The following is a 118072-nucleotide window of genomic DNA, read 5'->3' as shown; positions in this document are numbered from 1 at the left end:
CACACTTTAGCGAGCATGCTTTGCATTAAGGGAAAATTCTGATGCCAATCTGGCTCCCAAATTCTGTTGTTCAAAAGCAGCATCTGATTTTAGTCATTGGAAATCTTTGTATTTTTTACTTGGAACCCTAGTTCACAGAAATCAGGAGGCACTAAAAAAATCCCAGTCTTAAAAGCAAGCCTGTGGTTTTATCTTTGTGGAGCCTGTAACTTTATTACAGTCAGAGTTGTGCACCTACACAAAGAGCCATCAAGTCAGTTTTAGACAAATGATCAATATTTATTATAAAGTTGCCAACTTTTCTTTACACCCCTGAATGTTAGAATCTGGACCAGTAGTCTTTCATGCCATTCCACATGGGCAATTGACTGCTATTACAATGGTTCTGTTTATTTCACATTACCATGTGTAAAAAAAGAAAATCAAATGAAAAACTTTAAAAGATTTAATTTCAAACGCAGTATTCCCAGACAATTACTTTCTGACAAACTCTTCCCAATGGTGTTAATGCTTTTGTTGACAGTATGTGTATGAAGTAGTGTTGACAAAAAGCACATGCAACCCTATTTTTCAAATTTAGATAAAGTTCACAAAAGCATTTATCAAAAATGTTGCCTCTTCACAACCTAACAGATGAGTGAGTGGTCTATTGCTCTTTTGGCCTTGTCACAAACAGATAAACTGGTAAAAATGTCTTTATAGAATTAAAACTTTTCACACCTTCTTTATATTATTTTTAGTTCATTGCTCCTCAGTCTGATATGTACATAAAAAGCTCAAACCATTCAGTGTAACTGTACACATTCTTGTTCAAATCTGAAAATGTGTACATTTTAGGAAAGCAATTAATGCACACCTCAAGCTAACAGCAATTAAGCCTATGATCTATGAATGAATTATTCACCGTGATTTATGCATGCATTCTCAGTTGTTTCAATGTATTCCACCTGAGTCATTCCACCAGACAATGTCTCCTGCTCAAATATTGAAATAGTATTAAATATAAAAAATTTAACAGGTGACACTATCTGAAGAACTTCCAAAGTAACAAGAAGAATTAGACACCAACAGTTCATCTGAAAGATAAAATTAGTACTCTTCTATTTAGCATTTGTTTTTTATAGGCAGAGCACCTAAAGAAATATACACAACACTATGGCAGATACATGACCACCATAATAGCATCAATATCCCATCGGAGCTGGAAGATGGAGACAGGCTGTGTCGTCTCTCAGTGCTGGGACTGGGTGGTCTTCACATGGCTTTCACCTTGATCTGCTTCATCTTCATCTGCTTCTTCTCCATCTTCTTCTGCTCCCGGCGCAGTGCGGCCTCCTGCAGGCCAGGAGGAGGAGAGAGAAGAGAAAGACAGCATACTGGATCAGCAAGGGTTCGTCCCACTCACACTGGAACCCCATTAGAACAACACTGGCTCGAGTAAACCAGGTGTTTGTCACAGCTCAGAATGTTGTCTTGTGCAGACACTTCTGTTGAAATAAGGAGTTTGGTCCCAGTTTTGTTTTTAGCTACAGGGAAATCCACAATGTAACATTATTTAAAGGTAATTTCTGTATGTTTTAAAAAAATATTCTCATGGGAGAATACTCATCTAATTCATGTTTCTACAACAACAGAAGCAGTCTATTGACTGCGGCACATGATTTCAACTCCATTAAACTGCGGACTATTCATCTGGCACCAAACGCCCTGCTCAATAGTCAGGGGTCAATAACCCTGCAGGTTTTAGAATTAGGTGAAAACAGTTTGAGTACAGAAGCAGAAAACCTGTCAACCTCAATTAAGAAATTAATCTGGAGAAACCTTTCAGAGCTCAGCAGGGTAGAACCAAAAGTTACAATGGCTCTCCAACATACTGTATGAATGGGAGATGTCTGTTCTGCAAGGCAGTCCAATCTCTATCACCCCCCAGTGTTCTGATCAGCTGGGAGCCTGAGATTGGGATTTCTCTTCACTCAAGACTGAGGCCATTCAGTTAATTTCACTTGCAAACTGTGTCCATCTCATAAATGAGGTATATTCATGGATGTTCCTTTCAACTACACAGCAGTGCATTGACAGATTCCAGCCTAGTAAAAAAAAAAACTCAAATGCATCAGGCCTAACACAAATACACTATATACGCATTACTTTAGTATGGTTATTTTCCAAAGCAATAATTCTACATTTCAATGTAATGTGTACTAGACACAACTGCTCAAATACAGCCCGGCGCCAAGAGTGAAACTGTCAATTCATCCCCACCTCCAGGCGGCGCTGTCTCTCCGGGTCCTCCTCGTTCATGATCCTCTCCTTCTCGGCTCTCTTCTTCTCCTCGCGGCGCGACTGGGCCGCCTCCTGGCGCTGAGCGTGCGTCAGCTTCAGGAAGTTCTCCTCCACGCGTGCGCGGTTCTTGTCGGCCTTCTGCTTCCCCTGCAACGTCACACAGCGGGGCTAGGAGCGCACGCACAGCAATGCTGCAGCGCTCAGCTGCTCCTCGCCGACTAGGCAGAGCAAGACGTCAGTGACGCAGGTACGCCTGAACTGAGTCTTGTCCACTTAACTCTGAAAACTCCAAAATGAATATCGGAGGGAAAGACAGTCGTGCTAACACGCTTGCAATGTTGCTTTGTTTAAGATTTGCATCGCTTCTAAACATTTAAATACGGTCATCCGTCAGTATATTCAGTTAATGTCTGCAAGGGAAACACCTGCTCCAGAAAAGCTTGGCTGCGGTGCGAGAAGGCTGCACACTGCTGTGAAGTCTGTTGTACAGTGAAAGTGATCCGACGCCGAAATCCCCCAAAGTCTGTCCTTACAAGGACTTTCTGTAGACTTCAGTATTGGTGACAGCTGTTCTGTTACGTGCAGGGTGAATTGCTATAGCTCAAAAGAATTAGCTTACCAGTCCCATTTCGAATTATCCAACGCTCTCACACAATGAATAAAGGTCTGTTATAACAAAGTGTTACACATCTAGATAGCAAACTAGTTTTTATAAAAATAAAAAAAAACGTATCCATGTAATTCACAACTAGGAAAAGAAAGGTTATGGATTGCAAATCACTTTAATTCTAAATCAAGAATCGTATTGTGTTCCACTATTTAAATACTTGCTCTGATGTATAAAAAAAGCACTCAAATCAAGGTATGCCTTTGGACTGTGGGAGGAAACCGGGGCACCCGGAGGGGACCCACAGGAACACGGATAGTAAAAAAAACATCCGTGTGAAACTCGCGTCCCGAGGTTCCACTCACCTCCCTGTTGAGCCGGAACTTCTTGACCTTGTCAAGGCTGTAGATGACCATGTTCATCAGTGGAAGAAGGGTCTCCATGTCTTTGGGCGAAGTGTTGCCCATCCCAGGCACTGCGAAGACCAGACCTGACTGTCAGAACTGGGGTGCCTGACCCCCCGGCCAGTACCCTGCGGAGCCACTGGGATATCATTCCACCCCAGGCCTCAGATAGTTGAGTGGTTCGCTTTTTTATTTTGTAATCTCAGCCTTTTTTTTTGTTACCCACCCAATTCAGAATCACCAGTTGTTTATCATTTAACGTCAATGCAAAGCACCTGCAGCGTGTGATGCACACGATCGAGTAGGGAGCTGTGTCAGTATGCGTACACTGCACAGGTACAGGTTCAAGTCAAGCTGAAAGGTAAACAAAACTACATTTCATCCGTGGAGCCTTCCTCAGGTGTGAGGGACTGAGGGAAAGTTACTTTCTTTTTTTGTTTCTTTTCTTCACCTTTTATCATGGAATGAATTTTTGCCTGTTCCATTTGGTGTACATGGTAGACAAGACACAGTAGAATCATTAAAAACACAAAATAATGTGGCCTTGTCAAGCGTGCTTATTAACCAAAATACCCATATAGTGGACAGCTGAGTGGAGTGGTAGGTTAGGGCCCTGTTCTCTGGCCAACGGAATGATGGGTTCCTGACTGGGATATTGGGATACCCTTAATCAAAGTGCTTCACTCAAATTTACTGCAGCTCCAGTAAATATCCTGATCTATAAACAGGTCTACAGAGTTTCATTGTAAACAAGAATTTGCTCTCAATTACCTCATGTCAGTAAATAAGGGATTTGGGCTTTTAAAAACAATTGTAAAAGGCCCCTTGTATTAAAAATGACTAAAATTGAACATAAATATACCAATTGTCAATTTATACAAAATGGAAAATATAACACAAGAATCCAGCCCTTACCATTAAATGTAAACAGTAGTGTCTTCTTAGTCTCAGGCAGTTTTAAGGGTTGTCCCTCTCTTAAAAACAAGAATACAGAGGTATGAATCACTCGGAAGCACACAAGGCATTGCTTCCTGACAAAATACATTCAGCAGGTACATGAAGAGTGTGTTATCAGTATTAGGTTAACCAGTGTGCTTCTCACCCCCAATGGCAATTTCCTTAAAAGCATGCAAATTCTTTTCAATTTATTGAAAATTTGTATACTGCACATATAATTTAAATATAAATAAATAAACTTCATAATTTATCTTCCTTATGCTCATCTGCACCAGCACATAACTTACAATTACACTTCAGATAATACAGTGTCATTGGCTGTGCGCACACAGGCGTGCTGTCATCTGAATTGCTGGCAACACAGCAGGTGTCTGTTCTAGCAACACATCTGCTAATTGGAAAACAAATTACAGCTATAATTGTTCATTAGTAACATCTAGTGATTTGGAATTTGAAAACCTGCTTGTGTATTTGATGTGAGACAAAGGTACAAAGAGAAAATTTCAATATTCCAGCTAGACTGACAGGAGTCTTTTTTCTGTATAAATATTTTGTTTAAGAAATACTTGAAAGAAACTTACTCTTGCATAAGTTTTGGACCAGAGAATTGGTCCGAGAAATGGATGGACTCAATTTTGTCGGCATGATTGGTGAGGAAATGTACCATCTGCAAAGAAGCAACAGGAAACAACCACAGTCACCTCTCCCAAATCACGGAAGACTTTTAAATGATTAAAGTCAAGAACAGATTTGATATTATATAGTGTATTTTTTTGGTAGTCTGAATAGAGATGATAACTGAAAAACAAAAGTTTAATAACGAAAGAATAAAAGTGTGGATGACAACTACTAAATTGCCAACCATGCACATCATAAAACTATATAAACCACACGTACTGTAATGGGAGACGTATATTTTACAGGCTAACAGTAATGAGCAGTACAGTGTTTGTGCTAGTATTCTCTGACGTCTAAAAGAAATACAAAACTCGGGGATAAAAAAATTCAAGATTTATCAGTTCATTTCAAGATCAGCCCTCCTTGTATTGGTAAAAAGCATTAAAAGCTTGTTCTCTATATACAAGTGTTTTTTTTGTCTCAATTACCTACCTCTGCAATATGCACACAGCAATTCTCATATGCAGATAATGCAGAGATTGAATACTGTGTCAAGACAATATGGACAGTCTGTATAGCAGCACATTCAGCCTCTTCCCAGTTTTACCTTATTGTCCATGACTCCCTCTGTCACCTCTCCCATCTCGGACAGAATGGCCAGGAACTCTGGCAGCCCAAACTTGGCTCCTGATTTGGGCTTGTCGCTGCAGAACTCACTCTAATGAAGAACAAAGATGTTTAAAGCATCAGATACAAGGCCACACACATAGCACTGGGGTATATTCACTAGCCTAATCACTTTTTGCAGTCAAAACTTGGAATTGTTCTTCTCCACATTCTTCATCTGATCTCGGCTGTTTCCTAAGGAGCTGTTTGTTTTCTTGGAAAGATCCGGCCATCTTACTCACCAAGTCCTGCATCTCCTTCTGCAGCCGAGCCATAGCCTTCTTGGTGCCCACAGCAAACACGAACGTGTCCATATCTTCGTCGTTCAGAGTGACTTTGATTTGCTGTGAAAGGGACAGGAAGAGATGGAAATCTGTTCATCCGTGGTGATCTAGCAAATCTTAGCTGGTGCATTCTGACCATGTTTGAATCTGCAATTTACTCTAGCAAAACTTTACAAATGCAAATAATGAACAAACCTCGATGTTACAATTGGCACCTCGGGTTTTCAGTGTAACCTGCCCCCTCTTCACCCTCATTATAAAAGGTGCACATTTCTATTCAGTTGCTGGATACCGTTAGCAAGTAACACAGCACAACTTCATTGAATTTTACAAGCTTATTTAAAACATTAAATTCTCTAGTTTGCTTGGTTAAGATGTATGAATGTCTTGAAACAGGAAAAAAATGTATTAAAAGAGAGCTGTGGAAAATCAGAAGCCCAAAGTAAGTGATTCTATAGTGTACAGAAAATAATGTGAATCACCGTTCCAATCTAGCAATAGCTCCTGGAAGCATATTGGCCAACTGCACACCAACACAGCAGTGATGGGTGACCTACTGTCACTTGCAGTAGTTCCTTGTAAGCACAGAGGACACAATGTGACAAGTCACAAGTCAGCTACTCTCATCTTACTTCCTACAGATCTGGTGTTTGTGTTTACAGGTACTGATGAGATAATAAAGGAGACTAGTTACATACCACTTGGTCACAGGCCGGCCTCATCATTCTCGCCAACACATTCAGGAGGTCCTGGCGCTTCAGGAACTGTGAAACATCATAGAGAGGACTATCAAGCGAGCAGATGTATAAGGGCTCAGGTCTTCTGGTTCATGTTTCAATCCAGCTTTAAAGTGCCTAATTTATTTATTTACTTCACAAAAAAACTAACTAGCTCACTGGATGGCTACCAGGGGCCAACTAATTGAACCCCTGAGGTTTTACCCCATTTTTAAGATATTCTTTAAGTTTAATGGTGTTACAAAAAGCAACTGAAGATACAGCTGTTATTTTTCCATTACTTGATCCAATTCATGCAGACTCCACACAGATAGCAAAAACGTCATGGATAAGACCTTTCATAACTGAAATGCAGCTGCTTCTTTGAGTTCAATCTTTTCTATCTCGTTTCTTAAACTTAACCATATTCTCATTAAGTCCCTCCTACTGTTCCCTTTTTGAGTGAAATTTAACATTCTTAACTCCAGAAAAAAAAGAGTCTTTCTAGGAAGAGACAGGTGATCAGAACCCCATATGGACGTTAGATGACACGTGTCAGCACTCAGTCCTCACAAAAATGCTTGAAATGACACGCAGGTTGATTGCAGTATGCAAGCAATCCCAATTTAGTTACAATGTGGATCATCCAGAATTAAGTATCTGTTCCTTCCTCCTTCACACCTTGTGGTGCTCCTCTATTCCAGCACAGCTTATTAAAAGACTGCAGGAGCCACATTGCAGGAGTAACGTTTCCAAATGGCAGTGGAAAAGTGGCAGGTGGCTCCAAACCCGCCCTTGCAGGGTGTGGTCTTTTACTGGCAGAGGCACTCAATGAAGTCCAAGGCATAGCACGCAAATTACCACTACACAGAGAGAGCAGCCAGTATTGAACAGCACACCGTCTTGGTGAACTTCGGCAATGTGCAGATATAACACAGCATGTTCAGTCCCGTGCTTTACATAGAGAAAGTCAAAGCCAGACAACAGACTGCCTTATGGGAGTTAAGAGCTGCTGTGGGAGGATCTGGCAAGTCCACCAAGGGGGAGTCAAGACGGCTGTCTTTACCTTGAGCTGAATAAGCATGCCCTCGCAGCACACGCGCCCCGAGCACCACAGGTTATAGATGTGCTCGTTCTCCTGGTTCAGCTTTCCCGTGCTCACGGCTTCCTTGCTTGTGCCATCATCACCTGGCAAAAACAAAACAGTGCCGTGATGAGCAACACCGAGCGTCTCGATCGTGTGGCCAGGTAGGCACACGCCTGCCAGGTAAAGCAGAGAGAGTCCTTTCCACCGATTCTGAACAGAGCTGCACAAAAAATAATGCACTTGTTTTAAGCATGGCACTGAGTGAGGCCAGTGTATTATGGAGACTGTAAACAACACTGAGTGGAAACAGTAGTTTTTCCTCCTCTTCGACACAAGTGCAGCAGTTGATCGTTGATGTTCTAACGCCCAGACATTTGCAGACAAAATGTCTGTGAGGACAATAACCTGGCCAGAGTTTTAGAGGCTAGACAGTTAGAAGCAATCATGTTATTGTGAAAACTACTGTGAGATCTGTGGGCTGCCTTCACACCTTTTGCTCCCTGAAGAGGAATGCAGTCATCACCAATAGGGGAATCTTGTCTCTGGTGCCATACTGAGAACTTATAACAAATAAGCTCAATAGGTAAGCACATCTCATAGGGTTCTGCCCCACCTTCTGAAGTTTGGATGAGAGGGACAGCTCTGTCAAGACCGTATCACTTTGGATATGGCGCTGGATCTCTTCCCCTCCTCCGAGCTACTCAGATTGCTTTACATGCTCTCTTCCAACTCTTTCTAAAAAAAGAAATGGCGCAACCAGTTGGCAAAGCCCCCCTCCCCTCTCTCACCCACGAGTGCAAAGTTGCTCTCCAGCAGCTCCCTGTGCGAGTTGAACCAGGCTTGGGCTAGCCTATTGTTCTTGTTCTTGCCGATGATATAGTTCATGATGTAGGCCAGCAGCCCCGTCACCATCAGGATCTCCATGTAGTAGCTCTCCCAGCTGTTCTGCAGGTGAGGCGGCACCTGGGAGGCATGATAAAAGGAGAGATTGGTGAACACTATCAAATCTCACTTATCAAAGAGCAGGAAGTTATTGTGCAATAGAGTAGATTACACTTAAAGAGTTGCTTTTTTATACTCGCTTAGGAGTCTTTAAGATTATATTTTTTAATAATCACTCACCCCAAAATCCCAAATGGCAACGTTCAAAGATGATGATCACACTTGTACTTTTTTTGTTTAATCATGTGGCACAGACAAAAAAAAGTAAAAGCTGTTTTTAGCTCTGAATGTGGTGTGGTGGGAAATCCAGCAAGGAGTCAGAAATAGGTTATGCACAGGAAATGTCTGTTTGCTTATTAGCTTTTTTCTGTTTAAGTTAAGCCAAGTGAAACACAGGCCAGAAAGCTTTACAGAGACAGAAATAAAGGATAAGATAAAGTCTGGCTGTGACACCACTGTCTCCCAGATACAGTTACAGAAGCTAATAAACAGACAAGCAAACAGAGCCAGATCATACCGTAAGAATGTGGATGGGATCCTTGAAAGATGGGTTTGACTTCTCAAAACCTTCAAACTCCTCGGCATCATACTTATAGAGGTCTTCATCCTGCAAGATAACATGAATTCAAAATGAAGTCACCAGGGCACGGCATATATTCTGCCAATGCAAACTGAAAATGATTACAGTCTTTGATGGTACAGTATTTGCATTTCAAGACTACAGATACAACAGCTTACCCATCCAGAGCAGTTAAGCTTATGGTGAAAATCCTCAATAACCGTCGGAGAGTTTTAATTTTATTTCTAAATTGTAACGCTCTTAACATTTGACATACATTACTTATACAACCCCTGGCAGTAACTATATGAAACTTTTTTCTTTTTTGCTGGCATTTTTATGAATAGTCACATACACGGATGGCAGAGATTTAAAATTTCATTTTAATTTGAACTACAGAAATGACTGTGGAAAACCAATCTCACTAGAACATGAATGGAGATGACCTGCGGCTATGACCATGATCAAAAATCCCTGCAATGATTCGAAATGCACTTTAGAGACTGTTTTTATTAATAGAAACATTATATTGTGTTCCAACCTATTTTCTAGTTAGTCACTTAGGGCTATTTCCCTTTGGATGTGATGTCCTTATCCAGTCTGACTAAATACGGTGAAACCAGATAACTAGCCGTTCGGGTGGGACGCCGTTGCGCAGACGCCGGACGAACGCGCTCTCACGGGGGTCTCGGTGTCCTCGAAGTCGTCCTGGCCCTCCTCCACCTCCACGGTGGCCTCGTCCTCGTCGTCCTGGGCGGTGACGGTCCGGGGGGGCGCCTCGGTGGGGGGGTCTTCGCTCACGTCCTCGAACTCGGCGAAGTCGTTGTCGTCGAACTCCGCCAGCTCCTCCCCGTCATCGAAGTCGTCGAAGCGCGCCCGGGACGCGGGGAACCCCAGCAGCAGCAGCAGCAGCGCGGGTACGAGAAACGGCTTGACCATGGCACGACTGGAAACAGAGCCAAGAGCATGCCAGGGAGAGGAACACAGGCAGGACCCCCACAATCCCACAGCACACCGGTCACAACATGCAGGCACGCGTGGGACTCGTATCAACTCGTATACGATAAGAATAATAATTCTCCTTAATATTGGGCCTAGTGTTTCCTCAATTTTGTTTCAACCTGAGTAGCCAAATAGCTGGGTAGTTAATTAAACAATTAACCTATTTTCTTAGATATATTATGGATTTTTGTAATTTATAAAAGCCTGCTGGTTTTTGTTCCAGTCATGCTCTGTTTTACAGCTGCACCCACTTAGAATGACTTGATAATTGGAATAGTGTGAACTGGCTGAACATTTTTAGCCCTTGCTGGAGGCTGCCTTTCATCTGTTACACTCCTTACACTCCTATCTTGTCACTGCAAAGCCTGTTCAACACTTCTGGAACCAGAAGCAGCCCTCAGTTAATTGACCTTATTTCAGAATCCCAGAGCCTTCAGTTTGCTACATCCCTAGCCTAATCATCCTGTTCCATTCAACAGCACCCCCGACACACAGGTACCTTTATTATAAGGAATTTGGTCTGTATCTTCCCTGGACATAGTTCAGAGCAATTACTGTTCGTGACATCTGATGGGAAACAACTTAAGAGTAAAACAGCAACCAAGGCTGCTTGGTTACTAAGTGTACTTAGAAAAATTGACAAAATATTAAGTTTGAAACATTGAAATACTGAATTACTGAGGCCCTTACTCACTCTTTTTCTTTATTTTAATGAGCAGTAACAGTCTAGTGCAACCAATTTTAACAGATGTTAGAGGATTTTTTAATTGACATTTTTAAGCTTAATAACCACGTTTTGTGTACACGGAATTGTTATTAGTTATTTAACAACTATAAAAACAAGTGTTTCATTGTGAGTAATTGCTGCGTATACACCACCTTAGTTTACAGTAAAACAACGTCCTATCTTATCTGTTTAGCGCGTTCAATGAAATCAACTAGGAGATAACCATGTTCACGCTAATCAACAACAGAAGTAAAAAAAGTGTCGCTTTGGACCTTTCATTTTAAGCCAGGATTTAAACAGCATGTTTCATCATGTGTCTCTTCAAAGCGTCAACACAGACGGCTGTACAGAAAGGATAAATGAGTACATTCAAACCTTAATTGGATCAATTCAAGGCTTAACTGGATCAATTCCAAGACTGCGCTCAGGTGAAGCTTTGTTCATAATTTAAGGAGACATTGAAAAGCTGCTGGAACTACAGCAGGTACTGAAAACCGGTTTGAACAACTGACCCGGCAGGATTTTTATTGTAGCGATCTACAGCCGTCTTGGCAATAACATCGGAAAGGTGTTTTTTTTTTAGCTGCGAATTAGTGATTTAGGGGAGGGAACACGAGACAAATCACTCTAGCTAAATGCCGAGAACTTCTTCGTTGGCCTCGTTTTACTGCCATACGGAACCTCTGGACCTATAAAGACAAGTGTTGGTGTTTTGTTTTTTTTTACGACTTATTTTGTCCTTAACCTCAGATACCCTTCTCGGGGTAATAAAAGGTCAGCCGTGAGTACGCATGCGACAATAAAATAACGAGCTTGCGCAGGGAGAGGGGAGACACGCTAACCCCAGCAAGAGCCCTCCTCAAGCAGATGTCTTTTCACGACTTATCTTTATCTGGCTGAGGTATAAAATGCAAAACAAGCGGAAGGGAAACGAATCACGGCTGCGTTTAATGCTCACATAGCACAACGGTAGGTGAGACAGGCTGGTTTTTAATGGTCGTTGAAGCACAGTTGCGGGGGGTGGGCATGCAATTTTTTAAGAGAAAATGTAAGTCGCAAACATTAATAACAACGACACATTGTCTTAAATATCTCCCGATTACAGAAATAGATCACCTAGCACATTCCAACCGCTAATGAGATTAAGTATTGGCAACTAACCCCTGTTCTTAGGCGCAGTAAAACTCGATTTTAAAGTTTATCTGACTGAAATTCATACCTAGAGATCGCGGTGAATTGCAAACTACAGGGAGCGAGATTTCCTTTAAACTCGGCGGAAAATCGTGCACAGTCTCGGAAGTCTGAGGCTATCCGCGACCATAGACGTTATTATCAGGCATTGCTCTTGCTTTACAAAACACTTCTTATTCGTTTTTTTTTACCTTGTTTTAGTCCTTCTTTATTGTGCTTAACTTTTCTTTCCCCCTCTCTTTCTCTCTCTCTCCCGCTGATTGTTTCGGTCTTTCGAGATTCACGGGTTTAAAGAAAATACAAGGAAACGACGTCCGTTCCCACTGCTGTACCCTCCGATCCGGCTGCGGAACTACTGTCAGTGCACCGCTTGCGTCACGTCCGCCGCCGATCACTCGGTCATGACGTAACCCGGTCTGGGACGTGTGTGTGCATATACACATGGTGCACACTTACTGATTAAAACAGGCTGGAAATCTGTACCCTCGGTGCCAGCGGACGAAACCCATCTTGTAAGGAGTATAAATGACGTCCCTCGTCAAAATGGTCACAAGTTTCAGTCCTTTACACTTAAGCCTCGTTCGTAATGCCTGCCTGAAGGAGATCCTAGAGTAGGTTTTTAAATGCTCTTAACGACCATTGAAGGCTAGCGAATATTTTTTAAAAAACATACGTCGACGTTTAGGCCAAACTGTATTTCTAGACTACAGTTATGAAGCCTAAACTGGTCATTTCTAGGTATTGGGCTAGACCAATTGTGCTTAAATCCATCTCTGATGCATACAGGCAGTATGGTCCAGGAATATGTTGTTAATCTGGGGAAGAGTAATTATTCTTCAGACGTTATGAAGCCCACACACATTCATTCCATCAGCTATGATTGAGGCATTTCTATTTTAAAATTAATTCTGTGCCAATAAAGGCTGGGAAAATATACATTTTACTACTCTTTCCATCCCAATTACTCTGATAGAAAAATGGGCAGATGATGTAGATAAGTGCAGTGTATTACGTGCAGATAGAAACAACATAAACTAGGTATGCAAAATTAGAATCATTGAACTTGGAGTCTCTTTCAGAAAAATACTTAGGCATTTAGGTTAACAATGCGAGGAAGCCGAAAAGGCAAACAAAATGTTAGGACAATTGTTAAAATAATTTATTTAAATTGATGGATGTTAATTTTAAAATATTTTTTCTCTGGTGACAGCCCTGAGAGGAGTAACCTGATATATTCAATGGCTGAAGGGAACATCCTACACTGACAGGCTGAAGGAACTGCTCCTTTTTAAGTCTTGAACAGAGAAGACTGAGGGGGACACGACTGGAAAACCTTCAAAACCTTCAAAGGCTTTTTGACAGAATTCACACAGTCGTCATCTTCTTCAGAATCAAGAGTGAAACTCGAAACAGTGAACACAGCTGGAAACCGAGCCTGATACCAGGAGCCGGTTTCTGTATACAAACGGTCCTGCGGCCTGGGAGACGCTACCCAGCTGTGATCTGAAGATGATATCCCAGGGGCCCTTCAAGAAACAGCTGGTTGATACCCGATGATCAATTAGTAACTAATGTATACTGTTTGTGCTGAATGATCTCATCTCGTTTGTAACTGTTGTTTCCAACTGGCCTCGTTCAAATACAAAATATCCGGAGGAAAATAAATCTGTTTCGCTTAATCATGCAGGGGAGTAGATGTGGTTTTCTCCAGTACTTTCGATACAGTGTTAAAATCGTGCTTGCAGACATGACGCCCAGCCACGCTCTCGGTGAAACTGGCACGTTTCTCCTGACTGATTGACCGTCTTCCCAGCACAGCTCTTTCGTACCTGTCCGCCCACTTCACTCTGACTGACGCTGCGTCAATCCAATGACACTCCTCCTCACTTCCCTTAACCCCGCCTTCCGAATTTGCCTAATTCCGCCGAGCCACTCAAATCTTACCTAGCGAGCAAAACGACCGCCCCTATTTCGACTGACGCTTCCCTCGTCCAATGAAAGAGCGCACCTGGCCGCGGTTTAGCCCCCGCCCCGCTTTGAGCGACATCCTCTCTGGCCAATAGGGTATCGCGACGGATTTTTTGGGGGAGTCTGGCTTACCCAGCGAGTGTAGCGCTTAGTCTTGTGTGGGTTTTTTTTTTTTGTTGTTGTCGTCTCGGATGCGCCGCTTCTGGATTTATAGTAGCACGACGTACCGACAAAGAGGGTGTTCGGTGATTCCCGAAGCCGAGATCAGCTTGTTTCGATCCGTCTGGGCGCAGGAAGGAGCCGCTGGGAGTCGGGGAGACAGTGTGGCGGCGGAGCGGAGACGGGGGCGAGGGGTGCCTGGTGCTTCTGGGGGGGAGGCGTCCAGCCCGGCGGGTCAAACCGGGGCACTGCTGTGAATTGACGGCGAGGCTGGATTGTCACACCGAAACGTCCTAAAAGCCCGCAAGGAGCGCGTCCTGCCGGGCTCGGCCAGCTCGGCGCTCAGCTCTTTGTCTGCGCCGCCCGGAGGGGGGACGCGCACGCCGCTCGACTGGGGCGACTTTCTCGCTGAATTCTCTCCTCCTCCTCCTCCTCCTCACTCAACCCACCCCGCCGCCGCCGTCCCCCCCTTCCGCCTTCGGGTCGTCTCGACGGCGCGGTCGCCCCCCCTGCACCATGTCCCTCCACGGCAAAAGGAAGGAGATCTATAAATACGAAGCGCCATGGACGGTTTACGCCATGAACTGGAGCGTCCGTCCCGACAAGCGCTTCCGCCTGGCCCTGGGCAGCTTCGTGGAGGAGTACAACAACAAGGTGAGCCCGGCGCCCCCGCTTCCTCCCCCGGGCTGGACGGACCCGGGTCCGGCCGAGAGGCTCCCCTCGGCTCGACCGGGTCTTTCCCCTACGCGTTTAAGAGGGGGGCCGATTCCCGAAAGCGGTGCTAAAAAAAAAAAAGGAAACCGATCAGCCGAAAGTGCGAGTGCGGCGTGTTTGAGCATGATGACGCCGGCCCGGGCTACTTTTGTATAAACTCGTGTCATCAAGTAAACTCTGCTCCCCCCTGTGATAAAACATGAGCGCCTCGCTAGTGTTCTGCAGGAAGCCGGTGTTTGGCAAAGGCCACCTAAGCGATCTGGATTTACAGGGTGAAATAGGAGCGATAAATCTGCAGGTCAGAGGCTACTGCTGTCCACTGACATGTTAAGTCCCACCACTGCGCTCCCACACGACTGCTTGCTCTGTAACTCAGTTGCGTGGTGAATGCCGAGACATGAAAGTTTGTGCGGAAACCACCCAGGTGTGTACTAGAGTCTGTGGGCTTAGATCTTTAAATCCTGAATACTAGCCCTTTTATTTTCTTGAAAGGTTACTTGATCAGAACTCAACAAATGTCCTGTTGTTGCCGTACAAGCATTGATGAGTAACTTCTCATGTGCAAAGTTCGACAAACGTACGGATACTTTTTTGAAATGCTTCCTAAATTTTGGACTTTTTTAAGATTACACAGTTTATCATTAGCAGGAAGTAACTAATATATTGATAGTGTCCTTAGCTGATGCATCACCCACCACCTTAACTCAAATTTGCTCAGGTCCTGGGGGAGTGCACACCTGGCTGTCATTCCAGACACCCTTAATTACCCCACTGAAGCCTTAATTGAACTAACAAGTTGCTCTCTTGATTGGAATGCATGCAAGTAGTTTTCCACTCCAAACCACTTTTCATCACTGCACCTAGCAGAGCCCTGGAATTTAAAACGGCTTTTAAAACTGTGGTTCAAGTAGGGCCTGGGCTGCAAAGGAACAAGTAAAAGGTTTATTCCTGCTGAAATGATAAGAAAGGAAACGCAGTGGAGCCTTCTTCGGGTGTCAGGGTTTAAAATGTGAAAATGTTCACAATAAAAATGTGGACTTGCACAGATACTGTATGTTTGTGCCAGACTGGCACACTGTCTTGTGAGGCACATACCAGTAACTCTGAAGTCTGAAACCGGGGTCTGTGTTTGAGTGGAGGCCCTCTTTGTCTGTTTTAATCTACTTATGCAATAATAGTGGTTCATGTGGCTTCACAATAGACATAGCTGTCTCTTTAGGGTCCCTCAGTTGGGCAGTCAGATCCAAACAATGATTCAATCATAAAGCCCTAGGAGATCTCAGAGCTACCTGGGGATAAAGTTGTAGAAAGTAAAGAGTTTGTTGGACTTTAAATCGCTGCCTGGATCAGTCAGCCTTGAGAGATCCCTCTACACTTAGCAGACAAAGCAAGGATTAAACTGGTCAGGGACGCCACTGTGTGGCCAACAGCAACATTTAAAAAAGAGGTCGAAAATGGCCATGGGTCAACCGTATCCTGGCCACTCCGTAAAGGGGGGCCTGTATGAACTTGAGGGGAAAAAAACACATGTGAGATCCCACATAGGGTTTGGTCTAAATGCAGAGTATTACATTTTCTGCCAACCCAGCAGTGTCGCTCAGTCAGCATCATCCCTGATGTCAGGAATGGTGGTGGCAGCATTATGCTATAGTTCTGCTTCATCAGCAGGGACTGTAAAGCTTGTCAAGACTGATGAGGTCCTGGAGGGAATAAATTACCATACGCAAGTCTGAGCAAATTTGCCAAGCACGTGTGCAAAGACATACCATCAAGACTCGTTATTGTGATTGCTGTTAAATGTGTAACTACTACATTGAGTTCGTGGGTCTCGATACTTACACAATTGACATACTTCAGTTTTTGCTTACATTGACTAACACATTATGAGTGTTTAGTATTCAGTTTTGAATAAAGTCTTAAATTTAAAAACATGTCTGTGCAAAAACATATTGCCATAGGATAGGAGAGATTAGGAGCTTGCAAGTGACTCGAGCAGTACAGTGCGCGCTCGGAGAGTGCAAGCTCGATCATGTGCCTCACTAAGGATTGTCCAAGAGTTGGTGCAACCGTAGGCAGGGCTGGGCTTTCTCCCCGAGGCCTGGCACACACTCCCAGGCCAGATGGAAGGCGCTGCTTTTCCTGTTGGCACCATCTCGTCAGTCGCTGTGAGCGTGTCGGAGGAGCTCTTCAGCGTGCTCTCCAGGTCTCGTTCTCAAGTGCAGCAGTACAGTCTTTTCTTACAAACAAAACAATTGGCAAATCCAAATGGAGTGGTCGGTGCTTGATAAAAGGAGAAATGATGCTGAATTCCAAAAAATGAAATGCTAGATTTATTTATTTGCAAATATTGAGAAAATGTTTCAAATTGCTATACATCATGAGTCTTATCTATTTCTTTAATGTTTTTTTTTTTAACTTGTACCCCTTAAGTTTTCTGAAGCTCCCAAGATAAGGTTTATCTTGGACTCGGCCCTAAGCCTTAGCTGCAAGAGTGGCGATGCCTCCATTCTTTAAAAAATATCTGGGTGTGTCCTAATAGGTTCTGTGCTACGACAGTACATTGTGCTTTTATTGGAAAGGCATTTCTTGAAAAAAAATTAGTGTGTCTACATGATTGTTTAAATCATTAGGTATCTCAGTATCTGCTAAAGAAGTTCCCCATCAGGTGCTGTCTGGGTTTCCTCTCAATACCGTAGAGCTTGTAGCTTTATCAGCGAGCACTGCGTCAGTCCTCCATCCGATGTCTGTCTCGCTGTTTGCACAGTGGGATCGGGAGGTTTGTGAAGCAGATGTTCTGACAGAATGTGGTTGGCAGGGCATGCCATGCCTGTCATCTGTGTCTTTCCCAGCAGAGGTGTGTCGCAATTATGAATCGGTGGGTATGAAACAGGTGGGTATGAAACAGTTAGTGATTCCAAGAAAATAAAAAAATGTAAACATTTTTTCAGGTGCAACTGGTAGGATTGGAAGAGGAGAGCTCGGAGTTCATTTGCAGGAACACCTTTGACCACCCGTACCCCACCACCAAGATCATGTGGATCCCCGACACCAAGGGCGTCTACCCCGACCTGCTCGCCACCAGCGGAGACTACCTGCGCATCTGGAGAGTGAGTCGCCCCACTCCTCATAGGAGCGCACGTGTCCCGCTCGAACCTTGACCCACATGCCCTCTGCTCTGAGAGAAGACAGGCTTTATGTTTCAAACACTTGACTTCCCATTGGGGCTTCTGGTCAGCATTTCATTTCTGAGGTCGCAGTAGCTGCTTTGAATAACTGTGCCATTTTCTTTTTCGGTTTGCAAATCCATGAATCGAATCAATCTCTGTTGCAGGTGGACTCTTTTTATACCATATCTGTACAGTTTCTACATTATGTATAATTTACATTAAAAGCTAATGCAAAATTAATTTCAAATGAATGAAAGGCAGCTGTTCATATGATGTCACCTTATTTTACCTTAAGCTTTTAATAAAAGTAGATATTGAGATACTTGAGGTATTGAGGGGTTGTCTCCCTGGGTTGGAAGAAACGGATCTCTTTTTATTTAATGGAAAGTAAGCAGGACACAGGATTGAGAAATGTGTTGATTGCAGAGACTTTAAAAGGAAAAGAAAAGTTTAATATGAGATGTCCCTTTAATATTGCTTGTGCCTCAGCAACCTGTTCAGTTAAAGTAGCTGGTGCTTTTAACAGCTGTTCTCTGCCTAGGGCTCATTTAAAAAAAACGTGATTGGTTAGACTCATTGCGTTGTACACCATCATCCAGCACCAACCTTACCATGTCTTGCCACAGTTTGAACAGCCTTAAGCCTGGTCAGTACTGGGATGAAAGTGCTCAGAGAAAACCTGTGTTGCAGCCACAAGTGGCATTGGTGGACCAGTAGGTGGCGCTCATCATTCTGGAGTTGTTTTACAGGCCGGTCCAATAAGAAGTGCCAGCATTAGGATGGGACTTGAAACCACCGTTGAAACAGCTTGTTCATTAAAGATCCTGTGACATGTTTCGTTATAGTAGGGATGTACACCCAGGTACATCCCTACTCTGGGCTAATGTAATGCTGGCCTTTCTAAAGCTTCCCCTTGATTCTGACTTGATCTGCTGTGTAGTGGGGCTTCCACATATTGTCCAGAGTAGTGAATGCAGTTGGTTTCCTTCTGTGTGTAAACTGCTTTGGGATGAAACTCACAATAGACGTGAAACTGAAAAAGATTTCAGTCTTGGGGAAGAGTTCTTTTGAGCACTCAGCTTCTGACACACATAAGCCAGGACTGCTGCTGTCTGCCTGCAGCCATAGGGCAGGAGGAGAGAATTTCTCGTGCTCGTTAATGTTTCTAAAAACAGATGAGTTGTTGTCACTAAAGGAGACACTACATGAAAGGCGTGTGTGTGTGCATGCTTCTTATTTTAAACTTGGGCCCCTGTAAAATTGTAACCTTAACCCAATCACAAGTCTCAAATAAACAGCTAACTTCATGGTGCGTCTCAGCTGCAGCAGAGCAAGAAATAACTGTGTAGCTCTGGGACTGCTAATTTACAATTGGCAAGCTTTAATCTAAATTTAAGGTTTTTATGTGGTAAATTGCTTCAGCAAACTGAATTTCATGAGGTAATTCATTTGGTCTAGAATGCAGGAGTGTGGTGTTTTGAGGTTTAATTAATTCGGGGACATAATTGAAAGGTGTCCCTGCCTTTTAAAAAATACTCCTAACCTTTCCTGTGGTACATGGACAGGAGATCAGTACCATCATGAAAATCCGTGTGCGACCTCAAAATAGGCTTTTTAGTGTTAATAAAATAAATTTTGGAAAGCATTGTGGAATGTGACTCTTTTCTGTTTGACTACATTTGCATTTCTGTGGCGGTATTTTCACCTCTTTAAGGAAAACTTTGGGGTTTTGTTCTGTCAGTTTTCAGTGTCTTTGCAGTCATTGGTTTATCGTTGCAACTGGTGTTTTTAGTAAGTGCTTGTTCTCTCTGTACCCCAGGTCAGTGATACAGAAACACGCCTGGAATGCCTGTTAAACAACAACAAGAACTCGGACTTCTGTGCCCCTCTGACCTCTTTTGACTGGAATGAAGTGGACCCCAACCTGCTGGGTAGGTTAGAGAAGCCACTCACTTTGACTGGCTTGGTGTTGGCTGTGTCAGCCAGACGCACTGGAGAACACAAGTCTAATGTTTGCTGTTCGCCTGGCAATGTATGTTTGGGAAGACTCAGAACACAAGAAAGGTTAGCATTTCTGCCTAACAGCACTGGGACCCTTGGCTCGATTCCAGATCTTGGGTACTATCTGTGTGGAGGTTACATGTTCTAGGTTTCAAAATGTAAAGTTAAGCTAATGCCAAACTTTACCGGTTCACAAAAAGCGCAGGAGGTTGAGTCACAAGACAGTAAACAGCCATGTCTGTTCATCCACCTAGGCCGGGGCCAAAACCCGGGGGGCACCCCAAGTCCCCCCTGACAAACAGGTGAACCCCATTGTCCTTAACCTAACAGAGTGAACGAGATGACTTTTTGGATCCACAATAGGTAATGCATCAATACAAAATGCCACCATGGCCCTGCCATGAGAGCAATAGCACAGCTCCTTGCCACAGAACACAATAGATTTATTTTTATCTTCATGTCTCCCAGGCACAAGGGAACCTATGAGCCCATCTGCCACTTAGCTTGTTCTTTAAAGTGCAGTTACTGGAAATCAGTTCATCTCCGGAACCTGCTTAAAGAGAAGTCTTGGAAAAGCTGATGTAGTTCTCGTTAGTTAAGGGGAAAAATGCGTGACTGGAGCAGAGGCTTACCAAGGTTCCTTTTTTTTCATCCTTCAGTCATTCCATGTTGAAGTTTACTTTCATCATGTCCGCCCACTCTGTATTGATTTGCCATTTCAGCATCTCTGTTTGTCTGCAGGCACCTCCAGCATCGACACCACCTGCACCATCTGGGGCCTGGAGACGGGCCAGGTGCTGGGCAGGGTTAACCTGGTGTCTGGACACGTGAAGACTCAGCTCATCGCCCACGATAAAGAGGTGAGGTGGGGGTTTGGAGCGAGGGACTCGTAAAAGAGTTTCAACATTTTTCCTGAGGTTAGATTGTAAATCATTCAGCAGTGTTATTAAGCTGTTTGCCCATTGCTTGCCTGGATAGATTCTGGGAAACTTGTGACCCAGTATTGGAAGTAACAGTTTGATGTCCTACCTCTGTTGCCTGAGCTGTTTGCAGTGTGAGAAAGGATAATGTAACAGTGCACGTTTCAGAGGGGACATGGACTGTGAGCTCTGAAGAGCTGGAATAGAGCTGAAGGACAATAAATTATAACCAATTCCTGAATCAAACAGGACTTTTAAGTCAGCAGCTTTCAGATACTCTGAGAAAATACAGACTGTGTCAGACTTATTTGAGACTTAATGTGGGAGTGAAGGCACTGCGCACCCTACAGGAAGTGAGCGAGCGCCCTGTGTGTTTCTGCAGGTGTACGACATCGCCTTCAGCCGGGCCGGGGGCGGCAGGGACATGTTCGCCTCCGTGGGGGCAGACGGCTCGGTCCGCATGTTTGACCTGCGGCACCTGGAGCACAGCACCATCATCTACGAGGACCCCCAGCACCACCCCCTGCTGCGGCTGTGCTGGAACAAGCAGGACCCCAACTACCTGGCCACCATGGCCATGGATGGCATGGAGGTGACTCTCGCCAGGGGCTTGGTGCCAGTGGGGTGGGCAGTGTAGCCACAGGCGGTACAGCTGGCAGTTCTGCGGGATCTCGCCTTACACCTGCCCGTCAGGTGTCCCGAAGGAGATCAGAACATAGCCGCTGTGGCATTGAGCCAGAATATCTAGAATATTGAGAGTCCTGGTCCAGTAGGTCAATATATGGGAAATCATTTTTGTCACTAAGAACATGGTTTGAGGTTCACTTAGCATTTACTGACTTAAACAAAATGAGAAGAGTACTTTAATGGTAACTGTGTATATATTATCTTTATTCTTTTCTGCTCTATTGTCAGTGTTAGAGTTACTCTCTCACCATAAACTTGGCAACTTAGACATAAGAATGATTCCAAATGGTTAACTCGTTTGATAGTAACTAATGGATACAAAAACTCTGGCTTTCTTCAAGAAACAGCCTGATGTGGCGGTTAGTTTCATCTGTTAATCGTCTTAATCGTGTGTTGCAATAGTGCCTAAGTTTGATTTTTTTTTTTGTTGTTGTTGTTTTTTGTCCTCCTAACTTTTAGATAAAAGCACTTCATTACCTGGTCCTTTGTTTTGATTTTAAGAGCCTCTTGTGTCATTTCAAATTGTAACGGTCTTGGAAGCATTTGCCAAGAAATGCAGACACTGGTTTTTGCTGTAAATTGAAATCTCTCCGAGGGCTGCTGGGAAATAGCTGGTAGCATGATCTGTTACCTGATACCTCTGCTGTCTGCTGGGTTATAAACTGGCGTTTGCGTTGCAGGTGGTGATTCTGGACGTGCGTGTGCCCTGCACTCCGGTCGCAAGGTTAAACAATCACCGGGCCTGTGTCAATGGCATAGCCTGGGCACCTCACTCTTCCTGCCACATCTGTACTGCAGGTAACATCTGGAATCTGGGCAAATTTCAGAACTTGTATGGATACTTCCTCTGTGAAACATCTGTAGTGGCATGCTTCATTTTTTTAATCCAGTTTGCATAACTATAGGTTATTAAAGCATAAAATCCCTGCCTTTCAATTCCATCAAACATACACATGACAATGATGTACCAAAGGACTGTTCGTTCATCTAGCTTGCTGGTTTCTGGCATCTCATTGATCCCAACAGTTAATCCAGCCATTTTTGGTAAATTGCTGAGAATCTGCTTATAAAAAGTGATTTTATAAATGAGTCTGTGATGAAAATGTTTGGAAGATAAGATTTTAAGTCATATTTTTCTAAAATTGTTAGACATTTCTCTCAAGGAAGGGTACTCACTGTGATGTTGAGTTGTGGTCTACAAGAAATATATAGGAGATAAGATTTTTCTGGGCCCTCCTAAATGGTCACCTGGTAAAGGAGGGTAGCTTTTTTTCCAACAGTTTACCAAACTGGAAGAAATGGGTGTAATTGAATGATTAAGCTTGTGCATGTGGAGAGACTATTGTGAAAAGTCGTCGGGAGATGATTTTGCTTAATGCCTGCATTGCCTGTGTGCAAAGGTGGCTGACATTTTGGTGTCTTTGTAGCTGATGACCACCAGGCCCTGATCTGGGACATACAGCAGATGCCCCGTGCCATTGAGGACCCTATCTTGGCCTACACCGCCGAGGGAGAGATCAACAATGTGCAGTGGGCCTCCACCCAGCCTGACTGGATCGCCATCTGCTACAACAACTGCCTGGAGATCCTCAGGGTCTAGTCCTGCCCAGAGGTGCCAGGGCAGGCGGGTGTGGGGTAGCGCTTTGGGTTTGGCGATGCAGGAGAGGGGAGAGGAGTGGGTCAAGGCAAGGAAGAAGACTTTGAGGTCTGAAGAATAGAAAAGTGGCAAAATACATCACTGCATTTCATTGTTGGGGACTCATATTCCTATTTTTTTAAAACAAGGATAAAATCGATGGTTTGACAAAGCTCATTGCACACTCACTGGCCAAAATATTAGCCCCCTCCCCCCAACACATATACTGCTGTTTTGTAAGCAGCCAGAAGACCTGGAATATGACGTGGCATGTACTGTACAAGGTCTGACATCATTGTTTGGTCCCATCTCATTGTTCTAGCAAGAAGCGCGAAGGATGAAATGGCACGGTCTGTGGTTTACCGTTTTTTAATTGGATGGAGAAGGGTGAGGAATGTGATGGAAGTTTGACTCAGACTCCACAAGCCAACTGTGCATTGTCTGCTGCCTCTGGGTGCATCTCCTCATTTGACCAGGTGGTGTGCAAGAGAGGAGTGGTGGTTCCAGACCTTAGAATATGAGGAGCATAGCTCAGGTGGGCCAGATGAGGTATCAGTATGGGTTCTGGGGGCTTGTAGATCTTCCATGGAGCCACCACAGGGAAGGATGTTGCTTTTAACCACAGAAGCCTGTTGAAGATTTTATATGTGCAGATATTGTTTTTGTGGCTAGAATGGTGACTGTAATGAAGAGTGTGTTTTTACAGACACATTAAAGAAAAGGTCAGTTGTAGCTGGACAGTGACATATTCAGACATTCAATGTCCCTGCCAGTAGGAGTTCCTAAATCCGTCAGTTGATGGCATCTCTGTCTTCTTGGACCTGCTTTATTTAGAGCCGCAATCATGATTTTAGAACTTGATTGGTCGGGAAGGTTAGAGTTCCGATTTATTGTGGACCTCAGATTAATTCTACATGCAGACAGAGAGCTAACTTCGGTATCCTACCGGTCTGGAGCTGGATAGACTGAATTAATGACTTTTACAGCTGAGCACCTTTAAAATTGAAACTCTTCCTTATGGCTGCCCGTGCCAACTTTGTTTTGTGTTTTGCATGTATTAAAATGGGTGATTGAAAGGGCTGGTGAACAGCCAGCCCTTTCGTAAAGCATTTAATAGTGAAGGAGTCGTACTAGCATTTGAGAAAAACCCAAGCACTCCGTGGAAGAAGGGCAGAGGTTACATTGCATTGTGCATTCTAGCTTCAGGTGATTGATGGATTAACAGAAAATATTCATAAAACTGACTAGAAATGCAACACATGTACACTTTTGGGTTAGAATCATGTCTGTCTGTGCCAGTGCCAGCCAGCCAGCATTGTCATGATGAACATCACGAGGTGCATTTAAAACATTATTAAAGAACATTAAGTCGCCATCTGCTCCTAGTTCCAGGAGCCATGTAAGGGAATTCCCCTTCCCCTGGAATCAAAGTCCTTTGTCTGCTGTTTGTGAAATTCCTTAACGTTTTAGAAAGCAGGTATAGTGAATAAATAATGTGCTTGCCTGTAACCAAAATATTTTTCACAACATACAGGATTATGAAGGAATATGACTTATCTTTTCTCCTCGGTGACCACAAAGGATTTGAGCCTTGAAAGTTTGAATCTTTTTTTATTGTAATCAAATCCATGGTAATGGTGTGCATTTTTGTTGAATTCATGATGCCCTCTTATAGGTCTTGCACCCTGAAGTGGTGTTGAGCAAGCATTGAGTTGACAGGGTCAATGAGAGGAGCGTCTCTTTCCTGTGTTTCTGAACCTTTTGGAGCACTGTTTTAGGTTGAAAGGAAAGGTGCTGAACAATAAGCTCGCCTTTTAATTGATCTGCATTTCTGTGTCCACTTGTCAATCCCTGAATGATTTTTAATGATGAATGATTTGTGTAATGAGCATTTAAATCTATACTGAAATAATGAGCTGAAGAAACGTTTATTAGCCTGGTGATCAGTTGTCTTAAGTTTGATGTATGCAAACAACTTTGTCAGCGCACAAACATTAAATGCATTGCATTCAAAGCAAGGAATCCTTTTGGAAGCAGTTTTGTTCAGAGCTGCTACCCAGAAAACTTGGAACTGTATTTCCAGGCCTGTGGGCTCTTTTTTTAATCTTTTATTATTTTTATGTAGAATCCAATTTAGAAATAGTTAATGAAAACATTTAAATTATAAGAAATGAAATGCAGCGAGCTAAATCCTTGTCTGACTTTCTAAGTGATGGTGTATGAGGCGGTCGCATGAGGTTGGATTTTAGGCAAAAGAGGTGTGCCTTCAGAAGCTGAAGGGCATCTCTTCCAGATAACAGAGGGACGGTTATCTAGTCCACAAACAGGTCGAGGAGGTCCAGGTTCAGCTCTTCCATGGCACGAGTCTGTCTCTAAGCCTGGACCCAATTTCTGTAAGCAGAAGCTAAGAAGATGCCTTCCTCTTCTCTCAAGGCCAAGTTGGGGTTCCCTTTGTTTCGTGAGGCTCTGTTATTGACCCAGGGGTTAGGGCTCGTCATGGCCAGAGCCCAAGAGCTCTGCTCTTCCTGCGCTGCCCTGTGCTGCTTGCAGGAAGCGGGCTTGCACCATGTTTGGAAAGCACACTGGAGCTGTGAGCAGCTGCACCGGGGGGCTTATCTTTCGTGGGGTTAAGTGGACGGATCCGTGGAGAAATGTGATCGGTTTCAGCAAGCCCTCCCTCGGTCCTGGTTCTGGCTGCAAACTGGGCCTGGGACATTAGCTTTCTGGCAGATTCCTAAAGTGGCTTTTGCCCTAGTCCAGCCTCAGAGCCATGTCCAGAGCTAACACCAGGAACTCCTCTGCGTTTTTGTACGTTTTTACCCTTCCCTCCCTTGTGCTCAATATGAAAAGGTTACCCATCTCAACCCCTTAGCATGTTTGTAGTGGAAAATATATAATGCATCTTCTATCCTTATCAAGGTCTTGATAGCAATATTCAGGCAGTCATTCTCTTCCTGTTTTTTAATTTCTTTTCTATATAATCGTTTTTGTCATGTGTAGACCTTATCTCTATATAGCGTACTTAGGAAAGCACTGTTTACTTTCTGTGGTTTGCAGCTGTAACTGCCAGCCTGCAGTGGCAAAAGATACCCTTGCCAGGCTGTGCACAGAGGGTTGTGCCATTTGACAGAATAAAGATGAGGTTTCTGGCAAGAGATGTGCCTAAGCTTCATTGAATCGCTGAGAGCTAGGAACACACCGCCAGAAGTTACTATACTCTCCCCAATCCCGTCCTGTAAAATGTGTGTGTGGGGGGGGGGGGACGAAAAGCACACTGGAAATTGAAATTTATGCAGGTTGCTGCCTGGTGACTGTTTTAAACCTTTGGCAAAAACAGGGTGGCAAGTTTAACTCCTCAATTTGGCATTTGGAGTGATTATGATAGACATTACAAAGGCTTGTGTTTCACAACCAGGCAGTTCCGCAGCCAATTAAATGCATATTAGAGTGAATTATTGGATTGCTTTACCGAAATGTAAGGTTTACAGTTAATCTCCTCAAATATTCTGCAGAGAGAATGAAAAGTACAGCTGACATTATCATTGCAGGATGATGGAAGTTTCCATTTTTTAATTACTGCAGGATAATGTTGGAATGGGAAATGATGCCTTTCGGCCTAGATTTTGACTTTGGACCAGTTTTCTTCTGGATCTGCTCTCTGGGTTTCAAACGGCTCAGTAGCCTCTGTCACTCATCTCTTCTGCCTTCTGCACATCCCTCTTCTCTCTGTAAATCTCTGTGATTTTCCTTTTGCTTTCTCTGAAGCAGTGTGCTTTAATAAATTGTGATAGCTGTTTATTTACAACAAATTAAACATTTTCGTACAACGGGCTTGTCGGTGTCTTTTTGTCTCGCCAGTAGAATGTCTTGTTTTTATTGTATGTAGTTACCCTGCATTCTATTATAGCAAATGACTGTCTTTTAACTTCTGCCCTATGGAGACTCCCACAAAAAGCGATTTTATGAGAAATGTGTTGTAAGGCTGTCATAAGTTAATTTATTAAAATCTACTTTTTTTGTAAAATGCATAATTTTTCCTTCATTTCTACAGTTTTCATACCCCCTTGGAAGAAAGTTAAAATGAAACAACAAGGTTTCTTCATTACTTTGAAGATGTGGATGTTTTGCTGTGGATTTAATGTGTTCATTTAGAAGAAATAAGATGCCTCCCTCTGCGATGAGCAGGTGTCCTGTCCAGGGTGTACCCTGCCTTGTGCTTATTGCTTGCTAGGACAGGCTCTGGGCTCCCCTGTGACAAAGCAATGGGGAAAATGGATGGATTAACAGGCCCAAAAAGAACTCTTTACTCATTTGCATGTTTTAATTCCGGGTTACCTCTAAACAAAAAAGATCTTTATTTTTCCTTTCATCATATCAAATGCTATTAGTATAGATCAATGGATCACCATTTTCCTTTTTAATTAATTTTTAATTAAAGAGGCACTATGCAAAGAGGAAAGCAGGACCTGTCTAACATTTGTGAAAATACTTAATCTCCTTTCACTGCTAGAAGACACTGTTTTCATCACGTGGAGACAGTGTAGTTACAGTAGATAACAGCTTTAAAGACAGGTAGACAGAACACAATAAAAATGAAAGTTCAACAGTAATATAATTTAGTACTCCCACAGATGTTATGCTGGGCCTCTGTTAATATGGTGTGTATTTCAGAAGGTTCTGAAATATTTGGACTTCAATTACAGTCACATGAGGATATTATAAGGGTAATCCTAAGAGCAACAGTTTAATCTGTTTTTATTCAGATTGAGAACACAGAATTGTTCTGACCCAGAGTATATCGGGACAGGAAAGTGAAATTTGTCCTTTTTAAATCTTTATTTCAGATCAAACAATTAAAACGAGGCAAAAGTATAGCACTTCAGATTTTGTTTCTAGGTATTTTGTGAAGCTATGTTGTGTTCAACACCTCATTTCAGGTGAGAATAAGTCTCATTCAAAATGGCTGAAAGTTGTTTCTAATCTAAGTGTTACACATTGCATTGATTGTGAAAATATGCAAGAGCTCTGAATGTCCAGCCCGTGAAGTTTACCTTTTAGCTCTACCTCTTCAGGTAGGAGGCATAAACCTTGATGAGGACTAGAGAATTGTCTATGATGGGAAGTAAGCAATTGTGAAAATAAGAGCAAAGCAAATTACAGTTAATGCCACTGCAGAGATGTTGGGCTTTGCAACAATATGGAAAGATTGCTCACTCCTCCAGTACTTTTTTCCCCCAATCAAGACCATGATGTCCAAGGAAGATGACAGTAGTTCCTGACATTATTCAAATTATAAAGAAAACCCCTAGAGAGCAGCAAAAGAGATTACAGTCAATCTCTAGAGTGCAGGGGTGGAAATATCAGATAATTTGCAAAGAAGTACATAGATGAGCACCAACCATTTTGGAACAAAGATTTATGGATAGGCGACCATAAACCTTTATCAAAGGCATAAGTGTGGAGAGGAAGAGCAGACGCATTAGTCAGCAATTCAAGCAAGACAAGGACTCAAAACATACTGCACACTTAACCAAAGACATTGCCAGGAAGACAAATGGAAACTGGGAATGATCTGAATCTTCCCATGTATGAATTGTATGAACGTACAATTTACTTGTTGAAGAGGAAACTAAAGTCAGGAGAACTCTTAAAGAAGCAACTAGGAAGTGGCTACAGTTGAGGCCTGACAAAGCACCTCAAACGAACTAACAAGAGCTGGTGACAGCAAAGGGTCACAAATAACAATACTGTACTAACTTGTTTAATGTACTCCAAGTTCATTTGTCCCACTGCGGACCTGAAATTGGGGGAGATTGAACACAAAAACATTTTTGCTCTAACACAGCTTAACATATGCATTAAAAATGAGAAAAGCCAACATTCTGTACTTCTGCCTCATATTTCTGTTTTGATCTGAAATACAAATTTTCAGTAGTACATATCACAAATGACAAATTTCACTTCTTGAAATTAAGATTAAGCTTTTTGTTGTATATAGATGGGGGTTCCTAATATTTGGGCTAGAGGGAGTCATACATGTTTTGACTGCAGATCTGTGGAGATTAAAACCTGGTTCATTAAAATAATTTCAGCTGCTAACCTTTGCAATAGGGCAAGAGCAACTGACCTGTGGTTCCCATTACAGTCAAGTAACTGGCACCAATTGGCTTATAGTAAATATGCTGGAGTTCAAATGCCCCCATCCTGTACTCATTGCAGCTGTTGGTAAGAGGTGTCCTGAATGTACATATGTTGTATTTAATACATAATTCAGACCTAAAAGCTGTGCTCGGCAGCATTGATCCTTGAGGAACACAGATCTTGTTGTTATTCTACCTAAATTTCAATTGGAATAGGACTGATAGGAACAAGCATGACCCAGCACTGGCGGGCTGAAGATCGAGTCACACAGGCTGGTCAGTATTGCCTTAAATCTGTTTTAGTTTTAATACCTTTCATTTTTGATGCTCAGAGTAATGGCCACAAGCTCTGGCTTATGAGATTTGTGTTTTTATTTATATAAACATAGTTTTTCATAGACATTCTCTATTCTTCTAATATACAGCATTTGTACAGTACCCTACATTAAAAGTGACTTTGTGAAGAGTGTTCAGATGACTCTCACTGTGAAAAGGTGCTCTAGTCTACAAAATAGAATTAACAGTATTTACTATAACTGCTAGACATCTTCAAGTTTCTGTGTTGTGCTCTTACATCAGTCTCTGAAAAATCTGTTATTTGTGCCCCAGAACAATGTAGGCTTGCTCTTTTCTGGAATTAATTTCCTTTTCAGAAAGATTACTCTAGAAGCATGACACATTTAATAGAAGAGCAACAACAAATTGTCTGCTGTGCTTTTGCTAACAGTACATGATTATATTATACAGCCTTGTGCAGTTCATATGAGAGCAATGATCCCGGTAACATTTAGTCCTGTCAGTACTGTATCCACAATAGCAATTCATCTTCTCCTTTGCAATACAACAAGCGCTGGAACATGATCATTTTTATGCTTCACTTTTTCCAGCTATACAATTTCCATACATCTGAAAAGAAGACTCAATCATTGTGGGTAAAGTACTTTGTAGACTGCAAAATATGAAGGAGACAGGTGACTTATTCTTCATGAGCAAAGTCGTCGAGTCATGTGCAACTCTGTTTAAACATAAAATATTAAGGCTGAAGACAAAAGGAATTCTTATTCCTATTGGCAATTTATCAATCCTGGACACTGATGAGGTTGTTTCTGGACATTGGTATGACTGGCAGTACAACAATTTGTAAATCATTTTAGTGCCACCCCTGTGAAAAGCAGGATCCTGTAGTTTTCACACCAAATAGCTTCCTCTTTATTTCATTTGTCAAAATTAACCTGATCTATAGCTGCTGAATGAAGACTCCCTGAAACCTGGATGAACTGGCTCTCTCTCCAGGTTCTGGATCAGGGACTGGGTTAGTGCGATCGTGTGCTTGTTATATATGATCCAAAACTAAGTTCAGAAGCACAAAGGATAGCTTAAACCTGCACCACAACCAACAACCCAAGACAAACAGGAGGTAATGACAACAGTGTACACAGTCACAATTCATGGGATCATTAATTACCCAGGGAGCTGCGGAAGACTGCATCTTTAAAATGCTTTCAAGTTTTCATTTTGTAACTTAGCAGGCATCATGTAAAAGAAAGAAACCTGCTAACAGATTGCTGAATTGTTGAGAAATGCTTCCCTCTTCCTTGCTATCAGTCTGCCATTTATATTACCCGTTTATAATGGGAGGACGCTTTCTGACCATATGAATTAAACACTATTACAACCTCTTTGCTGCTGAAACGTATAAGCTTATTCAGTCCATTAGAAAAACATAATGCTATTACCATTGAACAGTACGGAAATATGGAAAACGAAAAAGGGAGGAAATGTCTTTTAAATGACGTCTGTTGGTTTGAAAAGTGTCCAATAGGGTTTTATAAATGAAACTCTTGTGAGCAATTTATAAATTTCAGCTTCCCGGCTCCCCCTACTAAGTCACACATTGTGTCAGACAGGTTATGCGTTAGCTTATTCACTCCATGGCATTGTTTCGTGCAACTTTTCAGCAACAGAGGGAATAGGCAGCAAGGTGCCTACGCCACATTGACAGAGATGGTCATCCAGACAGCTTCCTGGATGATCCTGGAAGGGCTGCTCAATCCTGCTGCCTGTGGGTTCGAGACCGCTCGAGTCCGTGTATGTCTAGAAGGCATTGCGAAGAGCACACAACGCCACCGTGGCAGAAAAACAAAAATGCCTCCCCCCCCCCCTCCGATGCATGGATACGGGAGGAGATTCAGACAGTGCAGTGAGAAATACAGTGAGAACCTCGCCTCTTCTTGCTTCTGCAGTCAGGGCTTGCTGCCCCCTCGACAGTGCTGTCCCTGCTTCTCCTAAGGGTGGTGGACCCACCTTCCAGCAGCACAGTGCCATCCAAGTCCCCTGGCAGCTTCCCGCGCCGCTGTCCCCGAGCCGATCCGGACCTCCGCGGGGGTTCGAAAGGGCTTCTGCAATGGCAATGTGGAGAGGAAGGCCAGTGGGGGGAGAAGGGCGTGGAGGAGGCGGGTTCTAGCTGGCGGGCAGGGCGGGGTCTGAGACGTGCCTCTGGATCTCGCCAGGCCCCGAGGAGCTCTCCAGGTGCTCCGGGAGGGAGGGGAAGCGCTGGCTCCCCGAGAGCCCAGGAGTCCCGCTGGCTGCCAGGGGCCGGGGGTGACCCAGCCCGGGCGGGGCGGCTGGCTCCGTCTCGGGGTAGATGGGCATGGTTTCATCCGAAGCCACTGTCAGGTGGATCCCGCTGGACAGGGAGTCCCGGGACTTGAGGTTGAACTTGTCCAAGTCGGGGTAGTCGGGGCTCTGGGGGCGAACAAAGCAACAGAGACATTATCCTTGCAGTGAATGTGCTAGATCTTAAAAGAAAAAAATAGAAGGATTTGGAAAAACACGTCATCATGTGCTAATAGAGCCATGGTTGTAGTTTCTCATTTTCCCTTGATCATATCTTATCAGAAGTATGAACCTATAAGTTCACTAGTACACCTTTTGAGATGTCATCTATTCTCTAGGTTGCTCTCTGACGTTACTGATAGCTGATACCATAACCTTCCTCTGAAGCCTGCTGTGAAGACTTTGTAGCTGTGGTCGCTCTAGGAGCGGGGAGTGTTATCAGATACTCACTATGTCACATAGCCCTGCTGCACAGCTGCACACTGACATCAGAAGAATGATGACAATGAATGTATGATACATAATGGCTTCCAAAAGCCTTGGAACGGCTGTAATTTCTGATTTAAAGCCAAGTGTTTAGCATTTGAAATCATGAGATTCATATGAATGATAAAAAAAGTATAATCCATCTATTTTCTAACCACTTTATCCAATATAGAGTTGTGTGGGAGTGAGAGCCCTCCTTAGGAAGCAATGGCAAGGCACACCCTGGACAGGACGGCTGTCCATCACGGGCCACATAGATACAGCACACAGTGTGCCCTGCGATGGACTAGCGTCCCTGTCCAGGGTGTATCCCATCTTGTGCCTGTTGCCTGCTGTGACCCTGAACTGGATAAAGTGGTTAAAAAAGTATGCATGTAGTTTTCTACCTTTCACAATGTCAGGCTCCATTTGTGCAGCTGGGTGTACTGACCAGATTGCTGTCTGTCTGACTTCTCTCGCAGGTATATTACTTGTTAAACAGGGTGATGTGTATCATTGTTTTTCAGAACAACGTTTTGTGTTAAAGTAAATACAAATGGAAAATATTGTATAGATTCACGATGAGCAGAACGCCCCCTTTCGTTTGCAAGAGTTTTTATGTTCTCATTTGTGCTTGTCACAAATGTCAGTAAACATTTATTAAACTTAACAGTATCAATGTATTACTCTTTTGTTTTCCAATGTTTTTCTGTTATTCTGTGGGTTGTACTGACTAGATTTAAGATTTATCATAGTAGAACCTAAAAAGAGTTGTATCAAACAATCAAATTATTTTAGATATATATTACGATAAGCTGACTGCACATCAGTTGAGTTTCTTTCCTGAGTTTCTATTCAAATCAAATCAATATACAATATTTCAGATGAGAACAAGCCATCCAGCCAAGCCTAAGTCTCCAGGAATAAGGTTGAGGTTAGTCTCTGATGGTATTATTCTAGTGGATTGGTGTGCAGACTAACGCCCTCAACCCACTGCAACAAGAGGTTGCAGTGTTCAGTTTTAGATAGGCCAACTGGTACCTGTAGCGGTGATGTCAAGCTGTCGATCTGCACGGGGGCAATGGGTGCCATGCTGTGCAGGACTTGCGCTCCAGTGCTGTAGAGGGCAGGGGGTGGAAGGGTACTGGGCGAGACGGCACTGTAGGCAGGGGGCACCGGTGCCATCTGTCTCTGAAGCAACTGCAAGATCACGTTGATGTCGGCCGTCATCCGGGTCTCCAATCTAAGGAAGGCAGACGTGTGAAAACAGGGTAGTGTTTGTTATTCTAATACTCGTTACTGCTCCTCTGACACACAACTTTCTCCCTGGTGCTCAGTTTCTATTTTCACTGGAATCTACCGTGATGAATTCTGGGTCTTGCTCTACTGACTGTTTTCCTCTTAGATCCCCAGGACTGGATTCGTACTGTGATGTTATGAAATCTCAACAACCGAAGCTTCAAGTACGATGGATCAGCTCATTAAGGATGGCGCGTCTAAAACATAATTGAATTCTTGGCCCACATACCCCAGCTTACCTTCTTTCAATGGCTTGATTATGTCTGTGACTGCCCCCCCTGAGATTTGATCATTTGTCATTTTTAATATTTATTCCTTAGAGTGTCCACTGATTCTCATTCCAACCTACATTCTCAGTTAACTGATCTACGTAATTATTGGCCCTCTGGGAACATTTCTATAGGTATTTTGAAGTAAGAATTTAAAAGATGCAATTGATTCAATGTAGGAAAGCTACTCTGCACCCTCATTCCTCATGTTTGTAACGTTGTTATGTCCTTTTTAAGTAAGTTAATTCTGCACTCCGCAGAGAGAGTTTGTCAGCCCTCATTCTAAACCACTTTCCACTGCACTGGACAGTCAGAGCAGCAAGTTTATCTCCATTCTGTGATGGCTCGACCTGTGTCAGGTCCCGTCCTCCGCCCTGCTCGGCGTTCAGGGGCGCCGCTGCTGTGCTCACCTGTTGAGCTGCGACTGGAGGAGCTCCAGGCGGGACTCCAGCTCGCTGGGCCGGTCCTCGGCGCAAGGCGCGGGGTGGAAGGTGGCGCGCACCGAGCAGGAGTGGTGGGGGCTCTCGGAGAACTGGCTGGGCCGGCGGTCAGGCCAGAATCCGTACAGGCTGGGCATGTTGAGGGTGGCCGCTAAAAGACACGAGGAGGAAAACGGCCTTAGCGCTTACACCGGGCTGATATGAGAATGCGTGCTTTCTCTGTGACGCAGTACAGAAAGTCCCCCGACTCAAAACACAAAAGCTTTCAGCGAGATACACTTCCTGACTTTTACTCCTCTTTGGACCTGCACCATTTTTAAGGATGAAAATTACTGAACAAAAACAATGCAGAGAAGCATTAAGAATGTAACAGATTTTGGAAGAAGCCTGAATTGGTTAGACAATGGATGGATGGATAACAATTCCCTTTCTGGTGAAGGACATTGTCCCTTTAGCAGAGTCAAATCTCTGATATTTCTTGTCTTTTATTACATAATTCAAGAGCAGCTCTTCAAATTCACCCTTTCTCTGGACAACTGAATGCACTGTAACAGAAATGTGAGACAGGGTTATTGATGGCGTCTTGAGAAGCCTCGACCCACTCCAACCCTGTCTGCTAAAATGTATAGTTTCATCTAATTATATATGTATGTAAAATGCCTCAAGAATACTCTGATTTAAAGGCGCTATATAAAAAAAACAATAATTGATGGATCAATGTAAGAAATGGACTCTGGTCTGCTGACCCATTGAGTTCAGTACACCAGTGTGGAAGAGCAGAGAGCAGCAAGCACTCAGATGGAGGGGTCTAACTTATTAGTATCTGTACCTGCGTAAGAGTGCCCTCGGTCCAGCGGACCCCCAATACTGGCTGTGTTGCCTGCGGGGGGCAGCAAGTTGACCACAGTAGTGGGATAGTCACGTGTGTCGCTCCCAGGAGCATACAGCTCCCCCTTGCTGTGTGCCATGGGTTTCATCTCATCCTCACTGGACTGGGAACAGGAGCTGGGGCTGCTGCACAACTCATCCCAGAGAGGCCGCTGGGGTGTCCCCCGGTGGTTGCCCATGGCAGGGCAGGCTTGATTCGGGTAGGGGTCTTCCCTGTCCATCCCATCTGGACAGAAGGACAGTACAAATAAATACTGACCAAAGAAGAAAAACAGCATTTTTACCCTCACAGACGTAATACTGACACATTCCACAAACTAATTTCGGAAGTGCAACGCACACTCAAACTAATTTGACAGCAATTACGTGTGTATTGAAACTGATCCACCCAGGCAAGTCATCATAAAAATTTGCAATTACCTAATTCTTTTAAAATATGTCTTAATATAGTTGGAGAAAAAGAAAACATTCATTAACACCAAAACAATCAGTTAATGAAGGCAAGGGGTGACAGAGCAGGGGTCAGAGTTCAAGCAAAGCCAAACATGAGAATAAACACAGAGGCAACTCAGTGACAGAACTGTGAGCTCTGTCAGGTCCGAGTATTTCTCCTGAGGAGACTGGGGTGATAAACCAGTTCTGGTTTCTGTGGGAGCTGGAGATGGGAGACGGGTTGGTGATGATGTCACCAGCAGCTGCTGCTCCTCAGCCACTTGGCCGAGTGCGACACCCAGAAGTGATGAACTGAGCTTCTTTCATTTGGATCGCCACACGCACTTACCCGGGCGGTTCCGGTGGTGCAGGGAGTTTTTTCGGCGCCGGGGCCGGCGGTACCCGCAGTCGGAGTCTTCGCTGGTCAGGGGGTGGGCAATTCGATCTGCCTGAGACAGCACAGTGTCAGCGACTCGGCAGCCTGGCCGGCGCCATCTGACGGCACACAGCTGAACCACACCGCCAGCTGACCTGCTCTTCAATTACACAATGCCATTTCTCTACGGGTATTTCAACACCCACTCCCCTGAAACATCCAACAAATTTATTAGAAGGTCAAAAAGTGCCAGTTCCTGAAATTCAGAATCCACTTCAGTCCTCAATAAAAGGAAACAGCTGCAGATAAGATGCTCAATCATTCCCTTGCATTTAGCTCACTCTGTTCTAATTGTCTTTGCAGCCCATGTCTCCCTGCAGGACTCTCCCCAAGCCCCAGCTCTCCAGCATCTGAACTACAGATTTTAAAAAGTGAGATTTCCCAGCTCAGAATTCAACAGAAATGAAACCGTCTGTTGGACCATAATCATAATTGACCTGACCGTAATGAACGCAATAATAGCGTCATTGCAAAATGCATTGGGACTATGAAAGAAGCATCCCCCCCAAAATTGTGTTTTTCCAGTGACCGCCTTCATCCAGTTCACCTCCAGACCTGTTCAGCTCCTAGAATCTTATCTTACCTTGTTCAGCTCCTTATCTAATCTAGTTCCCCTTTCTTGCTTCTGCAACACTGCAGAGACTTCTGGTTTGCTCTTAATGACTTCATTTAGTCAATTGTAATCAATTAATTGCTCTTAATTATGGCACAGACAGGGTATCACTGGTCTGGGCTGTTTATAGGTCTGTGTTTCTGTATTTTGTAAGTGCACTTGTATGTACTTATGAATGTACTCTTCATATACGACCTTCCTGCTTCTTGTTCTAATCCCACTTTGCAGACCACGGAGCTGCAGCCCATCCCGATCAGGAGCTCTGAAACAGAGCAGCGCTGGCTCTGCCGGAGGCTGGCATGACACTCACATCTCTCAGGTTGAAGGTGATCTCCAGGTTGCTCCAGAAATTGTCGGAGAAATCGGGGTACATGTCCAGCACCTCCAGCAGGTCCTCGCGCTGGATCTTATGCAGATCGCAGTAGGTGAGAGCACGCACGTCGGAGTTGGACTTGCCAGGGCGGGCATAGAGGCTGATCGGCTCCCCAAAGGTGTCGTTCTTTCCTGGCGGGACAAAGAGCACGTGGCGTCACAGAACAGAGCCAGGGCAGCCAGCTTCCCCCGGCTTCACAGTCCCTGGACATCCTGACGCAGGACCGGACTTCACAGTGTCCCCAGACTAAAAAAACTGCGTGGACTGAGCTTTAAATCTTTGCGGAATTGTTGCTTGACAACATCCAGGAACCACTGCAGAACAGTATAGGTGAGGTCTTTGGCTGTAATCCTGTATAAAACAAAACAGCTGTCCACTGCAGGGCTCTCAGATGATAGAGAAGGCTATCTAAATGGGACTGTAAAGTGAAGGATATATTAACAGCCACCTATGAGTTGACTTTTCTATCCGATGAGATAACCCGTATTCTTCATAATTTCCACATCACACACATTTTCCTTAACACAACACATCACAGAGATTACAAATACACAATTCATTTAAAATAACCTAATTACCCTTGTACGCTATCGTCCACGTTTTTTAAATTTGTCATTTAGCCACTAGATGGCGCTAACAAACTTATCAGCAAAGGTCACAGAGTACGGAATACAGAAGAACTGTTATACTAAGAGACGCCGAGTACGATACTAGATTTTTTAAATCCAGTGGTCTTTTTGTGACATTTCAATAATCATATATTTAAATACAATTAAAGGTTAAGTGTGAAGGCTCTGAGTTAGGTTCATCAGCCAAAATGTTGTTTGTTCTTTTTACATTTAAGCTTGGAATTAGGCTTCACTTGTTCCTCTGCAATTTATGCACCCTGATACAGCTCCCCACTCTAATTTCTTCCTATATTAAATTATATCGCTTTGCTTAACTGTTTTTCTCAGTAAAGTTTCCATCTGCTTTTCATTAATTGCTGTTAATTAATTCCCTGATAGGTTCCTAATTTGCATTTGTCCATTAACTGCTAGAAATTTCACAGCAAGGTCGGCAGATTTGCATACTTGAAATTTAGTGATTCGACTGTAAAAAATTGATGAAGAATTGGTTACAGTCCTGATATAAATTTCAGTAATTTATTTGAATTCCCATGTTAGATAATGTAATTATCCTATGAGCAAATGCTGCTAAAATAATTCACAATAAAAATCCGTAACAGAATTAAACCTTCATGTGAAAAACTGATGAATACACAAACAGCTACTTATATGAATATGAAACATACCCTCATTCATCATGAGGTTAATCAATACACTCTCAATTTTGGAATTGATTATGTCCAAAGTTTTTCTAATAGTATTAATACATCACAATTCACTTTAAATAGCTGTGCATTCACTTTGCAAAAAAATGAAAATAAACTGTCATTTTCTCTGATGTAAAATGTACCAATGAACTATCTGAGCTGAGGACACAAACTCCAAAAACAAGCGTCTTGCCTTGCCATAGAGCTGGTGAAGCACCCTGTGGTGGCGACTGTCATTGTGCATAAAGAAAATTTTGGGAGTACAGTATGTATTTAAATGTCATTATTTGAATAGGTCAGTTTATAAGAACCCTTCTTCACAATCCCCTTATTGTGTTCCGATATTGCTTCCTGCACTATACAAAAGCCACGGGAGTTATTAATGTATAAATCACTCCAGCACATCCCTGCATGAAGAATGAATTGTGATTTCTCACTGTAACTGCTGTAAGTCTTCCTGGGTACAGGAGCTAGCCAAACAGAAACAGAACACAGCCAGACACCGGACAGGGACTCACCCAGGATGGCCACCACCACATCTTCGCGCAAGATCTCTATGGAGCCCCTGGAGATGAAGTAGAGGGCGGTGAGCACGTCGCCGTAGTGCACCAGCGTGTCCCCCGGGGGGGCGTGCGTGGTCTTGAAGCGCATGGCCAGGGCACGCAGGCAGCCCTTGCTGGCCCCGCGGAAGGCCTTGCAGTTCTGCAGCAGGGTGCGGTTCAGGTGGAGGCAGATGTCCGCCTGCAGGCACTCTGGAAAACCCTTCAACACCTGCCCACGCGCCGGGAGAGGAAGAGGGGGAACTCCCATTAGCAACCAGCCACTAGCAGTCTGTCAATCCTATCAATAAAAGCAGATCAGACAGCAAGCAAGCCAGCTGGCAACCTTAACGTTAGGAGTCAGACCTGCACCGAATTAAACCCGAACCAGACAGCAGGACACGATTAGCCACTCTGGGATTGGCTGAACTTGGGTACTACAGGGTCATGGGGTCATGGCCCAGGAGAACACTTCTCAGCTCACTGTGATAAATACTAGTATAGAGTATATATTACTATATACAAGTATAAAGAAGCTGTAAGCTGTGCTGGAAATTGAGCCTCACACTAGTGACACTGCCTTTTGGCAGCTGCATGGCCAGCCATAGGTAAAAGGATCTTGGTGATACTTTGGGTGGCCATGGTTTGCTCGGCAATTATAAACTGTGAGTGAGTAGAAAACATATTCACTAAGATCAATATATTGATTTCTCTTCACTCCATTGTGTCCTTGTGGCAATACTTTTCAGAGCTCAGGTTCATCTCATTGTTTAATGTGTTGAATCTAAATGTGGGATCCTGGCCTTATTAACTACTTGATTGTCACCAAAAGTAAGCAAAGTTTTATTTTTTGTACCCCAGTCATGGATTGTAACTATCGATAACAGGTCTATTTCTATGAGCTGCCTGCTACATCCAGGCTTTATGATATCTAATAATGTTCAAGAATATATGAGCAAAGAAAATAATTTAGTTATATGTTTAGATTTAGTTATCAACCTTTATGAATTGTTTTGATGGTTTCTACAAATTAATTTGTAAAATTAGAAAAAGTAAGCTAACTGAGATACTTTTTAAAAAGTTTTAAGACAGCAGATATTTAATTCTATTTTCTTTCTGGCCAAAACCTTTAAATATGATATAATGCAAAGATCTAGACAATTTGTAAACATGATACAGTCACTCTAAGAAAACACTCACACAGATACCATTTTCCTAAAGATAACTCCCTTGAGATTAGCTGAGTTGAAAAGAGACCAAGTTCTCAATAAGGACTGATGATTTCTGTGTGGAAATGAGCCAAATCACTGTGAGAAAGATATCAAGAGGTTATTTTCACCACCTACATTACTTCTCAACTGGCAGCCTCAGAAATGTATACAAAAAAGGTGTCATCAGCTCTTTTAGAAGGTAAAAGGCAATTTTTCTATTAAAATTACTAATTATTCCTCGTTTGCTATTTCTATTTCTATTGCTATTTTTGAATCGCTACTTGCAAATCCACTCATCAAACTGCTACAGCACTTGTACTGCAGCAGCACAGGGGCAAAGAAGCAAACAGATGTAACGGTGACAAAGTGGTTAGTAGTCCGGACTCCAACCTGCAAAGTCGTGGGTTCAAGGCATAGATGGACATTGCTGATATACCCTTAGCTTACTGTGATAAATACTAGTATGCAAAAAAGAGAAGGGATTAGAATGTCTGTAAACTGTGCTGGAAATTGAGCCTTTGACTAATAATACTGCCTGGCCCGTCTTATAGGCTAAGGGATTTGAATGGACGCCACATTGATGTCGTACTGTGGGAACCCCTGGCACAGCAGGTTAATGAACTGCCCTGGGCAATGATGTCCTGGCTATTATACCTCACGCTGATTCCTTGTCAGAAACCTGAGTCACCTCAGAAACCTTAAAACTGCTCCTTTCAGTGTGCAATTAATTTTTTTAATGTGATCCTGAGCTCCATGGAAACATCCTCACTCCTCATCCCTGAGTAACACTGTGAACACATGCAGACAGCAATGTTTTCTGTTGCCAGTGTATTTGGCCTGAGGTCTATCATATTGGAAGTCATGGCCCTGCTAGATTTATTCACCCAATTATGTGGGATATCGAGTGTGCTGAGCAGTTGTTAAGTCTCTGCGTTGGCACTGCTGTGATGGACTTCTTTAACATGAAATTGACAACCCAGCTTGTTCAATTTGCTGTTTGGCTTTTAGCAGGTATTTGCCAGGACAATTTGACTCACTGCAAGATGTGAGAGCTAGGAGGGTATTTTCAATGCTTGCATGTGGAAAGCTGTGGATTTTCACTCAGATTTACTCTAGATCATTGTACGTTTACATGAGATTAATATATCATGTGAGGGTGACAGGGAGATAGTATTGGCTAGTGAGACCTGGACCCTGGGAGTCAAAGATAGTGGAGTTGTCTATCAAGGCGGTGTGGTCTAAGGGTCAAGACTAAGGGGCTGTTACAGAGCTGCTCTGGGCAAATGGTTGGAGAAGTAGAACTAGCAGTGAATCTAGGACAAACAGTATTGAACTCAGGGTCACACCACTTGGCTTTGTTTGTAAAATGGTGCATAAATATTTACAGAATAAAAGAAAAACAGACATACATCTGTTAGTCGGTCAATTAGCCATTTTGGCAGTAGAACACACAATGTGGCCATTAGGTTATCTAACATCTTTTGTTCTTTGTTTTATCCTTTCAGTCTAAAACTACAGTGAAAAGAAACATATCAGTGAAAATATTGGTTTCTATTAAGAGGTAATAACTGGGCAGCTAACTTTGTCAGAAGTGCAAAAGATCCATTGGCAATTAAATTGGGAAGTCAAGGGTGCTTCTAAAGTACAGAATATCTGAAGACTGTAGTGTTTATACAGCAAAACATCTACAATACAAGAATGTATGCAGCTGTGGGACGATGTAATTACCCTACATCCAAGAAGAAGAAATAAACTTGTTGCCTAAATAATTTAATTATTTAAGTATAAACTGGCACCTAGTTGGAGGAAATAACCAAATTGCATTTGCTGTCAGAGACAGTTAGGTCAAGTATATTGAAAGTAAGCAAGCCCAGATGTGAGAGGCAGTAATTTAGTGTAGAGGCTTGACCAAGACAATCCCAGGCAACATATGAGTGTTTACAGACTCCTAGAGCTTAGGTAATAATACTATATTTCCCTGTCGTAGACAACAGCTAGTATGAGCTGACAGAAATCCATCAGGTTATTATTTATTTTTATAGCCTTAGTGGAGAGCTGGACTACACCCCTACAGCAGAGGACCTGATGTGTAACAGACAGAGTACCACTGTTCAGCTCGGAGAGCAGGGAAATACTTCATCTACAGTATACAGCACAAGTCAACAGACTTGAATAAACACTGCACAGGTCTATTTGCTCTGATTGTGCACCTCTATGCTCTGTTTAGGAAAAGATTGGGATTTCTATTCTATGTGATGCATTTTTGCACTTTTAAAAAATATTTTACAGTTCATTGGCTGTAAGGCATCTTGGATAACACTGAATACTAGCTGAATACTAACAAGAAAGAAAAAAAAGACAACTTGTAGCAACGATGAAAAGAAAAACACATTCTACTACGTCTTCTACTGCTACCATGCCTTTGGTAGAAGCTACTCTATTGATATGTGGCAACATGCACGCAGGTCTCTTTTCTATTCGTTGCCCTCTTCAGAGCTAGAACAGCGCATACTGACAGACAACTGTTCCTTAAATTTGAAAGATTTATCATAATGACCAGAAACAATCTCTACTTAACCTGGAAGAATAAACATGTCCACGTTGGCGATGGCTCCATGTGACCCTTTACCACAATCTGTATTTCAGTCACTTGCACCTCATATAGATTTCCCCAGCTGTTCTGTTGGGCATATCTGCATCAGAAAGACTCACTGCATTCATGTCGATGCCATTGGTGTAGGACCAGGCGTGCTGGAAGTACTCCTCCAGGCGCTGGCGCAGGCCGCTGGGGATCTGGTGGAAACGGATGAACTCTTTGACCCGCAGCATCTGGGTGTGGTAGCGCGCTGTGCCCGAGTACAGCCTCTGGATGATGGCCGACACGTTCCCAAAAATACTAGCATACATCAAGGCTGTGGAGAGACAAGCAGTCAGGACAGGGCCATGGTTACATGTCTCAGCGCACAGCGTATCAACAGGATCACATCTGCTGTACACAGTAAAACACACACCAACGTAGCAATCTGTACCGCTGTCCAAATAAATATCACGAATTACGCTATAAAACAAACCACATAATTAACACTCGCTTGTTAACACATGCCAGTTATCATAATGGACTGGTGATGAGACAAGAAGTGAGCAGAGAAAGTGAGAGAAGGATGTAGAGGGGGAAAAGGAGGTCTTACAGCCAATGAGCATGACGCAGATCGAGAAGATCTTCTCCGAGTTGGTGTTGGGCGAGACGTTCCCAAAGCCCACGCTGGTCAGGCTGCTGAAGGTGAAGTAGAGTGCTGTCACATACTTGTCCTTGATGGTGGGGCCCGACCTCACATCGCTGTCGTTGTAGTGTTTCCCAATCTGATCGGCCAGGTTGTCCAGCCAGCCGATCTTGTTGTCCATGTAAGGGCGCTCCACGTTGCCGATGGCATACCAGATGCAGGCCAGCCAGTGGGCGATGAGGGCGAAGGTGCACATGAGCAGGAACAGCACCGCTGCGCCGTACTCTGAGTAGCGGTCCAGCTTCCGCGCCACGCGCACCAATCGCAGCAGCCGGGCCGTCTTCAGGAGGCCAATCAGAGTGGTGGTCTGGGAAGGAAGGGGGAAGTAATGGAGAGCAACCAAGACACTGAGTGGAAAGCAGTACCTGCAGCAGCTCACCTACAGAGACAGTTAGAAGGCAGTTAACTACATTGACACCCCCTCTTTGCCATTCCTCTGGACAAGTTTCTGATGCTTTCCCTTGACCTCAGGAACGGTAAATAATGTAGTATGTAAAAAATAAAATGTAGAGACTAAAGGAGCGCACCAGTAGAAAGGAAACTTTCACAGAAAAATGGAAAAATATTGACCTAGCAGTAGTTAATTGCCTCATAACTATACTTTTAAGTCAAGAAACAATGTTTAATGTTACAATCCTGGTAGGCTACTTTGTATCACAAAATAATTATTAATTAATAATGATGTAGTTCATTTAATTACATATTTAATACCTATATTTGTTTCCTTAAATTAAAACACATCAGTAAAATGCAACAAAATCCTGTGCCTTTGTCCTGTTTGTGGTGATCCAGTGAGTATTGTCATCCAGGTCAGTACTGTAAAATCAGACAACTTAATTTTACTGCAGTGAAAGAGTAAAATTAGGCTCCACATCCTAAAAGTTGTTTTTTTTTTCTTCTCTCTTCAGCATGGAATAAACCTTTACTTGTTCCTAATCAACCAGCTCTGAAACAGCAAGGAAATGTGTCTGTAAAGGAAACAACTTGCAACAGTTAGTCCTTGGGCCTAACTGGGCCTTGCTAGTGCAATTAACTGGTGGTTCTTAAGCTACATTCATAGGTCTTAAAATTCAAGGACCAAATCACTGCCATTATTTGCTAATATATATTATCAGGAATATATTATCAAATAAAGGCTTTTGTGATTAAATAGCTATTCATACTTTTGGGTTCACCATGCTTTAACACAGGACATGGAATGATGAAAAATCTTGGGAAATTTTCTCTTTAAAGACCACTTTAAGTTAATGACCAATAGAACAGTAAATATTAGTAGATTTTTTTCACTCCACCCAAGTAAAAATGACATTTCTGCTTTTTTAATTTGATTTTTTAATCACCAAAGTACTTTAAGTCCATAGAATTGAGGTGTGTGTTCTTTGTGCTCAGGGGAACCTGGATGATAGACCTGAACCAACAGTGGTTCTCCCTGAGCAGAGGTCGAGCCACTCAGTGGGTCCAAGCTGACAATTCTGAGTACTGCGAAATTTCTAATCCTTGTTTGGGATGTAGATCATATACAAGGAGAGCTCAAAGCCTTTCACCCAGGGGTGACTGATGAGTTGAAATGTCTCAGTAGCTCTAGGAAGACAACATTCAGCATCAGTGCTCACAAAGCACTTAGATCAACGCAGGTAATCAGATTACGGATACAGAGCACTAGACACAGCGATGGAAAGATTATGAGTGAGCCATCTTTTCAGAACCCTGAAAGATATTGTAAAAGTAAATCAATGGAAATAATTTAAGTTTACAAGGAAACAAGGGTCGCAGGCACATTTAGGAGGCACTTTCTTACACAAAGAGTCATAAGTATCTGGAACAAAATGCTAGGACACTTTATTGAAGAGGTTTCCATCAAAGAAGACTATCTTGGATTAGTAGCTTGAAAGAGCTACTAATACCCAAAAAAGAAGTGTTTTTTTTTTGGTTGTCATCTCTTTTTCTCACGCTCTTATATAAGATAGTATTCTTACTGACACTGTGATATTATATATATATAAAAACAGTTTTTAATTATTTTCTTAGGAAAACAAAGGCATAGCTGTGAAAAAGAACAGGCAGGCAAATGCCGATCTGTACAATTTCAGTGCATTTCCTTTGATGTGTGGTCTTTCTGAGCTTTGATCTGAGCCTGTGTTTGGGGGAAGTCTGATAAGATGAGTCAGAGTTGGGAAAGAGTTTTATCAGGCGGTCTTTAATCCCTTTATCTGTTCTACCTGCCAATCACAGATGACAAGGCGCAGATAAACCAGCACTGCTGATCTGCTAGGCCCAAACCTATCTGCCCTATGGGATCCATCCTCTCCTTGAATTAGTCACTAGGAAGAAGGGACCTGTCAATAACCACCCAGTACAGTCACCGGCTGCCTCACAAACAAGCAGAGCTTTTATCTCACATAACCAGCAAAGATTTTAACTTTAACATTTCTCACATCTACTATAGTATAACAGGAGAAAAGAACATTGTTATCATGTTGTGATGATTATAATAACAATAATAATGATAATGACAGTCTATGGCTGCCTTGTGGAAATATTTTTTAATGAATTAACCCGTTTGAATGAAATAATTTTAATAATAATCTAAAGTCATTAAAGAAGAAATGCAAAAGATTTCAACTCATTCTTACAACTAAAACAATAATAGACTCTCATATCTGTATTAAAAATCCCAGATTCCACAGAAACAACATAAAAGCACCTCATTTTTATGTCATTAACCCAATGCTGCTATTCAAAAAGTTTAATTTTTAAAGATACTAATAAATTACCACCAGGACTGCTAACTGAGATGGAGAGGTCAGCAGTTAGTTACACAGATACTTTGAAAAGTAGGCCTTACAGATATGCAGCCCTTCTGTAGCTGCTCAAAGTGAATGTTGGCTGGATTTTTAACAAAATTATGCAAAACACAGAACTCTGCAACAACAATAATAAGACAAATTAATATCTCAGTAAATTTACAACATTCCCCCCAAAAATATAGAACGCAAAATGTGCTCTCCGACTGTGAGGCGGAGTAGAGGCAGATTGAGTTCTCATAGTGAAAGTCTAGTTTCAGTGAAAGATAATTTCTCACTGAGGGAAGATTGGAGAGCTGTACTCCCTGATGAGTATTCTGTTCTGTATTCAAATGAGAAGATTGTTTCTTTGTCTCATTATGTTCAAATCCTGTTGAGATCAAATGTTTGCATCGTAGTGTTTTCAGATACTAAAATGCTCATTTTCTGCTGCTCCTTGGTATTGTACACTTCCAGATTTTAAATATCAAGTAATAAAGACAAAAGACATCCCTAAAAATTAAAAAAAAAACACTTCAACATACAAACTTTGCAGTGCCCTTTAAGGTTGACTTGTTCTACAAACCATACCAGTCACAGTACACTGGGGACTGCTTTAATATCAAGACTAACCACACTTCCAAGATCAGGGAATGCAGCTAAAAAATGGGTTCGGGAATTTACTGAGTGCTTGGCACAGAAGCATATGAGCTCTGTATGACAGGGCCTTTCTGTCTCCCCAATGTAAAGAAATACAGTGCCAGGAGATGCCAGTGTAATCTCAGCTGTATGAAATAACAGGCTGGGCTGTGGGAAACAGTTCTGGTCCCCTAGACCAAGGTACTGGCTCTCCTGTTCATCACAGCCTTAATAAAGACAGAAAATAAAGAACCAGAATACTCACTCCTACAGGCTTTGATACACACATCCAAACACAGACTCAAAACACACACTCATACAGAGCCTCAGGATTTTATTTTTGCACTTGTGAGGACCTCAACTGGACACTCATTTTACTTTTTAAGTAAAATTGTAAGAATTTCAAAGAAAACATAATGTGTCTACAACAGGAATTTGTGTTATGAAAACCTCACTGGTTCTTACATCACCAGTTTTGCATTTAATGTCTCGAGAAAAGTTTTTCACAATGTCTGGTCCTCACACATATGCTATCTGCATCTAAAAGCTTAGACACGTACATGCACATTCAACCCATCTTTCGCCTATATACATAGAAAGTAGAAACAAATAGGGTGGTATTCACAGTTCATAAACACCAGTCTATAATGCATTTATAGTCTATAATGAATCTATACTTGTTTTCGATGAAAGAAACAGCTGTCAGCTGTAAAAGAATGCACTGTACTTCTGTAACACGAATCTAAAACAAAATGTTCTTACTGTATACTCTTTAAGGACACTTTTAGAATAGCACGTACATAACTGAATAGAATTTAACTTCGTAAAGAGACAAGTTGTATAGAGTGCAGATGAGATGAGTCAATCTCTTGCATTTCTTTCTTTTAAGAAAACACTACAGAGCACCTTCTTTACAGAGTCTACAATGTCTGAGTAAAACAGGAAATTAATGTATATTGTTAACCAAGCAGCACACGAAATTGTTTGGTTTAGAAAGAATGTTAATTAGAAAGCTACAAGCTTTAACAACTAATTAACATCCCACATCGTTTAAATATGAAAATCACCACATTTCGTTTTCCACACCACAGCATTGGGGAATCAGCCATTAATGAGCTCATCTCACTCGTTTTAGCACGCCTTCTACCATTGAGACGTTAAGTTAGCACGCTCAGTAGTTACTCTGACTTTAACAGAGGCCTTTAACAGCAGGGAATGGAGAAACGAGATCACTGCTGGCCCTGGGAACCCACAGCCCTGCAGATGTGAAGAGTAACCTGAAGCCCTCAACAGTTACAGTTGATTCCATTAGATACTAAGAGCTCTGGGGGAAGTGCATGGATTCCAGAAGAGTGACAATCAGTGTGGATATCAATTAGTGCTCTTTAAAAATAATAATTATTATTATTCACTATTATACAGAGCTTTGAACATAATATAGCACACACCCTTCCCAAAGAAAGAGATCTAAAAACTTCAACTGACATGAGTGATGCTGGGCAAAATGAAAATAATTCCTAGGAGTTGCTTCTTGTCCTGCATGCTATGAGTGTGAAGCATGAAAGTCTGCATGATTAGTCCTCAGCACTGCTCTTGGGGACTGGTATCCAGCAGATTTGATGGTTTTATAAGGTTATCTGTTTTAGAACTTGGAAAAACAAAGTTATAAAGAGAAAAAATGTTTGGTTAAATAAGCAGTAAATTAGGAACGATGAATATCAAATGACCATATGGCCCCTGAGACCCAGAGCTGAGGAACACCGATCTACGCAGAACAACAAATTAATGTAAATTTAACCTCCAGTCATTTAATCTCGATTGTCATCTGCTGAGTGGGTAAAAGCAATGTACCTTGTTTCTGTTGGTCTGAAATTAATTCAAGTAATATGTCTTATGGAGACCTGATACATATAAATGTTAGCAACAATATGTTATAAGATGTCATTTTGAAAAGTCCATAAACAATTTTAGTATACTAGTCTTATAACACAGATTAAAAGGGCTCTTATAAACCCCATAAATGCATTATACGTGCCAACTACGCAGGATGCCAACTTCTGTTAATATCATCTATTTTAAAAATAGACGAGTCTTCAGAATCCATTAACATTTCAATAACATCTGATCAGAACTCAGTTATTTCATAATGATACGGTAAGTCAAATTGTAAGAAGAGCTGCACCCGTGATGATTATGGCAGTGCAATAGATTTGTGTTTTCAGTGGGAACATTTTAAATTTGATTTGTTCTTCATGGGATGCGATGTACATTGACCACACTGAGCATATCGATGCAGGCTGACAGAGAAGGTTTTACAGAACATTAAAACTAGCAGGCCTTCTGATCTGTAGGTAACACTATGTTTTGTAGAAGCTCACTGAGTTTTTCTGGGCACTTTAAGTTACCACTTTATGGAAATTCTTTTTTTGTCTTGCAAAACCAAAACAGGTTTTATCAATAGTCAATAGGTCACAATCACAACTAGCAACCCGATGAAGCTCAGCAGGTGTGAGCCTGGCCAGCACCTGGATGGGTGACCTCCTGGGAAAACTAAGGTTGCTGCTGGAAGAGGTGTAAGTGGGGACAGTAGGGTTTGCTCACCCTGCAGTCTGTGTGAGTCCTAATGTTCCAGTATAATGAGTGACAGGGACACTATACTGTAAAATAGGAGCTGTCCTTTGCATGAGATGTAAAACCAAGGTCCTGACACTCCATGGGCATTAAAAATCCCAGGGTATTACTCTGGTGTCTTGACAAATTTCACCCTGGCTTTTACCAACCACGTCTCCTAATAATCCCCATCTCTGAACTGCCTTCATCACTCTGCTCTCCTCCCCACTATAGCTGCCGTTGCATCATCCAGGTGGGGCTGCACACTGGTGGTGGTGGAGGGGATCCCCCATCACCTGTCCAGTGCTCTGAGTGGAGTGTCCAGTAAAGCACTGTATTAGTGTAAGGAATTAATATTATCAGCCTGAGTGAGGCTACAGATTCACTCTGCACAGAAAACAAAGAAAGGGAAATGAAATAAGCAGGCAGAACAGAATGGTGTACTTAAGTATTGTGGCATCTTTTAAATCCGGAAGTGCCTGGGGGACCCCGCCCCATGACCAGACGCCCGCCCCCCGCTCCCCCACCCATGCTCGGAGTACCTCGTCGGAGCCGGACCTGAAGATGAGCAGGTCGAAGGGGATGGCGGCCACGATGTCGATGAGGAACCAGCCCTTGAAGTAGTGCACCGCTATGCGGCCCGGGTGGCTCACCACCTCGTCGTTGTGGTTGACGTAGGTGGTGCGGAAGTTGATGAGGATGTCGATGATGAACATGATGTCCACGATGAGGTCCACCACGTTGAGGGGGTTGCAGATGTAGCCGCAGCTCCGGCGGCGCTCCTCCTCTTGCTCGTTGAGGAGGAAGGCGGCTGAGTAGGGGGTGAAGACCGCCGTGTAGATGACCAGCAGAAGGATGAGCCAGTCCCACACAGCCTTGAATGGGCTGTAGTGCAGAATGGTCCACTTGTGGATGCGAGGTGCCTGGAGCTTGTACTCCGGGAGGACGTCTGCGCCCAGGGACAGGACCTGTGCGAAGAGAAGCCAGGTCTAGTGCAAATGATCAAATCACTCCTCTCCTGGAGTCTCCGCACCGGCATCCTGTCAGGTTTCGTGTCGACTTCAAAATCCTCAGGCTTACCTATAAGGCTCTGCATGGCTTGGAACCTCAGTATCTTTCTAATCTACTATAGTCCTACTCCCTACCTTGCAAGCTTTGCTCTTCTAATTGTGGTCTCCTATCTGTACCCCAAGCCTGTCTACACTCTAGTGGTGACAGGGCCTTCTCCTGTTATGCCCCAAAGCTCTGGAACTCTATCCCTAAGGATATGAAAGAGTCAACTCTCTAAACTCCTTGAAATCCAGACTCAAAACCTTTTTTAGAAGAGCCTTTCCTTACCTGGTTCTGTTCTTTACTCCTCTGCTCCTACTGTATTCAGTACCCCCATCTACTGTCTCCTCTCACTGTGTATTCTCATCTCATCAGATCCTGTGCATTTGTTTTCTTGTTGTTGTAATACAGTTCCAGGGCAGTAGATTTCACATTATATAGTGTATATATACACATCATTAAACATTTTCATTTTGACAATATTTGGGCATCATGTTGAGATGCCCTGTTGCAGGAGAAATAAAAGCATTGCCTTCGAAAAAGTGGTCACAGTGATGCACATCACAAACTATTCCATCATGAGAAAAATACTATAATGAAAAGAAAGCACAGTGGGATAGTGAAAGATACTTTAGCAAAGTAAACACACTTTTTAAACATGGTAAACCTAAATAAAAATATTAACATTTCTAAATAAACTACAGTAATCATTCATAGGATAAAGAGTACTTTATGACAATGTTCTCCAACAGTGACTCTTGTAAATATATTGAAGAGAAGTAATTTTAAAAACAATTTGAATATGGGAGAACAAATGCCTTTCGAGAATGGAGTCAAATGAAATAGTTAGCATACAGTGCAGCTGGGGAAAGGCACACATGACTGCTCATTGTAGAAAAAAGCAATATCAGCAATGAAATTAATTGCGTGTGCACATAACTGACATCAGCTGTTTGGTATTGGCTTCAATTAACAGCTAGCTGCATACTGTATGTTAGATTTATTTCACACACCAAATCATTTCTGAAGCAGGTTTTCTAATAATATCTCGCTGTGCATCACAGGTGAACTGAACAGAATGAGAAAAGAGAATGATCAGACCCAGTGGGCCAAATGGGCTCCTATCATTTGGAATCTTTCCAGTGCTCATATAATCTTCCCAATTAAACTGGAACCACAGGGTTCAAAGTAAATCCCAGAACATTGTAGTCCCGGACATGTTCAAAAGAAAGTTTTTTTTTTTTGCGACAGTACAACAAATGGTATGAAGAAAAAATGTCTCAGCTTTATATAGAACTGAGTCTTACTTATTAAACCATCCAAGACCCTAAGCTCTAACAAACCTCAAATCCCAGAAACTTACTGTGCTGCCAAAGGTACTGTCAACATGTGCAACACTGCCAGGAGTTCAGACACGACCTGAGTGTAGGTGTCTCAATCACTCAGTATTTGTGAAGCAATGAGCACACATGGGATCTGCCGACACACTATGCGCGCTCACAATGGAGAAGCCAGAGATATGGGGCTGATCAATGGTCATAATGATCTGACATCACCCACTAGCAGAAATCTCTGTGATTTCCCAAGCTACTTTTTTATTCATATGTGTTTTAGCTCATAACTTGACATTTCATGGGGGCACCATGTTGGCGCAGTGGTGCTGGGGCCCTGTGCACGATTCCAGATCTGGGGTGCTGTCTGTGTGGAGTTTGTTTGTTCTCCCCGTGTTGCCACGGTTTTCCTCCCACACCCCCAAAAAATACTAGTGGGCTAATTGCCTTCTGGGAAAACTGGCCCTGGTGTGAGTGTATGAGTGTATTTGTTTTCCCTGTCAAGGGTTAATCCTGCCTTAAATTGCCCCCCCTGGGGATGAATGAAGTATTTGGAATTGAATTGGTGCCCATTGCTTCCAGCTCCCCCACAGGCCTGTATTAGAGGAAGCACTTAAAACATGGATGGATAGTTGAAGGATCCGATAACTTTGTCCCACAAGCAAAATGAGTTCATAAGAAAAGTTAATGATGTGAGCAATTACTTCAGCTCAGCAGCACTCCTTATTCTCCCTTCTATCACACTAGGGGCATGGCCAGAACTGGCACAGGGTGTCCTCAGGCCCTCCCATTCAGTCTGCAGAACAGCTCTTGTATCTCCAGCTTTCATTTTTACACTGGAGAAAGCCTACAGGAATATCATCAGTAGAAACTGAAATGACAGATATGGTTAAAAACTGCATTTTTATCAACGTGTTGGGGCACCTGCACTACAAGAGAAAATGCCTATATTAATCTATTCTTTAAAAAAATATTTCTTATCTAATTTTAAAATTAATGAAAAGATTATGTTACTTCACTCTGTCCTCATAACTCATATTGTTAAAAACAACAAATCCTAAATCCTGCAAAGAAACTATCTCTAAATCTCAGCTGAGCTATTTTAGCTTTTTTAACGTCTTTCCAAAAAAAATCACAAATATAAATTATTTTTATTAGTTTTCAGTTAAGAAAAGAATGTACAGTAACTTATATTAGTTCATAACTGGCAATCAAGCAGTGATTTTGTGTCAGTATTTCAGTTTGCATTACAAATTTGAAACAGTTCTCCTGGACTAGAGCAATAGCTATTTGCTATTTCACATTTTCATGTTAAAATGATTTAATTTTAAGTGTTATGTATATTTTTATCTACCCACTTCAAATTGCAATCGCCTGTTTTTATCAGGGAAATGATTCAGAAATGATTCTTTGGAAATCGTTTAGACTTTGGTGGAAGCAGGATCCCCAATTCTCTCTCTCTGTTCACAGGTCTCAGTGGAGACTCACTGCCCTTTACATTCAGAGCAGAAACTATCCTGGTGGATGGGGATTTTGAGGATGCAAGATAATGTTTTCCTGTGACCTCAGTTTGATTTCAATTTGTCAGGATTCATCTCGCAGGGTGAAAGTCCTAATGCCAAAGTTTTATACATCCAGGTCATCTTACAAAGCTGATGCAAATGTAGGAGCAGATATTTGTGTGAAGAGGCTATCTTGATACCCTGCTTTTCAACATCTATACACACCGGTTCCACCAGAGAGCCTGGGATCCTCATAAAAAGATAGAAAGGCAGTTTAAAGGCTTAACAGGAAAACAGATAAGTGTTCTACAGACTGGCAGCTGGTGTCCGCTGAGTAACAATTCTCTAGTCACATAGAAGAAAATTCTGTGATTCTGTGAAGAGGCTTAAAAATTCAGTTCTCACCGTCACAAAGTCACTTTAAAAATCCTGTCCAGGGATTCAACTCACAACTGATAACTCACTGAAACTAAGCAGGTGTGAGCCTGGCCGGTACCTGGATGGGAGACTCCTGGGAAAGCCGAGGTTGCTGTTGGAAGAGGTGTTAGTGGGGCCAGTAGGTGGTGCTCACTCTGTGGTCTGGGTGGGTCCTAATGCCCCAGTATAGGGACAGGGAAATTAGCTGTCCCCATTACCTGTAAAGCGCTCTGAGTGGAGTGTCCAGAAAAGCACTATATACTGTATGTATTATTATTATTATTATTAAATCCCATTTATGATTTCCAAACTGGTTGTATATATTACCATCCTGCATCTTGGACTTGTAACTATCTTTACTTACATCTGAATTATCTTTAATTTCATTCTCCTCCTGAACAGTGCTTTTCCTAGACGCAAAGGAGGTATCTGCTCAATTGGAATGCAACTAACCTTGGCCTGATCTGCAGCACTTTGTCAGTTTATTAATTAATGTATAGCACATGCAATAGCCTCACCTCCTGTATTCACATGGGGTAAGTGATGTCTGTTTGCACCTGTGAGGACATACCTGACAGAAATGCCCATTATCACGCTTATTGATTTTTCTTTCATTCAAAATGCCAGCACAGGCAAGTAGATAAAATTGAATCAAAATTTCTTCCACTGATATACAGGTATCCTTACACCATATTTCAAGTTCAGATATATTTTTAGCTCAGTTTATTTGGTTAACTTTTGTAGTTTATCTGCATTTAAACATATTGCTTGTTATTTTTTTAATGTTTTCGAATCCTACTGCTACTTGCTTCTACTCCATATTCCTGCTCAGCTGCAGTGTTCATTGCAGGATCTCTATAATAAAAATCAATTTTTTGCTACTCAGAGTAGTTAAGCCCAGGAATGTATCTGGTTGCTTTTCTCTAGACTCTTTCTAGAATACCTAGAGCATGAGAATAATGTGCACTTGGTATTTGAAAACAGTTCTGGATTGCATTGGGTAGTGCATTGCACAATTTTAACATAACATCACTTGATGCAAATTCTAGACTTTAAATATATATTTATATAAATATACTATATATTCTGACATTCAGTTTGCTTTATTTATTGCTTCCCTGTATTTTCTACATGATAAAATGATAGATTAAAACCAATAACAATGCCTTTTTAATAGTTCAAGTGGGTAGCTGCGTCAGTTTATTCCTGTTGAAAAGAGAAGAAAGGAAACAACGTTTCTTCGCTCATGCCTGAGGAAGGCTCTACAGCCAAAACGTTCCGTTTCCTTTCTTGCCTTTTTAATAGACAGCCTCATTAAGCCCACTGTCTCCCCATATGCCCTTTTTCTTCTCCTTGTATGAAACACTCAACTAGTGTCTACTGTATATTACACCTTAATGACATTTCAACTGACAGGTGCTTAACCAGTCCTGAATGTTTCAGAAATTGTTTTGAATTTCCTTCACAGCTTCCATATTTTCTGATTCTCCTCATTTAGTATAATCTGTGGAGCTGACTAGTTTACTACTTTCTCATGAATCTAGTATGATAATTAAATTAAAAAGAACATTTGACTGAAACAGAACTCTAACAAAATAATTAAACAGCATCTAAGAGAGCAGGTTACAGTTAGTTAATTACAGGTTTAAAGTTATTTAATTAACAGAAGGCCCTTTGGTTCAATAGGATTAAGACTGGAGACCACTGCTCCCCACTGACCATTATGCATTTATACTGTGCTATTTTATACAACGCTATGTATAAGATAGCATTATGCCACAATACTGATGCCCTAAGGACACAAGAAAGACAACAAACGGTGATATCAGACTGTGCTCTTCAGTCTGACGGATAAGTGCAACTGTATACTAGCTTTTAAATTAGATTGATCCTTTCTCTTTCATATGTATGGTAAAGTCATTCTGGCCTTTTCAGCACAGCCTAAAGTATAAATAAGTGTGTATCACAAAACTCTTCATCTCTGTGGTGAAGTTACACAGAAAAAGCCAAAGGCACAACCACTTGAGCACTGAAGTTAGGATTGACATTTCTCCTTCGGTGTGTTTCATGAGGGCTACTGTACATTCTCTAAAACAAACCGACAATGCAAAACAACCGGCACATGGTTTAGAAAAGATATCATTTCAACATTTTGGCAACCCTGCCCTAAATATTGGTTACAGAGTTAAGTACCTTGCAAAAGCATTCCCTTCGAATGACATTACATTTTCCTGAATTAGGTACTGTACAGTACGCACAAGTGAATATCTTTAATCAAGACTTGAATGCTTTCATGGGTGAAAGGTTAAATATTAGAAAACATTGCAAAGAAATGTAAAAAATAAGTTGCTTGTGTAAGTATCACCACCTTCTCTATGGTAAACCTAAATTACCACAGGTACACACAATTACTTTGACACACAAGTCACACAATTCATTGAATGTCCTCTGCCATGAATTTGAATAAATATACCCGTCTCTGTGAGGTCCTTCTGACAAGTAGTAAATTTCAAGCAAAGATTTGATGATGGAAAGCAAGGAACTTTCCAAATGACTTTGGGATAAAGTTGCAAAGATTAGGTTATAAGGTTATAAAACATTTAGTCTGCAAAAGACCTACAACTGGAATGAAACAAATCCCCTTTGAGCCGGACAATGGTCCAAAACTACACAAGTGCAGTTCAACAAGAAGAAAGGTAAGGTCCTTGAATGGCCCTGCCAATCCCTAAGTCCCTGGCAAGTGGTGAAAATCCCCCCAAAACTGGACAGAACTTGAGAAAATTCGCAAAGAAGAACAGGCGCAACTTACACAGAAAAGCCTCACGCGTATAATTGCTGCCTATGGTACTGCCACCAAGTATAGACTCTCGCATGTCAAACAATGCATTTTGAGCTACCCTCATCAGGGGATCGTGATGCTTTCTGTCGAATACACGTTTACTTCTTTCCATTGTCAATCTCCAGCTCTTAACAAAGGATTTTATTGTCTCACTCAGAATGGCTATTCAGCTCAGAAGGTCAAACTCACTACTTCACAGACACGACCAGAGAAGTAAATGGAGATTATGTGCAGTCCTCAGAGGCTGACCTCTCTTGCACACGATCTTGTGTTTAATCCTGAAGAAAGGATGGCCAAAAAGTTGTTTTCAATTTACATCAGAGAAGATAGTGCTTATGCAGCATAGTTCTCTAAATGATTACATTAAGCACTTCTATGACATTACTGCAAATTATATACATAGCATAAAATATACACTGTAATGTACAGTACATCTACAGTAATTCAGCACTCACTGTTATTATATACCCTACTGCACATGCAGAAATCCAACAAAGAATTCAGCAGGTAAAATCCTCTTGAGATTCTTATCAGCTACTGTACATCCTCCATGTGAGAAGGAACAAAAAGGATGATTTCTTAAAGACTGACTCCCTAGTTCATGTAGGACATTTTCACTTCTTGCAGGCCTCCGGAGTATCTAGTCATGCAGTGGTAGTTCAAATCTTTCAATCGATATACTACAAATCAGCACTACTCATCCAGTTAAGTGGTCCTCAGTTGTGCAGAAATGTTCCTCTGCTGTCTATGACAGAGCTCTGAATCTGGCCCATTAAGTTTGCCCTTTTTGGCAAAATACCAGAATGCTCTTCACTGGTCTTGTAACACCAGGATCTACAGTAGACTTCAAACAGCTCGTTCTCACTGAACCAAATGCTGTTACTGTTTCTGAAAAAGCAAAAACAAGTTGCTCATTTGCATGTACAAGAAAAACAAAAATGAATGGATATGTTGTATGAAAAATCCATTAAAACAAAAGTTCCTTAAAAAAACTTCCTTAAAAGAAACTTTAATTGTAAATTTGCACGAAAAAAATAACTGGCAGCATTTTTTCTGAAACATCCATCACTCTGATACTAAACAATCAATCAGCCTTAATTAGCAGAGACAGAGTACTGAGTGCCTGAGTGTTACTAATGGCACAGAAAGAGCCATCGCACATTGTGATTAAAGAACTCCTCCAGCAGAGCTACTGTCATTCAAACAGAGAAAAATAAATGAAAGCTTCTTACAAGGCAGTTACAGCTGCACTGACTCCAAAATGACTTCAAAATTATGTTGACACTGAAATGTAAAATTAGTTTCTTTAAATATATTGTATATACAGGTACAGTACCTCTGTTTGTTTTATCCAGGACCTGTTCTGATTTTGGTGCTGAAAGATTTTATTGATGTCAGTCTGTATCAGAACAAAATGCATTGTCAAGTTCTTGGAATATTCTGTGATTGCAGCACAGAGACGTGCATTGTTACAATTATGATTGTTGTCACCCCAAAGTCACACCCTCTGACTATGACAGAAAATAGAGGGTAAGTCAAAAAAAGAAAACCCCCCCCAAAAAATAAAAGAAAAATTCAATGTTTTGGCAGTGGTGCTGTCTTTGCATACACCCAAAGAGGCTCTGCGGTAGAGAAGATATGTTGGATCTGATTTCTCTTTACTTTTCAATTTGGCATTAGTGCTCAAACACTGATGCAGCTCTGTACTCAAGGCTTTTTTAATATTACTACAGAAAGCACCGATTCTACTGGTGCTACTTACTGGTGCTGCTACAACAGCTGTTATAGCTACTACTTGCTACTGCTGCTCCTACTATGACTGACAGTACTGATACTACCATTAATACTGCCACTAGTACTTCTTAGTACTTCTTCATTGAGAGCACTGTTACTACTGTTGCAGCTGTTAGTGACATTAGTACTAATCCTGCCACTGTTCCTGCTAACAATACGTAGTAGCAGCTTGCATTTCCTATTTAACATACTTTCTCAGTTCAAGCTTAATTCCTCTTTTCCTGGAGAACACAGTGACAAAGGCATTACTTCACTGACCTCCTACAACAGAACTCAATTAATCTCTTCCTTTGAAAATCGCTGGTCGACGACACGTGAAACAGCCCAAAGTGACAATAGCGTACTGACCGGCAGCATAATCAAAGCCTCCATCTCGGCTCTCTGGAACATCTCAACACCTTCAGCAGCAGGTTTTTCACAGGCTGAAGGAATCTGTCAGCTGGGTCGCCGATGACTCTGTTCTGACTCTTTCTATCAGAAGGTCTTCTTCATAGCAGGTGGTGGTACTCCGATTGCCAAATTAGCTTTGTGATTTCCTGAGCTGGTCACCACTATAACAATACCCAGGCAGAGCTAATGACTAAACTTAGAGAGAGGTCTGCTTTCATGCCCACTTCCTAACAGACTACCCTTGCAAACAGCCACATTTCGGCTTTTATAGGGCTCTAGCATTTACCTGTCATATCACATGATCAGTCTACTCTGCCAATGACTGGAGAGGTGGCAGTCCTTTTAAAGAACCTGGAGGTGAGAAAATGTAGTCCAACAGTAACCAAAACCTTGAATGTACTTCTTGATCACAAAATTAAAAATCAGGTACAGAAAGGTTTATTTAAAAAAAAACTACAATGAATATTATAGCAATAAATATTATACTTCTGAGACTTCCAGATAAGAAAAAATAGTTTATAGTTCTCAAAACTGATTTGTTTTTGAAACTAGAAAACTAAATATACAAACTGTCCTCAATAGTGACTTTCTATTAATTTGTCTAAACCACAGGTTACTGTAGATCATTAAACGGCATTCATGATCTGGTCATCCAATAAAAGGACTTATTTTCAACAGCTTTCACTGAATTCCTTAAACAGATTTATTTTTTTCCCTGTTACTAAAACAGGCGACCCTTGGGTTAGAAATCAAAATATACAAAGATTTAGTTACTGAACATTTCCCTTGTGCAAAGTTCCTATTACTTTTCATAGAATTTCCCAAGCTTAAAATGCCACTCAGTGACTCACATAGTATAGTCCCAAGCCACAAGTCACGTTTTTGAAGACCGTGCCATCAGCTACCATTAACCATTTGCACAGAAGCTGCTTTGGGTGTTCATCCTTCCTGGACAAAATGTGCTCTTCAAAGTCTTTCCCCTGAGCTTTGTAAGACTGATTGTTCCCAAGGTAACAAAGCAGCTCATAAATGAGACGTCTGATTTCCTGGTGAACTGCTGGACGGCCAGGAGAGACTGGGGCTTTCTTTTTCATGGGTGTGAGTCGGAAAAAAATCAAAGCGCCTCAAGAGAAAGTGAAAAGACATGACTCCAGTGTTGTTTCAATAGTGCAATGCACAACGTGCCATCGGTTACATTTTTGATGGACGGCAGCCAAAAGATGCCAGGGATGAACAGATTGTGACAAAACAACAGATGAAAAAACATCACCGCAGGTCTTCTTATATGAAGAGAACATCCATTTTGGTGCCTGGAGTCTTGCAAATCAATACGAAGCTCTGATTGCTTTAAAAGATGGACACCTTGACTGAGAATCCTGCAAGCTAGAGAGCTTATTAAGTTAAAGGCTGGATATATTAATTAATGAGCTATAAATACCGACACCGAGGTTTATAAATGAGCATGATCACCGTATCCACACTTCATTAAGGCTCGCTTAATTTATAAAACTCATTAACTACTATTAATGAGCAGTTTCAAAACATGCATCCAAGGGATATCAAAATATTTTCGTTCTAAAATAAGATTTTTTTCTCACTATGGACAGTCCTTTATTGATACATCAATCTTCATTTAATAAGATAGCCACTGACGAAAATTACATTTGACCCCAATTAAAATTAATTTTAGGTTTTCGATCTACTTTAATGTCATATTTGTTAGACGTATTTAGACAACAAATATGAAGTGAATTAATAAATCTACATATATAACCTTCAAAATAATATTTATATTCATTCAATTAGTATAGTTTAGCAAGCATTCAAAATAGTCCACAGTAGCTACCACCTAAATTCAAAATATTCCTGCCACTGACAAACAGATCGACTAGGCTCATTCTCCCTTAAACTGTAGTAAAAAATATTCTTTCTAAATTTAAAACAAGTTTGAGAAAATAACCAGATTTAAGCAGTTCTGAGAAGTTGCAAAACTGTAATGGCACACAACAATTCCCCTATAACAGCAACCACAGCAAAAAGTGCCTCTGAGACAGTGCTTCCAATGTTACAGCATCTTTAGAAAACCAGGGACCAAGATGAGGATGAGGAAGAGGGAGGTAAGGATACTTACAGGCTTGAGTTTCTGTTTGAAGCTCATGGTGGGCTTGGATGTATGAGAGAGAGAGACAGAGAGCAGTGACAGAGGCAGAGAGATCAAACTAGGAGAGACCGCCCCCCATCCCCTCCCCTCCTGAAAAGCATAGACATTTCACACCAGCAGTATGAAACATACACATACACACACTCTGAGACAGTATTACACTTGCAACACAAGCATGCCAAATGCACCCTACATACAGTAGTTACCAAAGTTTTAAATATATATCAGATCATGTGTAAAAGCTTGCTGGTTGTGGTATATATTGGGATAATGACCTTGCTTTTAGTGTTTTAATTTAACCAAAGTGATTATCAGATCAACTGGATATCATTTACGTTTTAATGGCCTTCTATACTGTTCTATTAAAAAGCCACACCTGATTCAACATGGAGTAGCTGAAAAAACTTTCTTTTGTCTGGATGTAGGTTAAATTGTTCCAGTTAATAAAATAATTATATTAATTATATTAATTAAGAAAGTGAAGGCTTGGGGACTTTGTCAAGACAAGAGAGTCATGATCTTGTGTAGATTTTATTCCAATATTTATAATCATATCTCTCATTTATTTCTGATTTGCCTTGTCTGAATTTGCTTCTTTCCTTATAGTGTCACCTATGATGTCTGATGAAAATCTGAAACATCCCTCTCCCAAGCAATGACATTGACAGAGAGGGTAAGGTAAGTGCATAATTGTAGAGATAATCAACAAAGCCAATTAGAGGATACACTGTAGCCAAGAGATAAAAAAGAAAGCACAGAAAAATTATAGACATCACAGACAACCCTTAAATAAAACTATCGATGAAAAGGTACAGCAGACAGAGCTGCACTGCACGTTTGAAACAGAGCTTTAAATAGTCAGTGACCAGAGACCGGAAAACATGATAACTTGTACTAAACTGAGCAAAATAATTGGTCCTATTAAGTTATTCTCAGATAAGATGGAAGGAAAATGAGAAAACATAATGCTTTTCTAGAACCAGGAATTCCAGTTGGACTCCCACTTCATACAGTAGTATCCTCTCCCATTTCAGACATTTTATCTGTAAGGTCATATAGTATGTTGTTTGGCTACACACTCCATCTAAGGCAATTGAATGCAAAATATGTTTGAAAAACCCTATATAAGAGCTCTAGCTCAAAATCCCTTGAAAAATGATTCAAAAAGTCAGAGCAGAAAGTGGCTTTCCCACTACTCTGATAATGAGAGATCAGGATCAGACTGGAAAACTGACCCACATGGTTCCATAGAAGCTTTTCAATGAGAGGTGCTGCCCAGAGCACAGTGACAAGTCCTGCAGTCTGGGTATTAAAGCTATGATGATTCACTTGCTACTGTCCAGCTGTGACCCAGCAGGCATCCCCACAGGTGTTGCAAACCAGCACAGTCCAGGTTGCCTGTGATGGGCTCTCAGGTGCAGAGTCTCAGCTTTCCTGGGTGACAATACCTTATCGTTGCCCTCACTAATCTGTATGGAGTCTGCAAAGGCTGTTTTTTATCTCTGCTTAAATTCCACTTCCCTTGAAAGCTGCTCTTCCTTAGTCATTCCCGGAATTGCAGTGCTTCACTCAGATTAAATTGGAATGATTTTGAAAACTACAAGCTTTTATCACAGTCACAAAGCTCTAGGGTATTTTGAAAAGAGGCTGCTGGTGTCCCATACTCCTTAGAGAACACACTTAGTCCAAATAAGTTTCATTGGAGGTGAGTGTCAAAGTGCAGTTGATCTTTAAGTTTCCATATAATACATAGACAACATTGTTTGGAATCTCCACTACCCTAAATCCTTTAATAAAAATAAAGTGAGCCCTGCCCCTAAACCCTGGCTAGTCAATTTCCACAACATGTACAGCACCACACAGTTAGCAATGTGCTGCTATTCAATGACTATACCAAGCACAGTCACAGAACCTTTCACTTATTCAATTATGCTTTTTAACATCTAAACACTTAAATAAGTTAATTACTTCAGTTTTGACTAAACTTTTTATTTCTGTCTTTTTTGAAAAATTAAATAATACAATGCTGCATTTATGACTCATATAGGTGGTAACCATATGACTGGACTAATTTAACAATTATAATTTAGATCTTCAATGCTGGATGTCACCCTGTTAATATGTTCAAGGTAGACCTGCAAACAATACACTAATCAAACACCATACTTCTACTATGAGGAAAGTATTATTAATTTGAATATAGCAGCAGAGTTTTGTGAAAATTCAACATGTGCAGATATAAAGGGTTGAAAGATCCTATTCAAGGAGAAAATGCAAGTAACAGGTATCATACTCACACCAGGACCATTGTTCCTAGAAGCCATTTAAACTGCTAGTATGTTTGTGGACAGTGGGACAAAACCCACACAAACACCACACAGATATCAACCCATGTCCAGAATTGAACCCAGGGCCCCAGCACGGTGAGACAGCAGTCCTAAATACTGTGCCATGAATAAAAAGGATTATATTAAATTTGGTAATTAGCAATTAACAATAATGTACTTTCAAATGTGAATTTGATAAGGATGAGCAGTATAAAGTGTGAACAAAAGTATTTCAGATGCAATGTCTCAGACAGCAGCCAGCAGAGCTCTATCAAGTTCAGTACATCATCCAACTTCGTTGTTTAATGTTCTTTCAACAGGATCTTAAAATCAAGAACCTATTGTCTGTAATTGATTACTGTTTGCATAATCTGCATCCCTCTTTGTACATCTTTGAGAAAATAAAAAAACAGTCTCTTCTAATTATTATTATCAGTATTACATCCGCTCCTGCCTTTGTTAATCCAATCAAGGCCGGCATTTTATTGTGTAACAATAGAGCAGAATCCCTTGACACATTCCTGAAAAAGCTGGAGGGCTTCTGAAGCTCTCTCTGGTAACAATGCGTATGTGACAATCAGGACTCAGAGTCCCTTCTGGTTTCATTAAAACATTTTGCTTTCACAAATGTAATCTCACACAGTTATATAAAGGGTCATTCTGAATATGAATGTTATCATACATAAGATGTAGAAAATACAGTAATTTAATAGCATATACAATGTGGACCTGTACAGTATTTTTGGATTTGGATATTAATTAGTTGGCACTGACAGATTTATGGTTAAAAGCAGCAATTACTACATAAAATAATGCCGTGCTCTAAATATAAATGTGCTGTAGGATGGAGCGGCCTCCTGTTTTTCAGCCCTGACCAGTTCACGCTCTTATGTAAAGATCAGTCTTAACGATTAGTCTGAAGGTCAAAGCTTCACAGACTGCCTCATCTAGATCTACAGAGTCGGACTGGAAATACAGACTGAGCGAGTGGCTGCACTGATACACCACCACTGTGGCTCCAGTAATGTCCAGCTTGTCACAAAGCCCTGACCCTTCATTTCTTTTATTATTTAATCCCATTGTTCACACCTCACCTCCTTTTGTGCCTAGACTGTATGTGTCAGCACACACACTACATTCTAAGATGTACCTTCTGCCGGTACCTTATAAAAGCCTTCAGAGAGTTAGTCACGACTTCGCATGGTTCATTATTTTTGTCACTGCTTCTCCAGTGTGTGATTCAGTGACTGGTGGGGAAATGTCCCTGAAGGAAAATATTAGACAAATCACTAGAAGCAGTATAGGATTGGATGATGACAACACTGAAGCTCACACAGGTTTTCGTACTATCAGGGACTGTATTCCTTCATACCTGTTAAAGACATGATAACTGTGAAATGAGATCTCCCACGCATTCTTTCATTTTGGATATCCAGCACTAAGAATGGGAAAAGTACAGTGCATTCCAGCCATCAGAAATGTAGCAATGAGAACAAGCCTTTCATTTTCGATTTCAGTGGATGTGACATTGGTTCCTAACAAGATAAATAATATCCATTATTGTACTGTAAACACCAAATGCACAGTTTAATTGTTAGTATATGTTGCTGATTACGTAAAGAAGGTCTCCAATAACATGTTTTACAATCCAGAAGAAACCTTTTCTTATTATCAGTAGAAATGCTAATTCCTTCAAGAAGCGGGTGACTACATGCATCACGGTACTTACAGTATTACTGTGTGCAGCTGTGGCTTGGGATACATGTTTCTTTCAAGAAATGGTTGGAATAGATCCTTGGATCAATTAGCCACTAGCAACCAAACAAGCTATTTGGGAGGAATGACTTCCTCTCGTTGTCAGAGTGTTTGTTTGTTAGTTTGTTTGCCTTTTTTTAATGTGCTGTTTAATCACAGGTGATCACCATGCTCACGTAAATCACGAAAGACAATGATCATGTACAGAAATCAGCCTCTTGAAGAGCCACGTTGCACAGGCGTAACCACAGTATGCTGCTGCGAAACCAGGCAGAACCCCAGAAAAGCACAGCCAGAGCTGATCCTCTGGGATACTTGGAGAAATGAGGAGTCACTTCTTCAACGAGTGCTCTTGAAGTGACTCAAGCATGGCCTCCATTTCTTGATAACCTTACAATTGTGGGGGTATTAATGTATACTGATGTGTACTCTTAGAAGTATTGTTAAGGTAAAAAGGGGGGAAATGCTGAAAAATGGTGGTGAAAAATGTTTCACTCATGGCTTGTGATTAACATAAGTGTTTTCTTCACACACTTTTCCTACTTCCTGCACTCTGTGTCTAGGATGATTATAAGGCACCCATGCACCTGTAAATTGATCTTGTCTGTCATCTGAAAAACTGTCTTCAGGAGTGACTGCTCAGACACGGGCAGATGCTATTTACACTCCTTTTCTATTTCAAGGGCCTGTGTTTTAAGTGAAATAAAAAGAAGCCTCCAACAAATCCAGTATCTTTACCTACAGTAGATGACTTCACGTCAAAACGAGTACAGAGAGCATCAGTCAGAAATTCATCCCCACTGTCACTTTCTAAACTGCTATTATTGGAAGCACAGCGTGAAACAGCCAGACGCATCTCAAACCATTTTGCGGCAATGAAAGAAGAGAGCTGTTAAATATGAAACGGCCTCGTCTAAGGGTTGATGAAGGACTCTGAAATTCTCATTTCCAGTTTCAAAGATGTAACATCTTCAGCACACACAAAGTGACACAGAGCCTAGCCTCCCTAATGTGGAGACCACTCCCCTAATGGAGATGAAATGAACTGCCACGAGCATCTGGTTGCAGCGCTTGTGCTGATAATGTGGAGGAGCAGCAGAATGAGAAAGCTGTTTAGGCTGTCCTCTACATCCATTAGTCAGGCCTGCCAAGGTCAATGCAAAATGCCAGGCTGCTATGGGAACGCTAGGCCCACACTAGTGCTCGATATCCACACAACTGCTCTCTCGACCATGTTGTACAAATGAATGCCTGGCAAATCTCTACCCGTTAACTCCCTGCCTCCTGCAGCCAGTTCTCTGTAAGGAGGAACAGCACTGCATGCTTCACAGTTCATTATTCTTTCTTTATAAAGGCCTGAAATTTTTTAAGTCACTTGTTAAGTCACTTATGCCTTGTTACTTCTGTCAGACAGATAGATGTACCGGCACTGTCTGGCAATTTCCTCTGTATAGAACAGAGAAGAACGTGAGAGGATCTGATAAAAGTATTCGAAATCCTGAAAGCAACTGGCTTGGTCAAGCCAGACAAAGTCTTCAGAGTGAACAGTGCAACAGCAATCAGAGGACGCAAGTGGAACCTGTGTGGACGTGCAGACCGAGGACAGGAGTCACACCATTAACCCAAAGGGCTGTGGGAGCCTGGAACAAAATATCTAGCCATGTTGTTGATGCCCAAGCCCTGGCTTTTTTTCAGGAAATGGCTGGATGAGATCCTTGGATCAATTATCTGTTAACTTAGTTAATTGCTAACTATAGACTAAATGGGCAGAATGGCCTCCTCTCAGCTGTCACCTTTTTCTGTTCTTATAGTATGTTCTGTATCAGCGGCAGCAAAAAAGGTTTGCAGAGGTTACTTATTGGGTTGTTTGTACACAACTGAAGATTGGCATCATGTAGTCTAGCCTAAAGGCCTACCCAGCACTGCATCATAAAACTAACACTACCCAGTACATTGATTTAGTAATACAACTATACCTTTCCTTTTGTTTGTGTTATTGCATTATGGAGCTCAATTTGGAATGATTAAAAACCATAGGAGTGCCCAAGCCTCAGAGAAAGTGAAAGGACATAAATGGTTGTCTCTCATTTGCCAAAAAGCACCTGGATGATCCCCATGCCTTTTGGGAGAATGTTCCATGAACAGATGAGTCAAAAGTGGAACTTTTTGGATGACATGGGTCCCATTATGTCTAGTGTAAAGCAAACACGTCATTCCACAGTAAGAACATCATACCCACAGTCAGACATGGTGGTGGTAGTGTGATGGTGTCGGGGTGCTTTGCTGCCTCAGGACCTGGGCGACTTGCCATAATTGAAGGAACCATGAAGTATGCTCAGTATCAGAAATGTCTGACAGAATATCCAGTCATCCTGAAGCTGAAGTGTTGTTGGGTCATGCAGCAAGACAGTGATCCAAAACACAAAAGCAAGTCCACATCAGAATGGCTGAAAAGAAGCAAAATGAAAGTTTTGGAGCGGCCTAGTCAAAGTCCTGACCTAAACCCAATAGAGATGCTGTGGCAGGACCTGAAACAAGCAGTTCACGCTCGAAGACCTACCAATGTTTTTGAAAAAAAGCAGTTTTAGAGGGCTAAAATTCCTCCACAGCGATGTGAAAGACCGGTATTGAATTATAGGAAGCATTTGGTTGCAGTCATTGCAGGTAAAGTTGGCGCAACCAGTTATTAAGTGTAATTACTTTTTCACACAGGGGATATGGGTGTCGGATAACTTTATTTAATAAATGAAATAATCATAATAAAAAAGTAGTATTTGTTCACTCAGGTTCGCTTTATCTAATATTAGATTTTGCCTAAAGATCTGAAAACATCCAGTGTGACAAATATCCAATAATAGAGGAAAATCATGGCAATGTATAGCTACAAAATCAGAGATCTCCCATCACCCAGGCAGTACTGACAAGGACCAGCCATGGTCCATCAAAATCTGATGATCTGCAGCTCAAACCGCTGTTTCCAGCTGCATTAGAATTAGTGTGAACCCACTATTGAAAGTAATCTTTGACTGTGAGGTCTTGTGGCTGGTATGACAACCCATCTCCATTCAGACAAATTCCGCTCTCATTTTCATTGTGTCTGCAAGCTGCATCACCTTAAAAACTGGCTGCATAGGAACCAAGTCTACCACGGGATTAAAGCAGCACATGTCAGAGTCCTGTGACAATGTCACAGAACACATCAGTGAAATCATTTTTTGAGGATAATGTATAAAACAGTGTAAATCTAACTAGAAGTGGAATGAAAAGTGCCACACGTATTATAACAAATATACTAGGAAATGTCATCTTTATAACCTGCTGTAGGACACATACCGTAGCTCCTCCGTTCAGATGAACGCGAGGATCAGGGTGCCTGTTGCACTGGGGACAGACTGCCATCTAGTGCTTAGACTAGGAATTGCACATACACCCATCTCGAGGACAGCACAATATTGCTCCACCAGAACTTCTGAAAATGCATGGAATAAAAGAAAGTGGAAGGCATAAAAATATTTCTCAACATCTTACTTCAAAGAGTCCAGGGCTTAATGCTCTCAGGACGTGTGATCTTCAGTTTCACTGTTATGCAGCTGATACTCAGATTTATGTTAAAACCTCTCCCCTCCCTCACAATCACCCACCTCCGTCGCTTGTCTCTTGCCTGTGCAACATCAAGCTCTGGTTGACATCAGACTCTTTGAAGCTAAGCCATGACAAAACAGGAATTTGTCTTGGTGGGCAGTAAATGTCAGCTGAAAAAGCTTGAGAGTTTCACAGGAACGGATGACTTCATTCATGTGTGAGCCATAGTCAGGAACCTAGGAGTCAAACTCAACCCTCTCCTGTTTTTTGAGCCCCATGTGAAATATTTGATTAAGACAGATTTTTTCCCCCTCTTAGATACATTTCTATTAATTGTCTGATGCTGACTGCTTGATTGATGTGTTTATGACATCAAGGCCTGATTTCTGCAGCTCTTTGCTGTATGGGCTCCCTAACACTCTTCTCAATAAGTTGCAATATGTCTGAATCTCAGCAGTTCGACTTCATACTCACACCAGACCCTGGCAGCTTATCACTCCTACACATGTCTCTGCATTGGTTGCGATATAATATTGATAATGACAACAGAGTACTTGTTTAAACAGTGAAATTCTGATAAAGATACATTTTTAACCAATTAAATATCAACCTCTGCAAGAGAGAGTAACCAAAACTTGCACAGGGAGCTAAAAGGCAAATTAGAAGTTATTTTGGTCTTAAATACTGGCACTTTAATTGAAGGTGCCCGATGATCATTATCGTAGGCACTATATAATTCACTCATTTTTGTTTTCCTCGCTAGCAGTTGAAAACAGCAGTAGGACATGAGCGCGGCAGGCCCCTCTCTCGGCGGAGACACTGTAATTTGCCCCTGAGACCGACAGGCTCCCTCAGACACTGAAAGACGCTGTTGTGTCGGAGGCAGAAGCAGGCATCCCGGAAAGACGGTCTTGATGATCGCTTTTGAAAATGAAACTCTAAAAAACGCTTAGGAAAATGAAGTTACCCTCCCCTATTAGGAGCAATGCTCGCTGCTCTGTGGTCCTCTGATGAGACTGCAGGGGTCTCATTAAGACTCCCCGCTCTGTCTTTTGTCATATGGAGTGATGTGGTGATGAATTCCACAAAACTCATCTCAGAGCTCACTGACCACAAAAGGGTGCCAATTACTTTCAATCTCTCCTTGGGTCTGGAGGGAACAGGTTTCATTTCTCACTGTGCTTTGACAGGAATTTCATCTCTGGAGAGATGTCATATTGGAATGCTGGTGGCTTTTTTAGCTGGGTAAATGATCTTGGCATTTCATTTCAACTCCCCTAAAGGCTTTCACATGGGCTCAACATTACCATGTGCGCTCCACTGGTACAGTTGTCATTTGGCAAACATTTTAACAATTGCTAGTCTCATGGGAAGCATCCGCTCTACGATCTCACCTAGGAGAGCATGTGCACATGCAACAAAACACACTGCTGACGACAGGACCCTGGTCTTGGCCTGTCGGTCGGGGAACCCTGTAAAAGTGGTCACTCAGGGTACAGGCAACAACCGTACTGCACACAGTACACTAACCTCATCTGCATCCCACACCAGCTTGTGTGCTACAGAAGCATCTTTAAAATAGGCAGGACCAGGAAACCAGAGCCACAATGGCAGCCATAAGGCATAAACCAGTGCTCTTTTTTTACAGTGCAGGAAAATCGAAACAGCCTCCAACATTGTGTATTTGTATTTTATTACTTTAATTGTGTGAGCTCACCAAATTCCATGCAACCAGTTGTTATGGCAATAAAATTTAAAGTATTGAACGAAAACCAAATCACATGCAAGAAAAGCCTACTGTAGCTCCTTTTGAGCCACTAACTAGACTTCTTCCAAGTCCCTCACTATCAAAGCTGGGAAGCTAAGCTGCTTACCAGTTCCCCAAAGTGGTCTCCCTCAGATTTTTTACAATTACTCCAGTCTCTCTCTGGGACTCTTTGCAAAACTACCTGAGTCTCTGTTTGAGCGTCTTCACAAAACTTTAAAAAAGATACACAACCCAAAAACTCACATAACTTTCCTCAGTCAGTCCATGGCTTCCTTTAGTTACTCCCCTGATCCAACTTGCAAAACAGAGGGTCTACTTTCTGTTGGCAGATGGCAGAAGGTAAAAGGCCCCAAAAGCCTCCATTTCTGGGCTTTTTAAATTCTCCTCTGACCAATAGTCTTTTAGCAACTGGTCAGGTGACTGAGGCCAGCGGCCTATCCCCCCCCCCACACACACACACTGCTTTCTGGGTAATGTATTCCAGACAAGTGCTGCCTTGTTTGAACCTGCTGTACCATCACACTGCTACAACAACCTTTACTGCAGGCTTCTGAAACAAGCAGACTGGTCAGAAACAAAATCCTTTTCCATCGGGAACCCAATACTGGTGTCGGCTTTTTGATTGAATCTTGTCATATGATGCCTGTAGTACATTTAAAAGGCTATTTTAGACACACTGGGTTTCTGTAGTTGGTCAGGGAAAGAACATGCCTAAATGTATGGTGTGCACGCAACATTAAATAAAACTATTCAATCCGCAAGTCCGTCTCTGCTTGTGAAAATACATAACAATACCAGTCATGAAATCATGCTGATAAGGGAAAAGTGCAAATATACAGTACGAAGTGTTGCAACAAACTAAAAAGAGTTCATGTTGATTTCTGATTGTCCTATTTATCCCAACTGACAGAAAGCATATACATACTGAAATACACAGGTTCAAGGTAAAGCAAAGTAAAAAAGTACACAATGCAGTAAATCTAGGGAGTGCAGTCTTAGCAACCACACTAAAAAAAGAACACTGCTGCCTTGGAGATTAAAAAAGGGAACTGAAAGCACTCAGGTATCGACAAAGTAAAGTCAACTACCTCAAGGGCAATGGTTTTCTGATGGAAATGGAAATTAACAAAGTGTTTACAACTCAGAATAGGAGACACCAATGCACAGAGGGGTGTCTGGTTTGGCATTGATGCTGTGTCACTGGCATACTTCAGAAAATGTTTGGATGACATTAATGTACAGTATTAATATAAATATGCATATATAAATCATAATAAAATTTTAAAAGTTTAATTTAAATAAAACAAAGTAAGACCCAATTTGTATAATAAATCCTGATTTTGTAAATTATTGTCAATTGAGCCAAAACAACATTTATAAATAAAGGCAAAAGATAAATATTTATCCAAAAAATAAACTTCATACAATAGCTGTCATTTATGTTGGTGTCAATACAACCAATAGGACATTATGTATTCAAATTATGTAATCAAATCGTTTGCCTGCTTATTCAAATTAACTGCCTGTCATTTTTGCCAACAAAATGCATGCCGCTGTCTATATGACCCAGTGTAAAATGATCATATGCATTGACGTTTACTTGAGTTACTTTATGACAGTATTAGAGGAAACTCAGAAACACCTTCTTCATTTTAACTTTAACACAACTACAGTGAGGTCAACACTGAGGCAGGGCTAAATTAGATGGGGTGGGTTAATAAAAATCACATGAAATAGAACATTTTAGTGCAACCAATCAAATGGTCAGTACATCTTTAAGGCTAAATCCAGGATCCCCCGGGAAAATCTCCAAGGGGAACCGCTTCAATCCCTGGGTCAGAGCCGATACCTCAGAGCTGTGAGGCAGAACAGATAGAAATCTGGAACTATTGAGAATAAAATCTCTCTGTAATATTCATTCTGAAATGTCACAGATCCTTCCTTATGATAACAGGACTAGAAGGTCCCATTTACATAAATGGAATTTTTACTATTTTTGAGAAGCTTTCCCTGGCTCAGGCAAGACCAATCCAATGTTATTACATGACTTATTCCTTGACCTTCACTTCTCTTTCCTCATTTTCTTAGAGCATTTCTAAATCTTTATGATGCTGGAGTTTAGCCCAGTGAATACTGTTCAGCTTGAGTTTTGCGATATAACTGTGATCCCCTTAACCCGAAGACTAAGGGGTCTCACCTTGAACGGAATACTGGTACAGACATAACTGGTCAACAAAACTGGTGAAGAATGCTTTCTGTCTGGCCTTACTTGCTGTTACACGATACGTAGAGAAAACAGCTCTCTACAGGTGCTGTAGATTTCTCTGCCCTCTCTGTGCTTCATGTGGCTCTGCTTGTCTCTAAAGTGATGATGCGCACTTTCCAGTACACTGATCTACTTTCATCATTCCAAACTCCTGTGCTTCGTCACAGAATCCAATACAGTGCCATAAAGAAAGGATACAAGTCTTTCAAACCCAACATTAAATCCAAAACCATTGAAGGGATGTTTCAATACCTTGATATCGTAAGAAAGGTTTAATCAGCACAGCAGGCAAATGGAGAGACCTGATGAAAACAGATCAATTGATTTTTCCTATGGTGGAATGGCCACGTTAGCACCCATGTCAATAAGACACCCCTCTTTGAGCGAGAAACAGCACAGAGGCTGCCTGAAGGTTGCAGGGTTTCACATGGGAGCCTGGGTGCTGTATGCGATTAACTGCTTTAATTCATATTGACCAGAGCCACAGCCCTTTCATTTGCAGAGCTGGGTCAAACAATCTCACAGACTACAAGGGCTTCTAGAGAATCTTGGCAAAGCTTAAATTTTGAATGGACATGAAAGAAAATACCATATATTACTTATTGTATTTGTATTCTACACTGCCCTTAAAAAATAACAGAGAATGGTATTTTCCACAAGAGTGAATTGTGTCTACCCTGTCCATCCCAAAGAAGCACAAATGGCCTCTAACATGTTATATCCCATGATGTCCGAGGACTATAAAGTAACATCAATCCAGGGCTAATCGTCAATGTGCTCCTATCCCACAAGACGCAGGTTGATAGTGTATACACCTAGGGCCCTATATTCCTACGGACAACGAAGAACATCTAGCATAAAGAAATCTGCAGCATGTTGAAGCTGTAATCAAAGTGGACTGACTCACTATCAGGGTGGTTCTGTATTGTTTCTAGTATGCCTGACAGCTTTACTATTTGTTGTCATTTGCAAAATTTTCCACTCTGTCTCCACCATCCACATTTCTGATTTGAAGCCTCCCATTCCTTCAAATGAGACAATAAAGATTTGGTTTTAAGGTCTACGGTTGTACAGTATGTGTTCTCTGTTTAATTAGAATCATGGTGTGAGCGAAAGAAACCACAGATATCTAGCATGTGTGTACGTCACAGTGAATGTGTGCAACAAGCTCTTCTGTTAATGGGTGTTGATTTCCTCATATCTGCCTTTAGGGCTCTGAATAGAGAGTGTGGATGTTTACAGGCCACTGAACACAGGCTCTTAGGGGATCAAGGTCAGTGACCTCAGCAGCTCCGCCGGGTTATTGATTAAAATTTTCTTGTGCAGCTACTGAGATGGAAATATTTGTGTATTTAAATATTTATCATTATTGTTACATACAGTTTAGTTGAAGGAGACAAGATATCAATTGAAAGGGGGCGTTGCCCCTAGCAGTGTGAAGGAATTAATGAGATTATTTCCACATTTTGATAAATGATCTCTAAGCTTCCTTCCAGTTTAAAACATGCAGGACTGGCTGCTTCCCTTGGCTAATTTCTCCATTTAAAAATTCAATGAGTACAGTCAAACATAAGCAAGCTATCTGATGTTGCCACTGGAGTGTGAAATTATTCTTTTTGTTGACGACTTGCTGAGGACAAAATCAGATACGCAGGGAGCTATCACTTCACAGCACACACACGCACCACTGGGTGGGATAAGCTGGTATTTCAGAAAGGCTGCTATGTATCTTGATTAATATCTTGATTAATATATCCCTTGGACATGATATTCTCATTTTTTCTCTTACATTTGGCATTGAAAAAATGTCTTTTTACGTCAGCTTTGGAATCATGGCTCACTGCCAGATCTTTATCACATAATATGTAACTATCCCAGACAAAGTACTTAAATGAGATAAGAACATAAAGTACCAATAGGTGGGTTCCTACCTGGGTGACCTTTTCAGTGACATTTTGAGTGCGGTCCTTCAGTTTACTTGGAGCAATGATCTCAATCTCAGTGGGTGAAGGGGGACGCAACTTGTCTGATCCAAAATCTCCAAAATTCAGGGTGATCTGGGGGATCTTGTGAATGGTCCTGTAGCGCATCAAGTCTGAGTCTGAGGTGGAGTTCAACAAGTTGGGTTTCAGGTCTGCCGAACAACAAAGAACGGTGCAGTTCAGTTCACTGCAACAAAAAATACCACAACCTGTTGTGTATTCTTCCATGAAGCCACATAATATTGGTGTTATCTTCTGTTTAAGCACTGGTGTGCACGTGTGACACTACAGGCATTGGGGAGGAGCTAATGACCCAATTCCCAAAACCTACAGGACAATTCATGGTATCATTAATGCAGAAAGGCTTCGAGAAAACGGTTTTGCTCAAATTAGAAAAAAATGTCTTTGTTTAGGTCAGAACTGCTCCTGACAACTGGGGGTTTGCAGTTTTCATTGTTAGCCTTTGCAGTTTTGAACTTCTAAAAACTTCTGAACTTCTAAAAACAGGAAATGTTGAATTTCGCCAGAATGGAACCTGTTATCAGGGGCTACAGCCTGGCCATTAAAATTATGCCGTAGGAACCCCCAGAGGTAGAGGAGGGGTAAGTGCAACAGAGAGTGGGACAGAATAGACTAGAGGCCCTTCTTTCTAGCCTGTCATCTAGAATCAATGGGAACTGGAGTCAAGATCATTAATTATGAACCTTTTCTCCCTGTCAGGCCAACCTCACCTCTTTCACATACAGTATAACTCATTGTCTTAGTTAAATATCAAAGACATAATTGCTCACAATGTCCTTATGTGATGATGAGCAAGGATTTAAAGTAACAGCCATACTGTACATTCCAAAAGTCAATCTATTCCACTTTTAAATGTTTTGTGCATCATTCAAATATTTTTTTTTATTCATTTGCTTCAATTATTCTTTTCTGCTTATCAGTCTTCATTGCAGCCTGCTTATTACTATAGCAGATGCACCAAATTGATCTGGAATAACCTTTTAAATGTCAAAACTGGAAATACAATCTATGCAGAACAAAAGTTGCAGAACAATTATTCTCAGCTGACACATTTCTGATAAACAGAAACGGAAACTAGAGAAAATTCTGAAAGTGACAGATATTGAACTACTTGGTTTGAAACCTCATGAAGACACAAGTGAATAAAATTAAAAACGAAAAAAATAAATATTACTTAAGTAGCCAAACATATGGGGCATGCAATAGCATTTTTCTAAGCTATGCAGGACACTGGACCCATAAGCTATGCAGGACACTGGTCCAATAAGCTATGCAGGACACTGGACCCATAAGCTATGCAAGACACTGGATCCATAAGCTATGCAGGACACTGGACCCATAAGCTTTGCTGAACAAGAATGACAGAAGACGGGTGCGGGTGAGGCGAGCAGAAAGGTAAGTGGGCCATGCTCACTGCTGTTGGCGCGTGTCTCCCCGCCCTTGCCGCCCCATTCGCCCCTCATGCCCTCGATGTCGTCCAGGGAGGAGGCCCGGCGCAGGCTGCGCACGCTGTCCCGCGACCGGCTGCGGGGCAGGCTGCTGGCGGCGAAGGGCCCCTCGGGGTCAAGCCTGTCGGGGGCCCGCTTCGGGGACGAATGGCCCAGCGGCTGGGGCTGGCAGTCCTGCTCAATCAGGGCCTCCGTCTCCGACTGGGTGCAGCTCTCCTTGGAGGGAATGCGGAATTCCTTCAGGGGCAGCTCCTCGCTGCTGGGCTGGGAGAGGAGACAGGCACAAGGATAGGAGACTGTATTTCTGACTGTCTTCAGATCTGCATGACACGCTCCTCTGGATCAGCGTCGGTACCGAAAGAAATTGACTGGGATCTGTTTCTTGAGCTATTCCTGTGCATTAGTTCTAAAGTCAAAACGATTAGGCCGCGAACTGACAGATACGGTGTTAATTAAACGCAATTATGCATTGATTATGCAGGATACCGGACCCATAAGCTATGCAGGACACTGGACCCATAATCAGCTGTGCTGATTAAGACCAGAGAATAAAAGCTGTAAATGTTTGCCTACAGTATGTGAGAAGGATTCCTTTCCTCCCTGGCCAGAAGAATCGGCACCTATCTGTCATGCAAATATCTTCAGCCCTGTCTCGGTAGTGTATTTTTATAATGTTATTCGCCCCAGTCAGTCGTATTCTAACCCCCTTCGAGGAAAAGAAAACACAAGGAACAATCTACAGTGGGGTTTTGTGCAGATAACTTTCTTACTGGAATCCAGAGCAAAATCAGCGGAGCCTAGAATGAAGGAAACCATCTGATGTCCAGGTAGGATGAAATAGAGCAGAAGGGCTTCAGCCCCCTCAACCACACATCTGTAGCACCTCCTGGTTTTCTACAGTATGTGCTTAACGGAACAGAAGCATCCTACTTCCCAGATTTTCGGCTGCTGATAATTTATAGAGGTGCTTTGCTTTAGTTGCTCCGGTTTCCTCCCATAGTCTAAAGACATACTGGCAGGTTAATTGGCTTCTGGGTAAACTGGCCCTGGTCTGAGTGCATGCGTGACTGTGTCTGTGTGTGCCTTGCAATGGACCGGCATCCTGACGAGGTTTTATCTAGTCTCATGTCCATAGCTTGTCAAGATAGGGTCTGCATTGAATAGAGTGGTTGAAATACGGAAAGATGACTGGAATATGGATGTCAGACCCTGACAGGAGGGGTAGTCACCATGAGTGTCTCAGTGGCGTCACTACAAGATAGCAGGCACTCAGCAAGGTGTAAGGACTTGGACATAATCATTGTCTAGTGGCTTGACGCCAGTTTAAACCTCTGAGCTCAACCAACCAACTTTACTGTTTATAAAGGAAAGGTCATGAACCTCATTCTGAGCAAGCAGATACATTTTAATAAACATCAGTCCTAGCTAGTCCAGCTATCTTTTCGCAGTGAGAAGGAATCACCCAAAATAGAGCCTGAGCGAGACTGAGTGTAATAATTTCCACATTAACACTTGTCAGCCAGTGCAATTTTTTTAACATGATCTGACAGAATAAGAAAATGTTTGATGCAACAGAAGCCTAGATTTAAGAAGTGCAGACAGCAGTATTTTTTTCCACACTGCATAAATCAGGCAGAATCTGTTAATTGACAAGCTGTTAAGAGCGTTGTAAGGAGTCAACATATTTCCCACATTTACAGCCAGCAGCCTGAACAGAAACACCTTATGTTCTGGCAGACTGAGGGCAGCAGGAAGCTGCAAGTGTGAAGATGAACGATGTTCACCATTGGGCGTTTGAGGGTTCAACGTAGGAACTGCTGAAGAGGGCTTACAAGCAAATACTATTTCCTAATTGACACTGGGTATTGATGGAGACTGAACACAGAAGCAAAACACTTACTACCAAATCTTCATAGGGAAAGTCAAGAGAAGCAAGATTTCTGACCTCAAGGACTCTAGCAACAGCTATGCAAAAAGATTTCATAAGAGATTCCTGTTTAATTTGTGTTGTTGGGAGCACAACTAATTAACTCCTAAGACAAATGGGAAAGCATGCTGAAAGATGTCATGCCTCCTCTGAAATGGATCAGTATTGTTCTTAAGACTGGTGTGCATCTTCTGGTCTTGGCGTTTTATTTCAAACAAAGGAACACATTAATTATAAAGTTAAGCAGGATATTTTAGCCCAAAATGAATTATTTCTGTCATAACGTTCATAGCATGGCAGCAAATAAACTTCACAACAGGATACCAATACAGAGCATGCATCAAACTCAAAAGCGAGAAGATTAAGACAGCATAAAAAATTGTGTTTTTGATTGATCTAAGTCTCTATTAGGACATTGATGATATAACCTGAAGAAAGCAGATCACAACACAGGTCTTGGGAAGCCTGCCTAGAGAGTAGCTTAATTGATCATTCAAGAGTATCTTATTACAGAAAGCTCCTTCTCAAAGTTATCCATTCTCAATAAACTCAAATGACTTTGTTGTTCAAGCATTAATATATTACTCTTTTCATTTATAAAAGAGCTGAATGGACACAGGTGACGAGATTTCACATGCTGAATAGCAATCCTCTTGAAAATCTAGAAAGAAAAACACGGAAAGGAATCATTTTGCACCACTTTTCCAACGAATGACGCCTTCATTCCTTCAGCATGTTGGAGCAACACCTCAGGTGAACTTGCCAGCATTGGAGCCAAGTCCTCTTTAGGCCTTTAGTCCCTCCTTGGTGGATCATGGTTTAGTGTAGTTCACCCTGATGAACATCAGTGAGGATGGAGCAGATGTGCAGAACGGCAGGCTAATCATTTGTTACAACAGATCAATCGAAGACAGATCCAGGTATTTTTGTCTATCAAGGACTGTCCACTCTCTACAAAATATCAATCTGACTTCCCTATGTGGGTGATGTCTGGGGATGATGTGGCAACACTCCAGCAGGACATAGTACTCCATGTTGTTCAACCCTATTGATGGCAAATGTTCATCATTAATATTAATTATCCTATGTCATGTGCGGTCAACAAAATGTCAGCGCAATTTAAGTTGATTTTTTCCTCATACTAACATTGGTGAATTCCTAACTGTTATAAGATTTCTTTCTTTCTTTGTAAAGGAAATCCTCAATTTACTGTATTTCTCTTGCACAGAGGCACTCAGAGGCACTCAAGGATTCCCTTCATTGTTTCAGATGAAGGTTTAGTTGCTGCTTCACCAGTATAAATGAGTCATTAAACACCTGCACACTCCTATTTAAAGCACTTGAAGTGAAGTAGACAATATGAATTGGAAAAGCACATCAGAAAGAGCTGATGAGATCTTGTTCTTCCCAACCATACTTGAACTAATTCTTATTTAATCCCCCCTCCTGAAATGTTTCATTATTATATTTGTTCTTTTATTTCCTCAGTTGGTTTAATACATGTGTTGATGCCCAATATCTTTTCTGAAGCTGGTGTTTGTAGATACATTAATCAGTCCTGATAAAATAATGCTAGTCATAAAACGCATTGTATCTTTACTTAGTCCGAGTCTTAATTATGAAATGAAGATGCATAGATGCATACAGATTCAGAGCACAGTCCAGACTCTTTATGAGGATGTAAAAGCTGTATTTGGTGCTAATGTCACATGCAGTTCTGTAAAAAAACACCTTCATCCAATCTTTGATGTGGCAGAAGCACTATGACTTTTGGGATATAGTGTTGTATTGCAACTAGCTGTGACCTATGAAGAAAGATATAAGATGTGAAGAAGGGGTTAACTGATTCCTTTCTGCACAAGGACTGGACTTCTTGTGACATAGACACAAGACATTCCAGGCTTAGAGTTATGGCAGGAAAGGGGGATAACTGATAAGGATTCCAGATGCCAGCTAGGAACCCCCCTTACCAAGGAAGGAAACCTAACACTGACCATTTGGCCAAAGTCTGGGAACTGTCCAAAAAACACTGTGACCTCCCCCCATTACCATGGTAACGAGCTACGTCAGAAGTGGCAGAAAAGGGCTATATAAACTGGAAGTTTTGTACCGGTACTTTGAACAATACTTCGGTTTTATCTTTCCTTGCACACAATAAAACTCATCTGTTCGTCTCGGGATCCAGAACTTAATTGTCTGTTACAACACCTACTGTCAAACATAGTCTGGAAGATTTTCCAATAACATGAATACAAGCTGATATCCCAAAGCCAGTATGGTGAACTTAAACTTACAAGTAAAAAAACATGGAGATGAACAATGAGAAGAACTATAGGCACCTCCTTACTTAAATGCTGGAGCATCGTGACAGGATAAGCTTTGATTTTCAGGGGAACTCCACTATTTGCCGGTGGAGCAGTGGGAAGCGAATAGCGAGACGCACAGTGTGATTGAGAAGATGGGTGTCAGTGGAGTTGATTCTGTTGTATGATGTGTCCTGTATCAGCAGAGGTAATGAGACAAGGGCATGTCTCATGCTGTGGGTTTTTAATTTACTTGGTTTCTCGGGGATGTAAGAGTCCCGGAATTAAATTAAGATATTAATAAGCCATTAGGGACAGACTCAGTTGATTTCTGTCCCCTGACCCAGAGTTTCCTTGCAACTGTGAATTCAACACATCTGGAGCTCCCATACTGTACTTCCAAAAAAGAAAGATGCTTAAGATAGCCTGAAGAGAGTAAAGACATTTCAATTCCTACGAATATGAATGGAATGATACAGGTGGAAAAGCAAATTCTTGTTCCTGTTGTCACATGTGTAAATATAACCAAAGTAGTGTTTTCTTCTATCTCTGCAGTGAGTCTAGATTCTCAAAGTCTCTAAAAAGCTAGACTTTCCCTATATGTAGGGCAACAGTAAACTGATTTTCACAATGATACAATGATACTTTGAACATTTTGTTCTCTAAATATTCAAGAAAAGTTGAGATATTTAATGTTGTTTTAAGCCTTGAGATGCACATTTAAATATATGGAAATGTTAAATCACTTTTTTATTTTCTCACTCACTCTGGAATTGCCAGCTTTTTAAGAAATATAGCCCTGTACCGCACAAAGAGCAACAACACAGATCCACGACTGTGTCATTCATCTTCCAGACTGCTGCAGGCCCACACAGTGTCTTACAGCAGAGTCTCACTGACGCCACAGCAAGCCTGCAGGTGCCCAGCAATTTTTTAGTCGAAAGCTGAAAGAACCCAGGTCAGCTAATCCCAGCTCTAGCCCAGCGATGCCCTGCCAATTAAGTTGTGCTACTCAGGCAATATCGGACACAGAGGGGAAAAAAGCCACTTTTATCCTTTAATTTCAACCATGAAACTCAGGGGAAAGTCTCCACAGGTCAGGGAAATGAAAATCCCAGTGGCTGCTTGTTTTCATTCCTTATTACTGGTTCTCAAGGGATACACACCCCATGGTGGTTCTGGCAAGCACATGAAGGCATCACTCACGTGCAGATAGTCCACCACCACGCCTTCAAACTGGTCCTTGGAGATGGAGGGACCATGCAGCGTGATGGTTCGCAGAGATGGAAGCTTCATTCGGAGACGCCGGCTCTGCCCTGCAGGGGGGAGTGACTGTGATACACCACATTGGCCTGCAGTCTACACATATAGTAGATGATTCAATTATAGTAGACAGGCAAATGTACAGAGCAGAGGGAACATTTTAAAATGGAAAAGAACTGGAAATAAATAAATAAAAAGAATATAGTTCAAGAAGGTAGCTGCATCACCATGCGTAGGCTACAAAGGAACAAGTAAAGGTTTATTCCATGCGGAAAAGAGAAGAGAAGAACATAAATGTGCAATAAACCTTTACTGGTTCCTATAAAGAATATATATGGCTATAATGTTTCATACATTTTACATTATATTATCAATGAAAATTTATTATTTTAAATGCACAAAAAATAATTTAAATATGGTTTGTGACAAATGCTTTCTTGTCTGATGGGACATTAAAATATTAGACAGCAGGCTTGGGGAATCAAGGTATTTTGCCAACAAGCTGATGAGTTTACCTGCAATGCCACAACTTCAGGGAGAAATTCATGAAACACAGCACTTAAAGGTGGACGCTAACACTTATTAAACATTGTGTGCAGAGCGCATCCAACATCCAAGTTGGTGAGTTAAAAGCATAGCATAGAAGTTTATGTATTTTACAGAACATTAGGTATGTAACAGATAGAATTGATGGCAGTTAAGTTTATTGCAGTATATCTAGACCAAGTAAATCCAATGAGAATTTCATGTTTCAGACCTCACTTACACTATGTCATCAGACTGCTATTGCTGGTATTCCCAAGTGAGTGTTGCACAAGCCACTGGGATTTCACTGGCTAAATCAGACAATATTTCCTTACCTTGCTTAATATTTCCTTTGGTTTGATGGATATATGTAATGTTTTGTTATTAGAGGTGGAAACTGAACTCTGCTATAGGCATGTTGCATGCTGGTCTGGTAGGGTGATGATATATAGTTCTGAGGTCTCATGCATGTATTGATAGTACACATGTGATAAAGAGTAAGAGGAGACATGGGTTAAAAAGACAAGTTTAATGCAGCATCGTCTAAAAACATAAGCCTATAGACTGATGATGTGAGCTAGAGAACACTTGTAGGGTAGTATATACAATCCACAAACAAATGAAAGACCTCAGAGTCAACTAACCTGCTCTGATCCAGCTCTGCGCCAGTCTCTGCCTCAGGCCACCCTTCTTCTTTGAGGTCCCCAGGATCTCCTCGAAGTTCAGTATGAACATAATGACAGCACCCTCTTCATTCTTCACTGGGACGACGTCCACCAGGCACGGAAGACACGTGCCTGCAGTGCAAGCACACATAAAGTCTCAAAGACCCCACTCACCGTCAAGTAGTCTCTTAGCACCTTCAAACAAATACACACAAGCTCATTTTCTTCTTTTTTTCTGAATTTGGAAAAAAGGATTACTTTTTAATACTTTACTTGGGGATACCAGGAGAACCCACTATCAACCTATGAATGAGAACCTATGGACAAGCTCATCTGATTTGCCCAGCTATTCGAGCCATTTAACTTTTGAAAAGCAGCAGATTTGTATATTTGTGAACAATTTTGCTAAGGCCACATCCACATCACTGCAAAACTAGGGCACTACCAACAGGCAGGTAAATGGGCAATGAAAAACCACTTTGTGAGCTCGCTGCTCAGTGTTAATTGTAAGTTTAAGTAAACCAAAGTAGTGGGACTACTGGATTAAAATTAGAGCAGACACAGGCCCTGGTAATTGTAGCCTCGGCAACCTGCTCATCTGAGGCAGATGTTTCCATAGTGACCTTAACAAGCTTTCCCTGACCTCCATCTGTTACATCTGGTTAATTATTAAAAATTAGTAAAGGGATTATGTCCGTCGTGGGGGACAGATTTTGTCAGGGCATACATTTTAACTATGGAACACTTCTCTGAAAAACCTGTTTTCTTCTTTAACGTCACTCACCGTTAAGAAATTGAGGGAAATAGAGCATAAACTGAACATTTTTAACTCTTAATGGTCAACATTTTCCAACAGATGTTTCTGCTTCCCTCAAACTTTAGAACATTTCTTTTCAGGTGTGCTACAGTGCGATAAGTAGTGGTCAAAGTCACTTTCAAAACAAAGTGCCCCTTAAGCAACAAATCGAAAGCTCACAAGGATCAGAGGACACAAGTGAAATCTTACAGGAGGCACATCTGCATCTTCCAAATCCAGGAACACACTTTAAAGCACATAACCTCAGATTTTTCACAAAACAGATGATGAAATCCTTGCATCAATCAGATACCACCAATCACATCAGTTTGAGGGGACAAATGGTCTTTTTGTAACCTTTTCTTTTCATGTTCTTAAATTTCTGAGTACTACATAATAAAACATAAAATATTCATATTAAATATGTGCGCACAACTGCAGAAAATGGCCTCACAGCCATTTCGTTTATTTACCATTAGTTCAAAATTAAAAATATAAAAATGTCTGAAGCTCAGACGTCACACATATGGGTTGATGGCATCACTCTCGGAGACGTTTTCGCAGTAGAGCGACAGCACTTTCTTGCAACACCGTCCCACAGATTTGCATGATTCTGCATTACATGTCTTGCTGGCACTCGAACAGATCAACGTGTAGGCTCCTCACAGCCCAGAGCAGGCTCCTCACAGCCCAGAGCAGGCTCTGCACAGGACAGCAGGCTCTGCACAGGCCAGCAGGTTTGGAAGGCTGTGGGGGACTGGCTGCATCTCTGATGCCGGTTTGATCTTTAATTTTATCACTAGCGTCACATCAGTCCAAATACCTTATGAGCCTGAACTATGTTAAAGTAGTCACTGACTGTGGTTATGTGAATCTCTACTGCACAAAACATTTTGGAATATGTTCTCTAGAAGCGGTATGTGATGTCAGATAAAAATAATTTGTCTTTCATCTGCAGTCATCTGCCATCCGTTTGAGAAGACAGTACAAGACATTATGACCACAGGGAGAGAGAACTGCACTCTAGAGTGAAATAAAACACACAGATGGTACAGGATATTAATCCTAATAAGGAAACAGAGTGGCTCGTGTTAATATTTACAGTTTTATGATGTAGTGCTTTGTAGCCCTTTAATATCTGGTACTCGCTCAGTCCAGCTCTTATTCATGCTGCCAGACGCCTATTCAAAACATAATTGCGTTTTTCTCTCTCCCTGTGGACCTGAGAACCTGTTATTTAAATCCATGCCTGCTGAGCAACATTGCTCCCTGGGAAAAACAAATACTATGAACAAAATTATAGTTTACACCAAAATGCAACAATAAGGTACTATAATTTTGTTGAGTTTCTTCTTATTCTGTATACCAGTGGTTCTTAACCTTTACTGCAGCTGCACTCCTTTGGTTCTCAAACTATGTTCTCACAGCCCTGATCACAAATCCCTGAGGGAGGTTAGCTCTTTAACCAAAGATACAGTATATCATAACTATAGAATGAAAGAGACATAATTCTATATTCATTTTAAATTTGCAGTAAAATTAAATATACATGAAAAAATCCCAACTGTTTTTACACATATGCATTTATTTTGCTATCACAGTAAAATTAAGAATATATGAAAAATTGCACACTTTTTTAAGTTTACATTAAAATACCTAGGATCAATGAAACAAAGTGGTTGTGCGTCTCTGGATTGGAAGAAGGGGTTAGAAAATTGATGGATATTTTTGTGAAGCAAGCTGCACAACTGAATCACTGTTTATTCTACTTTATTTCTCTTTCTGGTGTGGAATTAAACTCTCTTTGTTCCTTTCCAGCTCGCCCACTGACGCATTTTTGAAAGATCACTCAGGTGCTCTGCTGGAAACTGCATACAAGGGCAAAACTGGGTTTTCCACTCTGCTATACAGTCCATCTATGTGGAGTGACTGAGAGTTTGTTGACTGATTTTTTCTCCCATCTTTCCCACTGAACTCTGTAGCTCCTTCAAGGTTTTTATTGGCCTCACAATGACACTCCTCACTAATTTCCTCCTTGCCTGGCTGCTCACTCTGGATGAACAGCCTGATCTAGGCAGTATCTGGGTATGATACATGACAGGTCTGAATACTATTGCATATTGAATTTATACTGTGAACAGGACGCCAGTCCTTCGCAGTGCAGTCACAGACACGGACATGCTCACACAGGCTAATTTTCCCAGAAGCCACTTATAACTACCAGAACGTCATCAGCACTGCTATAACTAACCACTGTTCCACCGTGCTGCCAAACCCACAACAGATTGCACTTCCATAGGACTACTTTTCTGCCCCTTCTGCAAGTAACACTCAGACCATGAAACTGACACAGGAAAAGCCAGAGAAAAGACATAAATGCTGAGAGACAGAAATGATAGCTGGAGGAAGAGCAAGAGAGAGTGACCTGCACCTCTGTAGACGAGACAGCGGGCTGGCTAATCCACTCTGACAGCTTGTGTCCCCACAGAGGCAAGCCTGCTTTCTCCCTGTGCCCACAGCTCATCACGCAACACCCTCCTTCTCATCATTCATTTCACAATTTCACGATTGTGTTCTTCTTCTGTTAATTTTACTAGCTGTTCCACAGCGAGCAGCACATAGCCACCAGAGCAGATGGGGTTATTATAAAGACCACAAAAGACATGCTTAAGATGTGCACTACTACAATATTGAATTGTGTTTGCACCTGCAGTCTGAAGGGAAATTAGGAACAATTTAAATGCATTGTTTCACTATAACCATATGGCTCCTTCTAGCCTGAATCAGTATACATTTTAGTTTTGTTAATGCTGCTTCTATAAATACAGCCTCTGTCTTTTCTTATATTATTAAACATTTACTCAGTTTATGAAGCAGTGTGAATGAAAGATGCTTTATTAAAGTTAGGGGGTGTTTTTTTACAGTATATGCCTTACAAGTCTGTAGCTCATAATTAATTACTAGTTAGGGTAATCTCAGGTACATTTTTTTGCAGAATTTTTATAGAGAAACAACGAAATACCTGAAGGCCACAGATTAAAACACCAGAGCTGTACACTTACAGAAATGTCATTGGGAAATGAAAACCCGGTATAAAAGGGCACCTTTAATGCTCTTTTTATTCCTGTCTGATTGCTTTACCTCATTCTAGGGATTTCAGTTCCCAACACTGTGATACTGCTCTCATTGCTTTCCAGTTCAGCTCTCAGGTACACTACTGAATCCCTCTCTGAATAATATGATTTACTTGAACTCTTTAATTGCTTTCAGTTCCTCGGCTGAAAGGCTTAAGCTGAAATGTTAAAGACCTTCTCCGAGCTAGTACATTTTATACATGACTTTCAAACAGATGAACAACTTCGTAGGTCAGCTGGAAAAAATGTGCAGTCCTGTAATCACACCTGGGAACCTCTTACGTCTATTACTGTTATCTAGTTAAGTTTTTCCACAGGTGACAGGCCAGGAAGCCACAGCAGCTGCATGTTAACAATCCCTCCTCTGTGTACCAATTGAATGGATCAGGGGCTCCCCAAATGGCTCAGGTTAAGACACTCACCCCAAGCACAGTCTCACACACTACAGCCCGGATCATGCCACTAGCTGGCTGGAACCAGGATTCCCCGAGCACTTGTGGACAACTGCCAGGGCACTGCGATTTGTCATCCAGGAATATCTTGGCTCTGCGGGCATGCAGTGACGTCAGCGAGAGATTCAACACCATTCTGGTCGGTGCGGCCACCCCTGTGAGGCCCTGTGCATCGAGCAGCAAGTTAGCACGAAGGCTGATGGGAGATGGGCGAGCTGGGCATGCCCTGTCTTTTTCACCCTCACTCTCTCTGTGCAATAGTGGGACCAACTCTGAGTGGAAACATGAAGAAGTGGCAAACCTTAAGTGTGTGGGAATACGTGAAAAATAAAATAAATGTTTAAAAATGTAGGTCTTCAGGTGCTAGAGATATGAACTGACCAATAACAAATGCTGGATTATTGCCGTCCAGGACTCCAGAGCTATAATCCATTTTCAGGTAATTTCAGGATACATAGAACCAGTTCTTATGTAAGAATTTGTTTTTACGTTTTCCCTAAACTTTGATTAATAAACAAGTAAGTTAAGCATTTTAGGTTTATTAAGCTATTAATTGTGCATAGGTACTTCCAGGCAATACAGCAAAATCATAGTCTATTACCAAAATAAATATATATGTTGCATATACAGCATTTTATTTATAATACACTGACAGGCAACAAATGAATATTGTAATCAATAGCTTTTGTTGTGTGTTTTATCACACTTGATATATCTCATTGCCTGTGGTGACCCATTTTGTATTTTTGACACTAATATCTAATCTAATCAAGTACCAGACATCATTCCTACTGTGTGAACAGCTAATCTTTTCTGAAAGACTGTCAATTAAGTGTAATGATTTGAGAATGATAAAAAACATGGTACAATTATTTTTGAATGTCACAAAACAGAATAGATGTGTGGTCATATAATTTACTCATCATATGGATTGAGAAACAGACAGATATCAATTTAACAATGGTGTACTGCTCACATTACACATTTAAACTTTCAGTTTGGGGGTAACAGAAACGTCACAACTTGTGCTCCAGTCATGGGGTCATGTGGCAAACCTGCAATGAGCCCAGTGACATTAAGCCTGACATAATTAACAGACAATTGCACACCACAAGCTAAAAAAAGAAGAGATGCTTCCTTCTATTTCAGCTAGTTAGCTTCATGTTGCTATTAGCAACTTCTAAAAATATATTGGTGAGGACACTGCAGTACAGATAATACTCCCAACACTGATTGAGCATTTTCAGTCTAAATTCACAATTCTACATGTCTTCCTTCCAGCAGTGAATAACACATAAATAATGTTCAGGGCTTGCAAATGTTAAAGCTTATCCTCCCCCTTTTATTCTTCACTGAGTGCTTTTAAATAGAATCGTTATTCAGCAAAATGTCAGGGGCAGCCAACTCTGTCCTAGTGAGGAATAGCACATGTCATTTTATAAATGGATGTTTGCTCTTTGACCACTTAAGCAGGTAATTTGTCCACGTGAGCAATTTAGACATCGTTTGGAGTAAAACAGAAACAGCCTTCCTGTACTGAAGATGGTCACTGTGCAGTTAACTGAGTATAATATTTGTTACTAGAGACCTTCTACCAGAAGGTCATGAACATGAATATACAGGTGCTTAGCAGGAGAAACAGGAAAGGTGTGCACTGTGGGACAATGACATTTTGTACACACATAGCATTGCCTACAAATTATGTAACATTTAAAAAAAGATGGTTGCTGTTTTTTTAATCTGTCCAGACACATGTTGAGGGATGTTCTAAACTGGCAGGTTAAAAAGGACTCTTTTCAGTCAATTAACAAAGCTAACCCAAATATCTTCTTTAGAATCAGAGACACAAGCTGAAACTGAAGAAAACTGTACTTAGAACGGAGACAAACATCTGCTTGTGTACACAAAGGGTTTGGGAATCTGGAAGAAGTCAGGTATTTGACTCTAATACCCTGGACAATACCTGTGCTATTACCAACCAAGCAAACCAGATGCCAAACCTCCTGTCATTTATGATGTAATGTCACGTATGATGTTAATATGGGGAACGCCAGACCAGTGTGCTCCCATTTGTGTACCTGACTACTCATGTGCTCTTTGATGAGACAGCATTGACATAATTTTAAACTGTTGGTCAACATGTTGCCTATGGTCCAAGGGAATGCTCTTGCAATTTTAACCTACAGTATCTTAACCACTACATAGTGCAGAGCTGTTAGTCTGGATTCACCAAGCACTGTGTACCTCCAGTATTTTCTTTCCTTGTCAGCTCTGGACAAAGTGTATTCATTCCATTGTTCACTTCCTTGTAATTAGCTGTCTTTACCAGAACAGTGAGTGATTGCTGAAAATACCAACCTGAGGGTACTCTCTCACACAGAATCCTTCAGCAAGCTTCTAATATCACAGATAACACAGGAAATAACAGAGGAGAGTGGATTATATAAATTGTACCTTTGAATATCAGATCACCTGGGCTCTGGCACATTTCACTCGTGCAGTTTGGAAAGATTACCAGAGAAGTGGATGTGCATACCTTTTCTATTATTTTTGTACATTCACTGACTTTTTCCTTAAGGGGAATATAGAAATGATCCCCTCTTTACACAACTCTTAGTTTACTGTTTTTAAATAAAATTAAAAACTGCTATGACAGATTGGATAATCTAGATTAAAAATATCCATAGTTGTAATTAAGTTAAATAATTTAATATTGCATTTATTCCTCTAATTGCTGTATAATGATGATGATGCCAGTATTGAATCATAAATAGATTATTGCACAGATGAAATAATGACACAGACAACATGACCTGTGTCCTGGGTTTATGTTGCTCCTGTTTGTAAAACAGCAGATTATTTTTGCAAGTCTCTCTTTTAAATCTCATCATCAGCCATTAAAAAACCAGGACGACTTCAACTGCCAGTGATGTACAGTCAGCATCATTTTGCAGCATCGTTTTGCATAATAGAATTAGGGATATATGATTGTTTCATATGCTTATATTGATGACCTCATGATTTACTGAACAACATAAAATATGAATGGGAAGAAACACACAAGGTAAACTTAAAAAGCAAAAAAAAACAAGATAAAACCAGGTCCTTAAAAATATATTTTGTGCTTGAGTAAGGGGATTATGATTTATTTCCTGTTTTTTCAATGACCTTTGTTATTGTCATTGAGACCAGCACTGTATTTGTATTCAGCATCCATGGAAACCTGTAGTGTCTACATAGAAAACCAGATTCTGGTAATTACCATGGTTTCTGATGGCTTTTTCCAAAGCATTGAAGAATTGGGCCTGATAAGGGGCTTCTGAGCAGACACGTGTGCTGGGAATTGGGAAACTAATGACATTTCCATTATGATATCAGCCTGTGGTCACAGCCTATGCTGTCTGGGGAATCTCCTCTTGTGAAAAGCTACATTAAAATGTGGAGATTTGTCTCTCCACTGGACATGTTCATTTATAACCAGAAATTAATTCAATTCCGATTAGCCTTCAACAGCATCAATGAAACTCACAATCAACAGTGAAAAGTTCTGACTGTACTTATTATTGGTTTCTATTTCATCGGATTTGCAATTTTAAATCCTTAATTTTCGTTAAAACTAAAGTAATTGCAGGTTTTAATTGCAAACACTATTGGAGCATAATGAGACAAATAGAAGACATACCCTCAACTGCTATCATATCAGTCCTGGGGCGTTTGAAGAGGTTAAAAGAGGGGTTTATTCACAGTTACAAAGCAAACTCTGCCCAGAATAATTAAACTATGTGCACAGGAAAACACATGAATTGTTCAGTTTTCCCATCTGTGAAAATAAATACCTTCTCTTTAAAAACAGAAATGCTGATAAGGTCAAGTTACTGTAGATAAATGTGGTGTCACAACTCCAGCACTGTGGAGTCGCAATGTCTCACAGCCTCTTCCAACTCAGCTTTTGAACATTTATTTAAGCCATCAATCAAACTAATCATTTTCCTGCAAAGGAACAAGTAATAGGTTTATTCAATTCTGAAAAGAGAAGAAAGAAAACACAACGTTTCGGCAGTGGAGCCTTCTTCGGGTGTCACCCATTTCAAAACATGAAATTATTGGAAAATATAGATAAATGTCAAAGTAAAAGGTCTGTAGCAGGCAGCACTGTTGCCAAAAGGATTTCATGCTTCAGACACAAAAGGCAATTCTGTCATTTTAAACACGTGCTTCTCAGATCACAGCATAACAATCTTAGGATTTCTGCCAAGGTTTTCCCCCCATTTTTTCAGGAAATGGTTCCCACATATAGACCTCACATCCTATATTGAAATGTTCTCAGAACTATATGCTAAATGAGCATGCAGAACAGCTAAAAACCCCTGGATTCTTAAATAGTGTAACCACAGCCCCGTGCCATTGTCCTCCTCTTAGAAGACATTTCCAGAGAAATCATGTGGCATAACTAATGGCACCACTTCATCGGTCCTAATTAAATCATCCTAATCACAACGAGACTCAGACAGCCGCAGTATAGAACTATCACTGTTGTTATCCCATAAAAATCACAACGAGATGTTCTGACCAATCAAGGCTTGATTAATTAAGTTTAGGTTTGTCAGAAACAACTATGATTCCCACTGCTTTAACTCTGCTGCACCCTTTACAAAAAAACTCCACAGAGGGTCTGGCTGCTGGCCTCTACATTAGTTTTGCAATCAGTCATTTAAGTCCCACTGAATTATTCTGCAGTTGCACAGACTGCAATATTAACTGTGAATCTCATTTCCTTGTATTTAGACGTTAGAGGTTAATTCAAGAGTCATTAGCATGATAAATCTAAGTACAAAACAAAATAATCTTGCAGGACATGTGGCAGCAAAGGGAAGGATTTACCTAATCCCCCTGGCTGCAGTGTTTTCTGATTTTAATTCCCATTGAGTTTCTGCACACTTAAATGAAAAAATAATAGTCTTTTATGTATTTTGATTGTATTTCACATCCATAAAGCCACAGCTTTTAACTTAAGAGGTCAGCTGAAACACAAACCATCTGACACTTGTATCGTGAGGATTGAAAAGCAGAGCCCTGGCTAACAGACCAGTTGTGAAATGAACACACTGATGGCTCTCAAGGTTGCCTAATCGACAACAGTTAGCAGCTGGGTAGAATCTGAACTGTGTCTTGACCCAGCTGTGATCCGGATTCCCTGCACTGCCAGCTGTGGGTGGACTACATCAGCTGGATTCCCTTGGTTCACCACACAGCAGTGACCCCAGTGGCTGGCCAGGAGGCCAAGCAACTAGGCTGTTAGTCATGCATGTACTGTATCTTACAGTTGACTTCAATGCACCACTGAAATCTTAAACGAGCTTATGTCAAAGAGGCCCTTCTGACATGTGGCAAAATGATGATCATGAAGTTTGCATTCTCTGCTTAATTAATTCATTCTGCTAACCATAGAATAGAAAGAATAAGGCTACCAAATTATTTCTAGAAGTGTAACTACGGAGCTGTGCGAGCTGGAGCTGTCTGCAATGGACAGGACTCTAGAGAACTTTATCTTTCCTCCCACTGCGAAATCAATCAGACTGGAAGGAAGAAAATTGTTGCCTAATTGATTTATCACTTGGAAAAATGCAGCTTATTAAAATGCTGTCAATCACGGACTACATCCAATGGTTTTGTTATTGTTAAAGCATTCATGAATTCACGATGATGAAGTGCCCATAATGAGTTTTCCTATGAAGACACCTGCCTGCTCAATAAATAAACCCGCACTACATTATCCATGGGCCTAATGCATATTTCATTTTATTGGATCCTACAATGGTTGCATGCAAATCAAACTGACTTTATAAACAAGGTGGCTTTAAGCAAGGTTTAGTTTATCTCTTCTAAATTCAGATACATTTTCATGGCTGAAGTGTGCAACAGGACATGAAGGGAGCTAAAAAATAACAAACACACGGGAAACTTGTTTTTTTATTCAAAAGTCAACCTCCTGTTCCTGTTCATAGGAATCCTGAAATGGGCCAGTCGAATACATAAGCAGAACTATATAACAAAAACATTAAGAAACTCCAAATGCAACATTTAGATGTTCTTCAGTAAAATCTTCATGGCATGTTACTATAGTGACATCGCCCTCCCTTCAAACATAGACTGTGTAAAATTCTCCCGAGACAAGACCAGTGTTATGGTGGTGCGCAGAGTTTGCAGCTATCTATCAAGGGAGTGCCAGCGTGTCTGCTCTGAGCTTGCGAGTGACCATGATTGACTGTGACTGAACTTGAATTGTTTTTTCAGTTCTACACTCTGATAAACTTTCCTCTGTAGCAGTGTGACACCACCTCCATTATGTGAAAAGTCCTCACTAGAGGACAAGCCACAAGAGCCCAGCTGTCGTGACCAGCAGCCCACTCTGTCACAGTGCTGTACAGCGTGATGCTCTGTCATGGTTTCCCAGTTTAAATCTCCCTTGAGTTTTCTCTTTCCTGCATTTCAACAGTTTCACTGGCCTTTACAGTACTTTATTCTGCTACTTCTGCAGTGAAACCTGTGTGTCAGTATTAACATTGCAATACATTGATAAGACATTTCAACTCAAATCTCCAATTTGTGTGAAGTCATTTAATATACTATTGTCTTCTCACATGCCATAAGGCTTCAGGAAGAAGGATGATCATTTTTTTAGCACAGATATTTATGGACTCGATCTGGAAATGAGCAAAGTTAAGCCTTCTGTTGTTTCAAACACCGTAGATTCAACAAAACTATTGGGACAAAACTGGAAAACAGTGAATGTACAAACACAAAAACCTGCTTCAAGGCAGATGCCAGCGGTAAATCATGGAATCTGATTCTCTACGTTACTCAAGGATAAATGGGGTCCTGTGTTACAGTGACTTTAGATCATGGGTTCTCAAACCTGATTTTGAAGGACTCAAAAATCAGGAATTTGCTGATTTTGTTCCAGCTGAGCTTTCAGTCACAGAGGCCAACTGGTCCTTTCAATTGAAGGACACATCCTTCTAACCTGCTCCTGCACAAAGTCTTTGGTTTTAAATCTACTCCGCTACAGGTGTGCAACTGCAAAGGCACTTAGCAAACAGAATGTCAAGCAGTGCAGTGGTTAACATTGCTGCCTTGCAGTGCTGGGGCTCTGGATTCAATTCCAGATCTGGGGTGTTATCTGCATGTTGCGTGTATTAGCGTGGGTTTCCCCTGGGTGTTCCAGATTCCTCTCACAACCAAAAGACATGCTGTTAAGTTAATTGGTTTCTGGGAAAATTGGCCCTGGTGTGAGTTTCTGTGTTGGCTTGTGTGCTGTGCCCTGGGATGGACTGGTGTCCTGGCCAGGATGTACACTGCCTTGTGTCCATTGCCTGCTGGGATAGGCTTTGGCTCCCCTGGAAGAAGCAGTTAGAAAATGTATGGATTTCAAGCAATTCTCTCCTCTACATGCTTTTCAGGTGGGTTGTGTCTTATTTGCGACTAAACAACTCTCAGTTAGGTGACCATTTAATGACATCTATACGTATGTCAGAAAGACACTGCATGAGACATCCCCACCAAAAAGAAATGACTTTGTAGTCCAGATGTCCAGTTACTTCCATGTCACACACCTAAATGAATGTACAGTATGAGTGAATCTCAGAAACTGGTCCATAATTTGATATTAATTAACAAACCTATCCAACTTTTTAAAAAGAACAGCCATGGATCATTTAGCTCAGTAATTTAGAACTTGAAAACAAAAAGCAGAAGATACAATGTTCCCCAAGGCCAGGGCTGAGTACTGCTGTTTTCGTTTATCATATGCAAAAGATCGCTAGTGAGATAAAGGGATTGCTCTTATTCTTCTGTTTATTTTATTAATCTATCATCTTTTTAATGGTATTTTTCTACTGCATATCTCTCTAAAATTATTATGCTTTAAAAGCAAATTAAAGTGTATTATTTAAGGGAATTACATGATACCCAAATCAATGGCATTATTTTAGTCACCAGGAACTAACTGTGCAAGGGGAAAGGATAGTTACTTAGACTTATTCAACACCATGTCAAAAACAAATCACCAACACATGGCCTAATAAGTAGTGCTTAAAATAAAGTGTTACAATGTTCTTATTTATTTTTTCTCAGCCATGTAGTATATCATCCTTTAAGAGCTAGTGAGTGCTAAATGATAGGCTAATATATCCCTAATCATTGCACATGAGAGTTCACGATTTGTTAAGAGCCAAGAAGTCAGAATAAATGCCAAACACATGCCTTCAACATGCCTAAGAGGTGATACTTACAATAAAGTGTCACACCAGAGAAAACTGATAAAACTGGCCTCGCTTACCCTCCTTGGCATAGTACAGGATCTCCACCTTCCTCTCCTCAGAGCCCAGCAGGGCCTGTGCCAGCTGAGCCAGGGCGCTCTTCATGGTGCCGGGCCCCACCAGGAACTGGCAGGTGCAGGGCTGCTGCATGATCTCTGCCCGAGAGAAGCCAAACATCTGGCAGAAGCCCTCGTTGCAGTAGATGATGGCGCAGTTCTTCATCTGGGCGTTCGCGATGAGGAACTTGCGGTCTGGAGAAGGACATGGAGAAGGCCGTGAGAGGGAGAGAGACAGCCTCGCTGAGCTGCCAGCCTCTTTTCACCCCGCACACCTGGGAGGGCAGCGCAACTCACTTCAAGCACCACATATAATACTACAATATCCTTCTAGATAATCAAATTGTAAATAAAATGTAACACAGTACTAAATTACTGAAATGCTGTACTAAATTTTAAATAGTCTGATACCAAACTACATTGTTTTTCTGCAGTTCTGTGCTAAATTATTCTCATTTATAGTAGCTGTAATATAACTATAAACATATTAATGTTGTGGGGCTTTACATGAACATTGGAAATGATTCAACTATTAAACTTAGTGACTTGACTACCAAAGAGATGTCCAGTCCTGACCTCAGAATGCTGAGAGCTTTCAGACTCTTATACAAACTTATCTCTTCTTGACTTAAACTGAAAGCAATCCGTTGCTTATACTGTATATTAAATATTTGCTCCACATCTTTATAAGCTAATGATTCAATGGGGATCAGCTCTCCAGGGTATAACATATCCAAACCCACCAGGCACCTGATGGACATGACCCAGAAATATAAACAGATATCCAGGCAAATCCAATATAGCACAGACTAAATAAACATTAAACCAAAAAAAATTACTCTCAATGTTTACTAAAACGGCACCACTGTGGAACCACAAGATGATGATAGATAGCTTCCAAATAAATAGTTTCAAGTGCCATGGACGGGTGTCATATTTTTATCCCTTCAATGGTGTTGAGGTACACTTCTCTTTTAGACACATCACGTATGTCTATACTTGCCAGGATAGGCCACAGCTACCCCTTCCCCCTTGGAAGAAACAGGTAGAAAAAGGGGGGATGGATGGAAGTATGTTTCTTGACAAACCTTTGCTTACAGATGGAAAAAGTGCTGTCAGCAACAAGAAGTAACCAGGGTATCGATCTGTTCAAATTTTAATATGTCCCGCGAGCGTCACTGTGTGCTCAAGTGATGACTGGATTATCTCCTGGACAGTCTACAGTGCAATACTCCAGTTCGCCCAAGCACCGGGGGATTACTGGAGAAGGAAAATAACGTTTTACAAGAGTGGAAGATTGCAGTGTCCTTGGGTGCACATGAAGGCTCATCTTGGCATCCTGCAGCCCTGCAGGAGCAGGGATCAAGTACTGAGCCCCGTGTCACACACAGAGCACAAGCGGCACAGCAACCGAGTTCATTAATGCCGTTGCTAGGCAGCGCAGACACCGTTCCCGTCGCGCGAAGCGGAGCTGAAGCGACAGGATGGATTTTGTTTTCAGAAGGTTTCGGAGCTACTGGGCTCGTAGCTCATTAAACACTAGGTCAAGAGGTCAGCCCTGTCAGAGCACACCGGCTTTTATTGCGGAAGACCCCGAACTGAGCACGGAAATATTATTTTTTTATCAGGGACGGATGAATAATTCTGTAAACCGTAGAGTATAAAGCCTTTTGACCTGCATCTCTCCTGAGGTCTTAATGAGGTATCTACAAAATCCCTGTGAATTCATAATCATAAAATACCAACTACCCTGTAATTTCAGAAGCAAACCTCCTTTTAAACTGAGACGAGGCATTGCTCCCCACTCTGACCTCGGAGAAACCCAGACTCTTATGCATTAATATAAACAGAGCACAGTGGCTCTGGCACCTGTCCTGAAAAGGATGCCAGAAAAAATACTCAGCAGAGACTGATGTCCATCCTGAAGGTTTGGCAGGGATGATGAGCATTTTTACCAAACCATATAATGTCTTCTTCAGCATCTCATCCAAAGGGCACCTCCTATAGCACAGCTTGCCCAGACACCATACTGGGGAGTTGGTTTGGAAACTCTGGCAAAGAGGGAACAGCGCCACCTACTGGTCCACCAACACTAATCACAGCAATAACCAGGCTGTCCGAGGTCCCCCATTCCATCACTAGTATGATCCCATTACAATATTTTAAAATAATTTTTAAATTGGGATTTCCTTTTCTTTTTAGCAATCATTTCTGTTTACTACCAAGTTACAAGTTGATGAGAACGTGTTTCAAACACCAGATCTACAGCTCCAATGGCAGCAATGAGTCACACGGGTACACGTACTGAGGCAAGCAGCAAAAACTCTGGAAGAGTATGAATCCTAATGGGGTAGCCCAGATTAAAATCTGACCTTTGAACTCCGGGGCTTTGACTCTGAATACCTTTAACAGTGCAGTCCCTCAGTTAAAAAAAAAGCCTTTAAAACAAGTCTTGCTTTTTGCTCTAGTTGAAAACAAAGGAGGAACATGGATGTGATGCATTTGCATTAAGAGACTTGCATAAATCCACACAGCTCATAGGCAGAACTGAGATTTCTGTCTCCCTCTAAAAAACAACAAAGTGGAACTTACTGCTGTAAAATGCATCACAGTAATGCTCGTCTCACGCATGTTTAAAATAAAGGGAAAAACATTTCATAGCAAGAAAAGAAGGTGCCACAGCAGATACCCACATTCACTGTGTTCCAGAAGTCAGTAATTAACCGTTCACAATAACACCATGAAACAACCGTGACTACGTGGGTTTTAAAAAGATCTTAATTGATTCTCATGTGTTTTTTTTTATTTCTTCACTGGAATACTAGAAGCAAAATCCTTCACACCAATTGCCACCCACAGGCATTCTGCAATGTCTACAATGAAAACAAAAACTGGCAGCTTTAATGCGGATATAGAACAGCCCAGTATATTCGGAGTTCAGTCAGCTGTTTGAATACAATACATTAAAATGATTAATGCTACTTACTACCTGCTGTGTTGTTTTAGCACCAAATTAAAGTGATCTGAGTTACGATGATATTTAAAAAAAAACTATTAGGCTATTGCCAACCTGAAATATTCAATATTTTCTACATTACAGTGTACTGTAGAATTATTTACCCATTAGAATAATATATACTGTAGTATGAATGAAAAATTACTTTAAACAGCAAATAACATTTTCAAGGATGCTTTATAAGTGTAATGTAAAGGGCTTATAAAAGGAATTTATCATGATCTCCTAATGATTTACATAAACTTAGATTATGGATGACAACTTTAAACCATTTGTAAATTATGTGTTCATGTGATTATGTGTTTGTCAAATTTAGAAGCAAAAGACATTTCTTTTTCCTGAAAAGACAAAATGTATTATAGAATGTGACACTGAAATAGAGTGATGTATGCAGGATGTGATACAAATGTAACCAAATTTTCAGGTCAATGTGAAATTTCTCTCCCATTGCCCCCTCATACATTTGAACAACCGGTTTCAAAATGAATAAATCAATGCTTGTTTCAGTTAACCAGGTGAAATTTTGTAAGCCATTCATCATAATGGTTTACTTACTGAATGAGAAAAATACTCAGAAAAAAATAAATCCATTTTTTTCTAATTTTTAATGCCTACAGTAGCTGCATGTTGACTTCATGTTCATCTATTTACTTTTTTCCGACACAGTGAATCTCTAAATTGTCTTCGGAAAAAGGTCTTTTACCTATTTGAATCCTTTCCTCTTAGGAGCTTGAAAAACTGAAATATGAAGAGTATAGTTGTTTATTTAAAGAAAAAAAACAATTTTCAAAAGCAATTAGAATGCAAGCTCTAATTGCTTCATCCTGAGCTGCAACAGAGCATGCAGACACTATTTTTAACTACCTTTGACTGTAATTAGCATGCCTGTTCTCAGGAAGATGGGAGTGGTACTGTAAGCAAAGAGAGAGAACCTACTGCTGAAACTAGCTGAGGGTAAAGGATAATCATGAATATCATTTGAAAGAGTTACTCTGTAAACTGAAAACAACTGAAGGCTGTCTTTAAAACCTACTGGTTTTCCTGGTGATCTTTGCCGAAATGGGCAATCAGGAGTGAGACAGAACGGCGGCCCAGTGGACTCTCACAGTGCTGGGCCCCTGGGTTCCCTTCCAGCCTAGGGGTGCTATCTGTGTGGAGTTCCTATTTTATATATATTTTCTTGGGATTGCGTAGGTTTCCTCCTGGTGCTCTGGTTTCCTCCCATCGTCCGAAATCATACTGATAGGTTAACTGGCTTCTGGGAAAACTGTCCTTGGTGTGTGTGTGTGTGTGTGTGTGTGTGTGTGTCCGTGTGTGCCCTGCAATAGACTGGCGTCCCATCCAGGGTGTATCCCGCCTTAGGCTCCTTGCTTGCCAGGATAGGCTCCAACTCCCACATGTTCTAGATTTGGATTAAATGCTTAGAAAATAGATGGATGGAATTAAGAATATTGCAATGAACACTATGATGCTTATAGCCACACTATTAAATTCGTAGACTAGACCATTTTAATTATTTAGGCCAAAATAACTTATTGACCTATCTCTTTTGCCAACAAGACAATGAGAGAAAACTAACTTCAGTTTGCATGTCTTCCTTCAATGCAGGAAACACTGCGTGCAAACTGACTGGTTCACTGCTCCAACAGGTGCATGGGTTTGTGGTACACAGTTGCAGATTAAAAGCCCCCATTATTCTTTTTATTATTTCTATGGTTTTATTAATGCTTAGTTTAACAATGTATGCGTCTTCAGAATCCATATCTCTGTGTTACTAAAGTATACAGTGTGGTGTGGGCAGTAACGAAAACACGAAAGATCACAAACAAGAGAAGCCAGTTGATCCATGCCGCCCAGCTACTCCTAATTTCATTATCCTAAACCCCTCATGCCATGTGTTTTTTTCATTTTTAGGCTTACAGCAGCAGTGTCATGCAATAAGGATTTGACTACATCAGCTGCAGCAGTCCAAGTGTCCACTTCAACAGATCCCAATGTCTAAAAAAAATAATCTGCTACATAGACTTTAGCAAATTGGGATGTTTTGAAAATGTCTGGAAAACATACAAGGGAGTTGTACTTTCATGTAGGCTGAGGGGTCACGTGACCTCTGTGAAGAAAAATGTGATGAATGTTCTTTATTACCTGTTACTGTATGTTAATTGAACTGCAGAATAAAGTGACCTGAGTAATGATGATCTGTTTTTAATCAGATATTAGGCTATTTTCAAACCAAAATAAAAATATTCAATACTTTTATTATAATGCAGTTTGGACTATCCCGTGAAAGCACATGATGGAATAAATAAAAAATAAAATTCAAAAACAAATAGCATTTCCAAGGTCTATTTATCACTGTAGCATAAAGCTTCAACCATTCACTCTAATATTAAATACCTTTACAGAACTTACTTGCTGCAGTCCCATAATGATTTAATATGATTTGATAATTTTCCATTAAGTAGTAAGTAGCATTAATCATTTTAATGCACTGTGTATTCTTCACAGAGAGCACTTGACCCCTCAAAGAGGGGCTTCCCACTAGTGCTCTTGTTAATTGATAACTCTGATCTTGACCTGTCGCGGTGTTAGAAACGGATTTGGTTGGCTGGTCTTAACTGAAGCTAAAAAGCTGTTGGCAGTGTGTTGGGAGACGCTGTATTCTCAGCTCTGGCATAATTGGATCCTGGCCTTTCTTGATATCACTCACGTAGAGCTTTCTCCTGCTAGGTTCAGTGACAACTGCAGTAGGGGATGTTGGACACTTGGACTGGTGTGGTTACGAAAGCCAGTTTTTTCTATTGCAAAATCTAAAGGCAGTAATGGTGATATGGGCCCATTAATTCCATACCCTGATAGAGCAACAAAGCTATCAGAAATAGTAGATGACGTAGGACCTGGGTGACATACAGTACAGTATATACACCATAGACTAGAGCAATGCTCAGTATTTAAGATAGCAATAAAGGCAGAAATAACAGACTGATAGACAATTTGAGCTAGTGGCTCTAAATGCAAGTAAAGCAACAGGTGAAAGTGAGCATCTCTGAATACATGTTTTTGATACTATTAAATGCTCTACCATGCTTCACAATTTGTAAGAATTACAATGGTGAGTCAGGATAGTTTTGAGAATCATTTAATGGACAGAGGAGATCAGGAGTAATGGGACAGTTAAAGTGTGAAAAATGAAAAGAACCTCTGGAACAGGCTCACTTGTTTTTATACATGATGTAACTATTGATAAGAGCAGCACAGTGAATTCTGATGTTTATAAAGTGATTTTATCTGTTTATTTATTGGCCAACATGCAGTACAATTTTCAAACTCCCTATTAAGGCATACATTCTTTATATTTCTATGGTTTTGTTAATGCTTAGTTTAACAATGCATGTGTCTTTAGAATCCATATCATTGTGTTATTAAAGTATGCAGTGCTATGCAGGCAGTTTAGAAAACATAAAAGATCACAAACAAAAGTCGATCCATGCTGCCCAGCTACTTACAGAGAGTAGCCCATGACATACAACCATAGAGTTCATCAGCAGAAAACATGAGATTTAAGTAGTGCATTTAAATCAGAAAATCAGAACAACCCAATAACATGCAAAAACTCAAAGTGGCTCAGATTATTACAAAAAGGATTTAGTGATTTAATTGGGTTGCATTTAATGCTGAAAAGGGGATAACAATTTGCTGCCCTAATATGTCAGAGGGTATTGTACTGGACCTTTTAATAATTTTAAAAACACTCAAATGTATCAAATAAGACTCTATCATAGCAAAATATATTGTTTCTCTTTCCGACATATCTAAACACCTAGCACACATGGAAGGAGAATTTTAGCCCACATTAATTACAGAAAAAAATATTAGTTATAGGTATCAAACTTCTAGAGATGTGAAGCGGCCATATGATGTTGTAAACAAGCAGGCTTGTGAATACATCTCTTTTAATCCATTAGTGATATCGTTCTCAACTTTGAGACGGTTTTGCCAACAACTGCAATTTACTTGTTAATTTACTTGTAATACAGATTACATTGGAATATTACTGTACTTTTTCGCTCATACAATACATTAGTCATTACAGTGACTAGTGAGCAGGAAGGGCAGCATCACGTCACAATGCTCACAAACTCTTGCAAACTCTCGCTCTCACCCATGGTGAGATCAGTGGTTTGCAGCAACATGGCCATACAGTACTTTCACAAAGTTCACGATTTTGTGCTTAATTCTGAATTTGTAACATTTTCCAATACCATCAATTAATTTAGTTACCGACTTTTAATAATCAGTCTGAGATATTTGGCACTGCAGTTCCCATTTAAAGCCTTGTGAGAAATAGAAACACTATCAGAAATAATGGAGAGCTGTCACGTGTCGTTCTGAAAGAAACTCTAAACACAGGAAAAAAACACGTCACAGAGGTTTCAGGTTCAAATAAAATGTACCTACATTTATTATGAAAAAGCTGAGCTGATGCTCCCCTGGGCGATCAGAAGCCAGACCCAACAAAGGAATTCGGCCCACAACACACACACTCAGATAAGGAAGACAGATTTATACACATCTAAATTTATCCACAAGCACAGTCACAACAAAGACATGATACAAATAATATTAGTCGTTTTTAACAAAAGTTTTGTTGTGCCATCCAGTCTGACACGAAGAGACCCTTCAGATTTAATTAACTCCACTGCTTTCGAAGCAAAACACCAGCATGAAAGACAATGAGCAGTGCAGGACGCCACAGGAGAGACTGGATTCCAGCCTGTGATTTTCTCAATCCTGCAAAGGCCCGTTTGAAACCAGCTCCATGTTAACTCCTTTGTTCTGGGCTAAAAGGATTCACATTCCTTCATTTGCCTCCTTTGAAAGCAGGAATTATTCTGCACACACTTGCGCATAATGTCTCTAGAGCAGCAATATTTCCCTTTATTCCTCTTGTGCCAAGATGACCAAATTCATGCACAGTGCTCCTCATAATGACTAAACACTGTACAACGTGTAAAACTGCACTGTACGGTTTTTACATGAATTCTTCATGTTTAAATTCTTCAAGACAGAGGTTGTAAAAAGGAGACCTATCCCCGAATGTACAGAGAAATCCAAGTGGTTTAACACTCATATACAGATTTTAAAAACATGTAAACTCCAGCACTGATAAGTCACTTCTCAGAGTTGTTGGAAATAATGCATTGGGAATTCTGTCTAGGCAATGTAGTGTTTAGATTTGAAATCACTGTGGCCAGAGTCATACAGATAGTTTGTGAACAGACCAGGGTATCCTCCTGATCCTAGCTTTAAGCAATTAAAGCACACATCAGCTCTACTGTTATGAAAAGCTAATTCTATTGGTTTTAATTAGGTAGTAGTTCTTGGTAAGACAGGAGAGGAATCAGGATTCCCAATGGAAGCTTAGAAGAATGAGCCATCACCAGCTCACTCCTTGGCTCAAGGAGACATATTGTAGAACACAATGCATTCGTCTACAGCACTGTGGTTGTTGGCATGTAATCTCTTCTCAGATTCTTCATGCACTCATACTTATTCTATTGTATTTACCTGCTGACAAGCCACTCCCAGAAAACAACAAACATGTCATGCGTCTGGCTTGAACCATTGCCCTAATGAAAACGTTTTGATTGACCTAGACGTGGTCCAAGGTCTTTCACTATTGCAATGACTAAAATAATATATAAATATAAAGTTATTGGAACAGATCAGTGAAACCATAATTTGGAAAATTCAGATGGCACAGGGTGCTGACAGAATATTCTGCAGGACAAAAGGTAACACAGCTGAGACAAATGATCCAAAATGCTTTAGCAGATGAAAGAGTAAAGGAATGCTTTGCACATCCTCTTGTTTTCAGTTTTAATTTGTTGGTCTTAACTGCAAAGCTGTTTATAATTAAGATAGCAATTTGCACTTTTGATTACTTTATTGAAATAACCTGTCAGCCAACACACAGGAATAGCAATGCACTCTGCCCAATAATTTTTCATTCCTCCACTAAACCCAATTTTGACAATTAAATAATAGCTCAGTACAAAAATTCAAGGAGGATAATTAAAAAAACATTTGCTAAGATGAATTTAGAAGCATCTAAATGGTGCGCTTTGTGACCTACCACCTCAGTAAAACAGGGATGGGCAGTCCTGGTCCTTGAGGAGTCTGACGGTTTTCATTCCAGCTCATCTCTTGACAAGATCAGTCAGCTAATTACTGGTTTAATGAGAACCACTTAACAACTTCTCACAGCTCTTCAGGTGATGAGCACCATGATTGTCCACCCCATCCCTAATCTAAAGGTCTGCTATAGCAGCGGCCACCAATTGGATTAACTACTAAACAAGGCATATTAAATTAAACTACTTAGATGGAAGCTATTTGTGTAATGATACTAAAAGGATATTGCATATGACTACATAAATAGTGCACTGTGACTACATAAATCCACTTACACCCCTTTTAACCTGCATTTCAGATCATCTCTTGCTCTTCATGACTTCGTAATAGTCAAGTTATGTATTTCACAATTGGTGATGACACAGCCCTCCAATAAACACAATACCATCACTTTCTCATTCTCTAAAACGTGGCTTGTGCAGGGAAGCTGATCAGATGCCCAGTGCATAGCATGAGGATCCATTAGAGGCTTTCAATTATATGGGCTCTTATTCTATACTGATTATGTAGAATATTCATTAATATTATGTCAGTATTTTTAACTCTTCTTAAATGCACTTACACAAATTAATTCAAAGTGCAGTCATTTTAGGAAAACTTGTATGAAATGAATGTGTTTAGAAAGTCTTCAGCATGCCAGTGGCTGAAAGGGTGACACCTGGAATAGGGCCGAGGTGTCCAGCCCCTACTGTATGTAAGGTGAACCAAGGGACTGGATCAGCAACAGTGCACTGCACTGGGGGAGGGTAGCAGTGCAGGGCTTACAGGGGACATCACCATGGTGATATTTATAGTGATGTGCTAATGAGTGATTGGTAGAAGAGAGGAGCAGTCTTCAACCTGAACTTTCATTATGAACTCCATTATGCTAACATGCTAGTGTATGCTTTTATAGAGGTTTCAATTAAGCAATTTGTTTTTAGACATAACATGTATTAGCAATAGCTCAGGAAGCTTTAAAATGTACATTGTGATTGTTCATTTTTCGTGCACAAATATTTTCGATTCCTGCAGCATCCATTTCAACAGCTTGTGCCAAGTTTGCTTTCAGGTTCTGCACCACTGAAACCAGCAGTCCTTCTGTAGTGCCCATGGTAACTGGATTTTTAAACTTTTAAGATCTTCAGCGGGCTCTCTAATTCCCATCTACCAGACCAGACGAGACTAGACTGTGCGGATATGAATTTCACTGCACTGCATGTGAGATTTGTCTTTAAGGTACTTAAAAGTCACAGAGATTCACGAATTTCTAAACAGGGAAAATGGCCATTTCACCCAAGCATGGCCAAAGTGTCCTGCATAATGACATGAAATGACAGAACTCTCAAATGCCAGTTTATACAGATGAGCTGAAAAAGACACCCAGCATTTACTGACCTAATTGTACAAACTCCACACTTGTCGGAGAAGGTCCATGCTTATGATACAATAAATTAAATGATATGTACTCTTGTGAAGACTTTGTACAAGAATAAGGAAGACCTAAAATGGATCAAATTTACATTGCAGTGTAGGAGACCTGATTCTGTTAGTCTTTCATGCACATTTTGCCTAATCATTACAAAAACATCAAATGTAACTGAATCTACAGTGCCCAAATAAAGAGGTTATTTGTACCTTTAAACATAAACCTAAGGATGGATTTATACACATAATGCTCATTTGCAATTACAGTAGCTTTAACCGGCACTATAGGGGAGCTGGGTTCAGATTTCAGTCTTGATGGCCACAGGGTCTTAAGGTGGCTGATGAGCTGTATGAGAGCCTGGAGACACAGTTGTCATGCAGCTAAAGCTGTTTCTGCCACAGAATTTTACATTGATCTAAAATTATGTTTGATAATAAGGCCCACACAAAAAATGTAGAAGTTTCCAGCAAATAAGGAAAAAAGCTTATGATAAACATGAATCTTGAAAAACAAGAAGCACTACACGACCGCAAGAACAGTGTAACTCATTTGTGTGCAACGTCTAATCGTTCAATAACGTGAAGGCAGACACAACTGACAGGTGTCTGTGGTTAGCTGGGAATAGCCAAGTTGCAGTATTTTATTTTTCATCACAAGAATGTAAGCGTACATTACTGTTGTGATTTCCACCCCAGGTGACAAAGCACCATGACAAAACGCTTAGGCAGTGGTAAAGGAATCAAACAATGGTAGGAATATCATATACTGTATGTTACACTATTAGTAATTATTGCAGCACCAGTATTTTTAGATTCAGGTGTTCATGCTGAAGTGCTGCATCTTTCCTAATAAATGTTTTGTTGCAGATCTTGCCGAGGTCCAGCAATATATTCTTGCGGAACTATAGCGCTGCAGGTCTGATATACTGCATGATGCACTATTTTTGGGAGGTGGGGTGGTCTTGTAATTGTAAACAGAGCAGATTTTCACTCAATCCCATTGTCGAAACTTCACTGCGTGAGTGTTATGAAATGTGTACGTGTAAAAGCATAACAATTATGCTAATAATATAGCAATAACAGCACGTGCTGGCATGTAGCAGGATACTTATGGAAAAGCAGGACAGTACCATACAAACCGCAAGTTATCTGCAGTTGTCAAACGCCATGCGTTAATAATATGAAAAGGGTACATACTGTAGATAATATCGTACTTTTTTTAATAACCATTTGCCTGGTTTGAGTGCGGATGGATGGTTGAAAGACTATAGCTATACCAGGTGTAGCGTACATCCTGTTCCAGTTTATCAAGTGATTTCTTTTTTTTAAAAAAAAAGCAACTGTTGATTTTAACAGCACCTGGGCATTACAACGAAGGGCATCACCCACAGGCACGAACAGTGATAAAAGAACGCAGTGAAAACTCGAAATAAAGAAAAAAAAAGTCCTTACTTACTTTGCCCTTCGAATTTCCTGATGATGGTGTCCAGGTATGTGTTCTGGGGCGCTACATGGCCCCTTCTCACTGGCATTTTGAACAGCAACGGGTTCCTCTACCCCTAGCATTAACCTTTCGCCGCGTCTCAGGGATACCGCAGTGTCCGAAGATTGTAGCGGACGAGAGAGAAGCGCAACTGGGGTTTCCAGCGGCCGCAAAGAACGGAGAAGCAGCTGAGCGCCTTGTTGCCTAGGCGATGGTAAAACGCCGTTTCCACTCGCGAAGCCGGAGCCGATTGCGCGCAGCCAGCACCTACTTGATAGCTTTTAAAGCATAAAACAAAGAGAGAGACTTGGCGATGGGAGATGCGGGAGAAGATTCATAAATGTAAAAAAAAAAAAGAAAACGCCAACTCCGTGTTCTTGGAGGCGCGGGCCCACTTCATGGTAGTGAGCAATGGGACGGGCCATCAAAAAGAAGCTCTTATTTGCTGAATCACAGCTCCCCTCAGTTTTACTGTGTGGGGCAGAAGGAGGTTGTCAACGCTGGCAGCTGCCAGGGCTGACAGTGTGCAGAACTATTATCCAGTCTCTTTCCCTGCTCCCTCCACAGAGCGCACGGCAAAGTGGGCGCTGCTGCAAATACGCACGTTTTCAAGGGTGTTTGCGCACTTATTTGGGGAGCAACGGGTCTGATTTCGTCTGATACGCACGCCTCTTGCCACATAAAAGCGTATCAAGCGGTGTGCATTGTTTTATTAAGTGCTTCGACAACAAACAAGACACTGAATTTGTTGACCCGCTAGGCAGTTTTGGCCGTGCCAGGCTATTGAGTATTATGACAGTTTCCATGACATCGCTTCAACTTTTTTCCCCCCCACTGTGTGAGCTCCTGATGATTATTTTTGTCTTATCTGCTAGTGCTGAAGAGCTCGCCTCCCAGTATTTCAAAGTGTTCTCAAGGGACTGTTCTGCCTGTGACTATTTAACTTGGGGTTATGAAACTAGAAATCCAATCAAAGTGAATTTAGATGTATATAGCACAGTCATTAAGATCAACATTCACTTGATAGGTAACAAGATAAGGTAAATGGAGTTGGGGTTGCCAGCAGGGCAAGAAATTCCTAATAATAGGTTATTTTAAGTACAGTCCTTCCATTTTTTTCCAGGCTCACAATCCCTTTTATCAACACCCCTTACTGAAGGTTTCCTTTGTACCCTATGGTAAAAGCACTGTGGAATCAAGATAAAAACAAAACAAAAATAAAGCAAATTATAGTAAATCATGGTACTGTGGGTAGCTATTGAAAATTAAATATGTGATGTAAGCATGGAGATGTTGAAAATGCAGTCAGATTTACTAGGTTAAGCATGCAAAAGGGTCACCGAATCCTCAGATTTCAACTAGGTGAAATCTGACTCACGGTCGTTAGCCGAGATAAATTGACTGCTGTGATGCAACAGATTTTCCGAGATGTAAGTGACCACACTGTAGCATGAACCCATGCAGCTTCAACCCACCTGCCCACAGCAGGTTTCATGTGTAAGAACATAAAGACATCAGTTTCCAGGTTTCTGATTTGTGATGGGGTAGTGGCTCAGTTTCACTTTCACTGATCTTTATTACAGTCGGGTGGCATGGTGGTGCAGTGGTTACCATTACTGCCTCACAGTGCTCGGGACCTTGCTTCCTGGGGTGCTGTCTGTGTAGATTATGGGTGTGTTCATTAAGGTTCCCTCCAGGTGCTCCAGTTTCCACTCACAGTCCAAAGACACAGTGTCATGTTAACTGGCTTGTGGGAAAATCGGCCTTGGAGTGTCTGTGTGGAACAAAGCTATGATTCTACAACATCTCCATTAAACTTTTTAGATTAGGTCCAGAACTGGCTAACCTCATTTTAAGAGACATTTTAGTTATGTGTAACTTTAGGATAAACCATCAAAGCAGTACATTGAATCAAACCAGGGCCTGAGAGCAGTCTGATAGCTGCCGTGCTTTCACAGTTCTGGGCATTTTCAAAGAGCTGATCTTTACATGTAGCGGATCATCTCCCTCCACATCTTTGGCATTAAAAGCTTCACTCCCGCGCATGTAATGAGAAGAGAAAAGAGTTTCTTTTCTGACAGAAGGGTGTCACGCAGGGCTGACATACACCATGTTCAGATGAACGTGATCTTTACAAAAGGTCTCAGAAGTTGGGTGTGACAGGAATGCGCTGTCTTTGCTTGGCACAGCTTCAGCTGTCAGAGCTGTAATCCCTCTCCTGCTTGTCTTCATCTCCACAGCTCAAGTCCCTGATAAAACTCAAAGAGGCCGCTCCTATCATCCCAGTGTCAGTGTGGGTTTCTTTCCCAACCCACACCACGTCCATGTCTCGTGCTCTCGTTCATCCTAGGAAGTGAAGTAATGCTTTATGGAGAAAAGGCATTTTGTTTTTACAAAAGGAGGTTTTCCTATTACTCTCCCTTTGAAACACCACAAAACAAGATTGGCAATTGGTAAATTAAGATGGATCATTACTATAAAACTGCGTTTCTACACTGTAGATTCAAATCCAAACCGTGACCACACACTTTTGTTTACACTGTATACAGAGGCACTGAGCTCCAGATTCAGTTCAGAGGCCTCTTTTCTGTTTTATGAAGACTGTAGTTTTCACACCCAAAATGGAATCATCAAATGATTTTTTCCCCATCTAATTTTACACCAATGGATCCTAGAATGTACATGCAAATTGGAGATGGTCAGAAATGTTCTTTTTATCTTTTGGCAAGCCACAAGCTCCACAGGGCCTTGCAGAAGAATTGGTACCATTTATAGGAGCAGCATGGCTCTACAAGCTTGCAGGCACTCCAGAAGATGCAGGAGACACTGCTCTACAGAGCAAATCCCATCCCTAACCCTGGTGGCACTCTGCCATCATAAACTGCCATCTGGAGATTCACCTAATAGTGTTGTCCAGGGTCAATCTTGTGAGATCCAGGCCTTAGAGCCTAATCCAGTCTCAGGGCACCTGATTTCAGTGGTTTATCCATCAGGGAGCCCCATACAATGCTTTCTAATTGTACATCACCGTTTCGCTACAGGAGCTGTATACCAAGGAATCCAATAATGGTTTCAAAACCCATAGGGACCCCAACAGCAGTGAGTCAACTGTGAGCATTCCACTGAACAATCACAATTAAAGGTCTTTAGAAACTAAATTATTCCTAGTCCCTCAGGGATTTATTTTTATTTGATGGAAGAAATACCTGGAAACCAAGCGCTGACCCACACCCCTTAATATCTAATGCAGATCTTGGGGAAGTAGACTAAATGTTTTATAGAACATTGCACTACCTCACTCATGGTGACTAGGGTTTAACCACAGGTAATTAATTTGATCATGTACCGAAGAAGGGCATACTGTATATTGATATGGTTTGAGTAGCTTCACTCCATCAGATTTAACAGGTACTCAAGAAGGCCATTGTCCTGGCCTCTCTCCAGTGTAGCTGGAGAACATTAACAAATCTTTTGTTCTGTCTGAAGCATTCTTGTAATATAAACATTTTAAGTTCAAGAAAGGCCAAGCTTGTAAAATTGCAAACACCTGGTTATTGAAACTTTAGTCCCAAATCAAGGCAGTTGTGCAGCCCGGTACTTGGCAGAAGGTAAATGATAATTTCTTACCCTGTCTGACATTTTAAGAGCTGAAAAGTGGACCAAGTACTAACAAGTTCAGCACAAAAGAAAAACAGAAGACAGAAAAACAGAATTAAAGGTCTTAGAGAAGCAGGACTGAGAAATCTTGCACCATTCCACCCGTTCTGGTTTCAGTGCACACCCCAGTTGTCCTGTAAAACAAAGCCTGAGATAAACAGTATGAAGTCTAACTGCAAATTTCTTTTCCAGCGACACCTCAGAGAACATGATAATTCTTCACCAAGCAAAGAACTTTACATTTTCACAGGACCACATTTCCAATTTGCTTCAACAGATGGGTGAGACGTGTTTCATTATATACAGAGTGGGCCAGTTTCTCTCCAACAGCATCAGCCGTGTCCTTCCTCGGGATTTAAAGGCCACGTGCATGAAAGGAAGAAAAAAGAAAGCACACAGGAGGCAGAGGTCACAGCAGGAAGAGGAATATGGGAATTATATCATAGTTTGGTGTGCAAATCACTTTCTGCAGAGAAAATGTGCCTACGATGATGTGCAAACCAAAACTGAGATTTGACCTAGCACATAGCCTGTCCTTCAAACATGAAAGAGTGCAGTTTGATCGAATGTCTGAAATTTTCTTTCTATTATTCAGCATTTTCCACTTGGCTAAAGCCTTCACGTTGCTTTGTGAGAGAGGTTGTACTGAGACAGGTTTTAAAAAACATCTATAAAAATCCCCCGTTGTCACATTAATCATATACTGTATATTGGCAAGAGGAATAATTTTTTATTTAAATATTGATTTATTTTGCATCTGAGCACTAACATAAAAGTTTTAAGAGTCGATTAACCAATAGACTGTGACACCTAGGGAAAGTAATACATTAGAATTTACAACTCTTCTTCTTACAAAGTGTTACTGTATATTGTAGAGAAGCCCAGCACCTCTAAAATAAATTCAAGCTAGGGTGTTGTCCTACCTTATGCCTTGTGCTTCTTGGATGGCATTCAGGTTCATGTCATTCTTAACCAGGAATAACTAATCTAACCATAAATGGTTTGATAGGTTATTAACAAGAATTTAATACGTACATGCATGGTTGACCAAAATGTCAAATAAAGCTCTGCCTTAATACAGTTCCATGAAACAAATATTTGATTAGAGAGTCAAAAGTAATTACTTTTGGGAAATATTTGCCTTTTTTTTCCTGTGTCACTTATTCCACATTTGCTACCCAGTGGAACTTCAAACTTTAATTAAAAACCAGTGTTGCGCATCATCAGGAGCAATCAATAAAACCTGAAAACATGAGTACTGTATGTCATAGGTCCGTTCCCTCTCTCACCAGGCAAAGCTGTTTCTGTCCTTTCTTCTTGTGAAGCGTTGATTAATCAATTCCAGCTCCTGTGGCTGTTGTTCAATTTCAAATGTTAATCTCCCTTCGACAGTCAACATCAGTTTGATCCCTGCTCAGGAAATATTCCAGGTGACTGTTCCGGGCTGCTCTGTCGCCACCTTGAACACCTTCAGTGTCAATCGATACAATCAATAGATCAATTGGTGTGTGAATCAGTATTTTTGTGCAGTCTTTTACACAAGAAAAGCACTGAAAGACACAAGAAGAAAAAGAAAATTGGAGTAAAACACTATAGAAAAGTGGAAACCAGGTAGTGGCAAAGTTGTAGAAGTATTCTAAGCTGTGATGAAAGTGTGAACCTTTCTATTAAGAAGACTAAGACCATGTGATATGGCCTCAACTTGTGCCCCACTAAGTAAGAACATTCACTGAAGCAGCATGCCTTACTTCCTCACAGTGAATAAATAACTCAGACTTACGACTGCAGTACTGCTCAGTACGTGTTCACACCTGCTTTAGCAGAGCCACGTCCTCTTCAGAGAGGTCAAAAGAGGTACCGTACTGAGGAAAAGCTAAATGACTGTGTTTCAAAGGAATATTCTATAAATTGGATTGAAAAGGTCAAAGAAAGCCTTCAAAGAGAACTTTCTGCCTCTGAGCCTCCCTTAGAACGTCTCTGCCTTTTTCTATCTTTAGATTTCCTTTCCTTCCTGTTCCCTGTCTCACTTTAATGGGTTCTGTTTTGATGTTGTCTTTATTTTTCAGGGGGACAAAAAGTGAACTTTTAAAGCCGACATCACACATGCTTTCTTTCTCGGTCTCCTTCACAAAGTTTCATGCTTTCATCACAGTTAAAAATATCACCACTGAAGCTGTAAGGACCATTAAAGGGAAAATGCTGTGTTAAAATTTAGAAAGCCAGCAACTACTAAAACATTACTGCACGTTGGCTACACTTCTTTCAGTCTTTTGCTTCAATCAGTTGCTTTTATATGTAAATGAAGAAAATCAGTTATGACATTATTCTTTGTTTTATGTTTTTCCATGACTTATTCCATATTTGCTCCTTAAGGAAATTCATGAAGTTCGGGAGCCATTTCCAAGGAGACAAAAACAGAAGTAAGCAGAATTTGGAAGAAGGCCTTTGTGGCAGACACAAAAAGGCATGCCATGCTCTCTGTCACTATTAGATGCCAAAGAGATGCAATCTGTGTTTGTCTACACTGTAGACTTCTGTCAACCTTGTGTGTTTTCTTAAAATATTATTTACACTCTTTTTATTAAAGGCCAGTGAGAGTATCAGCATAGCAGGTCAATAGGTGATCAAAATATAAACATCAGTCTTGAGAAATGTTTTGATCGTTTGGTTTGTGTATTTATTTTGGCTGCTAAAACATATAAAATAATTATTTAGTGTGATTAACTTAGTACCTCAACCATTATGTTAGAATTGTCTTTTTTCAGCTAATGAGGTGATCTCAAATTGCCTGTAGCACATAGCTAACTCTTACTCTTTCAGTGTGGGTTTGTTGCTTGTGCAGGGGCTCATTCTTTCATCCAGGTGACCTGTTCTCAGGTGCTGCGATGGCACAATACAATGACAGCCTGCAGAATGATCAATATTATAAAGAAATTGTTCCCTTTGTACGGTAGCAAACAAGTCGTTTATGTCTGAAAACCCAACTGAAATGCTAATGAAATTTGCCATTGTAGCTTATTGAAGGAAATGTTATCATATCCTGAGATAGCTTTCCAATTTGGCATGAAGCAATCCAAGGTCTAATGTTCAGTGGCTGATCAGGTTAAATAATTAGCTGGCGAAGCAGGACAGAATGATCATATGGCATCTGGTTGCTTATTAGAATTCGGCTGTGGGGAGTGACATCATTGTAAGTGTCAGCGACACTGAGCCCTATTATACTTGCATGCTCTATACAATATATGGTCGTTGTATGGAACTCAACAAATTAATAAGGTAATTCATAAATGCCATTATAAATGCTACCACAAATAAAGACCTTAATGATGACTGATAATTTATGATAGAGGTAAAGGTATTAGCAAAATATTGTCCCAAAGAAAATTTTCTAATGAAAGCTCTATTCATGAATTAACAATAACTGAATAAAATTAAATTTATAAAAATATAAATTGTATATATTAATTAATCTCTCACTGTTCAATGTGAATGACCCTTTACTTTTTTTTTTAGTTTTCCGTTTTTTAATGTGTACTTAAACAAGTTGTTCTTATGTTACAGCTCACTACACAGTTCAAAAGGCAGATTGTTTTTTAAGTATGACTCTAGTCATACTAGAGTAAAATCATAAATGGTTGGTATTATTTTCATTGTCAACTGGTCTCACTATTGAGTGATGACAGTCAATACCACACCTCATCAGTCTGTTGTTGCTTTTAATCAATGCAGGGATTCAGCCTGGTTCTAATGTGTATGAAGGTGTGGCTTGAATATTCATATAACAGTAAAAAAGGAAATATTTAAACTCATAATCTTTGTTGTTTACTATAGTTTAATGTAGAGCTGGGACTAAACAGTCACATACCTACATGAATCTGCAACATTTTAATGTATAAAAATGTGTAATTTCCTCTTCAGAACATTTCCATTTCCAGCTTGTTTTTAATTTCCTTCTTTATCCTTTTCAATAATAATGAATTGCATTTATACAGTGATTGAAGTGCTTTTTGTAAAGAAAAAGATTGAATTTGTCCATTGCTGAAGTGTTCAATCCATGAGATAGCATGCATCAGCAGTCTGTGTCGGCATTCAGCACAGAAGATGAAGTACATAATTTAATTGGTTACTTAAATTCTCAATTAAGGGCCACATTGCACAAATTAAGAGTCCAGTTTAATCAGAACATTTGGATCAACACTGCTACTCTTAAAAATTGTGCCGTGTGGATCCTAAACTTCCAAGAAGTCAATACTTCAGTTGAACCTGCTTACTACAAGTCAGAGTAGGAGGCCAGAGAAAGGAAGACCATATTACTGATCATTCAAAAACATATTGTGTACCAACCTGGAGTTCCTTTATGGTCTCCCATCCCAGTACAGGCAGTAAAGGAAAAATCGTGGAAAGTCCCCTAAATGCCACTTATGAAGAAGTAGTCTAGGAGAGAAAGCAGGCAAGGTTTTCCTGTTTTATGGAACCTTTCTGTGAGGTGCTGATTTTTTGCGCAGTGGAGAGCACTTTGAATGATTTTTGGTGCAAGCATTTGTATGAATGTTAAATTCAAAGCCCAGTGTTTGCAAACCTCAGCCACTGAGAGCCGCAGGCTTGAGGACTCCCTTCCAAAGATCATCCTGCCACCCAGGTGGAACTCACTCTGGGGTCGTCCTTTGATGATGTTCTGGCAGGTCTGGAAATACCATGATCCAAGGCCTGTTTTTCCCTTAAAATTACTTTGAAAACTGCAGCGAAAAGAACCAGCAAAGTAGCACAATCCCCTCCACCAGAGGTCATGTCCCCCCATGTGTGGTGCTAATTGAACAGCAAGATAAGGACTACGATCCCTGGCCAAGCTTTGTCAGTTACAGTGAGGGGAAGGGTCTGTGGATAAGGGCACTGGGCTGTCTTTCTTCTATGCGGGTGCAGACATACTCTAAATTTAGCCATCAGACAAATGCCATCACTGACCCACAAGAGAACGCAGATCAAGGAGGAATGCATTTTTCTGCTGGGCTGAAATGGGCCTCTGTGGACAAGCTTGGCAGCTGCTTCTGAGCAGGAGTTGTGCAAGAATGTGTGGACCGTAAGAAAGCTGTACAACCATTTTCAGGTCATACTGTCCTGGAGCTCTGCATACCAACTTACTGGTAGGTTAATTGCCTTCTGGGAAAATTGGCCCTATGGGTGAGTGTGTGTTTGTGTCTTTCTGTGCCCTGCGATGGACTGGCGTCCCATCCAGGGGGTACCCTGCCTTGCGCCTGTGGCCTGCCAGGATAGGCTCTGGCTGCCCCGCAACCCTGGACTGTAAGAAGCCATCAGGCAATAAATGGATGAAGGAACTGTACAGTATGTCCCTCTCTGCCGTTGCTGCAACCCTGAAGGTGGCCAGAAAGTCACAGCAGTGACTGTTTTGTCTAGAGCCAAAAGGATCCCGGTAGACTAATCCCAATCCAAAACTGCCTAAGAACCACAGCTAGTGGAATCCTGGCTGCACTCAGCTGGTAACCCAGTTTCAGACTTACTGTATGTCTGGGCCATAGAGCTAATCCCAACTGCCTCTGCTTGTCGAACAATTCTGGAGCCCCTTTTATTAAATTGATTTTGGCATTGGAATGTCAGCCTACACGACCCTACCTCACCTTACCTCTTGCAAACAATACAGAAGATGGATTTATTATGGATGCTTTTGTCCATGCTTCCCTGGACTGAATATCAGCACAGGGTCTAGTAAGAGTTTATATTTCTACATAATGCATTGCAATTGCTCCAACAATTTGATTCAACTGAAACTGAGAGCAAAAGTCTATCTGAGGAGAAATGAAACATTAAATGTGGCACAACCATTTAATCTATTTCTAACCTTTTTCCCTGCATCCTGTCTCTCTCGATTTGTGCTGAGGCAGATGTAGATAATTCACATCCTAAGGTGGGTCACTGAAGATCGGGGACAAACTGAGGCCAGTCCAGATGTGTGGCTTCACATTAGCAGGAAGTGTGATCCATATAGCCAAAACCCAGGTTATGACTTGGGTCAGTGACAGGGATTAAGTCCCATTAGCTTCCAGTGCCAGTGCAAGTGGTATCAATCTGTATCAGTTAGAAGCACAACACCTGGAAATGGACAGAATGCCTTCAAGTGCTTCTAGTATTGTAACAATCTGCCCTGGTTGGTTTACAGCAAGCAAGGATATGGGGGTAAATCTGTTTTATTTTATTTCTCGAGAAATTGTAGAAGATGGAAAAAGAAGCAGACATTTATTAAATTAAGAAGGATCTTGAACACTATATAACAATTGATCCAAATTACTCCTCGAAATAACAGTTCTTAGTCTCACACTTAAAAATACTTAGTCCATCAACAAGTTAGAAAGCAGGTGCATTCATTCCTTCTGCTTTCAACATAAAGGTATACAGTACTTTTTCCGGGTCCTGTCAATGCTAATTCTTTTTAGTTACAGCATTACACAGTTATCAAACGAAAGTGTCCTCCGGAATGAAACAGTGTCAAAGAATGATCAGGAAAAACCCTGCATGTTTTAGTCTGCGCGTGACTTGTAGTTATCCAGAATATATGTCTAATTCGACTGTTAGACAAGGCCCCGAT

General features: G+C 41.2%; 3 protein-coding genes across 3 annotated transcripts; 1 reads left to right on the top strand and 2 right to left on the bottom strand.

Moving 5' to 3' along the window:
* Positions 1-258: 258 nt before the first annotated feature.
* Positions 259-12410, bottom strand: ccdc47 (coiled-coil domain containing 47). The gene is made up of 13 exons (XM_088623091.1): positions 12235-12410; positions 9805-10069; positions 9082-9171; positions 8411-8585; positions 7602-7723; positions 6518-6583; positions 5778-5879; positions 5477-5587; positions 4833-4918; positions 4210-4268; positions 3256-3365; positions 2263-2430; positions 259-1335 (listed from the first exon to the last, which is right to left on the bottom strand). Exons 2-13 carry the CDS (start codon positions 10060-10062, stop codon positions 1255-1257), a joined length of 1428 nt encoding a protein of 475 aa, XP_088479217.1. The 5' UTR covers positions 10063-10069; positions 12235-12410; the 3' UTR covers positions 259-1254.
* A 1703-nt stretch (positions 12411-14113) lies between these two features.
* dcaf7 (ddb1 and cul4 associated factor 7) lies at positions 14114-27122 on the top strand. Its single transcript, XM_088623092.1, has 7 exons — positions 14114-14824; positions 17833-17991; positions 19871-19982; positions 20794-20912; positions 21355-21564; positions 22340-22457; positions 23087-27122. The coding sequence occupies exons 1-7, from the start codon at positions 14687-14689 to the stop codon at positions 23257-23259; spliced, it is 1029 nt and encodes a 342-aa protein (XP_088479218.1). The 5' UTR covers positions 14114-14686; the 3' UTR covers positions 23260-27122.
* Positions 27123-27626: 504 nt separating this feature from the next.
* Positions 27627-108561, bottom strand: kcnh6a (potassium voltage-gated channel, subfamily H (eag-related), member 6a). Its single transcript, XM_088623090.1, has 16 exons — positions 107791-108561; positions 95681-95911; positions 82940-83092; positions 81714-81823; positions 76244-76541; positions 74758-74960; positions 50187-50612; positions 43520-43919; positions 43044-43243; positions 39100-39352; positions 37204-37397; positions 36194-36293; positions 35354-35638; positions 34495-34675; positions 33558-33759; positions 27627-32180 (listed from the first exon to the last, which is right to left on the bottom strand). Exons 1-16 carry the CDS (start codon positions 107864-107866, stop codon positions 31896-31898), a joined length of 3597 nt encoding a protein of 1198 aa, XP_088479216.1. The 5' UTR covers positions 107867-108561; the 3' UTR covers positions 27627-31895.
* Between the last annotated feature and the right edge of the window lie 9511 nt (positions 108562-118072).

Source organism: Lepisosteus platostomus, chromosome 28 (genome assembly GCF_059453375.1).
Source record: "Lepisosteus platostomus isolate fLepPlt1 chromosome 28, fLepPlt1.hap1, whole genome shotgun sequence".
Lineage (NCBI taxonomy): Eukaryota > Metazoa > Chordata > Actinopteri > Semionotiformes > Lepisosteidae > Lepisosteus > Lepisosteus platostomus.
Note: the sequence above shows the minus strand (reverse complement) of the source record. Positions and strands in the feature narration are given on the sequence as shown.

Excerpts from the sequence above, each read along its gene's own strand:
- ccdc47 (XM_088623091.1), bottom strand. The coding sequence starts at position 10,062 with ATGGTCAAGCCGTTTCTCGTACCCGCGCTGCTGCTGCTGCTGCTGGGG. Across the intron at positions 5,588-5,777 it reads AGAAGGAGATGCAGGACTTG|AGTGAGTTCTGCAGCGACAA; the intron begins GTGAGTAAGATG and ends GTTCTTCATTAG. Across the intron at positions 4,919-5,476 it reads AGGGAGTCATGGACAATAAG|ATGGTACATTTCCTCACCAA; the intron begins GTAAAACTGGGA and ends GCTTCTTTGCAG.
- dcaf7 (XM_088623092.1), top strand. The coding sequence starts at position 14,687 with ATGTCCCTCCACGGCAAAAGGAAGGAGATCTATAAATACGAAGCGCCA. Across the intron at positions 17,992-19,870 it reads ACTACCTGCGCATCTGGAGA|GTCAGTGATACAGAAACACG; the intron begins GTGAGTCGCCCC and ends TCTGTACCCCAG. Across the intron at positions 22,458-23,086 it reads CTGCCACATCTGTACTGCAG|CTGATGACCACCAGGCCCTG; the intron begins GTAACATCTGGA and ends GTGTCTTTGTAG.
- kcnh6a (XM_088623090.1), bottom strand. The coding sequence starts at position 107,866 with ATGCCAGTGAGAAGGGGCCATGTAGCGCCCCAGAACACATACCTGGAC. Across the intron at positions 50,613-74,757 it reads TCACTGAAAAGGTCACCCAG|GTCCTGTCCCTGGGCGCAGA; the intron begins GTAGGAACCCAC and ends CTCTTCGCACAG. Across the intron at positions 43,920-50,186 it reads TCAGGTCCGGCTCCGACGAG|ACCACCACTCTGATTGGCCT; the intron begins GTACTCCGAGCA and ends CTTCCTTCCCAG.